The 126,033-nt window shown below is 49.0% G+C and overlaps 3 protein-coding genes and 2 long non-coding RNA genes across 7 annotated transcripts; 2 read left to right on the forward strand and 3 right to left on the reverse strand.

Annotated features, from left to right (window-relative positions):
• Window positions 1–1,811: 1,811 nt before the first annotated feature.
• Dhcr24 (24-dehydrocholesterol reductase) lies at window positions 1,812–30,526 on the reverse strand. Its single transcript, XM_041652043.1, has 9 exons — window positions 30,179–30,526; window positions 27,164–27,319; window positions 19,522–19,627; window positions 18,890–19,008; window positions 17,205–17,468; window positions 12,530–12,673; window positions 4,912–5,109; window positions 4,389–4,567; window positions 1,812–4,303 (listed from the first exon to the last, which is right to left on the reverse strand). The coding sequence occupies exons 1-9, from the start codon at window positions 30,407–30,409 to the stop codon at window positions 4,150–4,152; spliced, it is 1,551 nt and encodes a 516-aa protein (XP_041507977.1). The 5' UTR covers window positions 30,410–30,526; the 3' UTR covers window positions 1,812–4,149.
• Window positions 30,527–33,845: 3,319 nt separating this feature from the next.
• Window positions 33,846–37,538, reverse strand: LOC121448774. Its single transcript, XR_005974390.1, has 3 exons — window positions 37,491–37,538; window positions 34,788–34,889; window positions 33,846–33,965 (listed from the first exon to the last, which is right to left on the reverse strand). It is a non-coding gene; the product is annotated as an uncharacterized LOC121448774 (long non-coding RNA).
• A 4,749-nt stretch (window positions 37,539–42,287) lies between these two features.
• Window positions 42,288–54,329, reverse strand: LOC121448773. Of its 2 annotated transcripts, XR_005974388.1 has the most exons (4): window positions 54,269–54,329; window positions 50,607–50,811; window positions 43,316–43,574; window positions 42,288–42,490 (listed from the first exon to the last, which is right to left on the reverse strand). It is a non-coding gene; the product is annotated as an uncharacterized LOC121448773 (long non-coding RNA). The 2 variants fall into 2 exon arrangements; XR_005974389.1 differs by lacking the exon at window positions 43,316–43,574.
• A 43,500-nt stretch (window positions 54,330–97,829) lies between these two features.
• Window positions 97,830–105,612, forward strand: Tmem61 (transmembrane protein 61). Its single transcript, XM_041652722.1, has 3 exons — window positions 97,830–98,192; window positions 101,330–101,676; window positions 105,184–105,612. Exons 1-3 carry the CDS (start codon window positions 98,178–98,180, stop codon window positions 105,452–105,454), a joined length of 633 nt encoding a protein of 210 aa, XP_041508656.1. The 5' UTR covers window positions 97,830–98,177; the 3' UTR covers window positions 105,455–105,612.
• An 8,844-nt stretch (window positions 105,613–114,456) lies between these two features.
• Window positions 114,457–121,529, forward strand: Bsnd (barttin CLCNK type accessory subunit beta). Of its 2 annotated transcripts, none has more exons than XM_041651267.1 (4): window positions 114,457–114,633; window positions 118,776–118,858; window positions 119,930–120,184; window positions 121,127–121,529. In XM_041651267.1, the coding sequence occupies exons 1-4, from the start codon at window positions 114,457–114,459 to the stop codon at window positions 121,527–121,529; spliced, it is 918 nt and encodes a 305-aa protein (XP_041507201.1). The 2 variants fall into 2 exon arrangements, with proteins under 2 accessions (XP_041507201.1, XP_041507200.1); XM_041651266.1 differs by having other exon boundaries at window positions 118,776–118,856; window positions 119,922–120,184.
• The last annotated feature ends 4,504 nt before the right edge of the window (window positions 121,530–126,033 follow it).

Consider the following 126,033-nt stretch of genomic DNA (forward strand, 5'->3'; position numbering starts at 1 on the left):
AGTCTCCATAAAAACGAGCTGTAATGATTGATGTGAGAGCCCATTGTGGGTAGCACCATCCCTGAGCTGGTGGTCCAGGGTTTTATAAGAAAGCAAGCCATGATGAGCAAGCCAGTAAACAGCATCCCTCCATGGCTTCTGCATCAGTTCCTGCCTCTAGGCTCCTGCCCTGCTTAAATTACTGCCCCCACTGCTTTGGTGACGACTGCTACATCAGCAGCAGTTCCCAACCTGTGGGTTGCAACCCCCTTGGTGGGAGGAGCATCGAATGATCCTTTTGCGAGTTGCCCAAGACCACTGGAAAACACAGATATTTACATTACAATTCATAACAGTAGCAATATTAGTTATGGAGAATCAACAAAAATCAGCTTATGGTTAGAGGTCACCACAACATGAAGGCTGCGAACCACTGGAAATGCGAGTAAACCAAACTCTTTCTCCTTAAGTTGTTCGGGTCATGGTGTTTCAACACAGTAGTAGTAACCCTAACTAAGACTCTTCCCTTTGTTACAAGACTGAGAAATGAGTAAGACACCATGTGGTTGCACACTCATCCAAACGTTAGGTGCTGTTGAGGGCTGAAATGCAAAAGCTCTATTTTAATATAAACCTGGGCTTAGAATATCTTCACAGGTCTCTGTGCCAAACGCTTGGTTCTATTGGGGAGGGTTTAGTAGGAGGCTTTTGGGTCATTGAAGACACACCTGTAAAGGGGACCGAGGGACACCCAACTCCCTCCTCTCTTTTCGTTGCTCCCTGGTTTGTGACTGTTTTCTCTGCCACACCCACCCATTACGGTATGCTGTTCCACCACAGGCCCAGCTGACCATGGAGTGGAAGCTCTGTAAAGGGGAGCTGAAACGAGCTTTTCCTCGTTAGCCCTCGACTAGCTCAGGCACTTCGTTACAGTGAAGGAAAGCTGACCAGCAGAAGGAACGCTGAAGATGTAAAATACAGCCTGGAAGACTGGGGAAAGGGTTTCCTAAGGGAATGATGTTCACCCGCCGCACATGTTCTAGTAAAATGCCCATTTTGTGCACATTTGTGCAAAACTTTTTTTTTTAGAGAGTTAAAACTTGAGTCTCCTGACTCTGGGCATTTAAGCCTCAGAGCTGTGGAGGCAGCTGGGGTGAGCCAAACTGCTCACACAATCGTTACAAATCCAGAAGGGCTCAATCGTAACAAAAGTTTATCACTGTGTCATGTCAGCCCAGAGCGGGTGAGCAGTTCTCTGGTGATGCAGAGACCCCGCCTCTTTCCAGCTCGGGCTCTCCTACCCTTCTGCCTGTGCATCCAGACACTGGGGGGTGGGAGGGGAACAGCCAGAGAGGTTGTATTTCTGTTCCCGGTCACTGCAGAAAAATACTTAACCCCGAGGACACACCTGGCTGCAAGGAAGGCTGGTGGTGTGCCCAGGTGAGGGTGGCGTTGTCTTCTGCTGGAGAGCCAGTGGGTTTCTCCAGCTTTTGGATGAAGAAGTCTACCCAGGAGCAATTAGCTTGTCAAAATTAGTTGGTTATAACCAAGTGACAAAGCCAGGACAGTGGCCAGACCTCTGATGGCACATCTGGTGCCCGAGGACAGCGCCCACCCGACCTGAGCTGCCATCCTCTCTCTTGCCACCACGTCTTCATTGGAATGACAGAAATGCATTTGCTCCCTGCTTCTCCCCACATTCTTTCAGCTCGTGTCTGTGGGTGTTCGTGTTCAGACAGGACATCAGAGCCGAGTGGCAACACCCGCTGCTGAGTCCTGGTTTGACTCCACACTATCCTCTGAACAACAACAACAAAAAAAACGACAAAGACTAGCTTCCAGGCCGTATTTTATTTTTACAGAAGCGGTGGCCCCACAGCCACAGGGACGTGTGTTCTGGAGAGTAGGCACAGCGCCTGAGGCTGCAAGAGCCTGACCAGGGCGAGTTATGCCTTCTCCTTGGTCCCCATGACCAAATTAAAACAAAACAAACAAACAAAAAAAAAACAAACCAAAAAACCACACAGCACACACTGCCACAGCCACCCCTCCCCCTCTTCCCTTCCAGTAACAGCCAATTCAGCTTTCCAGCCAGGCAGTGGCTACAACTCTGACTTTCCAGAACACCTTCATGCAGCCAAGAAACCAGAGTCACGGAGGGGAGAGGCTTGCTCTGGCATCCCACATGCACTGTCCTGTAGCAGCGAGGTGACCACCAAGCCCCTGGATGGCTGGACAATGACAGGACTGGCTTGTGAGGAAAACCTGGAACCCAGCTCACCACGCTTGGAAGACGACCGGCCACTTTTCAGGCAAGATATTACTGGAGCCAAACACTAACCTGAAGCTAATGTGATTCAAAATCCCTTCCCAGGTCCTGGGGCGTGTCTGTGGTGGACTAGAATTTGGCTCTTCAGGGTGACACACGCTGCTGGCATCACTACCACAGTCCCAGTGGCTCTGGGATGGATGCTCGAGCGGTGGAACGATGGTACTTCAGATATCACGCTAACTAACCTAGCTCGCATCGACCATTCATCTGCAGCAAGCAGAGTCATCAGTCGGTGAGGACGAGGATGCACAGGGACCACCAAGAGAGCCAATGCCAAGAATGCACGCTGCACAGACAGCGAGGTGAAGACTACTTCCTTCACAGGCCAAGAGGATGCGGTGGTTCCTCCGCCTTCCAGCGGCCACAAGTGCTCCAGCCTTCACAGGACCACACTGGCACTGTGCAGTATGTCATGATAGCTCTCGGCGGCATCAGTGAGCATCTTTCAATTAAAGTATGACTCTTAAGGGTTCTGGCATGTGCCAGACAGATGAAAATGACAGGGGAGCTGGCTTGGGGGTGGGAGGAAGAACTCGAGATGATGGACAGTCCCTAACTGTCACCTGGATCGTTTATGTTCCCCCAACTTCTAACACTAGGCTTTCTACTGTCTAACACAGAAAGGCTTCAGGAGCTCTGACATTTCAATGAGACTTGAGAAAACAGCAGCTTAGTGGGGACTGTGACCAGCTCAGCTCTTGAATTCTGGCTTCTCTTCCAGGATTTGATTCCCCCCCAGGAGACTCTGGGTTTTCAGCCAGGCCAGGCAGTTCTGAAGGTGGGGCTGTACAACCAACCACACTTCACTAACAAGGCAGAGGGGGCCTTAGCAGCCCCTCCCTCTGGAACGGAAATGGAGCTAACTTTCTCTGAGCTTAGGATTTGTAAGGCACTGAAATTAACTAGAGCTGGGGGTGGGGGAACATAATGGGGAAATGAGTAACCCTGGAAGCTTTCCTTCCAACCCCAGGGAGGGTCCTCACAGTAGCACAGGGCAGACACCCCTTTCTTACTCAGTGTGGGAACCACCCCTATGTGACACAGTCATGAGCATGTGCCCCCATTGTGACTCAGTGGATCTTAGAGGAGGTCTGGATGGAGGGAGTCAAGAAAAGATAGCCCAGGAAGACCAGGCTTCCCATCTTGAGATGTCTTTTTCCAGGAACAGTCCTGAGTGGGCCCAGTGAGATGGCTGGGGTGACCCTCGGGCCTGTGCACACAGGAAGAAGGGGCAGGATGGCCCAAAGATGGCAGAGAGAACTTTGGACTGGACCTGGCTTTGGCACAGCACATCCTGGGCCTGCCTGCCCATCATGTGGCCCCCCATGAGGTCCGGGGGAAGGAGGAACCTCCTTTGCCCCCATGAAGGGCTCTTGTGGCTGATGCAGGCAATGCAGGTGCAACCCCAGGGCACCCCCTTCATCATGCCAGCCAAACCTGTGCACAGGTGACCCGTGGGGAGCAGGAGTCAGGTGTGAGGTTGAATGGGAAGCTGTGGCCGTGGCTGCTACTCGTGAAGCTCTTCCCACACAACCAGCCCTTTGTGTAGATGATGGCCCACAGGTAGGAATTTTTACCTCCTTTCACAGATGAACAAGGGGCACAGAGGGGCCAAGTGACCAACCCAGAGTCAGAGTCGCACAGCTAATGAGTGGCTAATCTGGGAGCGGGACTTAGGACTGTGTGACTCCAGATCCCGTGCGCTTCCTTCCTTCCGCTTGCCTGAGCTGCCCTGGAGATTTCTGGAGGGGTTTCTTTCTGAAATCTGGGAAAGCAGAGACGCTGGAGCGAGGGAGAACAAGTCCATTCCCATGCATCTGGCTCCCGAGGTGCCCCGCTCAGTGCCTCGCCGCCTTGCAGATCTTGTCGTACACCTCAGGGAAGGCATCCTGGCAGCCGAGCTGCTTGCGCAGCTTGTGGTACAAGGAGCCATCAAACATCTCCCAGAACTCCTCCCGGTTCATGTAGCAGTCGGCGTATAACATCTGGAACCTGTATGGGAAGGAAGGGGTGAGGGTGTGAGGACGGGTAGGTAGGGTGAGAGGGTCCCTGTGCCCCGACACCCCAGGCCACTCACCCGTGCACACTTCGCACAAACTTCTCCAGCTGCCTCATGCAGGACCTGGCCTCGAAGTGCTTCACACGTGGCTCCCCATACGCCCCAATGTCCACGTAGAGCTCAGCCTCATCTCCCTTGGGGTGCACTAGTCCTGGCTGGCTGGGCAGGATGAATGGGCACAGCCAGATGGGGTAGACCTGAGAGGCCAGGGAAGTGGGTTGATCTCAGGTAGCAGACATAGGACTGGCCTGCCCACATCCCACCAAGGGAGACTTTGAGTTTGCAGCCCTCGCCAGAGGCTCTGGGCTGTTCCCTGCTTTGGTTTCCTTTCCACCCCTGCCAGATACTCCTACTCTACCTCATGGTGCCAGCAGCCCATCAGACCCTTCTTTCTTGCTGCCCTGGCTGAGTGGGCTAAGATCCTCATTTTATGGTTGGAGGAACTGAGGCCCGGAGGGCAGATACACAAAGCTGGGTGACATAGCTCTGGAGAGGAGGTCTGGGTCCCATGGGAGCATGCCCGCCTGGCCACCCGGCTTACGTGGATGTCGTTCTGGAAAGTGTGCAGGGCCTGAGCCAGGCACTTCATGGGCACCAGCATGTCCTGCACTACGTGGTGCTGCTCATACAGCTTGCGGAGAGTCTCGCCCTGGGTCAACTTCAGGAGGGAGATCTTGGGGGGCACCATCCAGCCAAAGAGGTAGCGGAAGATGGGGTTGTTGCCAAAAGGGATGATATCCTAAAAGACAGAGAAGGGGGATGGGAAGACGGAGCCACGGCCAGGTCCTCAATCTACCCGGGACAAATACTCCAGGGTGTGAGCCCCTCCTTATAAGGTAGGGTGGCCTTTACCAGACGGAGCTGGGTTTGATCCCCATCTCGCACATTTACCAACTATGACGGCCTTGGGCTAGTTACAGAACTTCTCTGAGCTCAGCTTATCCGGGAAAAATGACGCGCGAGGCCAACAGAGATACTGTGACCCCCGCCCCCCCAAACTAGGAACACAATGATAAGATGGCTACCGTTCTGTCACATCCCATAAATATTTGCTAAATGAATGCTGTCCAATGAGAAAAGGGATACGCAGAGAGCTTGAGCAATGCTTCTAAGGTCACGCAGCAGGAATGCACCAGGTGGGTGGAGTCGAGCTCCACAAGGAGTCTGTTGGATCGCACACAGCCAACCATTCATAGACTTGTTTTCCTTGGTCTCCCTGGAGACCCTGATGGGCAGATGCTGTCTTTACCCTCACGCCCTGGGTGCTGTTGCTTCCCCCAGCACACCCTTCGTTTAGAGGACTAGCTCACAATGTTCCTCCCAGCTCTGACCTTGCCACCTTCCTAAGTCACCAGTGTGCAGAGAGTACCACACACAAGCCCTGGAGCATTCCAGACATGCTACCTGTCCTGAGATCCTCTCTTGGGAACGGAGGGTACAGGACAGAACTGGGACACAGAGTCAGAGGCAGCTCCCGAAGATCCCCTGGAACAGCAGCAGTATGTGCCAACTGCTAAAAGCCGGGTAGCAGCACTCACCCATCCCTGGAGTCAGAGCTCTCCTACAAGGCTGTTAATCCACTGTCCAGTCTGCTAGATCCACATAGCACTACAGTGAGTGAGGCCAGAGTCAGCCCACTGTAGCCACATCTGCCCATCTAGATGTCTATGGCCTCCTCCTGGCTAGGAGAATCGGAGAGTACCCAGAGAAACTGAATTATCACCCCTCCAGCCTTTCGCACAGACTGCCTACCCATGCCTCACTCTGTTGCCTGATGTGGAGCCATTTATTTAAGCGGGTCTACATTGATGAGCATTTAGATCATTCAAAGATTATCCGTGAGGCATCTCTGCCTATGTCTGCCCATCAATACGCACACTTGCTGTTAAGTTCCTGGACACGGGCAACTTTAGATTAAATGCTGTGGGTCTCTTTAAGGGATCCTATTTCAGAAGCATGTACAGTCTTATACTCTGAAACTTGAGGCGAACACTGCTCCTCGCACGCCCACCAGCAATGTGTGGTCACACTTCCAGACCCCTGCCGTTTCCCTGACAGGTGAGCGCGGTGAGAAGCCTGTTTTTAGCTCTAAGTGACACCATGTCCCCTTTCTCAGATCCACTGGTTTGTATCAGCTGACACTGTCCACCTCAAAAAGCAATGTTTAAACACTCTTCTTTCCCCTCTGCTACTGCCTTACAATCCGTCCTTTGTCCCCTTGGTGACCTGGGGTCCCCAAGGCCCTGGCTTCACTCTTGTCCTGTCCTGCCAATACACTGAGGCCACTCATCCCAGCAATCTCCCTCAAGCTCCTGCCACCTCCCTGTTGCCTGCATCCGGCCTGCTACTGGCCACCTCTGCTTGGGTGGGCTGGCTGCAGGGCCACAGTGATGACCAAGGATCCCAGATCTCCTTTCTTACCATATTACTCGCCCCCACAGGCTAACAACTGCTATGAAAATGGCCACAGAAGATGAGATAGACCTGGTCTATGACTTAATAGAAAGACGAAGGTCAAAAGAGGACGTTCATGTACCAAAAGCAAAATAGTGCTTGTACGCTTATATATGTACATAAATGCATGCCCGAGGAGGTGACATATAGAGGTCAGAGGACAGCTCTGGTGTTGCCCTTGCTTTTTACCTTGTCCGAGATAAGGTCTCTTTGGTTATTTGCTGCCCCAGGTATCAGGCCAGCTGTCTGGGAAGCTTCCACAGATTCTTCTGCTCCACCTCCCATTGGGAGGCTCTGGGATTATAGATGTGGGTCATCATGCCTAGCTTTAAGTGGGTTCTGGGGATTCAAACTCGGGTCCTCACTCTTGAACAGCTAATGCTGTACTCATTGAACCATTATCTCTCTAGACCAAAGGTAGTGGGTGTCAACCTCCCCCCCCCCCCCGCCCAGACCAACCCCATTGTGCTAAGGATCGAACTTATGGCTTCATTTGTGCTAGGCAAGCTGCCTATCACTGAGCCCCAGCAAATGCTCTTATATTTAGAATGGTAAAATCCATGCTAATAACTTAGAATGTTTTTTTATTATGTAAATACTTATGACAGGACAAAGAAAAAGGCTTTATATTTTAGGAATTTTAGAAGCCCTTTAGACCTGCTCTGTGCATCGGGCCCCACAGGTTATCTAGCGAGCCCTAAACTTGGTGCTGCTCGGTGACCCAAGTCGGGAAGGAAGGAAGATGCTTGAGCCGGCCAGGCTGGTCCCCTGTGAGGGGTGGACTGACTCTCACCCAGAGTGTAGGTTCACCCGGTTGTTTTCAAAGATCCTTTTTCCTCCTGGGAGGAAGCTGAAGTGAAGGCAGCCAATGGAAGGGAAGGTGTATTGAAGGGAAAGCTTACGTCCTGAGATGTCCTGAGATTGTGTGGTGTGCGTTCCTTATCAGAAAGGTCTCTGCTTAGCTGGGGGCCCCACCAACTTCCCCAGGGACTCATGAAACTGGGTTCCTCCTCAGGAAACCACTCTAGGCAGAAGGGAGAGGAAAGAGGCTGGTCTAGGGCCAGAGGTGTGGGTAAAGTCCATATCTCTAGGGGAACAACATTCTGCAGGACAACTCTGCCTGGCGCTCCTGCGGGCCAGTTGAAGCCTTCCTGTGACTGACAGCTTGACTTCTGCAGCCGGCTGCCACCCAGTGCTATTTCCCTATTGCCTAGCATTTCTAAGTCCCAAGAGTAAACAAACTCCAGGTGAGCAAACACAGGCTTAAAACCCCTGTTCTTCCAGTTCCTTCCAGCAAAGGAAGGTGATTTAGGACAGTGTTTACCTAACAGAGCAACAACAGAGAGCAAGCTTCGTTTTGAGCACAGATTGTGAACAGTTCAAGATCTGTCTATCTCCTTTGGAGATGGAGCTCAGCGCCCCTCAGCTGGAGTGGGTCAACGACATGGTGCTGTCAGTTGGGTGGTAGTGGCAGTGACTGTCAACCGTAACATGAAAGCTACACTGCAAAATATGCCCGAGTCGCTCTTGGGTGATCTTTTGTGGGGGTTAGGCAGCTCAAGGAGCCCATATGGCCGTGAGTAAGGGTTTCTTCATCCATCACCCATGGCCTCACACTCATGGGTCCCCCCTGGAGCCTGACCACTGCGGTCCCCTTACCCCACTTTCTAATTTTTTTTTTTAAAGAAAACAAACTTATCCGTTTTCATTTTACATACAAATGCCAGTTCCCACTCCCTCCTCTCCTCCCATTCCCTTCACCTGCCCCCACCATTTCCCACCTACTCCTCAGAGAGGGTAAGGCAATTGCTTTGCGGAAGGACCAAGGCCCTCCCTACTATATCTAGGCTGAGCAAGGTATCCATTCAAAGAGAATGGGTTCCCAAAAAGTCAGTACAAGCAGTCGGGATAGATCCTGGTACCACTGCTAGTGGCCCCTCAGTCTGCCCCAGCCATATAACTGTCACCCACATTCAGAGGGACTAGTTTGGACCTATGTGGGTTCCCTCCCTTTCCAGGTGGAGTGGGTGAGCTCCCATTAGCTCAGGTAAGCTGTTTCAGTGGGTCACCCTATTATGGTCTTGACCTCTTTGTTCATATTCTCATTCCTCCCACTCTTCAACTGGACTTGAGGAGCTCAGCCCAGTGCTCCGCTATGGCCCTCACCCCACCCCTCAATGAGGCCTGGACTGCTGCATCCGCTCATCCACATTCATGGCTACCCTCACCCCACACTCACGGCACCCCTCAATGAGGCCCAGACTACCGCGCATCTGCTCATCCCACACTCATGGCTACCCCTCACTGGGCCTGGCTAATCGCAATCCATCACCCCACATCACTGAAGCCTGGGCCACTGTGTCCCCTCCCTGGTTCTGAACCACTGTGTTCTCATTCACCCTCATACACTGCAGTTCTACTTCACGGAGCCTGGTCACTATCACCTTCATTTTCCCTCACAGTTTGTGATTTTAATCCCCACACCTGTGATGTCTCCACACGTTGGTACCCCAGCTCCCCGGCCTGTTTGCCCGTCTCTCAGCAGGCTCGTCTTTCACTGAGCTTGGCTATTGCTCTCATGTCGTATCTCGGAGCAGCTGACAACACTGTCACCATGGCAATCTAATCTCAGAGCCAAATCAGTCCTGGTGCATCTTTTCCCAGAGCCACCCATAGCACCGTGGATGGAACCACTGCAGTGCCCTGGCAGGGCAGAACTAAGTTGCTGGGGTACAAAAGTATCATCCAGTCGGTCCCAGACAATCAGTGGTCTATCTTCATTTATTCCACATTTCCTACTGTCCAGCTGCTCCCAGAGGTGGCCCACTACTGACCTGGCACCCGCTGTCACAGTGTGAAAACCCACAGCCACATGCTGGCCTTGCCAGGAGTTCATGGTCCTGAGTCGCAGGAAGCTGAATCCCCTGGCCATCCCCAGGCAATGAACTTCCTATTCTGTAAGGAACAACTCACATGTCCCCTTCTCAAGTGGTCTGTCACCATGTCCCAGCTGAAATTTCTACTTCTGACTTCACTGAGAAATTACAGACAACCAAAAGGGAACTCTCTCGACTTCCCACCTCCCAACTGTCTCCAACTTCCAGCAACTGTTCCCTCCCACACATGCTACCACAGGAGGCCACTTTCTCAGCTGAGCCAGGGACTCATCCCACTCTCTAAACACCTCCACCCTGTACTGCCATTCTTCCCATCAGCCCCAGGACACATAACCATGATGTCACCTCTTCTAAAAACAATCGCAGATTCTTTCTTAGTCCCACCCTCCTTCCACCATCTGTCCCGTGTCTATTTGCTGTAAGTAGCCGCTGAGATTGGTTTTCACGATCCCATTCTTTCAGACTCGGCCTTCTGGGTCTCACCTGCTATTCAAAGCTGGTTCTACCCCTTTGTCTCACTTGGCACTCAATATTATCCTCAAGGTCTCCAGAGCTCTGGCTAAAGGACCTTCTCTTCTGCTGGTTCCTCTTCCTGGGGCTGTAGGAGACCCAGGACTGGGGTCTTCATGCACCTACTATCATGGCTTTAAATAACATTTTTCAAAAAGAAAAAAAAAAGTTCAGGTGTGGGGAACAGGCCTAAAAGCTCTGTATTTGGGGAGGGGGGGGATGTAGAAGACTGGGGTTGGTCTCACTGACATAAAGACCAGCATGGGCTACATGAAACTTTATCTCAAACACAAAATAACCAAACAAAAACCCCCACAACCTCAGAAACATTTCCCTGCCACCAAGGTCCATATTTACACACACGGTCTTAACCTCGCTGAGGCCCCCTGGTCCTCACACACACGGTTGCCTGGAGACCAACTCAAGATCCCATGTGTGTGCTCAAAGCAGTAGCTTCCACAGATGTGGTCAATTCAGAACGTCCAGTGTCCTCTACCATGCCTCCCCTGCTTCCCGCGGTAGTTAGGGGTCTCCAGCCTTGAGCTCAAGCCAATCTGTCTGGAAATCCTGCCTGAGTCCCTCAAGCTCCTCTTCGCCTCTGTCACCTCCCAGACAACAGACATGTTTCATCTCTTTTTCCACGATCGCTTGGCCCCCAACCTACTTCACGCTCCTTTCAGCTACCAAAGATTTCCTTTAAGATTAAAAATAAAAAAGTAGGACACATCGCCTTCCTGCTCAAAGTGCCCACTGGCCTCCTATCACACCTAGAAGAAGCATTAAGTTCTCACTTGACCTACAAGGAGCCACGTGACCCAGCCTCTGGCTGCTGGGTGACCTCATTCTGCACCCCGGCTCTAACTCAGCAACCTTGCCGTGTTTCAGACATATGCAGCCTGCAGGGACAACAGGGCAGTGAGATCCTGAGCGACTGCAACTGACCCCTGCCTCGCATAGGAGGTGCAAATGGTTCAACCTAAATGAAGGTGCTTTAGCCTTGGAGGCAGAGCTCCTGGAGGCAGGCATGGATGGGGGGGAGGGGTGGTGGTGAGCAAGGATCTTCCTGATCTCACATTTGTCAACAAATTCTTTTGTTTTTTGAGACAGGGTTTCTCTGTATAGCTATGGAGCCTGTCCTGGAAATCGCTCTGTAGACCAGGCTGGCCTCGAACTCACAGAGATCCACCTGCCTCTGCCACCCAAGTGCTGGGATTAAAGGCGCGCGCCACCACCACCCGGCTGTTAATAAATTCTTAAATAAGACACTGAACAAAATGGGTAAGTTAGACTTCATTGACATGAAAAACATGTGTGTCAACAGACATTGTGAAAATTGTGAAAGCAACGTGCAGGACGGAGAACTATTTGCAACTCGCACGTCTGCTATTGGTTTGGCATCTAGAGCGTGTGAGGAACACACACAACTCAACAACAAACACAAGCAGCCTAGGGAAAGAGGGACAAAGTGTCCAGTGAGATGGGTCAGTGGACAAAGGCGCAATGCCAACCGTGATGACCTGAGTTTGACCCTGGGGATCCACAAAGCCGAGGGAGAGCACAGGTTCTTGGAAGTTGTCCTCTGACCATCGTGACACGTGTTGCGAACACATACACATGCACACACCAAAACAAATGAACGAGTGGTCTACAATTAAACAAAAGACCCCACAAATGGGCCACAAACACTTGACACACTGCTCAAGATCAAAGACTACTGTGACAGCACTGCCTTTCCGAGGATGGCCGTAATAGTAACAATAGCTTACAGATCAGAACATCAGTACTGGCTAGATCAATGGGGAACCTGGAACACTGCTAGGTGAAATGTGAACCGCACAACCACTGTGGGAAACACTCTGGCAGAACCTCTGCCAGTTCAACACAGAATTACCATAATTCAGCAATTCCACTTCTTACGTGTGCGATGAGTGTGCCCCCCCCCCCCAAAAGAACGTGAAAACTGTTTACTTGCTCTTGTGGTACAAAGAGAACACCTGGGACCCTATCGAGGTGGCAGCTACCCAGCATCAGGAGTGTAACTGCGCTCCCCGAACTAGGCACCAGACCCCAGTTAATTCTCTTGGCCCACAGCTGGCCATCCCTCTTCCCAGGGACTCTCCTGGAGGTTCTGAAAGATAAAGTGGGTCTGCCTGCCTTCCGCAAAGCACGGCCCCCACTCTCGGTGTCAACTCTCATGGCAGGTGGCTGTACCCTGCCCAAAACACAGTAACTGCTCTGCTGGGCCATTCACTTAACCCAGTGTGAACGGCCTGCTGTCTCAGGGGAGCCAAGCCTCACCTGGAGCTCCCAGAAGATGCTGCGCGTGTGGCGGTGGTAGTAGTGCCGCAGGGGAATGTACTCGAGGCCCTCCCGGTTCGTCTTCAGGTAGTTCTCGACATGCTTGAAGAACCACGGCTTGTAGTAATTGCCGATGCTATTCAGCTGAAATGACAAGAGTGTATTTGTCAACGGGGAATGCCAGACACCACAAGGGAGCCACCAGGGAGCAACAGCGATCCAGCCCTTTGTCAAAGCTCTGACGTGTCAGCTGTGGCCTTGGAGAGCCTTCAAAGCCAGGCGGCTTGGGCACAGCAGGCCCTCTCCAGCAGAGAGCAGACACTCAGGGACCTTAGTGCCGAGCACAGGGCCGTGGAGCTGGCTCTGGCAGTCTAGGAAAGTGAGTGGCCCATCTTAGCCGGTGACCTGATTCAAACAGAAGTCAGTGTTCACGGTGCCAGTGACACTTCAGAGCTCGGCGCAGGTTAGCTTCCTGCTGCCCTCACTGAGCCAGTGTGGATCACCCTCACTGTCGCCCACAGCTCCAGCTCCAGCCAACCACGGCACTTCTTGCCTGTTCCCAGACTTGGCTCCAGTCCTCTAGGTTCAGAACTTTCCCTATAGTCCCCATCTCCTGGAGGGAAGCTCAGCTTACAAGCCTGGTCCCTGGTTCTGTGTCCTCCAATGATACCCTGAACTGTTGGCTTATAGCTCTCAGAGGTTCAGGCTTTGATCTGGCTGGCTCCAAGGTGACTTAGCTGCTCAGACCCCAGCTCCCTCTCCTCTGGAATGAACTCTGGGCAGGTTCTCTTGGGAAGACAGAACGTTCTAGAGCTGGAAGGCTGGGGCACATGTTGCCTGGCTATACTCGAGCTGTGTGAACTGGTACAGGCCACTCCCTTGATGTGGGATGTCCTTCTGTACAAGTGTTGCTTTTACTGGCCAATGAATAAAGCTGTTTCAGCCAATGGCTTAGCAGAGTACAGCCAAGTGGGAAAATTGAACAGAGATATAGAGAGAAAGTAGGCGGAGTCAAAGACGGCATGTAGCTGGCGAAGGAGAAGGACACCAGAACCTTACCAGCAGGCCACAGCCTCGTGGTGATACACAGATGAATAGAAATGGGTTAATTTACGATATAAGAGTTAGCTAGGAATACGCCTAAGCTATTGGCGAAATAGTGTTGTAATTCATATAGTTTCTGTGTGATTATTTGGGTCTGGGTGGCCAGGAAAATAATGAGCACTCTCTGTTTACACTCCCTAACCCAGTTTCCTGCGTGTGTGAATTAACAATAAAAAATACACACTTTCAGGGCTTTATTTCTCTCTCAAACAAAACAACAACAAAACCAAAAACCAAATAAAATAAAACATAAAACAAAAACAACAAACAAAGCAGGCCATACCACACTGCACATACTGTGTGCCAATATGCTTTTCCCATGTGTAAGCTAAGCTGATCCTTTAGCCTGCTTGGCTCACTTTCGCTATGGCAAGATACTGGTACTGCTGACTGGAGTGGCTGTATAGGTCAAAACACACAACACAGGACACACCTAGCGTGGGCCTGGCCCACAGTGGGCCACAGCATCAGTTCCTTGCTCTGCCCCTAGCTTTCAGCCTCTCCCTCCTCAGTCAGCACCTGCCACCCTCTGGGTATCACCCTCATGTGGGGCCCTCTCTGTGACAGGCAGTTCTGCACAAGAGCCTGTTTGCCCAAGTTGGCTTCCCTGTGGGGAGCGAGGCCTCTGCTTGGTAACAGAAGGGGACCGAAACTCAGCAGCAGACAGAGCAATTTGATCTAAGGTAGCTGAGGCCGGGCCACTTGTCTGGCAGTGGCATTCACTGTGTAATTAAGTTGAAACTTGGGGTGCCTCGGTCCAAGGTCTTAGGAAAACACAGTGCCAGAGAAGTCCTGAAACATTAAATAAGCCACCCTAACCACCACTCAGGACCACACGGCACTTGGGAAGGCCGGGTAGCTGCAGATGCTCATTCTGGCCTTAACATATCCACAGAGAGCGGCTCCTGACTGGCTGTAAAGTGGATTATGTCTTCACAGGGAGCCTCATCCTGGATGGTGCCACCAGAGGGCCATCACAGTGCCTGGCTGGCTTCTAAACTGGGACATTTGGCCTATCTAACAGCACCTGTTCCAGCTCAGCTAACATCTGTGTCCTGGTCTTGCTTGCTAGGACAAAAGGCAAGAATCTCTGGCCTCTGGGCTTTCCTGCCATTTGTCCTAGAAGGATCTCGGGGCCTTTGTTCCCTCCTCAGGAAACATAGGGACCGGGTCAGCTGTCTAAACACTTTAAAAGCTGAACAATTCTTTTTTGTAATCATCACTTTGATGGCATCTTATCCATCAGACAATGGTTAAGTTATTTTCGCAGGTGAGTGGCTTCTCCCCTTGGCCCCTCCCCTCAGCTTTATGCTGTGGACAGCCTCTAATGAAAAGCCCAGGAGAAGCTGGAACACCTTTGGGCCAGATTCCCCTGATAAGTGATTAGGGGTGGAGTGGGGGCCTCACAATGACGAGGCCTGAGGCCACGAAGAGCCAGAGGACTTCAGCTCCAAGGCTGCTGTTGCCACTAATGCTCTTGGATACCCTCCTCCAGATACGCATCCCACCAGGAATCAATGCTGTGGACACTGCTACACTCTAGAAGCTGGGACTCAGGGACCCACATGAATCAGGAGCCAGAGACCAGAATGCAAATCTGCTACGCTCACTGGACATCTAAGAGTCTCGGTCCCTCACTGGGCTTCATTTCCTAATATGGAGAGGGAACTGTTCCACATGATTTGTGAGTCCTTTTCAATTATTACATTTAACTAATACCAGGGCCTCATACGTACTAGGTAAGCACCCTACCACTGGGCTACATCTCTAGCTCTCCTTTCCAATTAAACAAAACAAAATTTATTCATTTATGTATTGTGTGTGTGTGTGAGACAGAGGACAACTTGTGGGAGCTGGTTCTTTCCTCTTGCCATGGAGGTCGCAGGGATCTAACTTAGCCTTGGTGAGAAGTATCCATATCCACTGAGTCATTTTGAGGCCCCAATTCTAAAAACGTTTGAAGAGTGTAGGTACAGGTCAAGAGCCTTAAGAGGTGCCTATATACTTTGACGTATACCAATTCTACTTTAAGATATTCTTCAAGGTCTCACTGCTCCACTAAGTAAATTAATAAAACATTTCCAACCACGGACAGTGGTCTTCATAAGCAACAGAGGGCGTTTGCTCAATGCACTCTTCTGAAGACATTAAAATCAACTAAAGCCGAAGAGCACAGGACAGCGCTTACCCACCAGACAAGGCAAATTTGGAGAGGTGATCGCAGATAAAGGTAGACAAACTAGAAAACTCTGCAAAGGTGTGTTCAACCGTGCAAGTAACAAGAGAGCTACAAAATAAAGAGGCACTATTTTTAACCTTATCAGATTGGCAAAAATCAAAGTGTGATCCTCTCACTACAGCTGGCAAGGAGATGGGGAAAGGCCTTTAGCCGCCTGCTGCTGGGTATGACTACCCCACTGAGGGCTGCAGGGTTTCATCCACCCCTATTTAGGGTGCTTACACCTTGGCTCAGGGCTCCATTTCATTCATAAAAACACTGGTGTGTAAGGACAAGAAAAGAGTCTTAAATCAGGACCAAGTACTTACATTCAAACAAATGGCCCGGAACAGGGTAAGAGCAGGACATACCTAACCACGTATGCTGAGCTATGCATGGCAGACTGTGCAAGTGGTTAGTTACCGTGTGTGTGTGTGTCTGAAGAAATGCACCTTAACTTTCAAACTTAAAAACTTGAAAAGGCTTTTACATATGCACGGTGTGTGGTGGGGAGGGGGACGACCAAATGAGGAACACCTAATTAGCTTTGGGTCATGTGTGTAGGTCTTTCACTTGTTCATAGCTCCAAGTCTCTTACAATGAGCACAAATCCTTTCTGAATGGAGAAAAAAAATCCCTCTATTAAAAATTACTTGGTTGCCAGGGATGGTGGCACACATTTTTAATCCTGGCACTTGGGAGGCAGAGGCAGGAGGATCTTTGAGTTTGAGGCCAGTCTGGTCTACATAGAGTTCCATACCAGCCAGGGCTGGTTTGAAAACAAACAAACAGAAACAAAAACAACAAACATATTACATCATTGACTCACACCGATAATCCCAGAATTTACACACTCGAGAGACTAAGGCAAGAGGATGGCTTTGAGTTGGAGATTTAGCCTATATTACACATTGAGTTCCAGGACAGCCTGAGCTAGCATGGAACCCTGTCTGAAAAATAAATAAAAATTAAAACATTACACACTTGTTACGTACAATTAAAATATGTTAATAAAACATTAAACGTTGTATGGTGAAAGCTGAGGGTGTGCCCATTTGGTTTGGAAGAATTTCAAGGTAATTGCCCAATCCTGCCTCTGCCATCCTGTGGAAATTTAAATTAACCCTTGGAGTACCAGTTTCCTCATCTCAGGCATGGGCTGTTGTTAGACATTAGGTTTTATCTACCATGAGGCGAGCACGTGACAGGTAGCTGGCAGGAGTGGAGAAGACAGGACTCTTGTGGCCCCTAACACAGCTCTAAAGGAGCCTGATCCCAGCATCCTGGAGAACTGCCTGCCACAAGCAGTCATGAAGAGGCCCGGTTCCAGCCACCTATCTTCCCTTGGCCTACCTTGCCGGGTTCTACATCATCCGTCATGACCCCCGTCATGATGACAGCCTCATCTAGGGAGTACAGCAATCCTTCCACGAAGTGGTTCTCCGGCCGCTGGGACTCGCGGGTGAATTTTTCACAGATGGTCTCCAGGCCCCGAACTGGCTGAAACCGCAGCTTGACGTATTTCTTGGCAGGGATGATACGGATCTCGGCAGCGACCAGGAAACCCAAGGTCCCACAGGACCAGGGCACAGCATAGAAAAGGTCTGAGTTTTCAGACTGTGTGAGACAGAATTGGCACGTGCTGAGAACCTGACCTCTAGACATGGTCAATAAAGGAACATATAGGGCCTCGGCCAGATTCCTGCCTATTGCTATCTTGAGCAATGACATTATGATCCGTACTCAATTTTCCAGCCGCAGTTTCTACTTTATATTTAATCTCCTATTGCTCCCTGTGTCGGGGATGCTCAGATAAACAGCATCCACTACCTGCTACTGAAGCCTAGCCCCTGAACCACATACTACCCAGCAAGGTCATGACCAAAGACCCGACAGGGGGGACTAAAGGGGGGGCCCTAGAGCAGGCTAAACGAGATAGATTGCTATTAGAGCCAGGGTTGCCAAGAGGCATGAAAACGTGAATGTGCCCCCTACTGAGTGGGCACTAAAAACCTTTCGTAGCCCATGTCACCTTATTTCAGAGCCTGGCAGGGTACTGCCTGCTTTGACAGGTGAGGAGCATGAGTCCCTGCTGAGGCGGATGAGGCGGACCTGCCTTGGTCAGGGTTCCTAGGAAGTCAGCTGCAGCAGCCGGATCTCCCAACTCGGAAATCAGTGGTCCTCCCTACAGCCTTAGGCTCTGAACATCTGAGCCTACCTTCCCACAGACGGACACTGTGTTGTCCACTGGCCACTCTAAGTTAGATTCTTTCCGTCTCTAAGAGCCTTTTCCCAAAACACTCCAGCCTCAGGCTGGTTTACCAATAGGCCAGTGGGTGTGCCAGCTCTACTAACCTGCATTGCCTTGGTGGCAAGCGGGACAGGGAGCAGTGGGCCAGGGGACAAGGAAGGTCTGTGGCAGGCAGCAGGATACTGTCAACCAATCCCTTTCCTGGGCTACTTGCTTATCTCACTGTCCAGGGCACCGCAGCACAAACTCCCTAAATAGCACCCCTGGCTCCATGCCAGGAACCCGGACACCGCACCTTCCCCCTCCAGCTCACACAGCTGCCAAAGGAGGAACCCGGCCTCAGAGAAGCCTTTGTCTCCTTCCCTGATGACCAGACAACAGGGCTCAGGTGAGAGGGCAGGAAGACGGCCGAACCACTCGCCGTGACGGATTTCTTGGCTGACTGTGGTTTATTAACCCCAGACCCAATCCCCCGAGCTAGTCGTCTTTCCTTGGGTTTTCTTCTGTGAGGCCAAAACTCTAATGGCTCAGATGTACCCACCTCGAACCCGGTGACCCAGGTTTAAGTTCTAGCTGTGGAGGATTTCCTATCTGTGTGACCTCGGGCAGGTCTTTAGCCTCTCTGTGCTTGAGCGTCCTGACTCACGGCAATCATAGTATCCATTCAGTTTGTTGGAGAAAATGAACCCCACAACATGTATACAGCATTCCCAACAGTACAGCCCAAGAGATGTATTTACAACGGAACCCCCAGGACGGCCACCCGATCCCCCATCTCTGAACTTACCGGTGTGCAGCGCACAAAGCTGCCGTCTGCGAGGATCAGCTCATATGCAGTGCAGATGTGCTGGAACAGGCCATACTTGTGGGAGGATGACTCGATGCCTGTGCCCATGATCAGGCCCCCTGCGGAAACGAGCGTGTCAGCAGGGGAAGCTGTGGTGTGCAGGGTGGAGCTGGCGGGAATGGAGCTATTCAATGAGGGTATTCCCTATCAATCAATTTGGATGGCAGGAGTGAGAAGGTCTCCTTGAGGGTTGCCACCCTCACCTCTGGCCAGCCTCAGAGGTTAAAATAAATCTGTGTGTGCATCCACATTAAGAGGAACTTTAATGAAAAGGGAGGTTACTGGGTGGCAAGGTGCTATGAGCTATGGGAGGGTGCTGCCCCTGGACAAAAGCTCTGGTGGTCACAGACCCTGCAGGGAGAGGAACCAAACTTACTCCAAGGGTGACACGGGCAGAATTGGAGCAATGGACAGTCACGAGGAGGCAGGCGGCATCAGATTACCTGAACGGCTCAGAAATGGAGTATGGGAAAGCTGTCACCGAGTAGATCTGCTATACGGAGGGGGTTGATGCTCCTCCACTGTGACACTGAGACCACCCAGCCCACCGACCATGAACACGGAGCACTCACCCACGGTGAGGTCGTCGAGCTCAGGCAACACAGGCAGGGTCCAGCCAATGGAGTTCAGCAAAGCTGTCACCTGACCCATAGACACCAAGGGCTCCACTCGAACAATCTGTAGATGGGGACGAGAGAGAGGCTGGGTCTGAGGGAGACGGCAAACCCAACAAGAATGCCTGCACGGAGAACAAGCATCTCAGCCTTTATGGCTCTTTCTAGAATACTAGACTGGCTTTAATTAATGGTGAATGACCTCTGGTTTGAGTCAGCAAGTGTTGAATGCCATCCTCTTGAAGATCTCACAACTACTGGGTGTGGTTGCACACAGTGAGAATCCTAGCACTTGGGAAGCTGAGGCAGGAGAACTGCTTGCTACAAGTTGGAGGCCAGCTGGAGCTATATAGCAAAATCTTGTAAGAAAGCAGACAAAACAAATCCCAAACAAACAGAATAAATACAAGAAAAGTTCAGTTACTTTTTTTTCTAGATTATAGGAGAAATATTAATTTGGAAGTTACAGCAAGAAACAGCAATCATCTATACTAACTATTATTCACTTAGCAATGACAAGCACGAAGCAGATCTATTTTGCTTTTCCATGTCTATGCTGCTCTTTTGTATGTTTTAATACAACATACAGATACACAAGTACAAACCCATACATGCACATCTGTTTGACTACTAAAAATTTAGTCCTAGAGGGGGCTGGATGGATGGCTTAGCAGTTGGGAGAACTGGATGCTCTTCCAAAAGACCTGGGTTAGATTACCGGTACCCACAAGGCAGCTCACAACCACCTGTGACTCCAGTTCAAAAGGACTTTAGATAAGTGCTAGATTTTTCCATCATACAGAGGCTAAACAAAAAATAATACAGCTAGCTCTCCCAGGACTTGATCATCATCTCAATTTTCTCAGGGTCCTCTAAAGATGCTATTGCCCCCAGTCAGCAGGAAGTAATTTTAAGAATATGATGTCCACATTCCCAAGAGATGTGTGTCTGTGTGTGTGTGTGAGGTTTCTGATTGTTCTATAGGTTATCAATGTTAGTCATTGTTTAGGGGGGTTGGTTACAAATTGTTATTTGTCATGGTAAGGGAGGAAATTAAGCAAGAGAGGTTGGATTCAAGGATCTCCTTCTGGAAAAAAAAGGGGGGGCAGTTATAGAAAGGACAGAAAAGAACAGATTACTGAGTCTAATTTAAACTAAAAAGCAACTATTAAATCTCAAATATTTTAAATTGGTATGGATTTTTATATACTGATACAAATTTAAGGTTATTGTTGTTAGAACATATTCTATATATGTTCCTATTCTTGTTTAAGGTATTATTGTATATTGATACAAATTTAAGGTTCTTTTTATTCTATTGTATATAACTTTCTACTCTTGTTTGAGGTATTATACCTATATAGCTCATTAAAAAATATAATGTATAATTAAGAAATTAGATTAGTATTTAGTCATCCATAAGAATCAAACTTGTAGTCATGCTAGGTATATTTTCAAGGTTAAATAAGAGACATATTTATTTTTAGATAGGTGGGCAGTCTTCATATACTTCAGTGACTTATGAAATATGGCATTTAAGATGTTTTAATAACCTAAGGCTTTTCTTAAAAACATTTCTTTTTACTTCATTTATAATTGTGTTTTGATTTCATGTATATCTGTATGAGGGTTTTAGAGCCACTGAAACTAAAGTTACAGACAACTGTGAGCTGCCACATGGGTGCTGGGAATTAAACCCAGATCCTCTGTAAGAGTGCTCTTAACCACTGAGTCATCTCTCTAGTCCATCCTAAGACTTTTCATGACAGTGAGACACATCTGCTCCTGGTTGCATAAATTTATTCCAAAAAAGGATGTTGGATATCGAAGAACCTCCATATGGAGTTTACTTTTGCTGTGGCAAAGTTAGCCACTGGGCAACAAACTGCCCTTGCCTCGACTGCTGACAGTATGCTGTCCAAATTGGACAAACAGGACACAAGCAGGCAATTGCTGAACTTTGCTAAGACAAGGTAGGACAGTCCTTCCAAATTCCTGCTTCACAGAAAAGTCTGTCATATATTCTGGGTCTGTAGCCAAAGATGGATGACCCACTGTTTCAGAGGAACCTTGGGTGACTATCCAGAGAGCCAGCTGTTTCTGTTTCTTAGTTTTGGAAGTTGCTTGCTCTGCCCTTCCTACTAAACAGTTAATGATACTTGAGAGACAGGGAACAAACAAGGCAAGCTCTGAGACTATTCTCATCTGCCCAGAATGAGGGGAATAGGGAGGGAAACCCAGTGAAGCCTGCATCATTATGATCTTCTAGACCAGAGTTCCAGAGGACCAACTAGAAACGTGTTTGCAGCACAGAGTTTCAGAACAGTGTTGTCCAGAGAGGAACTCCTGGAAGAACTGAAAAGGGGACCACAGCATATGCAACCTATCTCCTGAGGCTAAGGCCAGGGAGCAGAATCATCAGGGAAGATTACAGGTAAAGACACCAGAAGGTCATCCAGGGCCTAGCATCCACTCTCATAAACCAGCCTGGAAAACTTGATGCACGGTGCCTTGGGCAGAGTCCTTACAATGCCTTGCCTCAGTACTGGGGAAACAACTAACTCAGATTAGATGGTGCTCTGCTCCCACCTAAGAAAATCAAGACTCAAGAGGATCAAATTGTTTCCCAGGATTTTAGCTGCCTCCTAGAAATACAACCTCAAGACATGTAGGAATGCAATACCCAATGCCCACTAGGAAAAGGTCAGAATGTCACAACTGTCCAGTCAACACTTACAGGTAGCAAAGATACAGGAAAACTACATGATGAGAAAAACCCATCAAGCAAAACAGAACTAGAACTAATAAACAGAAGAGCAATCAGGAACACCAGCTGAATTCTCTGTGTTCAAATAGTTAAGTTTGAGGGCCAGTAAGATGGCTCTGTAGAGAAAGGAACTTGCCTTGCAAGCCTGAAGACCTGTGTTCAATCTACAGAATTCAGGAGTGAACTGACTTTTGAAAACTATTCTCTGAACTCCACATGTGCCCCTCAGCATGTGCGTTGTGTGTGTGTGTGTGTGTGCGCGCACACACACACACACACACACACACACACACAAACTACAAAAGATATTAGCAAGACCCAGTGTCTGGAATGAAAGATACAATGGACTGGAATCATAGCAAACTGGGAATTACAAAAGAAAAATTAGTGGACTTAAATAGAGGGCAATGGAAACCATTTACAGAGAGACAGGAGAAATAGCTTGAAGAATCTGAAGAGGCCTAGCACACCTGTCATAGCCGTCTCCAAAGGAGGAGAGATAAAGGAGCAGAAAAAAAATAATTATCCTCAAAGCTTCAGTGAAAAAAAAAACTATCAAATTCTAAACCCAAAAATTAAGAAGAAAATCATACCAAAACACATCACAATAAATTGCTCAAACGCAGTGATTAAAAAAACCTCTTAGCAGAAAAGAGAGGGGGGGAGAAGCCTATTAAGAGGGGTGCTATTCTCTTTTTTTCACATGTATTCCTTCTTTTTTGTTGTTTTTGTTTGTCTGTTTGTTTTTTCAAGACAAGGTTTCTCTGTGTAACCGTGGCTGTCCTGAAACTTGCTCTGTAGACCAAGCTGGCCTCAAACTTAGAGATTTGCCTATCTCTGCCTCCTGAGTCCGGGATTAAATGTGTGTACCACCACCACCTGGCTATGAGTTTCGTTCCCAGTATCCATGTTGGGTGGCTTATAATCACCTGTAACTCCAGGATCTGATGCCCTCTTCTGTACTCTATGGAGACTCATGCATGTGTGTGCATATATAGACACATAAGTAAAAATCAAATACATTAAAACAAAAGCCCGACAGAATTATTGCTAGAATCAATGCAAGCAAAGGCAGTGGAGTAACTTCTCCAAAGTACTGAGAGAAAAATACCTGTCAGCCTGGGAAAATGTGCATGTGTATATATTGTGACATAAGCAAGAAATGTTAAGCGGTCCTTCAGACAAAAGGAAATCAAATGGACAGAAATTTATCTCTAGGATAGACGGTAACTACTCCATGGACAAATAGGTGTTCTTATTTAAATTTCTTTAATAGGCAACTGGTTATTAAAATAATGACAGTAACAGTGCAGAGCTAGGGAGAGTGTGACTATAGAGCAAAGGGCGGGAGGGACCTAAAAGTTTATTGTCCTCAGGTCTTTAAACTGTGTGCGAAGTGAGATAACATCACTGGACCTGGAGGAAAACACATACTGGAAACCCTGAAGCTGTGCTCCACCTTAAAGGAAGCTAACACAGGATCATTAAGATCATTTGATAATCCAAAAGAATGCAGGGAAAAAGAAAGAAAAAAGAAGCAGGGGATAAATGAGGCACAAGTGCAGACAACAGGAGCAGCAGGTGACAGGCTCAAACCTCATCAATTAAGGACATTATACGACAACGGTCTCACCACCTCAATTAAAAGACAGAGGCTGCCAGGTTCAATTTAAAAGAAGCAAGACCCAACCGGGTGCTGCCTAGAAGAAACACACTTTATTAGGTCAACAGGAAAAGGATTAAAAAAATACATATCATGCCACTGCTGGTCAAATGAAAAGGCAGTGGCTTTATTGATATCAGACTAAGAAGATTTCAGAGGAAGACTATAACTGAGAATTTCTTTTAAGAAGGCAATCTCAGCCAGATGTGGTAGTGCACACCTGTAGTCTCAGCATTTGAGGGCAGGCAGTAGGTGTGGGGTTCAAGGCCAACCTGAGCAACATCTTTTCATAATGAAAAAAAAAAGATTAATCAAAAGGATATTAAGAAAACCTTAAACATGTTTGTTTATGTCTAGTAACAAAGTTTTGAAATTCATGATGTGAAACTGATACATGACTAGAGAATAAACAAACCTACAAGAACAGGTCGACTTCAGTCTCCACGATGAGCGGAGAGGAAACATACAAAGTCAGATTTGAACAAGACTATGAGCCATGAGACCGAATTGACATTTGTAGAACATGTCAGTCCAAAACTGTGTGAGTGCATACACGTACACACACACACAATACTAACCTGGAGTATTTATTTATTTTTTTATGTTGAAAGCATTAAATTTTCTGGCAATAGCTAAATTAAATCAGAAATCTGAGACAGAAGGAGTTTGCTAAATATCTGGAAACTAAACATCCATGTAATTACCCCAGGTCAAAACATAAAGCAAAAGGGAAATTAGAGGCCGGGCGGTGGTGGCGCACGCCTTTAATCCCAGCACTCGGGAGGCAGAGGCAGGCGGATCTCTGTGAGTTCAAGACCAGCCTGGTCTACAAGAGCTAGTTCCAGGACAGGCTCCAAAACCACAGAGAAACCCTGTCTCGAAAAGCCAAAAAAAAAAAAAAAAGGGAAATTAGAAAGTATTTTAGAATGGATGACATGACTCAGTGGATAAAGACACTTGTCACCAAGCCTGACAACTTGAGTTTGATCCCCAAACCTGTAAGATGGAAGGAAAACCTATTCCCACAGCCGTCCTCTGACCTTTGTACTCCTGCACGGGTAATAAAATTCTGGTTCTCAAAAGTCATGGACAAAGAGAAAATATCGAATGATTTTGGAGTTTAAAAAATTAGCAAAGGATCTGAGCAGGCCTCAGAAGGACGACATGCCAACGGCCAGTATCTGCATGGAAAGATGGCCAGGGTCTTCAGTCATTAGGGGAGAGCAATCTAAAATCACAAGGAGACACCACCATAACACACACACACACACACAAGAACGGCTAAAATCAAGGACCACTATGACAGGTCCGGCAATGTGTAGCAGCAGGCTACACACTGTTCACAGGACTGTAAAATGCGCTACTCCTTAGGAAAACAACCCAACCAAGCCCTTAAACATACACAAACATCCACCTGCCGTGACTCAGCCATTCTCCTTCACATTTGTCCAAGGAGAGACTTATAAAGATTTGTTGTTGTTTTTAGATTTCTTTGTATTGTTTTAAACTATGTGTTCTGTGCATATCTGTGTCTGGGCACACGCGTGCAGATGTCCTTGGAGGTCAAAGGCTTTGGGTCCCCAGGCTTGGAGTTACAGGTGTTGTCAACCCTGTATATAGGTGGCAGGAACCAACTGGGTCCTCTACGAAACAGTACGCGTGATTGACTGATGAGCCACCTCTCTGGTCCCCATTTTAGTTTTTAAATTATGTGTATGCGTGTGTGTGGAGGTCAGAGGCTTCCCTGACGCTTAGTGAGCTGTCTGACATGGTGAGTGACAGCGGCTGAACTCAGGTCCTTGGCAAAAGCTGAGTCAGCTCTCCAGCCCCAAAGGAAGACTTTGCATGTTTACAGAAAGTCTGCCCAGAAATGTTCCTGACCAAAGCGGAAATAGCCCGGATGTCCACCTGCAGGGAAATGGCTAAACAAACTGATCTCTTCACGCAAAGGATACTATTTAGCAGACAGTATGTGCCGGGCACAAACGCTTCAAAATGGACGTGTCTTAAATGACCCTTTTAGAGAACCCGGACCAGAAAAGTATGCACTAAACAGCTTCTGTCAATGGTCTCTAGTGTCTAGCATTCAGCAGCAGCAGCAGAACACTGTTAACCCAATGCTGTGGGTGGAACAGGTAGGGAGGGGTTTAAGGGGAAAAAAATTACTAAGAGCCATGAGTAAACTTTTAAGGCTGTCGGGTACGCTCTGTGTTTTAATAATTGTTTCACTGGTGCAAGGCTGTCAAACTCATGTCAAAATTTATTACCCAACTGCACACTTTAAATAGGTGCAGTTTATTATAGGCCAGGCATATATCCAAAAAGTTGTCTTAGAGAAGACACAGTGATACGTGTACTTTGGCCAGGGTCTCACAGTAATGACATCAAAGTGGCCACATTGTATTCAGTAACTCTCTTGTTGCTGGATATTGCACTGTTCTTTTAGAAAAATGTAATCGAAATCTGTGTGTTAGAGATCTCTGATTACACAGAAGCCCAATTCCCTTTTCCTTAAGCTGTGTTTGGAGAAGTAGAATGATTACACCTTATTTTAGCTAAAAGACCCAGAAGGCATTAAGAAGTAGAATTAGTAGCTGGGCCAACGAGTGTTTATACTTCTGGGCAAGTTCCCCTTTCCTGGCTATCTCCCGCCCACACACACCTTTTTTTTTCCACCAGCACACCAGGAGGGGTAAGCAGGTTCCCTTTCGCCACTCATGTTTGCCTGTGATTTCTCCATCCCTAATTTTTTATGAAATTAAAACGATCAAAAAATTCCCTGGAGTTCTCAGCTTACATGACTGTTCTCTCAGTGGCTGTGAGGCTCGGGAGGACATGGGTGGGTAGAACTAGTTAGTAATAAGCCTGAGCTATTGGTCGAGCATTTATAATTAATATAAGCCTTAGTGTGTTTATTTGAGTGACTGCAGGACAGGGAAACTGCCTACACAGAGCCTTTACTGACGGCCTTGGTCCTGTCCACTCTGGGATGTCCTCGACTGAACACATTTCCCCATGAGTCACTCACATGGGGAAGTGTCCATCTGCTCCCAGAGCCAGGGTACAGCACGTGCTCACTTGATTTTGTGTGTCCACTCTCTACCCCCGGCTCTTTGTCTCTGTGAATGCTAGGTAAACTCTACCACTGAACTCCAAGCCCAGCCTCTCACCTGCTTCTTGGTGTCCACCTCCAGGATGTCCATCAGATTGATCATAATGTTCTTATGGGTTTTCTTGTATTTCCCAACACGCAGCGAGACGGTGAGCCAGCCGGGACGGCCTGTGCACATGAAGGTCTTGCTGCCCTGTTCCTTCCATTCTCGTACCTGCAACCACAGGGTGAGACTTAGCTGGCTCTGTCTGGCTCCCCAGAATGGCTCAAGGGTCCTCTTTCAGGGTAAGAGGCCTGGGAAAGATGCCTTTACCCGGTACCATTGAGGAGGATGGTGAAGCCCTGAGGGCCTTACCCTGTGGAGTCTCCCTGGCTCACAAGGCCAACAGGAGAGCAATGTGTTGCTGTTGTACAAGAAAGGATAAAAAACGAACTAGAAAACAAAGTATCCTGAGAATACTAAGTGGAAAGTTCAGTTAAGGCTTTACAGTGGCAACAGACCAATTGTCAAAATGATTATCATCTCCAGGGCACACCCACCCGACAAGGCACCTACTCTACACTGTCTTCTTAATCTCTCAATCCCAGGAGGTTGAGGTGACCTGCCCCCCCTTTTGCAGATGAGGAAACCCAGGCAAAATAACTTGTCTAAGATCATACAACCCGTGGCTGGCAAGACCCAGATTCATAGCCAGGACTGACCAATCACAAAGCAGGGAAGACCAGAAGACAGATGGGCTTAGTCCACAGAAGAACAGCTACTTATGAAGCCTGTTCCGTGCCAAGCCCGGCTGTCAGCATCTCACATGCTAACTCATGTACCACTCTGACAGGGAGAGGAGGGGCAGGCAAGGAGCAGCCAGCCAATGGCAGTAGTACTTTGGCAAAACCTCCATGCCAGAGCAGAGAGGGTGCAGAGGATGACATGCTGGTGAGGGATAAAAGAAGTATCTTGTCCCTGCAGACGGACAAGGCAGGCACAATGCATGGCTGTAGTTAGGGCATCCAAGGACTGTCCATTGCCTCTTCATCTGCGTCTACCAATTCCTCTTTCTCCACCCAGGTGAGGTTGATTCCACCCGGCTGGCCACGCTCTCTTTACTGAGGTGGGAGCAACACTGGCTGAATCTAAGCCAGAGACTGTGAGGGACTCCACAGGAAAACAGCACCCCAGGAGAGCAAAGTCAACTAACTCAGGAAGAAGAGCCAAGAAAGACACGGCAGACAAGATAGAGACAGACGGGAGAGAGGGTCCTGGGTTCAGTCACACCTCAGCAAGCTGTACTACTGGATTTTCAGGACACAACTTAGGGAGGCCCTTTGTACTCAAAACCAGCTTCAGCTATGTTCTGCAAGAGTCCTGTCAAGGGTCAGACTTCTGGGGAAGGTGCCCTGGCGCTGTCAGAGGGCTCAGGATGGGGAGGCGGCTTTCGGTCTAGCAGAAAGGCACTACTGTGAGCAGCGGTTGAAAGGACAAAAGGTGAGTTCCGTGACTATCCAGCTCTGCCTGACTCTGCGGTCGGAGACTTTATGGAAACGGAGTGTGAACGAGAGGAGATGGGGTGCTGCTGGACGGTGGGTCATACAGGTAGGCGCTATCAAGCCTGGAACATCTATTAGATTGGGGCAAAGAAGCAAAGTTCGGAAAAACCATTCTTTGTCAGATTCTCAAGAGAGACAGGAAGGGCCCAGAAGGTAGGCAACAACTCAGGCAGTTATGGTTAAGAAACCAGGCATGAGGCAACGAAACCAGAGTCATGGGGTGGGCTGGAAAGCATGGGGCTGAGGGAGTCGAGAGTTCAGGCTCTTTATCCCAAGCCAACGTGAGTCCCTGCCCTATTTACCAGCTGTGTTGTTCCGGGCAGGACTCACAACTTAAACCTCATTTTAGTAAAACAGGTACCAGACACCAGGTGGCCGTGGACAGCAAATCACAGTCACGAAAGGCCTGGGCCCCATTGTTTCCTGTTCACAGCGCATCCTTCCATCTAGTTTGCATGAACAAGCACCCACTAATATACTCTGGCCCCCAGGGGAGCAGTCAGATAACAGTCCTGTCTTCAGGAGCTCACAACCTGACCAGGACATCCAGTGGGTAAATGCGGGACCTGAACCCACAGAAAGACCTAGGAAAAAGAGTGCAGGCAGGGTAGGAGAACAGCAGAGCTGTGGGGTGAGCTCCAAAGCTAGGCTGGTAGTGCCAAGTGCTTCTGACAGCAGCACCCTCTGCACGCTCGTCTCCCTGGGCAAGGTCTTCTGGTCTGGAGGTCAGTCCGCCTGCACCTTCAGGCTCAGGCTACAGCACACTGCACGAAGTAAATAGAACAAGAGGGTGGCTGCCACGAGGGCGGCAGCAGGAAGCAGACCTCTCTGAAGTCGATGCCGGTTAACAGATACTATAAGGAGGGGCAGAGGGAGCCCATGCCAGCCTTGGATCGGGGAAGAGGGCTCCACTGTGAAGGTGTCTCAGCCTAGGTGCCGGCTAGCTTATGTAAACTCATCATCTACTTAGTGGGAGCCGGACAACTACTTCTGGGTGCCGCGTGACTGCACATGGGGCTGGGAGCTGGAGTCCACCTTCTCTTTTTAGTCCTTTATTCGAAAGGCGCCCAAAGCACCTCGGACTACAAAACAAAACTTTCACCTCTTTCCTCCCATAAGCTTCTCTCCCAACTGACTTTCTGACCTTCTTGCTCTCACTGCCTGTGCTCCTCTGCTTCCCTACCTTTGCTCACCCAATCTCTCCACTTGGCTCATTTCCCAGCACCACCTCCCGGGGCCATTCCTCCTCTGGAATGCAGGAGCCTAATGAGTTACCTGACTATGGCCCACCTCTGAAGGTTTAGGGTCCCTCGTTTTCCAGGCACTGCGCATGCCCTGCACCTAGCGGACACTCCATAAGTCTCCAAGCAAGGTTCTGTTAGTTGCCCCAGTGCTTTTCCTTACCACCCCCACCCCCCATCACACGCGGGGTCCTCGCGATCCCCCCCTCCCACGCCCGCTCTTCTGGCCTGGCACACCGCCGCGCGGCGGACCGCTAGCCTGGCACACAGCCGCGCCCCGCTCTGATCACCTGCTTCTGGATGTCCCGCACGCGCTGCTCGTGCAGGCGCGGCGCGCTGCTCAGCTTGAACACCACCCAGGCGCGCACGTAGTAGTAGATGTCGAAGATGAGCGAGAGAGGCAGCAGGAAGAGGCACACGAACACCCAGCGCTGGTGAATGAGCACGAACTCCAGTCCCTTCACTCGCACCCAGAGCAGAAAGAGCAGCGCGCACACGGCCAGCGACACGGCGGGCTCCATGGTGTCGCGGCGCGCCGCGCGAGAGGGTGCGGGCTCACGCCGCCCGTCACGGCAGCCCGCTCCGCGCTCCGCCGGCTCAGAGCCTGCCGCCGCCGCCCCGGGAGCCTGTAAGTCGGGCCCGCCGCCTCGCGATTGGCTTGGGTCGCCAAGGTTCGGTGGGCCGAGACCCAGGCGGCGACCAATGGTGAGCCGCGCCGGGGATCGGACCAGGGAGCCGCTGCGTTCATTGGCTGCGGGAGCCGGGATGCTCCACCTTCTTTTCCTAGCCGGTGTGCGAGGAGGGGCTGACCCGGGTTGGGGGCGCTGGTAGGGTCGGCTCGCGGCCGGGTTGGCGGGACTCAGGGTTCCCGCCCTGGAGGCTGTGGGACCACCATGATCTTCCACTTAGGAGTCGCCTCTGGTGGAAACAACGTCAAGCAGTTGCACATTGGGTTACCTCCCGAGGGTGGGACGCGCTCCAGACAACCACCCTGCAGCCCTGGCGGGAGAGTCCCCTGGCCTTGACCCGGGCAGGTCCAATCACTCCAAGTGCGCAAGACCAGAAGCGGCTTCTTTTCAGTTTTCAAGGCGTTTATCATAAATGCATTTGAACTAACCCCCTTAGGAGTTCTGGCCCGTGGGTCGTTGAGACCCTATTTTAAACACGATGGGGTGTGAATTCCACCTGTCGAGCGGTTTAAAAGCACAGAGGTGATGGCAGCATTCTTCCAAGCTGAGGTCGAAGTGGATGGAGGCCTGGAGACAAAAAGGGCTTCAAGGGCACCGCAGCCCTGGGTTAAGAGTGAGAACCGAGCACATGGTCCTGGCTTTGCGGAGCAATCAGGCTCAGGCTGTGGAACAGTCTCTGACCTGGCCAGAAGCTTAAGTCCAGTGACATTTTGTACTTTCTCTGAACAGGTTAATCTTTGGAGATGGTTTTTCAAACCCGTCGTCACGTACCAGACCCCTCTCTGCCTTGCATGCCTTTCCTGATTCCCTCCCTTTTCACCTTTGCCCGGTCACACACTCAGGGACTCCTGGCTGCCATCCTTTATGGCAATGTCTTTGGTGAATCTGTCCCTAGCATGCCCTTTCCCATCGTGCCACTGGGCTAAAACAGTACAACAGCCTGGAGGTCCCACGGTGCCACCTCTCAAACTGCGTTCGTGTTCTTCCTTCAGAGACTCACAGTTCTTTTCATTTTTGTATAATTGTCCCTTTGTGTGGCTCCCACTCCTGCATGAGCTTTAGGGCAAACAACACCTTGTTAATCCAGCACTTCTGAATTTCCAGTTTGTAGCATAATGACTAGGGCATTGTCAACATACCCGTCTATTGACCAATGGATACCCGAAGAATGTAGGTGGGAGTTCAGATAGCCAATCGCAATCAAAGTTCAAAGCTAGAGCTTGTTTGTTTCAAAAGGGAGCAGTCCAGGTCCGAACTGCCTTTCCCAGCTGTGACAGTAGCTTACCCAAACTGAAATGTCCTTTAAATGTATAATACGTGTTCATAATCCTCATATTAATTCTTGGTCAAAACGATTACCTCATCTTGGGTTAATATTAAAAATTTTAACAGTTTTCTTGGTGTGTGCGTGCATAGACCAGAGTTCGATGTCGAATGTCATTCTTAATCACTCTCCATCCTCCTTTTTGAGAAAGTGACTTTCTCTGAACCTGGAGCTTGATAGACTGGCGGACCAGCAAGTCCTAAGGCATCCACCTGTTTTTGTCTCCCCAGCGCTGGGAGCAGGTGTGTACTGACACATGAAGCTTGGGGCAGGTCTGGAATTTTAAATTCTTATGTGTATGTATTTATAAGTGTATGTTTTGTGTTTATGTGTGTATGCTTGCATGAGTTCACGTGTGTCAGGATCTTGCGAAGGTCAGAAGAGGGCATTGAATCCCCTGGAACTGGAGGTTCAGTCAAGAGCTGCCATGTGGGTCCTGGGGACCCATCCTTTGGTTCTTGACTGCCCCCCACACCTGGCTTTTAAGATGGAGGCTGGGGACCTGAACTCAGGTTCCTCACAGCAAACACTTTGCTGAGTGAGCCCTCTGCTATTTCATGTTGTAAAGGTAGTTTCTAGAGAGTTAAAAGCTACAGGTTTGTGTCACGCTGTATCCTTAGAAGCTACAACCCAGAGAGGCCGTCAGCAGAGAGGGAGTATACAGTGTCTTGCTCTGGCCCTGTCTGAAGCAGGGGTTCAACCAATACTTTATTTTGGCAGTTAAGTGTTCTGAGGAAAGTTCAGGCGGACTGTAATCTGGACAGCAAGTTTAACTGAGAAATTAACTAGCGTTGAGTATTTTGTAGGAGAAACTGAAAATTACTAATGAGGATAGTTTTATCCCTGGGAAGAGAAGAAGGAAGCCCATAAAAGTAGATTCAAAAATTCAGTTTTAGGAACAGCTGTCCAATGAAAGGGACGAGCCCGTCCTCAGAGCAGTCTCTCGCCACTCTCCCTCCCTGCTTGTACTTGGGATTCTTTCTCCCTCTTTACGAGCTCTAACCCTTCGGGTTGCCATTCTCTGAACAAGAAAAGTCACCCCAAGCTCGGCCATTAATCTATACTTTAAGTGAATATACAGTCAGACAACTTACCTTAGCTGTTAGGCTTCCTGTAATCATCACACAAGGAGAGTTACAAACTGGTCCTGTCTCTCCAAAACCTCCCTCTTGCTACCTCCCTGGAACTGGACTCTCCTCTCCACGAACCCCTGGCATTACTTCTCTGGTCTCAGTCACACACACAGAAGAGACCCTGAAGGTCACAGGAATGACATCATAAAAGAAATAATCTTGAGCCAATTATTAATTTTTCCGAGTGTCAAAGCCTCTGCTTTTTTTTTTTTTTTGTATGTGTGTTATTTTTATTTGGGGATGATATCTAGTCATAGTACATAATTATGTAAGTACAGTGTGACATTTCGATGAATGTATACAATGTGTAAAAATTAGGTCAGAATACTAGCTAGTTTTTTTTTTTTTTAATTTATTTATTTATTAAGGATTTCTGCCTCGTCCCCACAACCGCTTCCCATTTCCCTCCCCCTCCCCCGATCAATTCCCCCTCCCTCATCTGCTCGAAGAGCAATCAGGGTTCCCTGACCTGTGGGAAGCCCAAGGACTGCCCACCTCTATCCAGGTCTCGTAAGGTGAGCATCCAAACTGCCTAGGCACCCACAAAGCCAGTACGTGCAGTAGGATCAAAAACCCACTGCAATTGTTCTTGAATTCTCAGTATTCCTCATTGTTCGCTATGTTCAGCTAGTCCGGATTTATCCCATGCTTTTTCAGACCTAGGCCAGCTGGCCTTGGTGAGATCCCAATAGAACATCCCCATTGTCTTAGTGTGTGGGTGCACCCCTCGTGGTCCTGAGTTCCTTGCTCGTGCTCCGTCTCCTTCTGCTCCTGATTTGGACCTTGAGATTTCTGTCCGGTGCTCCCGTGTGGGTCTCTGTCTCTGTCTCCTTTCATCGCCTGATGAAGGTTAATATTCCTGAGGATGCCTATGTGTTTGTCTTTGGATTCACCTTCTTTGACCATGAATCTCCTCGTAAGCGCACATTAGCTACGGTTGATGAGGCGTGAAAACGGGGTCAGTCAGAATATGGGAATTTCACAGGTCAACCAGAAATTAAGAATAACCCCTGTTATAGTTTGGCCACACACCACTCTTCCTAAAACGTAATTCTCCATTTTCTTCCTGTTAAATACAGTCTAATCAACACAGCTCCCCCCCCCGCCCAATTAAGCAGTTTATTAAACACCAGAGTGCAGGCATTTCTTGCATGTATGTGCACAGTACAATTTCTCAGATCATTTGGTCTTTCCAATCAGGTAGAGGGATTATTCTAAGTAAATGAAGACATTCAGACACAGAGAGGTTAAGTAATTTGTTGTTGTCTTATTCTGGCACACAGTGAAGCTGGAGTATGGATCTGACGGTCTGGGTCTTTGCAGCACTCGAATCTTCTCTCTTGATTAGGGGGACTATCAAAGCGTGGCTTGAACACCAATTGCATAAGGATGCTTGCTAAACTGCTCTAGACTGTCACAGCTCACTTGATCTAAATCTCCAGCAGTGACCTCCCTTTGTTCCTTCCCTCCCTCCCTCCCTCCTTCCCTCCCTCTGTCTTTCCTTCTTTCTCTCTTTCTCTTTTTGCTTCTGGATATCAAACATAGGGCTTTTGTATGGTAGACATGTACTCCACCTTTGAGTTACATCCCCAGCCCCTTAGTAGGAACAGAAATAACATTAGTTCTCTTCTTCCCTGACTCCCTCCTTCTCCCCCTCTTCTTTCTCCTTCTATATTTAAGGTCAGTATTGGTTTAACTGTAACATCCACCACTGGTGAGAATATAATATTTCCCCTAATTTCCAAATACTTACTGGATTGGTAAAAACCTAGACCACCACTGACAGAACTGGTCATGGATTCAGGCGACCATCTTGGAACCATGTGGAGAACTCTACCATTGGCATCTAGGAAGGCTGAGGAGAAACACATCACAGGAGACAGAGGAGGACCAAAGAAAGCCCTGGCAGTAGGATGAGCATGGATGCATGTGTTTGTAACCTCAGCACTAGAGGTGGAGATGGTGGATCCCAAGTGCTTGCTCTGGAAAGTCTTTCTAGAAATGGAGGATGTTTGGTTCAGTGAGACATCCTGTTTGAAGGCGATAAGGAGGTGAGCAAGAGAGGAAGACACCTCATGTCCTCCTGCTCTGGTCTCCACATGTGATGCACGGTGGGGACACACACATAGCATGCACACACACACACACACACACACACAGAGAGAGAGAGAGAGAGAGAGAGAGAGAGAGAGAGAGAGAGTGAGAGAGGCATGCACCACATACCCAGACACTCTCGCCCTCTCGAATGCACACACACACACACACACACACACACACACACACACAGAGAGAGAGAGAGAGAGAGAGAGAGAGAGAGGCATGCACCACATACAGACATTCTTGCCCTCTCGAATGCGCACGCACACACACACACACACACACACACACAGAGAGAGAGAGAGAGAGAGAGAGAGAGAGAGAGAGAGAGAGCATGTACACACAGTGCTGATAGGCTTTTCTTTCCTGCTTTCCTGTGTGACTATGGACAGAAAGGACTTCTCACATACAATATTTATAAATATGCTTGAAATGGACAACTGACTGTGTGAGTGTGCTTGAGCCCTCCAAGATATCCTCCTTAATGTTTACTTTGGGACTGAGGAGAGTGTCATCACCAAGAAGAAACTAGATTGCCTCATCGTAGGAGGAGGAAAGTCACTAGTATGAACGACTTGGTAATTGGGGTGTAGGTGCCAAGATGGAGGTAGCCTCTGCAAACTGCCTATCATTTGCCACTGGTGTGCCTCCTGGTCCTATGCTCTCCAGAAACAAGCCCCTTAGGCCTGGACAGAGAGCTCTTTGTTTTGTTTTGGAAGATTAAAAAGGAGAAGAGCTGGGCAGTGGTGGCACACGCCTTTAATCCCAGCACTTGGGGAGGCAGATGCAGGCGGATCTCTGAGTTTGAGGTCAGCCTGGCCTAGAGAGCGAATTTCAGGACAGTCAAGGCTACACAAGAAACCCTGTCTTGAAAGAGAAAGAAGGAGAGAGTGGAAGGGAAGGAGGGAGGGAGGAAGAGAAGGAGGGAGGAGAGAGAGAGAGAGAGAGAGAGAGAGAGAGAAAGGAGAGGAAGGTCTAGGCATGATGGCACATGCCTTTAGTACCAGCAACGAATGCTCTTGCTCAGTTTGGGATCTCAGCATCCCAGCACTGGGAATGGCACCACCCCAGTTAAGAAAATATCCCCCACAGGCATGCCCAGAGACCCCTAGCTGATTCTAGGTCTCACCATTTTGACAACTGAGATTACCCATCACATTGTATATTCAGCCTCAACTCCCTACAAGCTGAGCTGGGCCCTAGGTAGAAGGACTCAGTCTGTCCACAGACCAGTCTTGGATCAATGGAGGAGATGTGAGATCAAGTTGCAAAGCCGGATCATAGACAGCACGACAAAACTTAGAACAAATAAAACCACTGAAAATGCTGAAAATAACACATACCTACTCGTAATTACATAAGATAGTAATCCATCCCCCAAAATGTAGAAAGTAAAGTGCTGGCTTTGTCTCTGACGCTGACCAAGAGTGGAGGAACGGGTACATTGTTGTAAGTAAGGCACATTCTATTGGTAAATTTTCATGAGCTGTTGGAGCTTACTGAGAAGCTGGCTCTGGAAGTGGGGTTGCCCCCATATCCCACATTTCATAATTAAATATATTTGTCTCAAAGTGTCCTGCTAGGTCCTTAGTCTGGGGATGGGTTGCCTCCCAGCTCTGTGATGGGGGAGAAGAACAGCAAAACAGCCCTAGAGTAAAAACACTATCCTTGAGAACAGCTGGAAGGTAAGACACTTCCAGCAGAGGTACCACTATTTATCCCATGATCTTAAAATGCTCACAGGGGGAAGGAGAAGCTGGAAGTTCAGTCTCGGGAGGCTTGGCCACAGAGAGAAAGCTCAAACAGGAACTCCAGCTCAACTTCCCCAGGCATTTTCTGGTGGATGCTGTGAGCCGACCTGATGCTTGGTCGTCAGCAGTTGCCATAGATATGTCCTTCCTCATCCTAAACTCAGGACCATGCTGTCATTATCAGCTCCTATCGGAAGAGGCACATCTCTGCACTTACTAAGCCTATGCCCTCATTTCTTGATACAAATAACATGGTACCCGGGTCATAGCCCATTGATTTAAATGGATGTGTATAATGATGGCTTTGATTCGATGTGCCTGGTGGCCGGGCATTCTGCAGGCATGGGTGGAGAAACTATTCGCATAAGGAGAAGGGACAGCTAATGGGTTGAGCATGTACTGCAGATACAGCAAAATAGTTACAAGACAGCAGCCGCCTGCTCTAATGAGGTACAGACCATCCTCCTGTAAGGATCCTCCTGGAGGGCATGGCTGCAGGTTGGGAAGCCGTTTATAGTAATGGATATACATAATGATATGGAAACATTCATAAAAGGCCCAATATGTTCAGTGCAAGCACTTGTCCCCACAAAAATGACAAGCAATACCTTTTAGAAAGACACTGGAGGGTTGGAGGTGTATCTCAGTGGTCAGGCAGTACACTCAAGGACCCGGGTTCAATTCCTAGTACTACAAAGAAAAAAAAAGAAGATGCTTAAATATCTCCAAGAAACTGCTCATTGCAGGTGCCCACACACCAAAAAAAAAAAAAAAAAAAAAAAAAAAACAAAACAAAAAAAAAAAACAAAAAAAAACGAAAAAAAAAAACAGCGCTTCTTGGATTTCTGGGAAGCTTCTTTGTTTGTTGTAAATTCTGGACTGGCTTGTGGCTGTCCGACGATTGTTTTACTGTGTGAAGACACTAAGTGCTGTACCAGGCGTTGTGGCTGAAGACTTTAGTCTTAGCTCAAAAGACGAAGAGGCCAGTGGATCTTTGTGAGTTTGAAGACATCCTTGTCTACATAACAAATTCTGTGCCAGACAGGACTACGTAAGACTTTGACTCAAAAAATAAAATAAAATAGACAAAACCAAAGAAACAAACAAAACCCCTCAAACTCCACCCCAAACACTAAGAAACAAATACACAAAAGAACTACCATCTACACCCAGATGATAGTGGCTCACGCCACTATCACGGGACACGGAGGCAGGCAGATCTCTGAGTGCAAGGTCAATCTGGTCTACAGAGTGAGTTCCAGGTCAGCCAGGGCTGCACAGAGAAACCTTATCTTGTAAAACCAAAAGAACAAAAAATCAATCTAACAAACAAAACCTACCATCACCTTTTTCATTAAAAAAAAAAAAAAGGAGATTGTAGCATCAGGGACAGGAGGGTACTTAAAGCATTAAAATGAATGTCATTCCTTTAGATTAAATACATTCACCAAGATGACAGACTTGTGACAACTCAGAATTTTTCCAGTCCCCTACAATTTTGGGAAGGGTTGTCGAGCCTGGCCGAATGACCCTGCTCTTAGGAGCGGCTTTACAAAGGTTGTTCACTCGGGGCTGGCATCACTACCTCAGAACCAACCAGAGGCACCGACACCCTGACTCCACCCCAGCAGGATGAAGCCAAGGTCCTGGGCACAGAGGGAGGCTTTTAAATCCTATAGGTAATCCTGGCATGCCTAAGCTTGAGGGTGATTGCTGCAACCCCTTTCTTCACGTGGATCTCATGAGCCTCCCCTGGAAAACCTTCAGGGAGGGCTTTCTACCACCTCCCAAAGAAATCTGTTTAACATGGGTTATGTCCGGTGACTGGAAGCTTCTACAGACTCCTCTGTATGAGTTCTGTTGTCCTGAGCGGCACTGAATGGGTCTTTTCTGTCTCCCCTACCTGACAATACTGGGTGTATTTGATAAGCAGTATGGCTCTTCACACCAGGTAAGCGCAGCCGACACTAACCGCTCCTTAGCTGACTCCATCTATAGTCATCTCCTCAGTCTGCCCTGGCTGCCCTCTTATTAATATTTATATTATTGTCATTAGTAGTTATAGATATTAGTATTATTAACTACTATTTATTGACTTAGTATGGAGATGTTCTATAGGCTCTTGAATTCTTTGTACCGGGCCTGGAAGATGGATCTGTAAGCTCTGAGCTGTAGATACAAAATAAGCTCACACCCAACATCCCTTAGCTTGTGAGTGCGCCCGGATTCTACATTCATTACTGTGGCACCTCAGGGCCTTCTGCTATTTCCATGATAGCAGACTATCCTGAAATTTCTACCAAAAAAAATCCCTAATCTAGGCAAGGCTGAGCCAGGAAGCAAGTTGCAGGATTGAGTATATAGTGTAACAGGAACAGCATGGGCTCTGGAGTGAATAAATCCAAGTTGAGTAGTGCCAACGCTATTACTAGCAATGTGGGCGGCTTTGACTGGGTTGCCAAGCTCTCTAGGCCTCTGTTTCCTCTTCAGTGAAGTGGGGATTTTAATAGCACCCCTCTAATAAAATTGATATGAGCACAAAATAAATTAGTGCTTATGAAGTACTAGGCTAACTAGTTTTAAGTCACTTGACCCAAGAAGGAATCACTGGGGAAGAGAAGATTCAATTGAGAACATGCTGCCATCAGATTGACCTGAACACTTGTGTGGGGGGCATTTTCCTGATTGGTGATTGATGTGGCCAGGTGGTCCTAGATGCTGTTCTAAGAAAGCATCCTGAGATCGCGCCTCTCCGTGGCTTCCTCTTCAGTTCCTGCCTCTAGGCTCCTGCCTTGAGATCTTGCCCTGCCTTCCCTCCACAGGTGCTGTGATGTGGAACCGTAGGCTGAAACAAACCCTCAGGTACAGAACAAGCACTCGACATAAGACCTGTTAGTGCTCCTGCCTGTGTGTCCTCAGCAGTTATGTAATGTTTGCATAGATGGGCAGGTACAGACACATGCACATTACAGCAATCTACACACTCTCCTTTGCCCTCACTGGACACCCGCCTGTGTCTGGCCGTGGGACTCTTCAGCACACTGACAGCCAACTCCCTGACCCCGTGGCTCTCTTGGCAAGCCAGCCTCCATGTGTACAGTCTCATCTTCCTAAAACCCACCGCTAACGCGCCATCCTCAATGAAGTCCCGAGTTTCTTTTCTTGACTTCCTAAGGTCGTTACACCACGCAGCCCAGTTCTCTGCCTACTTTGTTCCCACTGCTGTGAGATGTGTCCTGTGGTGTCAGGTGGACACCTGCTTTCATCCATAGCTCAACTGTGCTCTTTTTCTCCCAAAAGCCACTCCTCCCCACCTCCTCCCATTCTTTAGCCCCAAGGACTTTCTATACATTCCCCTGCCACCGTGAGTAAGAAAAACATTATGTTGTAAAAGAGTGAGGAGTTGCCGGTAGGATCTAGGTAAGGCGGGCACTGCAGTGGCCTCGGGACAGGGCAGGTGATTGTGCAACAGGGTGGAAAATAGAGCAACTGAAACTCTTGTTTCACGCACGGGCCCAGACCTGCCCAGGCTATGTTTTAAATATAATTGCTGAACGTGTAGAATCAGTAGCGGTAACAGATCTCTGTGGAGTGTTTGCTGAGTACCGGGCCCATTGTTAAGTGCTTTATAAACACTAATTCATTTTGTGTTCATAGCAACCTGATGAGAGGGTGACTGCTATTATCCCCATTGTACAGAGGAGGAAATTGAGACCTAGAGAAAGTAGCAACACACTCCCGGCCACATCATTAGTCATTGTTCAGAAGATTCAATCCAGATTTGCTTGTCTGAGGCTCATGTTCGTGCCCATTAGTTTTCCTGCCACTCCCAAGGAGATGTGGCCAACGGATCCTCTTTAATTCACTTGATCTTTAGTTCTTGGCTTATCATGAAGTTATGAAAAGAGCTTAGATTTCACCATTAGAAAGTTGTAGGCTCAAATTCCGAGTCTCCCTCTTATCAGCGTATCATGCCCACAAGACCGAATGTCCTCATCAGCAAGCTGGGATAGTAAATCTCCTTGTCATAGTATCTGTGGAGACAAGATGAGGCCAAGGAATCCAAGGTCCTTGCTTGGAGCCTTGTTCCCAGCTAGTTCTCTGCTTTCTGTTCCCCCTTCCCTTCTCCCATGTGACATGGTTTGCCAAGATCAATGACTTTTAACATAGTCACCGTTGTGCCTCACAGTGCTTAGAGCAATGTTTATAGATGTGCAGAGGCACATGGGACGTGACTGTTGCTTCCTGGCTAAGGAGTCTCTGCTTAGTCTTTTCCCATATACCTTTTCTTAAGTTATGATGTCAAAACTAAATCTCTCTTTCACCTGTGCCTTTCTTTCCATCCTTTCAACAACATTTGCTGCTCTCTCTGTGTGTTCAGTGGGCTACCAGGAACTGGGGCTGTCAGGGTGTTTGAATTTTGGCTCACAGTAAAGAAACGCAGCCTGGCCCTGGTCTTGTAGCCAGAGCTATGCTGCCAACGTTGGGTGTAGGCAATTTGGCACAGTTGGAGATTATTAGATAGTAATAGTTAATAAAAGTCTTTTCTCACACTGCTTCCCAACTCTCTCCTCATCTTAGCACTGTGGCCATGAAGTGAGGACAGGTGAGACACTCCACAGTTGTGATTGGTGTGATAGTGTGACTATAATTGGCCCCCATGAGCGCATAGGGAGTGGCTCTGTTAGGAGGTGTGGCTTTGTTGGAATGGGTATGGCCTTGCCAAAGGAAGGTGTCACTGTGGGGGTGGGCTTTAATGTTTCCTATGCTCAGGATACCATGGAATGTCTCAATCAACTTCCTGCTCCTTTCTGATCGAGATGTAGCCAGCACCACATCTGCCTGCGTGCTGCATGAGGATAATGGACTGAACCTCTGAAACTGTAAGCAAGTCACCCCAATTAAATGTTTTCTTTATAAGAGTTGCCATGGTCACGGTGTCTCTTCACAGCAATAAAAACCCTAACTAAGATAGCTGGGTACAAGCTTGTCTCATTTTGCTTTGTCTGATTACTTTTCGTTTATGTTTTTGTTGGGTTACTTTTTGTGTGTTTCTTGGTTTTCGTTTATTTTTTTTTTTAAAAGAGAGTAAGGTCAAGGAATTGGGTGGGAAGGGAGGTGGAGAGGATCTTGGAGGAATCAGGGGAGGGAAAAAGCATGATCAAAATACACTGTATAAATAAATTTTTTTTTTTTTGGATTTTTTGAGATAGGGTTTCTCCGTAGCTTTTGGTTCCTGTCCTGGAACTAGCTCTTGTAGACCAGGCTGGCCTTGAACTCACAGAGATTCGCCTGCCTCTGCCTCCCGAGTGCTGGGATTAAAGGCGTGCGCCACCACTGCCCGGCATAAATAAATTTTTTAAATAAAAAAAGTAAAAAACTTTTTTCACGTTTTTTAGGTGATCAAATTTTATTTGTGTGGGCGTTTGCCTGCATGCTTGTTTGTGCATCGTATGCAGACAGTGCCTTCAGAGGACAGAAGAGGGCGTCAGAGTCTCTGGAACTGGAGTTACAGCTAGTTGTAAGCCACCAAAAGGGTGGAAGGAACCAAACCTTGTCCTCTGCCAGAGGCACAAGTGTCCTTAACTGCTGAGCCGTCTCTCCAGACCTAAAACAAACAAACAAACAAAAAAACCCCAACCCTTTTATTGCTAAAGAATTTTTTGTGTCACAAATTCCCCCATGCAAAGAGTATGATTCAGTAATGGTATGATTCAGTAACGGCCGGGCAGCTGTCACCCTCTCTGTTCTAGGGTACATCTAGGCTCACAACAAGCTGACTTGCTTATCTTCATTAGACAGGCTGAGGCTGAGCTAGTCAGTTCCTTCCCTAAAGCTCAGCCCGGTCCCCCTCACCCGCTCAGTGACAGTGCTGAGCTCGTGGTTAGGGAGACAGACTTGAGGAATGCCTTGGGAACAGACATCTTAATTAGACCATTGAAGTTCACATGATAAATGGCTCGACACAAGAGTGCAGCCCCTGGGGAGACTCTTTAAAGGAAACCAGAGCTCTCTGCTGTCTGGGTGTGGCTCCTACAGCAAGATGGGACTGGCCAACAGTTCCTGCTTCTGTTGGCCTTCCCTTTCTCCATCACCCTGTCTACGGGGAGCTCCTGCTACAGCAGTGCCTGCCTCCTATCCCACCTGCCCTGTCCCCGTGTCCTGTGTCTCTAGAGGGGCTCTGAGGGGACCTTGCTCATGCCTTTGGCCCCCATTTCTCCATTCCTTTACCCCTTGCTTTCTTCCTTTGGCCCCAGGGCTCGCTCTCAACTGCCTGTTCTACATCACCTGTGACTTCAGAGAGACCACACCTAATGGCTTTCGTAGTCTTCCAACCTGGTGGCTGAGCCCCCCTCTCTCTCTTCCCTGAATCCCACCCTCTCTGTGCTGTGTCCTGGGGCCTCCTTCACTGTCTGACTCTTGAGTCTCTCACCTTGCTCTGCTTCTGCCCATATGTCTAGCTGTAGTGCTGCAGGCCCCCTCCCTGGCCTCTGGATGCTGGATACCCCATCCCCAGGGTAAGCCCACTGGTCACTGTGGCAGAGGCTGTAAGGTGCAGGCTGGCAAGGAGAAACTGGTTTTCAGACAAGTGGCCTTGGTGCTGACCTTCCAGTACTGTGGCATTGCGTGGGACTCTGCTGTTGGCCTTGTGTTCTGGGATGAGCTGGTTTCAATCAGCGTAACTTCTGACCCTGAGGTTAGAGACATTGAGGTACAGTCCCTTCTCTGAACCACTGCCCAATGACCTTAAGCAAGCCAACACTATAATTTTGTGACCCCGGAGTGTTTTTCCCATATAAAAAGGTGGGGTGTAGCTTGAAGTATTTTCCATCCTGCTGGTCCCCCTGGACTGGTTTTTCTCTGCCCGCCTATTCCCGAAGCTGCTTATGAAATAATCACTCTGAGTTTTATTATCAGTTACAATTGTTTAGCCAGTGTCTTAGGCTTCTTACTGGCTATCTCTAACTATTAAATTAACCCATTTCTATTCATCTGTGTATTGTCACGAGGCTGTGGCTTACTGGTGTGGCATATTACTCCTTCAGCGGCTACATGGCATCTCTTTGACTCTGCCTAATATCTCTCTCTATCTCTGTTTGGATTACTCACCCGGCTTTACTCTCCTAAGCCATTGGCCACACCAATAAAAGCAACACACATACAGAAGGACATCCCACATCAATGGTGTTTTCATTTGTTTTGGAGTGTGTGTGTGTGTGTGTGTGTGTGTGTGTGTGTCTGTATATCTGTGTCTGTGTTTGAATTTGGTCAATCATTCCTATTCGGGGAGATTAGGAGAGCCCCAGAACAGAGCTCCCAGGAGGAGAAATTGGGAGGTCTGACAGGGAGCCAAGGGGGAATGGAGACCGCTAACGGCAAAGCCAATCCTGGCCCAGCCTCAGGGGCCAGGAGGCTTCAGATCATAGAGCTTCAGGGATTGCCAACAAAGTGAAGCCTGGAAAGTTCTCAGCAAATTAGAGGTGTGTGTGTGTGTATGTGTGTGTGTGTGTGTGCACACACACATGTGCACACACACATACACTCAAAGAAAGACTGCCTTAGCTACTTAGCTAGGGAGGCTTGTAACCCCACCTCCATGACCCTTCACAGGGGAGATAGATATGATGATCTCTCAGGGCATCTGTGGAATACAATAACCCTAAACTGGAGAGCTCCCATGACCCCTGTACTGTCCCATGCACTCCCAGACACATTTGCAACTGGTGGCCCTGGAGGAGGGTCTTTGATCCTATCAACTGGTCACGACCCAGGTCAAGACACCGGAGAGTCTTGGCAGAAGACTAAGAGACTCAGAGTGGCTGGGGCGGATCCCCCTGTGCTTCTGCAGCATACAAGGAGAAAGCATCCACATGGAAGGTGAGCCAGTTAGACTGTCATTATGTTGGACAGCTATCACCAGTGTCTTCATGACAGCAGAGGGTTCTGGCTGAGGAGCAGAGCTGCTAGCTCACACCTGAACCTGTAAGCCTCAGCCAAACAAATCTTCCAAGGGATCAGGAAAGGGCTCAGTCATATTACCTAGAGGCTTGTGATGTTCTCACTTGGCTCTCTAGACTTTGTGTTGGGGACAGTCAAATGAGTATGAATGACAGTCACACTTAGCTGGGAGCCACAAAGAGGGAGCCTTGTCCATGGACAGGTAGGCTGGGACCATCACTACCATTGGTCATAGGAAATGTCATCCAAGCTTGGCTCTGTACTAACTTAACCCAGACACTGGCAGGTACAAATGAAAGCAAGGTCCTTCCCATGAGAAGGCAGCCATTGCAAGCCAGGAAGCAGGCAGATTCACTAGCACCTTTACCTTGACTTCCTAGCCTCCAGAACTGTGGGAAGGAGGTTTATAAGTCACCCACTGTGTGGTGTTTTTGCTATAGCAGCTTGAACACAGCATCACAGGTTAGGACTGTGCAAGTCTCGGTTTTTTTGGTTGTTGTTTTTGTTTTCTTTTTGTTTTGCTCACAAGCTCAACATTGAATTTGTACACATGCTCAAGAGAGAGAGAAGGCAGAGGGAGGGAGGGAGGGAGGGAGGGAGGGAGGGAGGGAGGGAGGGATAAGGGGAGGAAGGGAGAGGGGGTGGGAGAGTATTCAGCTTTTAGTTTGATGAGGAATGAGACACTCCTTACTGTTTACTTCCTGAGGACTTCCATATGTTCTCCTCCCCTGGGAGCGTCACCCAGCATCTTCCTTCCATGTGTCCTCCCCTGGGAGCGTCACCCAGCATCTTCCTTCCATGTGTCTTCCCCTGGGAGCGTCACCCAGCATCTTCCTTCCATGTGTCCTCCCCTGGGAGCGTCACCCAGCATCTTCCTTCCATGTGTCCTCCCCTGGGAGTATCATCCAGCATCTTCCTTCCATGTGTCCTCCCCTGGGAGTATCATCCAGCATTTTTCTTCCATGTGCCAGCATCTTCACTGGCAGCATCTGGGTGGGTCCAGGCTTCAGATTTCCAAGGGCTTGCAGGACTTCCTCCAGCCTCAGTGCCACCAGCACCAGGCACACAGCTCCCTTCACAAGGACTGGCTGCCATGCCCTGGGCCCCTCCTCCAGAGCTTGCCTTTTGTGACTTCTGCTTTCTTCCCAGCCCCAAGTAGACCTCGGGAGTGGAGGGTCTTCTCCACTGTTTTCTTTGTGACCTTCCAGCTACGGAGTTAACAATCTCAACTCAGCTCAAGTTTCTCTCTCACACATTCTCTCTGTTAATGTGATTGGACCTTGACTAATATGCTTTATGATATGCCAATTTAACAGTAAAAAGAATATCCATTCCAGCTCTGAATTCCTGGAGGGCAGCCACTAGGTCACTGGAATGAGTCTAACATCCATTAGTAAGAGCTTGGAGCATTGTAGTGTGTGTGTGTGTGTGTGTGTGTGTGTGTGTGTGTGTGTGTGTGTAAGGCACAAAGCCATTATAAACATTAGCCTTCATGCTAGGCTGCAAAAGGGCCTTGTTATTAAATATTTGCTGGTTGAATGGAACACACATATTTAGCTTCTTAGAGGTGGCAAGGAATGAAAAGTCCAGGCTTTGGAGCCAACAGGACTTGGCTCTAGCCTCTGTCCTCCCACATCTAAGGCAAGTTTCTCCACTTTCTCTCTTGGAGGCAGTGCCAGAGGCAGGGAACGGGTGGCAGAGGTGTTGGGTGGCTGCCAGGGCACAATGTGTTAAAAGGACACTAAGTTGAGCTTCTAATCAGGTTCCAGATGAGAAGAACAAGAGGTGCGTGGTAACTTAGGGAGATTAAATTGTCCATGGAGATGAGAAAAATGGGAGGTCACCTTCAATGAAGTAGAGATAAGGAGTGAGCCAAGGCTAAAGGCTTCTCTGAGGAGGTTCTTCACTTACGGGGGCTTCTGAGATAGTTGGTAACCACCGTGAGTCAATCGACACACAAATCCCGGCCCTGTGTATCAGGCCCTGTACTGGGGGACAGAGATGAAGAAGTGAGAACGTTTGTTCTCAAAAACTCTGTAAGTACATCCAGCTTGAGTCTGCTAAGGGATGATGGGGTGCTGTGCCCCAGGCTGGGAGACGAAGATGGATTACAGCTGGCTTCAGGAGGCCCGGGAACTGGCTTCACGGCTAAGAGCACTTGCAGCTCTTCTGGGAAAGCCTAGAATGATTCTCAGCATCCTCTTGATGGCTACAACTCCAGCTCCATGGGATCTGATGCCCTCTTCTGGCCTCCAGAGACACAAGTCATGCGTGTGGTACAAAGACATATATGCAGGCAAAACAGCCATACATATTTTAAAAAATAATAATAATTTAAGAAAAATAAAGCAGTCAGAAATTCAGAAGTCAGTAAGGGGCAGGTGACACCAAGAGCCAGGACCTAGACCTGGGAGCTCACCTCAAACAGCGTCCTGTCTTTCTCACTTTCCACCCCACCCCATCCCCCGAAAGCTTACTGCCATCCTGTTCAGGCTATTAAATCTCAGCTCTGCCCCCAGAATTAACTGAGCTGTAGAGAATAAGCATATGGTTTGGGGTCCAAATCCTATTCTTCCACTTGCTACTTATGGGACCTTGAGTCATCCTAAACCAGACTTAGATCCCAGACAGATCATCTCTGCCCCTTGGGGTTATGGGGAAAGCCGAGTGGGGTGAAGGCTGCTGCACCCTTTATCTCTTCCAAAATCTGGTTAGTCACTTTATTGCTCAGGAAACTCAGGGAAAAGTCCCGCTGGTTTGAAGCGTGGTGCTTTCCATCTTTTGTTTCTGAGGAGTGGAGACTCCTGTCTTGCTTCCTAGGGAAGTGGCTTGTTAGACGGGGAGGGGTGTGTCAGAGAAAAGAGTTGGGTCCCTCTCCTGTTTGGAAAGGTCTTTGGGTCTGTCTGACTTCAATCCTCAGATCCTCCCACCACCCATGATGCTTCTTGCTGTCCTGTGTCCTCTCATGTCACACGGCTGCTTAGAAACTGTCAGTGGCCCTCTCACCCACAAAATCAAACAGCAGCTCCCCCTAACCTTAGAGGTCTTTCTAATGTGGGGCTCTCCCTTCAAGGCCGCAGCATGCCCTTGAGTTGGGCTAGCCAAGGGTAGCATGCTCCAGGGGCAGTTCCCTGCTGTGGGGCACACACGCAGCCCATCCTCGTGACTTCCGATTCCCCCAGTGCTGACACAGCATCCTCTACTGCATTCCTCCCCACATCTGGGAAGCTCCAAAGCTGGAGCCCAGGGCTCACAGCCAGTGCTACAAACAAAACCTGACAAGGCCGGATCCTATCTTCACAGCTTTCCTCAAAGCTACAGACCAGATCTGATGCTTTGACTAGACTCCGTGTGATAGTTGGAGGACCAGTGAGCAGGGTGCAGATGAACACACCTACTGGGGGAGGTCATGGCAGTGACTTCAGTGGCTCCATTAGGTTCCCCGAGACTGTACCAGGCCTAAATCACAGCGTTTGCCTCACTAACCAGTCAATGTCCAGTGGCAGGGAGGTCTCAAAAGGGCTCCCAGCAGCTATGTGGCTAGCCTAGCCTCCCAGCCAGGTTCTCTACTCCTTCCAGCAGGCAACAAGGTGCCCACAAACCCCTAACATTCACCTCCTCTGCTCCTGTGCCTGCCAAAGGGGTGTGCTGCGTGCAAACAAATCATCCTTCCTGTGCCCTGGTCTCCGCCAGGATGCTGAGGATGCAGCCATTGCAATGCTGTTTCTGCTCTTAGAGACCCCCAGTGCAGCCGGCTATGAGGCTATGTGAATGCATCACCTCCCATGGATCCACTCACCTAGCCTTTGGGGACTCAGCTCTCGGCTAGGTATGCTGCAAGTAGAAGTCACGTTAGAGTTGAAGTCAGAAGTCAGCACAGAGTAAACCAATTCACCTTTTCTCTCTGTCCACACCAACCGGGGGAAGCCCTGCCTGCTCTTCATAGTAAGACCCATCTGCAGTTTCTCTGCAAAAGCCCTGTGACCCTAGCTCCTGCCCTGTTCCAACTTTCAGACAGGTGAGCCACTCCTTCCTTGGGCCCTGGTCACTGTGTTATGCTGGTCAGGAATTGTTCCCACACCATGGTGAGACCAGGGCGCTAAGTACTTGGTGGGACTCTGGGTAGGCAGAGTTAGTAGTACAGACGTAGTGTTGCAGAATTATTTTAACTAGGTAACATTTGTCTATGCTGGGGACTATCACTTTAACGGTGTAAAGATATGTTCCATTTGTTTTACTGCAGTTGTTCAGTTATGTAGAGATGTGTTGCTGGTTCACCTTGCTCGTCTAAGGCATCCGATTGGTCTAATAAAACGTTGAATGGCCAATAGCTAGGCAGGAGAGGGATGGCAGAGGCTAGGCAGGGCTGGTGTCAGAGAGAATAAACAGGAGGAGCAATCTAGGCTTGAAAAGAACAAAAGGGAAGAAGAATGGAGAGGATGACAGAGAAATAGAGGGACATACCTGGGGCCAGAAGCCAGGCAGCCACTGGCCAGTCACACAGGAGAAGCAGTGAAGGTCAGAGATACAGAAGGATAGAAAGGTAAAAAGCCCCAAGGCAAAACGTAAAGAGAAATAGATTAAAATAAGCTAAGCTAAGGATGAGCATTCAAAACTAATAACAAGTCTCCATGTCATGATTCAGGAGCTGGGTGGTGGCCCAAAGCCTGCTACAGCTCGGTCTTGTAACTGTGCCTGGCCCCATGCAGTGCCTACGCCTTCACTGCCCTGAAAGATTGGACTGTCAGCTGATTGCACAGATGAAGGGTTAGGGAGCTGACTCAGAGTTTGGGAGCCATGTAGAGGCAAAGGCAGGTGGAACCTTGGTCCCCGAGACTTCAGAACTCAGAATGTAAGACTGTTTGGGCGATGTGAGGACCCACCTTGCCTCACTGCTTGTTCTGAACCTCGTGTTCCCAGCTGTTTGATGCACCCCTCACAGACATGGATCCCAGGTTATCATCCCAGCCACGCTTCCCATGGGCTCTGTGGCTGTGTCAGCCACTGAGTCACAGAGTAGCCACTGGAGGATTCACAGTGGGAGAGTGGGGACTCTCTGTAGGAAAAGCTGTTTGTCAATTAACAGGCATCCACGGAGTGAAAGGAATGCTCCGTCAGTATTCTAAAGTTCTCGGAACACATTTTGCGACACATTGGCAATGATGGCCCTGGAAGGGAAGTGGTGATGATAATTGTGGTCGGGGTAGTAGTGCAGGTAATTGAGGTTGTAGTAGACAATTAGTGACATCAGCTGGGGAGAAGTTGCTGCATGTGCTGATGGTTGGTGATGTCCATGGGGTGATAGTGACGAGCCGAGTAACGCTGATTGCGGTTGTGTTGGTGTTGGTAGAGGAGGTGGTGGTAGCTATGGTAGTGACTGTAAGCGCCTCAAGCCACATGAGTGGCCAGGCCCCTCCCCCGGGGACCTCTAACTGCCAGGTTCCACCTACAGAATATTCTAAACTCCTTAACTGCTGGACCCTGCTTCCCTCCACCCTGTAGACTAAAAAGCTCACTCTTTGCGTGTGAAATCCCACCAGTCTCCACCCTGAAATTCTCCACTCCCTTCCCTAAAAACTCTATCTAAGCCCTGCATCCTGCTTAGTTTGGGAGCTGTCCTTTTCCACCCTGGCAGAGGCAGCGACTCTCCTGGATTCCTTCCTCCCATAGATCTCTTGTGTGAGGTTTGTTGTGCAGTGTGACTTTGCAGTATTCCCTGGCTCCCGGCTACCTGGATACCTTTTCATCCGAACTGTAACACTTACGGTGATGGAGTTAGAGTCGTTGGTGATCACAGTGCAGTTGCCTTCGCTGCTTTGGGAAATGCTGACGGTTGTGGTTATGACGATGGTAGTGATGGTAGATGACGTGGTGATGGTAAAGTTAAGGGTGGTCCACAGCTAAGGTGGTGGTAGAGATGGTGGTGCTGGTTGCTAGTGGTTGGCAGTGTTGGTGATGACAGTGGCCACACTGTGGAGGGGTTGGTGAAGGCAGAGATAATATTGATGGTTAACGTAAAGGATGTGGTTATGGGAAGGCATAAAAATGGATGATGCATAGGACTCTGGGTTCAGGCAGACCTGAGTTCGAATCCCAGCTCTATGCCTGTATTAGTTCATTTTCTTTTTTTTTAAAGATTTATTTATTTATTATGTATACAACATTCCTTCCATGTATGCTTGCATGCCAGAAGAGGGCACAAGATCTCATTATAGATGACTGTGAGCCACCATGAGGTTGCCGGGAATTGAACTCAGGACCTCTGGAAGAGCAGTCAGTGCTATTAACCTCTAAGCCATCTCTCTAGCCCCTTAGTTCATTTTCTGTGGCTGCAATAGAATGCCTAGTCCAGGTAACTTACAAGGAAAGAGATTTATTTAACTCAAAGTTCCCGAGGCAGGGGATTCCAAGACCTGATGGTTGTCACTGGTGAAGACCTCAACGGCGTCATAACCTGGCAGGTGGTATCACAGAGGGGAATACACAGAGAATGGGGAGCAGGTGTGGGCTGAAAAGGAAAAAGGCAAACAAAGAACAGCCCACATGATTCCTGGAAATTTGCCCATTCTTCCAGGATCTGGCCAATGTGGCAAGAGAAGCAGTCATTCCTCTTGAAGGCTCCATGTCCCAATACCAATTTTGGCAACCAAGTTTCAACACAAGGGTTAGTGGTGATGAGCCACACTCATTCCTACTGATTGTGGATTTGCTGTGCAGCCCGGAGCAGGTTAGTTGGTTTTCTCGTTCTGGTAAGTGAGAAGGCTTCACTGAGCCTTTTGACTTTTTCATCCAACATTGCTGCACAGTATCATCTGAGCAGGGTGGTGCAGCGACTGGAGATACAGTCCTCCGTGAGACTCGTGGGGCCAGATGTGATGCCCACATCATCAACACAGAAGCATACAAACAGCCAGAGGAGTGACATACATCTTGGTCCTGGAGTAACAGGTGAATGCATTTCAAGGATGGGGCTTGTAGTTGGTGAGATCCAACCATGCCCAAAGTTCTCAACCTGTGGTTCACGGCCCCTTTGGGGGTTGAACCACCCTTTCTCAGGGATCTCCTAAGACCGTCGGAAAACATGGATATTTACATTATGATTCATAATAGTAGCAAAATTGCAATTATGAAGTTATGAAGTAGGAATGAAAATAATTTTATGGTTGGGGTCACCATAGGATGAGGAACTGTATTAAAGGGTCTCAGCACTAGAAAGATTGAGAACCACTGCTCTAGGTGGAGGATCAGGAAATCTGTTGGAGCCCACAGGACTCTACAGTGAATGCACAGCTGATGGACCAACAGGCAGACCCACAGGAAGTATATACGTCCACGTCCACACGGAGCAACTCATTTTGCAGAGCTGTGGGAACATTTGTCTTTTGGTTGGAAAAGTCACTGTCATATCTGTAAAAACCTTGTGAAGCCATGATTCTCCCCTTTGAAATGGGATTCGTTCCCAAAACACCTCAGCAGTATGACTTCTACACTGCGACAGAGTGACCTTATTCCGTTCCCCCACACCGTGAGGCTTTGGAGCAATGGCAGGCACTCTTTGTTCTAACAGTCAAATTTACATAGAGTCAGTCCCACAAAATTACCCGCTAACAGACCACATAGAAATTTCTATAGAATGCAGGCACTGATCAGGAAGACAGCATGCCCCACCTTTGCTAACAAACAAGTCTGGGCATCCCCAAAGCTAGTTATCACAAAAGAGACTGGGTGAATCCAGGACTCAGGGATGTTTAGTAACTTTATCTAATGGTTTGGAATGCTAGGTGCTTCCCCTTGAATGCTGGCTCTTTCCTGTTCCAGAGTACTGCTTTGTCAGGTTCTTCCTGCCCCTTTTTGTGATTTTGATATGCATAACTATCATTGTCCTTGCCTGTGGAATTTTCCAACTCTGTCGTAAAAACTAGAAACCTTGTGGAGACTGGCCCTTACTCTTCTTCTTCTCCTTGCTAATTCTTCTTTCTTTCTTTCTTTCTTTCTTTCTTTCTTTCTTTCTTGTCCTTATTCTTCCCCCTTACTCTTCCTATTCTTTCTCTCCTCCATGCCCCCTTCACTTCATTTTCCCCCCTTGCACGAAAAATAAAGAAGATGCAGAGGTCATGTACTCGAGTTAATGTTTCACCCTCAGATCCTCGCCTGCCATAGACATCCAGTTCTGGGCCCTGAGTGGGTACTGAGGCTGGTACTCAAGGCCCCCGATAGAAATCTGTGACCCTTCCCCTCCCAAACTGACCACCCCAGGTGGAGTGAACTGGTTGTGGAGAGGGAGAGAGGGCAGTTGGCATCCTGAATGGCTTTGAGTGTAATGGACTTCAACACTTTGTTCAGTCTCCCGTGATAGCTCCTCTTGTCCAGCTGAGCTCCTGATGTCCCAAGGACACAAACAGTTTGACCTGAGAGCGGAAGAATGCTACCAGATGACACAGATGACTCATGTTGTTGACCAGAGGCAAGGACATGTCCAAACTTATCAGTGTTGTTTATCTTCATTGCAGAGTGGAGAGAGGAAGGGAAGGAAGTAGGAGAGGGGACAGGGAAGAGGGAAAGAGGAGAAGGGGAAGGGAGGGAGACTGTATTGGGAGAGGCTGCTTGTTTGTTTCCCAACCACCCTGACTCAAAATAATCACACAGAAACTATATTGTTTGCAATACTGTTTGGCCAATAACTTAAGTGTACTTTTAGCTACCTCTTATAATCTTAAACTAACCCATTTCTATTAATCTGTATATCTCCATGTGGCTGTGGCTTACTGGCAAGATTCCGGTGCATCTATCTCCTCAGGCACGTCCATTTCCTCTGGCGTGTCCATCTCTTCCAGTGCATCCATCTCTGGCGGCAGCTACATGGCTTCTCCCTGACTCTACCTTCTCTATATCTCTTTCAGCCTGGCTTTACTCTGTTAAGCCATTGGCCCAAAAGCACCTTCTTTATTAACCAATGACAATAAAATATATTCACAGCATACATCACCTCCCACATCAGGACTGTTTAGAGTTGGTTTGGGATTTAATCAAAAGCATCCAATAGCAAATTAAATTCTGCTCAGCTTTTCAGCTACTACCCCAGCCCACACCTCAGGATAGGATTCTGACTCATCCAAGTAGACTGAGGAATCTACTAGCAGGGTATAGGGAGGTTTGCAGACTGGTAGATGCCTTGGGGAAGATCTCGCCCTAGGCTACAATAATCCCTGCTCAATAGGCATATGGGTGTCTGTAGTAATAGGGGCGGCGGAGCTGCATCCCCAGCACCCCGGCTGCCTGGCTAGCTTATGCCCGAAATAACAACACACAAACTGTATTCATTTAATCACTGCTTGGCCCATTTCTATCTAGCCTCTTCTAGGCTAATTCTCACATATTAATTTAGCCCATTTCTAATCATCTGTGTAGCGCCCCTACGTGCGCTTACCGGGAAGATTCTAGCCTATGTCCATCCTGGGTCGGAGCTTCATTGCGTGTGTCTGCCCAGGAGCCAGGAGCATGGCATCTCTCTGAGGCATCTGCTCCCAAGAGGAGAGCTGTGGAGTCTGAGCTCACTTCCTCTTCCTCCCAGCGTTCTGTTCTGTTTACTCCTCCCACCTATCTTCTAACCAATGAGGGCCAAGCAGTTTCTTTTTATTTAACCAATGACCTTCCTCCATCAGGTGTCACCCTTTCAAAGGCACAGTCTTCAGAAGCCCAGGAGCACAGTCTCAGGATGCATCCACACTCTGCCCAGCAGAGGTGCCAACTTCCTTCTGAGCCTGCTGTCTGCTCCCTGGGGTTGGGATTTCATAGCAGAGGAAAGTCCTTGGATACTGCAGCTTGGACTTTCAGACTCAGGGTAACTGATCTCATCCTCAGTGTGCACAAGATGTGATAGGACAGACAATGACTCATCAGTTCAAAGCACTGGCTGCTCCTCCAGAGGACCTGGGTTTGAGTCCCACCTTGTACATGGCAGCTCTGGTCTGGGGATCTGATGCCCTCTTCTGGCCTTCATGAGCACTGCATGCACAAACAGCTTGTAGACAGAATACTCATATATATAAAATAAAATGGAGAGAGAGAGGAAAAAAAAAAGGCAAAGAGCTACCACTGGGTTCCCAATTCTCACCCCCGAGGGCACAAGGAAAAAAAATAAATGCTAAGAAAATCTACACCTCTATTGTCTGTGGCAGGTGAGGGATGCATGAGAAAAGAACTGTCTTTGCCTTTGAGGGTGGGGAGGGTGGCTTTTGTCTGGTCTCCTAGAAGCATCTCCTGGGAAACCCCAGAGATTGTAGGAGCCCCTCTCAATGTAAGGTCATCTATTTGGGACTGACAGACTGCTTGGAAGGAGTGGGTATGTCTCTAGGACTGAGTAATCTTGTCTCTGTTCTTAGCTGTACTTACAAATAATCCCCAGTGTTTTCTTCACCAGGCCCAGGCTCCAGGGAAATATATTTCAGAGGCTCCACCCAGACAGGAACACAGAATTTTAGCTACACTCCGCAGCTACCCAAGAGATAAACGTCCCCCCTTATTACTAAACATCCGTGGTACCTGGACTTGGGTCAGCAGTAGGAAATGGCTAGGATCCTGCCTGAAAGGAGAACTCAGTTCACAACAGGACAGACATTGTTTTAGAGCAATGGTTCTCACCTTCCCAAAGCTGTGACCCTTTAATACAGTTTCTCATGTGTGCTAGTTTAAATGTAATTGGCCCCTATAAACTCATAAGGACCGGCACTATTAGAAGGTGTAGCTTTGTTGGAGCAGATATGGCCTTGTTGGATGAAGGGTGTCACTGGGGGCAGACTTTGAGGTTTCCTGTGCTCAGGATACTGCCCTGTTTCTTAGTTGACTTCCTGTTATCTTCTGGTCAGGATACAATGGGCATCATGTCTGCCTGTTCATCTCCATGCTCCCCACAAAGCTCCCTGCCATGATAATAGAATAAACTTCTGAAACTGTAAGCTAGCCACCCCAGTTAAATGTTTTCCTTGTAAGAGTTGCCATGGTCATGGTGTCTCTTCACAGCAATAAAACCCTAACTAAGACTCTTATGCTGTGGTGACCCCCAAAATTAAAATTATTTATAACTAGACTTTTGCTTCTGTTATGAATCATAATGTAAATATCTGATATGTGACTCCTGTAAAAGGGTTGCTCAACTCTGCTGCGGGACAATGGTTTTACCCTGTAGAGATTTGTTTCTTGTACTTGTTTAATAAAACGCTGATTGGCCAGTAGCCAGGCGGGAAGTATAGGCAGGCCGACCAAGCAGGAAGTAGAGGCAGGGTGATGAGAACAGGAGAATTCTGGGAAGAGGAAAGCTCAGTCTACAGTCTTCATCCAGACACGGAGGAAGTAAAATGTGACTGCCTTGCCTAAAAAGGTACTAAGCCGCGTGGCTAACATAGACAAGAATTATGGGCTAATATAAGTTATAAGAGTTATAAGAGTTAATAAAATGCCTGAGCTAATAGGCCAATCAGTTTATAATTAATGTAGACCTCTGTGTGTTTCTTTGGAACTGAATAACTGCAGGACTGGGTAGAACAGAAATCTCAGTCAACACAACTCCAGAGTAATCACGACCCACAGTTTGAGAACTACTGTTCTAGATACATCTAAATACCACTTGCATCTGCTCAGCCCACTTGCCTTGTTTCCTGAACAGAGTGACAAAGCCGCCTGTCAGCACAGTGGCAGCTCTCACTAGCTGAGGTGCCCATACGGTGGTTGGCTAGGAGACACTGTGCTCCTGTCTGATGGCTGGCCCGAATCAGACCTTCTGAGGTTCATCTGCTCTGTGTGGCCAAGAAACAACCCCAGTGTGGGAAACTTAACGTTCAGGAGAGATACCTTCTTATTAGAACACTAATCCCACCAAGGCCCCCTCGCTATCTCCTGCCCTTGGTCTTTATCTTCAAACATCTGTACCAACCAGCTCTCTGTTATTGTGAGAAATGCCTGACATAAATCAGCTTGAAGAGAGAAAAGCTTGGTTCATGATTATGGAGTTTCCAATGCATGATGGACTAGCCCCTGAAAGACCCTCAGAGTGGTCCTTCCCTCAGGAGGAGACCCCTAACCCAAGGAACAGTCGACACCACTGGCTGCAATTAGCAAGAGGTTTATTGGGTGGGCACAGGTACCTGTGGGCGGCAAAGTCCTTTCGGAGGACTTGCCCGCCTGCAGGCTGGGAGAAGGTCTTTTTTATAGGAAAAGGGTAGCAAAAGCAGGCATACAGAAGCAATGCATGGTTACAGGGATCTCATTGGTCAGTTCGAATGAGGCAATGGGTTCATTTAGGGGACAAGTTCCCTGGAGACATGAAGGTCTGATAATAATAACAGACTTGGCCCTATCTAGGGTACATGTAGTTTTTCCCAGAGCTGTTCGTTCCCCTCCTAGGCCTGGTGTCTGACCATAGATATCCTGTTTGACTGCCTAGGAGTACTGACTTTACCTTGAACTTACATTTGTTTGTGTGAAGGCTTTGCAAAATGGCATTACAGTAGCTAAGCTGGGGTCTTTCAGCCCCATTGCTATCCCATTGCTATGGGGCTTTGGTGACAATCATGGCAGGAATGTGTGGCAGAGCAGCATGTTCAGCCGATGGCTGAGAACAAAAGGGAAAGAGAGCCGGGGTACCACAGTCCTTGGAGGACACGCCTCTCCTCCCCTCCACGAACCGAGACCACCTGCCTCTTCGCATTTCTACCGCCTTCCAATAGTGCCAAACTGGAGACCAAGCCTGCAACCTCTGGGTGTGTGTGGGGGGGCATTCAGCTCTGCCTTAGGTCACCCTATTGGAGGTAAGGGCCTCAGTGTAGATCTACCTGGGAGTCATGGCAGAGTCCACAGGACCCTCTTACCCTCCATTGACTCTCTGCTTCCCCACCCATGACTACTCCCTCTTTCCCAGCATTATATTCTTTAAGAAGGCTTTGCCCCAGATCTTTCCTGTAGGGAACCTGGGCTAAGCTAGGCCCGTGATCCAGTAACGACATGGGCACAAGACACAGAACCAACAACAGCCAGAAAGGGATTCTTGGGGAAAGCAAGGGAAGCCTCACAAAGAGGGACAAGTGGGAGGGCCTGGAAGGAAGACTTCACCCCAGCAGCATCACTCTAGGTGCTGGGAGAACTGCTCCGAGCACAGCACTAAAACCTCCCCTAGTGGAGCTTACACTCATGTGGGTGCTGTCCAATCACAGAAAGACTGGGTGGGGCTGGGGAGATGGCTCAGTGGTGAAGAGCATGCAGGGGATCAGGGTTCAGTTCCCACACCCACATCAGGTGGCCCACAATTACCTGTAACTCCAGTTCCAGGAATCCAACACCTTCGACTGGCCTCCTTGTATGTGGGTCATATACACGCAGGCACACACACACACACACACACACACACACACGAAAACAGTTTTTTGATAGATGCATGGCTTGACAGGTAGGGGTTGGAGCATGAAGGATGCTAACACTGGGCAGGAAGATAAGGAGGACTGGATGGGAAGTCTGACCAGGAAGGCCAGTGACCAGAGGGACAGATGTGGAAGGGAGGAGGGTGGGTGAGGGGCCTCCAGGTGCTATGGAGCTCACAGCATGTGTACAGGCATGTGTATAGGGAGTGCTCTGGGCACTCCCTAGCAGTCCGGAGGGCTGGAGACAAGAAAAGCTGGAAAGGGATTTGGCCTCAAAGGGCCTCCAAGGTCAGGTTAGGGCTGGAAATCTCTTTCCTTCTCCTCCTTCCCCATCTCTTTCCATCCTCTCTCCCTGCTTCCTCTCCCTCTCATCTCCCGCCCCCACCCCATTACCTCCTGTGAACCAGAGACTGTACCAGGCACTGGTGTGTAAAACTGAGTGAGACTTTGTCCCTGCCCTCAAAAGTGGCTTATAATATATGATCATTCTAACATGTGGCAGGAACAATACCGGGACCATCAGTCTGGGGCCTCTGCAGGGCTCCCAGGAAGAGGCTATGGTTTGAGCATCAGCCTGTGAGGCAGAGGACGTGTGACGGAGAGGCCAGGAGAACTGTGAGCAGGCTCAGGAGGAGGGCTGGTGGAGGAGTGAGGGGGAGGGTTGGGCTCTAATCAGAGAGACATGGTACTTTCACGAGGTCACGTTGAAGCCGGGAACAATTCCTGCCACCGTCAAGGACTGTGGCCAGCTGCTAGGGTGGGACTGCAGACAAGCCTGTGGTCACTTATTAGTGACTGATTATAGCTTAAGCAAGAGGGCAACTCTGTTCTGCTCCATCCCCATGGGACAGCTCTGGCCAAGAGTCTGACAGATCCAAACAGCCAAGGGATGAGAGGAAAGCCCCAGTGTAACAGGAAGACCACAAGAGAAGTGTTGAGCACTGGATCAGAGTGGGGGGACAAGATCTTCTGTCCCCCTTCCCTGACAAGGTGCAGGGGACCCAGAGAGAGAACTGGTATGGGGGTACCAGGCTAGGAGGGCAGACTGGTGAGCAAGTGACCAGCTTGTGGGGTAAGACTGAGCTCCTGAATACAGTCCCTTTGACACTTAGCACCCTGGCTATACACCTCAGCTGGGGAGACCCACCAGGTAGAATGTTAGTAACTCTTTTAGTCTAGATCATGTATGTGGCTGGGATTAGAGACAGCTCCTCCCTTACAATAATGGCTGACATTTGCCATGCACCTTCTGTGTACTAGGTGGCATTCATATAGCCAGAATCTGGAATGTTCCGGTGGAAGTTCCACTCCAAGCCCCCTCCCCATCTCTCCAAATCCTGTTGCATCTCAGAAAGGCTGCCAAATGATGACCACTCCAGCGAGAGATGCTCAAGATCTCTTCCACGGGGTATTTAAACTGCTCCCTAGAAAGCAGACAGGTGATTTTCCAGTCTTCCTATCCCGTCTCTTCTCTGTGGGGGCTGAAAAGCCATTCAGGAACATTGTGTCCATTAAACCTGGACTTTTCCTAATCGGGTCTAATTTGGTTGGTTTGGATTGTTGTCGGTGGAGAGGCTTATTGGGGTGCAGAAAGGTGGAGGGGCTTTTTCAGGTGCAGAGACTTTTCACTAGGTGCTGTTCCAAGCTGGTTGCATGCACCAGCTTTCTCATCCTCACCAAACCTTTGAGCATACATTTTGAAATACTGAGTGAGCACTGACATCAACTCACAAGAGCCCACACTGGGATCCCACCGTAGGCATTGGCTAAAATGGTTGCTCACATTTTATAGGTGAGAAGCCTGAGGCACAGAGTCATGAAGGGATGCAGCTATGTGGTTGGGTGGTCACTGACAGAGTGTCATTATCCTGTGGGAGACAGTGTCTAAGGTAATAGCGATGCGGCCAGATTTAGGCACAAGGCCTGGAGGGGCGCCCTTGGGAGGATGGCATGTGGTCATTTAATTGCCTCAGTGTCTCCAGGATACCCCCAGGCCTTGGCTTTCTCTTCTCAGAGGCTCTGTTCTTGTTCTTGCCGTCTAGATAGTCCACTCATCATGTTTTGCCTAATCTGTTTCCTCCACCTCTGAGGCTCGTGTCCCAGCTGAGGGTAAGAACAAAGGCTGTGACATCAGAAGAGCTAGCAAAGTACTTCATCTCTCTTACTGCCCGTTAGAAAACCCATAGCACTTATGCCAATAGCAGTAACAGTGCCTACCCATTGGCACCAAGGAGGCTCAGCAAGCTGATTTATGCCCAGGGCTCCCTACGAGATAAAATATGTACTTTCCTTGTCCAGGGCCTTCATCATTGGCTCTCCTGCCTGCCATTGTCCTGCAGGTTTGTGACACGGTGTCCTAGTTAGTGTCTCTGTTGCTGTGCTAAGCACCACGACTATAACATGCAGAAAAGAGAACAAGAAAAAGCTAAGTATTAGGGAATGAGAAAGGACCAAACGCAGGCAATGGCCACAGGAATTACAGGTATGACTTTGTCAATGGACATGAATTATGAAAGACGATATAAAACAATTGTTCTCCAAGTTTTACTTCTGCCGTGGATTTTTCACTTTTGGTGGTGGATAAGAATAAATTCTACAGTGTAAAATCCACTGTGAAGCCACAAAGCCTCTAAATGGCTATTTCTACTGTACAAAAGTTCATTGAGATGTATAGACTTTGGGTCTGATTAGTTTTGGTGTGTGATTTTTTTTATCTTCAAGTTTTTATTTATAATAGAGTTCATTAAAAAACTGAAATACTATAACCAAGACAAGCAATAGAATAGTTTATTTGGGCTTACAGTTCCAGAGGGATGAGAGTCTGTCATGCAGGGAAGATGGTAGCCAGCAGCAGGCATGGTCGCAGGAGCAGGAAACTGAGACAAGCAAACAGGAAGGAGGGTTTCCCCCCACCCCCCTACTCCAAGAGTACAACCAACTGGGAACCAAATGCCTGAACTTGTGGGCACATTTCTCATTCAAATCCCTATATACAGTAAAACCAGCATGCATCCTGACCTGACACAGAGGTGGTTCGAATCCCAGAATCTCAGGCTGCTCTTAATAACCTGACACAGAGTTGGTTCAAATCCCAGAATCCTGGGCTGCTCTTACTAACCTGACACAGAGTTGGTTCAAATCCCAGAATCCTGGGCTGCTCTTACTAACCTGACACAGAGGTGGTTTGAATCCCAGAATCCTGGGCTGCTCTTACTAACCTGACACAGAGGTGGTTCGAATCCCAGAATCCTGGGCTGCTCTTACTAACGGTGTGAATTTTGTGGCTTTGTGGCCCAGTTTCCTCATCTGCTAACTGAGGTTGAAGATGGCCGTCTGTAGGAACTGGACCAACTGACGAGATGAGTGGCCACTGAAGAGGCTTGCTGAGTGCTCGCCTGTGAAAGGAGGGGGACAGGATGTGGGAGATGTGATTTCAGGCGTGGGGTGAGGCTGGCTTGGGCCCTGCCCTTGGGCTCTCTAAACTGCTTCTCTGCTCAACCTTCCTCCCTGACTCCTGGTCCTCCCACCTGTCAGGGCTCTGCAAATGAGTTCCCAGAAAGATTCAGCACCTTCCACCGAATCTTGTAAGTGACTGGTTTAAGTGACTAAGACTTTAATGATGACGGAGAGGTTGTAATATTGCCGGTCCAGAACTCAATTATGATTATCTTTAGCTCATAAATAGCCATTCCTTATCCATCCCTGCGACTTACCTAACATTCTGTGACTAGCAGATAAACCTTTGGGAATGTATTAATAACACCCAATTTCCCACTAAACCCAGGACTAAGAAAGAACACCATCAATGGTGTCCGAGGTTCCCAGGCTTTGCTGTAACCACTACCAATGTATTGACAAGTGCTTTACTTCCTCATTTTCTTTGTTCTGTCACCATAGAAACATGACCAGTTACAACACTGGAACACAGGATTCGGGGTATTTGAGTCTGTGTTCCTGGACCATGGCCACTCAGCGTGGGCTCCAGAGCAAACTCATATTCCCTTGGAGGTGAGAGCTGGACTTTTGCATCCACAGTTACGGCGCTACAATGTGGGTGTTCTAGAAGGGTCTCCTGAATGGAAGAGAAGCAGCTAGATCCACTAAGTCCAAGCAAGCCTCATGCCCTTATCCTCTCAGGTAGGGTTTTTTTTTTTTAAATCTATTTTGTTTGTTTGCTTTCAAAGAATCTAGTTTCTGACATTTGACTTGTTTTTGTTTGCTTTCTGACCTCTGAGGGCATTTTTGAGCTATTAAGCATGTTAGCAATCTCTTTTAGTTCTTTTCTTCCCTCTAGACATTTCTCCATACATAATATAATATAAGGACAGGGAAATGCTTTTTTGTTTTTAATAGATGTATGGTACTTCACTTGGTTCTCTGTTTAACTGGTGTGTCAACTTCATTTGCAAGTGTTAAAAAATGGGAAAAAACCTAAAGATAGGTTGACTTGTGTCTCCTTCAATGGGGAGCATTTATTACTTCTAAACTGGTTTATTTTGAGCACTTAACAGAAAGTTCTAGGCAATCATTTTTGTTAACTCACAAATGGGCAGCCTGCTTTAATTGGCATGTAAATTAATTAAAAACAGTAGAATTGGTAATTTATAAAAATAACTGCTCTAATATATAACAAGGAGATACTGAAAATCAATACGGGGAGCTGGAGAGCAGGCGCAGCGATTAAGAGCATGGCTGCTCTTGCTGAGGACCCCATTCAGTTCCCAGCACCCCCACCTGGCAGCTCCTAAGCACCTGTAACTCCAGTTCCAGAGCGTCTGATGCCCTCTTCTGGTATACACACATAAGTAGACATGTACATAAATTTAAATAAGTAAAACACAAGTAGAATAAATCAAATAAAAATAAATACAAAATTTGTTTAAAAAAATTTAAGAGGCTGTATCAGAACTTGTAGTGAGAAACTCCACAGAGCCATTGTATCTGGCTCGAATTCCGAGTGATGGAATCTAGGCTTTGAAGGAACCTTTGTAAATGTCAGTGATTGTTATCTGAAGTTTATGGAGTTTATGTCAGTGATTGTTATCTGAGGTTTATGGCGTTGCTCTTTCTACAGGATTCCCGGAGCCTTTGCATACCTTAGTCTGGAGACATACCTGGAAAACCAGGAAGTCCCATGTGGCTGAGAATTGCTTAGGTCATGGTTCCTTCAGACAACTCCTAGATCAGATAAGAGGTTTTGGAATGTGGAAATTGATTTACTAAAATGCTTCTGCAGAGGTTCGGGGTTCGGTCCATCAGAGACGGTCCCATCCTGCCCCTGTTGTTAAGCTGTTGAGCGTCCTAAAGTATCTCTCTCGGACAGACTAAGAACACTGACAAGCTGGAGATATGGTCTGAGAATTACTTTCTCCTCCTCTGACCGCCTCACTTCTTTCTTTCTCTAATGGGGTGAAATCCCACGTGACTCATGAGCCTTTGCTTCTGTTCTTCTAGCTAGAGACCCACTTTTGGTTTGCTAGGTGCCATTGGCAGAAAAAAAGAATTCTCTGGACTCATCCCTATCTATTCCTGGGTTGGATGGACCTAATAGCTTTTCTGGGTGTAACACCACAAGAGCTGATCCCCTCGATTTCCCAAGACCAACTCTTGGTTGAGACGCAGTGGAGAGCTACTTCCCCAAGCAGACATTCTGGATCCAAAGCAACACACAGGGAATTACTGCCTCCGCTGCCTCTGAATTGCTCTTTGTTTTTCTGCCCCTGTCCCCAGCCTTCTAGAAACCCGCTGCTCTGGCAAAGCTTTTAAGGTCTAAAGAGATTAATTTAAACTCTGTGTGTTCCATGTTTGTGAGAGGTGAAAAGTAACAGCAGCTGATATGTATAATGTATGTATGTATGTATGTATGTATGTATGTATGTGCATGCACATTCATAGTCTCTCTAAACTTGACACCAGGCAGAAGTGTTTCTGACCCAAGGGCTAAAGGGAAAAGGAGCCCCTGGGTATGAACTGCTGAAGCATGCATGGGCAGGCCGTATATGGCGCTTCTGTGGAACTTGCACATATTGGGTTTTCAGGGTCTAAGTTGATGAGGGCGACTGACCAAGTCTCTTCCTCTCCCTGAGTATAGTAAGGACCAAATTGCTGGGTAGATGACCGTGTGGGACAGGCGCGTTGCTGGGTCCAGGAAGGGAATTATGACACTGAGCGGCAGATGGTGCCTGGGCCAAGGATCTGTACTGCCTTCGTTTCTTCTTCTTCCTTTTCCTTTCCTTTTAGATATGAAAGCAAGTATTGGAAACATAATTTAGCCTCATTTAAAGAATCAAACAAAACCAAAATCCTTGGCCTAAAGCAACACTGAGAAAACCATTTTTTCCTCAGAAAATGTACTGTCCCTTCAGCTATTTAGCTTTAAAAGGAGGAAGAGATGTGGCCTTGCTTCTGCTTGACCGACTTCCGCTTTTGATTTTTTTGTTACTGAGCTTTTTTTTTTTTTTATATCAGACAGAGATGGGGCTGGAAACCTTCTGCCTTCTCCAGGGTGAACCTGGGTCTTAGATCCTTGAGTCTATGGTAAGTTTCTCATGTGTTGTTTGTGGAAAAGGTACAACAAACTGTGACCACTTCTTTTTTTTTCCATTCATTTTTTAAAAATATATTTTATGTGTATTGGTGTTTTGTCTTGGTGTTGGGTCCTATGGAACTGGAATTACAGACAGCTGTGAGCTACCATGGGCGTGCTAGGAACTGAACCTGGGTCATCTGGAAGAGCAGTGGTCTTGACTGCTAAGCTGTCTCTTCAACCCTTCTTTTCATTTTCTTATTGCATCCAAAATTATTATTATTTTATTTCAAAGACTGAGGATGACTTGTTTCTGTGCTTTTAAATATGTGGAGTGTGTGTGTGTATCAAGCATTTTAAGGCTAATTTTGTCCACTTCTGACTCTCAAAAAGTCATTTAAAAGAACCTGTTTGAGGCTTATGAAGACATCGTAAGGTTTACAGATAATCTTAATGTGTTCTGGTATTTTATCCGTACAGATCTGTGCACCACATGTACTCCTGGTGTGCCTGGAGGCCAGAAGAAGGTGTCAGATGCCTTGGGACTAGAGTTATGGATAGTATGAGCCAACATACGGGTTCTGGGAATCGAACCCTGGTCCTGTGGAAGAGCTGCCAATGTTCTTCTTAACCACTGTGCTATCTTTCCAGGCCTTCAAAATATGCTTTTTTCCAATGTAATATTTTTATTGATTCTCTGGTAATTTCACATCATGGACCCAGATCATATTGACTTCCCAGTCCTTCCTTGTCCACCTCCCCATTGTTGTGACCTCACCCCTGCAAAAAACTAAAAATAAAAAAAGTCTCATTGACTCCCCATGGGAAGTCTTTGTTTAGGTGGAAGCCCTACTGATGTCTGTATCTATCCAAAAAGTTTGGGATGTGTGAAACCTCCAGTTTGGGTTTGTTCCAAACCCAGCCCTCAGGGTGGCAAGCAGCAGCCCCTCCCTTGGAGTTGCCTCAGTCCAGGCTCCACTCCAGAGGACATTAAAAGACCCCAGCTAATGGGTTCCCATCAGGGTCCTCTCAACTTCCCCCGGAGCCACCCGGGAATGCTCTGCTCAGAATAAACCTGGATTTATTAATTTGGTTTGACTGGTTTATTACATCAGTGGAGGCAGATTCCCATTAACCAGGGATTCAAAACTTCACAGGCTTACCCTCTCTGAGGAGTTGGGGAGGGGGGAGGGTTACAGGAAGGTGTAGGAAGCAGGAGGGGAGGGTGAACTGGGATTAGTATGTAAAAAAAAAAAGCCCAGTTTGTGTTATCTATATACTCAGTGGAGCGTGGTCAGACTCTCAGTGACCTGCCCCCTTAAAGACAGCTGACTCCTCCCCTGCCCCCAGAAGCCATCAGTTGTGGAGAGCCACACTTCATATTCCTATCTCACTTTTATTTATTTATTTATTTATTTATTTATTTATTTATTTGGTTTTTCGGGACAGGGTTTCTCTGTAGCTTTGGGGACCTGTCTTGGAACGAGCTCTTGTAGACCAGGCTGGTCTCAAACTCACAGAGATCCGCCTGCCTCTGCCTCCCCAGGGCTGGGATTAAAGGCGTGTGAGTTCTCTTTGATGACTTCCTGTTTAGGCTGTCTTTTGGGGGGTGGATATGGAATGGAGTAGAGGTCATCACAAAAGCCTTCCATGTCCCCCCCCCTCCACTGTGCACCTGACATCATCGATACCACAGCAAAAGCAGCTTCACTTCCCTTCACGCTCAGCGGGAGCACCCATCATGGGCCTCCACACGGTTTCTGGCTATAGCACAGACCACGAACATGGTCGCTCCCCTGTCTGCAGTGGGACCATGGACACAGACAAGGTCCTTGGCGGTAGACTAGACCATGGCCATTAACATGGCCTCAGGTAGCAAGCAGTGCATGCCACTCACATCAATATGGCCCTCAAAGTATTCTTAATAGGAAACTGTTAAGTAAGTATTTAGGTTGAGGTCACACGACAACCCCTGGCATCCATATATCCAAAGAGTCTGGAATGTTCAGGTGGGAAGTTCCATCCCAAGCCCCTTTCCCTGGGAGTTGCCTCAGTCCAGACTCTACTCTGAGAAAGCCTGCCAAACGATGACCCCTCCCCAGAGATGCTAAAAACCACTCCCACAGGGTATTTAAATTGTTCTCCAGAGAACAAACACGTGTTTTTCTGGTCTTCCTTTCCTGTCTCTTCTCTGGGGGGCTGGAAGGCCACCCAGGAGCACTGGTATCCATTAAACCTGGACTTTTTCTAATTTTGGTCTGATTTGGACTATTGCATTAGTGGAGAGTCTTCTGGGGCACAAAAACCTTTCATCTGGAGGTTCCACTGAGGGATAGTTTTTCTCACCGGCCCATGCCCACGTGGTAAGAAAACACCTTCTTTTGCACCTGCTCTCCAGCTCGGGTAAGTTCCGAGTTCCAGTCATTGCCTTAGAGGCCCAGGCCTCATGCAGTTCTTGGGCTGTTCTGTGGAAGATGTGGCCGTGCCAGGCACCCAACCTGAAGGGGATGAGGACCTGCCTTGTCCCTGTGGGATTCCTTTTTCAGGAGAGGTCCTGTTCTAGGTATTTCTCACACCCCTCTGTTATTTTGACCCAAAGTTTATCACAATGGACGCATTGCACTAGGCTATGGGTCCTGACATAAACTTGCTAAATGGGTACCTATAATTCGATGTCTGATTTCCAAACACCCTTGGGTTGCCGTTTACAAAAACTTTTTAAATTGGTGCTATCTGACACTTGTACATCCTTGATGCCTAAAAATTTTTGCCAGCATGGAAACAGGTAAGCAAACCCCCAAATGCCCATGGTTTCTGGATACTGTGCTCCCGCCCCCCTCCCCACTTCTCTTGCTGTTTGCTGTTTGTCTGCATTCCTGGCATGTGTTCTGGTTACCCTGGGATTCTCCCTACAAAGGATCCCTTCCCCCTGTCCTTCCACTCTGAGATGCATAGGTGTTCCATCCCTGTGGTTCTGTTCTCACTTACAGCATCTACTAATCTGGCCCTAAATGGGACCACCTCTGTGCTCATCTGGCTTCAGCAGCCTACTCCAAAATTTTTAAGTTGGTCAGCTGACACAGGTTCCTAAAAAACAGTTTTGTTCATCTGTCTGTTAATATATATGTATAGAGAATGTGGCCACAGTCTGCTTGTTTTATGTCTGTGTGTGTATGTTTTAAAATCTGCAAAATTTATAGTTCCAGGTTATTACAACAGCTCTGGAGAGATATCAACACGTGGATAGGCTCCATTTTTTGGTTGAGGTCAAAACAAAAACCTCAGCGCCTTCTTTGGTAAGCTGGACCTACCAAGGAGACGTTCTGCCTCCAATATACTTAGGTTTATTTGGATATACCTGACAGGTAATGGCACCCCGATTCCTAAGTGCCTTTACAGATCCGAGAGTATGACAAAAGACCTTCTTAGGTCAGAGACATGCCTGCTTCTGCAACATCCTATAGCTCCTCTAAGAAGACGCATGATTGCAGAAGACATTTTGCCTGGAGGCTTGCCTTTGAATATGGCAAAGCCACCCACACGGCGAAAAGCTGCCTTCCACCTCATCACCTTCCTGGACACTACTCCAGGGGATTGATCATCTCATCCTGCCAAGACAGGTAGACTGAACCTTACCCCCAGAGGAAAATCTTCAAGCCTCATGGGCTCAGCAGCTAATGGCAAGCACTGCTTCTAAGATTGGTATTCACCAAAGACCACAGAGAGACTTGGGATTGCCTGCACAGCTGACAAAAGCTGTCTCTGTTCTGCTCATTTATCCCTCCCAGATCTGTCTGATGGCATTTGATGACTTAAGGTACTGGTAGCTCATTACTTCATTTGTTAAGTTTCCTGCTAAAAGTACAGACAGGTGTGCTTCTTTCACAGGCTTCATAGTCCAGAATTAACCATTTTCAGATGTAATTTCAGAGGTTCAGAGTTTCCACTTTCTTTTAATTGTCTTCTAAAATGTTCATGCCTCTTAACAGAATCTTTTGCTATGACACCAAGATGTAAATCTGTTCCAGTTGTCTTATAGGTACGTGCAAGCTCCTGAGAAAAGTTCCGCTGCTGTTATCAAGAAATCTGGTCTGGTGAAAACAGTCTCCAGAGCCTATTTTGACACCACCTATTTTCAATCATATTTTAGAGGTCACTCCTGCCTGGACCGAGACAAATCTGCAGAGGGTTCTCCAAATAACACCAGCACCTACTGGGGCTTCACCACTGGTACCACCTCTCCAGGCTCAAACAGGCACCTACCCAACAACTAAAGGACGTGTTTATTTTCATCTCACTCATTCACCCTCGCCTCTCCTGTACAACCAGGACACTTTTCCATTCTTTCTGGCAGTTAAAGACTCTTCCCAGGAGCGGTGGTGGCGCACGGCACGCCTTTAATTCCAGCACTCGGGAGGCAGAGGCAGGCGGATCTCTGTGAGTTCGAGACCAGCCTGGTCTACAAGAGCTAGTTCCAGGACAGGCTCCAAAACCACAGAGAAACCTTGTCTCGAAAAACCAAAAAAAAAAAAAAAAAAGACTCTTCCCAGGGCTAGCCCCGTTCATAGGGCTGATAATCACATTCTGTTTTGTTTCCTGGCAACCTGCCTTCTCAGTTCTCCCAAGAAACAGATGCCTAAGGTCTCCAGGATGGTGGTTAACTGGATGCCTCTCCAGCCACACTGGAGCATGAGCCCAGCAACTCCCAGCTCTCCTCACCCCGTCGCCCCATGCCTGCAGGAAGTAGCCAGACTTGAGCCGGTGCCCCTATACCCAAAGAATCTGGAATGTTTGGGTTGAGGCACACCACAGCCATTGGCATCCATATATCCAAAGAGTCTGGAATGTTCAGGTGGGGAGTTCCATCCCAAGCCCTCTCCCCTGGGAGTCATCAGTCCAGAGACTCTACTCTGAGAAAGCCTGCCAAACGATGACCCTGCCCCAGAGACGCTAAAACTTTTCAGAAAGGTTTCTGTTAAAGCTGGACTACATGTAAAATAGTGGATATGTTATGCCCAATGTCCAGACCCCCAAAGACCACCAAGAGACCAGATCCGATGCAAAAGCAAAGAGTCTTTTTAATTACAAGTTTGAACTCGGTCCCTTGTCTGTCTATTAATGCAGCCGTGGAGCAGAAGGGACCTCGAGCTGCAGTGGGGCAGATCATTTATTGGGGGGAGAGCGGGAGGGGGGCTGGGGGTCTGCAAGTTGCATAGTCACAGTCTCAGGATTGGCAACCTCCGGGACTGAGGGGCACCTGTCCTAAGTTGATTGGTTAACTACTGTGACAGGTAAATTGCTACATCCGATGGTGTTTGCTGTGGTTTCTGCATTCCTTCCTTATCAGCACAGTGTGTCCAGAGCCTGCTAGCCTAGCCTCTGATTGGTTCTTTACCATCTGGGTGTATCTTGTGGCCTTTTTAGTGACTAGGGCAAAGTTGGGTAAGGTCAGGGGGCACAGCACATCCTGCTGAGTCATGGCCTACGTCCTGCTGGGTCTTTCCTGCAGCCTGTCACAGCTGCAGAATTGTCAAATGAGGGCTTGGTGATGGCCTGGGCCCTTCAGATGTAGCTCATTAGCTGTCAGTCACAAGGTGTTAGGTCATCAGCTGTCAGTCACAAGATGTCTGTAATAGGATGTTAGATCAGACATAGGTGGGAGAGGCATGGTCATTCAGAGGGCTAAAGTTAGCCCAAGACGATTGCAAGTAGGCTCTGACCTGCCTGACCTGCAGCGTTCCAAGGGCTTCCCAACTCTCATCTGTCAATCAGCCTTCCAGCAGGTTCAGTGGTCTCCAGTGATGCACGTCCTCCAACAAGGCCACACTTAGAAGTTTTGTCTAAAACATAGAATGCACATACATGGTATCTCAAATATTTAACACTTATAAATATATGCAAAAGACATTAGTAGTCTTGTTTATATTTGTGGTGAGTATGTTAATAATTTGACAAGTATTTTACCTCAACTGTTTTAAAATAAGATTTATTTATTTTTATATGTGGGTGTTTGCCTGCATACATGTCTGGTGCAGGCATAGGCCAGAGGAGAGAATTAGGGTCCCTGAGACTGGAGTTAGAGACAGTTTGTGAACTCCCCTGTGGACTGGCCCACATCAGTTTTCAGCAAGTCCAAGGCTCACAGTCATTTAAAGTGTATGGTAGTCAGCAGCTGATGCTTGGATGTGTCTGTCAGCCAAGTGGAAATCTGCTGACTCAGATACAGACTAGGGGCAGAAGTTAAGATTTAGGAACTTAAAGGAAAATCTTACATTGGGAATCTTCAGGCCCATAGTCCTAGAAGTTGTGGAAAGGGAGGTATCCCAAGACCAGGAGAAAGAGAAACGACATCCTCAGAAATAGACAGGAGGGGAAACTCAGGCTGGGCTCATCTGGAGTCTGCTTGACCTGTGAGAGGTGGACCCAAGTCTGCTGCCTCCCCACATTCTCTCAAGCTTAGATGATTTTTTTTTTTAGTTTATAAAAAGACATAAAAGTTTTAGATATTATTAGCCTCACCAATCTGTACTGAAATCCACACTGTGGAAAAAGCAGGTAACAGGAGTCTGCGAAGCAGCTGGAACAGACTCTCACCTCTGAGTCCTAGCAAAAGCTACAGATTTGGTTTAAAAGGCATGAACATTTTCCCCTCAGTTCAGAGAGCTAGTTATAGATTGGACAGAGATGTCTTTGGGCTGAAGAGAAGTACCTTTAAGTCTATACTTAGAAGACAACTAAAGGAAGTTTAAAACCTTGAGCTTGTGACTGAACAGTAAGTAGTCAGCTTGCCGGAACTCCACTGATCAGTGTTAAAACTCCTAAATTTTGAAATCTTAGTTAAACAATAGCATAGAAAGGAAAAAGACATCTAGACTATTTCCCATTCTCACACACCTAAAATCACTTATTTATACCTTTACAACTTGCTTTTACATCTTAAATGACTTTCTGAAACCCTCAGAACTTCTTAAACTTTTACATCCTTAGGCCTTTCTATACCTTAAATTTTTTTCTTAGACCCTCAAAACTTGCATAGACTGTAACATGAATAATAAAAACCTAGAGACAGGATCAACCTGAAGGTTAGAAAAGCAAAACAGCCAGCCACTGGCTCTTATCTCTACCTTAGTCCAAAATGGCAATTTTGCCTCCAGGAATCTCAGAATGAGACTGTCTGTGAGAGCTGTCTCCTCCCGTGTTATATTCCTCTCTAGGGCTGGGATTAAAGGTGTGCACCACTACTGTCTGGTTTCTATGGCTAACTAGTGTGGCTGCTGGGATTAAAGGTGAGTGTCACCACTGCCTGATCTGTAAGACTGATCAGTGTGTCTGTTTTACTCTCTGAATTTCAGGCAAACTTTATTTATTAAAATACAAGTGAAGTATCACTACAATAGACTTTAACACTCTTTCCCATCTAATCATTTACCAGATACGCAAGTAGATTACTAAGAACAATCATTTCAAATCATATTCCTTTAGTGGAAAGTTACATTGAAACCTGTTTATCTTTTAATATGAAGCCCGTTAGCAAGGCAAACCTGTCTACCTTTTCTCAACAGGATGCTTAGTGGCTCTAAAAAAAAGCAAGGCTTGATTTTTACATATGAAATAAACTAAGAAGCTGGCTGTAGCCATGGGGAAGAACTTGGTTGTTGCTTTTAAGTTGACAAAGTCACAGTTAGCCTAGCCAACTTCAGAGATCTGACAGGAAGGGTAAATTATAGTGAAAGACTTTGGGGCACCTCAGCATTACTGTACCCCACTTCCTGGGATCCAGGATCCTGGTAACCAACCATGCGTGCACTGGAGCTTTGGGTACTTTCCATCCGCTTTGTAGTCTTTCTTCAATAGACCAGACTCTGGAACTGGGGTGAGACGACCTGCAGCTAACCTGCAAGCATTCCTCCTTGTTCAACCAACCCAGCAACCACCATAACATTGATCAAGTAGAGTTAGCGGACCATTGAATAAACTAGTCAAAATAGTTGACAAATGATTTCTGGACTCTCCCATTTGATTCTGTACTACCCCCCTTGATTCTGTGGTTTTCTCCTGTAATAGACAAAGCAGGGGTCCTTCTCCGCTCAAGGCTATGGAACCTCTGCCACGGCAGCAAAATAAAAATTCCTCTTGCTATTGCATCAACCGCGGTGAGAGTGTCTCTTGGGGCGACCTCCTCCTTGGTGGGGCTTTAGGGCCCAACAATAGCAGAAAATATAACAAATGGACTGTGTATCAATTAAAATGACAGAGATGAATTCATTACCTAGGTGGTCATCCCAGGCTCCTGTGGTTTCCATAGCATTGGAGGCATTAACCTTTGGCTGCCAGGCCCAGAAGGCGAGAGGCTTTCCTGTGGAGGAACACGGAAGAGTCTGATTTTACTTTGTCTAGACAAAGTGGGACAATCAACTCTTCTGTGTCCTGCTTGTCCATAGTTTGGGCAGGGTCCTGGCGGCAGGTACAGCATTGGGACAGTCTATCCCAGTGGTTAGCATTACCACAATCCAGATGAGGTTATCCTGGTGCCCTGACATGTTTGGAGACCTTGGGGTCACTGCTAGGAGCTGGGAGTCTCTGTCTATCATAATAATATTTTTCCATTAAACATTTTAAATGCCGTATTCACCAGCTCTCTAACAAGTTTGAGGGCCATTATCTATTAAGTATATCTGAGCTAAACAAATCTAGGCTTAACCTTGAAAACACATACACAACATGACTACAAGTTTGATTATTATAGATTACCATTAACCCGCATTTTAAAATTAAACATTACATTTTAAATGAACTGCATAGGTTCAATACCTTAAACAAGAGTAGAAACTTTTCATATAGTGTAACAAAAATAACCTTAAAGTCGTATCAATATACAAAAGTCATGCCAATGTGAAATATTCGAGATTAGTAGTTGTTTTATTTTTAGCTTAAAAGTAGATTCAATATTCTACCCTTTTATATTACCGTTTTTTTATTAATTTTTTTTATTGAGAAAAGGAGAAAAAAAAAAACCAAGTTTCCACCTCCTCCCAGCCTCCCATTTCCCTCCCCCTCCTCCCACCCTTCTCCCCCTCCATATATTACCGTTTTTATTTTAAAAGCAGAATCAATAATCTGCCCTTTTCTAAACCCCTCCCTGCTTATTTTGGGAAAAAAAGATTCCTAAATCTAGCTTCCTCTGTTTAGTTTCCGTCCTGACTATGACCAATAACAGCTTGTAACCAACCCCCTTAAACAATGGCAAACATCCACCGAGTGACCAGAAATTATCCACTTCGCCTTTTGGAAATGTGAGTGTCATGTTCTCTAGACTGCTTCCTGTTGTCTGGGGGTGATGGTATCTCTAGGAGACCCTTAGAAAATTGGAATGATGATCAAGCCCTGGGAGAGCTAGGTGTTTATTTTTTGTTTAGTCTCTATGTGATTGGAAACTGTAGAGCTTATCTGAAGTCTTGGCTGGAGAAGTCTGTGAGGCTGGACCATCTCAACTGGCAGCTTTGAAGTTGTTCTGGATGTAGATTTTTGAGGAAACTGTAATGAAGGCATTCTGAGAAGCTGGGTCATTTGGGTTAGTTTATTCATATCTGGTCCTTTTGTTCTGAAAATATGCAAACTTTTATAGGTGACATATGTATCTATATTAACAAGTATGGAACATGTATGTGGTGTGCAAAAGTCAGCTAAAGATGATTTGTTTTATGTATGAGCAGGGAAACACAAATGTCAACTTTATAAGTCTTTTTGTACTGTATAACCAAACTCTTATGAGGACTCTGTAGCCAACAAGATTTATTAAGTCTCATCCAGTCTCAGAGCTGTTCCTATGTAGCAGGATCAGCATACACATCACCTGCCCTGTAGTCTTTCCTGGCTTCCTTCCTCACATCTGCAGCCAAGATCCTCAGGAGGTCTCCCCTGTCAAATCTAATCTTCATTAATTTTGAGGAAATTCATAGTTTTTTTTTTTTTTGTTTCTTGTGGAAACAAAAGCACAACCTCTCCCTCAATAGAACACATTTCCATTCTGAAGCCAAGACATCCCTAAAGCATACACTGGTTTAATTTAGCAGAACCTTCTACAATCCAATGTCTCAGCAGCTGCTGTTTGCTCATCATCATTTAAAAAATTCAAAGTTGAGCTGGGCAGTGGTGGTGCACACCTTTAATCTCAACAGTTGGGAGGCAGAGGCAGTTGAACCTCTGTGAGTTCGAGGCCAGCCTGGTCTACAAGAGCTAGTTCCAGGACAGGCACCAAAGCTACAGAGAATCCTTGTGTTGAAAAAACAAAACAAAAAAAACCCCCAAAAACTAAAACAAAAAATTCAGTCAACAAGCACCATACAGGATCCAGGCACCCTGTGTATTTCCCATCCTTATGTGGCCTTTTTTTTTAATATTACTTTACTTTTTCTCTATAAACTTCATTATTTTAAAACTATTTATTAATTTATTTATTTTTATGATTGTCTACACCCATTTTTTTTCTTTCTTTAGCATCTAAGCACATTTTCAAGCACATTATAACCTGTTGAAAGATTTTATTGCCCTGGACATGGCTTTTTTTTTCCTGAGTCTGTAGCATTCTCTGACCATGTGAGCCAAAGCTTAAACTGTTAGGCAGCAGCTAGGCCCTCTGCCGTGAGGCTCTACTGACTGGCTCGCCCCCTCGGTTCCCTGAGAGTCTAGCCTCATGCTGGCAGGAACCCTGATTACTACTTCAGCTCTGGGAAGTTGACAACCCACTTTCCGGAGTTCTGGTGAGTGATACCCAACTGCTCTGAGTGCTTGCAGAGAGGCTCAGGCGGTGACTGTGACAGGGCCAACTGGTGTGACTTCTCCATCTGTGTGGCCATGCCATGTGTTGGATGCCAAATATAGTCGGATTTTTCTTAATTACCCTTAACAGTTTACAATAACTTATTAGCTTTCATAATACTCTTACTTGCTGGGGTAAGGCTTGCAAGCAGATATTGGGGAATCCTAGAGGCTAGCGCTGCCCTTGGGCAAGTTAATAGTCATCACAGCCCTGTGCTCATGGAAGGCCCACAAGGTCCTTTTGCCAGAGATAAGAAGAATGCCTTCCTTTTTAGCAGGCAGGACTTTCTTCAAGCTCCTGAGGGAATGGGGGCTTTTGTCTAATGCCTGACCTTAGGAAAAGGATTCTATAGCTTTATCTCTGTTAAGTTTGAACCTTAAAAGCAATTTCTAAATTGAAGCTCCTTTAGTATTAAAATAAATCTTTTAACTCATTAACACAGTCCACAGAGAGACTGGGAAATTTCCTGATCCCTTTATAGTACACCATTACAGAATATAACAGTTTCTAATGTGACTCAATTTATCAAAATAGCTTAAGCTTAATAAAGTTAGCAAAGATAAGGAGGCTAGACATACATTCTTAAGCATGAATAGACCTTAGGTACGGAGAGACATTTTCTAAGCCAGTGTTTCTCAATTTTCTCCATGCTTTGATCCTTCAACACAGTTCCCTGTGTTGTGGTGACCCGCACCCCAACTACTAAATCACTCCTGTTACTATTTTACAACTGTAATTTTACCATTGTTATGAATGTCAATGCAAATGTCTAACAGGCAGATGATCCTAGGCTACCCCTATAAAAAGATATTTCTACCCCCAAAGGGTCAAGACCCATAGGCTGGGAAGCTGCTCCAAGCCCTTTGCCAGACTGCTCAGGTTATTGTGTGGTTGCATCATAAGACAGGACTATCTCAGTTTCTGGTGTTTAGTATTTGGTGCTCATATCGGTGGCTTTAATTCTTAACCTTTTATTTAATTTTAAGTTTAAATATTAATAACATAAAACATTTTATAAACTAAAAATGTCCCATATATAATGATTCTGCCACACAACATGGCTGACACTTCCGGGTTCCAGGGCCATGCATGTGCGGACAAGATCTCAGGCAGAAGTGCCTAATGGCTCTGGGAATCTTAAAGGACCCGGCGTGACCAACGTGTAGCATGGTTGCATCATCTACGTATGGTACAGCTGCGTGAGCCCATGCACGCATGTGTGAGCTCCATCATCTGTATGACGTAACCATGCCATCCCCCTGTGTGCATGTACTAGGCAACCCTTAAAAGCTGGAGGCGCCGTCTTCACCCCCTCCACTCTGTACACCGACCTCACCAGGCTTGTACACGCCCCCCAATAAACTCCTAAGTGGGTTTGTTGTGTGTTTCATGTTTCCTTCTCACTCACGCCAGGTAATCTCATTGGTGCCATGAGACTCGGGAGGCATAGAGAAGCTGGGGGACCTGTGTAGAACACCTGATTTGTCTAATAAAGAGCTGAATAGTCAATAGCTTGATAGGAGAAAGGATAGGCAGGGCTGTCAGGTGGAGAGAAAAAAATAGGAGGAGAAATCTGGGAAGTAGGATCAAGGAGTCAGAAAGAAAGGAAGAGGTCTCCAGGGGTCAGCCACCACACAGCAAGCCACGGAGTAAGAAGTAAAGAAAGGCATACAGCATAGAGAAAGATAAAGCCCAAAGACAAAAGATAGATGGGATAATTTAAGAGAGGCTGGCTAGAAATAGGTCAAGCTAAAGCCGGGTATGTATAAGAAAGAATAAGCCTCTATGTATTAATTTGGGAGCTGAGCAGTGCCCCCCTCAAGGAGTAAAAGGCCAAAGAGAAAAGAGTAAAATCAACAAGAGTACATGTCCTGTGACTTTATCTTAAGATGACTGTGTGGCATAAAGAAATAATTATAAAATTCAATCCCATTGAGCACTTGGTTTATATCTCCTTTTAGATTAAGGAAGCAACAAGTCTCAAAGATTTTGGAGTAATATGGATTTTTATACGACGATTAACTTTTAAGGTTTTAAAGTCATTGAGATTAACAAAAGTGATTTAAGGTGTATGTCTAACTGCTTATGTCTTTGCTAAATGTGTTAACACCAAGCTGCTAGAAAATTTGGATAAGTGACAACATATGTTTGATAAATAAGGTATATCTGATAAATAAGATTTATTTGATAAATAAGGTATTGCGGTGGTTTGAAAGAAAATGACCCTCAAAGGGAGTGGCACTATTAAGAGATGCGGATTGTTGGAGTAGGTGTGGTCTTGTTGGAGGAAGTGTGTCACTATGGAGGCAGGCTTTGAGGTCTCATATATGCTCAAGCCACACCCAGTGAGGTAGACTACTTCCTGTTGCCTGTTTATCAACATATAGTAGTGCCTTCTCCAGCACCATGTCTGCCTGCATGTTATTGTGTTCCCCACCATGATGATAAAGGACTGAACCTCAGAAACTGTAAGCTGCTACTTCAATGAAATGTTTTCCTCTAGGAATTGTTGTGATCATGTTGTCTATTTTCAACAATAGAGACCCTATGACAGGTTTATTTAATAATCAAGATTTGTAAAGTCAGATTTATTACTTCCCAGTCCAAGATAGCCAACTGGTTTGTCTGCCTGCTCCTCACAGGCCTAGATCAAGGTGTCAGTCTGCTTATCTCTTCTGTGAGGAACTGAGGGAGCTTCCGGCTCCATTATTTCTAGCAGAATTGATCTCTGAGGCCTTGTTTCTGGCTGCTGCAGGCCTGGCCCTCTGCACTCTTTTTCAGGTGGCCTCTGCCCCAGTGTGAAGTGTCCCTGGGCTGTGAATGCCTTCTGCAAGAGAATACAGCCTGACTGTCTGCTTCCTCTCTGCCACCTTCCATGATCATGGGAGCGGGGCCCTTTGTATTTGCTGTCCCGGTGACTTTCACCCACTCCTCAGGACTTGGCTCAGAATTCACTCTCATAGGAAGCCTTCCCTGAGATCTGTCTTACTGGAATCCATTTTTTTCCCCTGTCAATTGCTTTGTATTTAACTCCATTTCAAGTTATAGGATTTGGGGGATTTGTTCTGGGGATTTTAGCCAGACCAGCCTTGAACTCCTGATCTTCCCGTCTCCACTCTCAAGTGTGGGGATTACATGTGTGAGCTATCACACTCAAATTTTCAGGATTATTTAAGTAAGGTCTGTGTCAGTCTGGAACCTGTGTGCTGGGTGAGGGTAAGGGCCGATTCTGTTTCACTCATTGTGGCTCATCTGTCACGGCATCATGCTGGAGCACAGAGTAGGGACAGTCTGACCTGCACTTAATCAGTTGCCCTGTAGGGGCCAGAGTGGGGCTGGCTTCTTAAGCAGTATATCAAAACGACAGCATAAATTACACGTCTGTCCACAAGAGGGCGTCATCGGCCCCTGAATGCAGCGGGAATTGCGGTGCCGACTGTGACTGCAGCTCCGTGGGTACATACAGTGGCCCTTGCTGCTTACCATTTGAATATATATTTTATGAGTAGGATGGGAAGATAACTTTACTAGGATTCAGTCCATGCCGGTTGGTTTTACCCCAAATCTTTCAAATCCTCGAGCCCTTGGATGAAAAATAAAAGCTGCCATCACAAGGCCACCAGGTGGCAGCAAAGGCAACAAGTGGTCGTGAGGCTCTGAGTTGCTCTCCGTCCCCACAAGAGGGCAGAAGCCGGCCGGAGAACCCCAGTTAGACTCCCGGATCCCCTTATAAGCTAGGAAGGACAGTTTTTGCAGCCCAGATAGAGTGCTATGGAGGATTCCAAGACACACTTCCTTAGCTCCCTTTGACCCCAGCTCCCTAATCCTGGAGTTGGCATCTGGCCCGTATCCCTGCTTCTTTCCATCCCCTGCCCCAACCATTTGCTCATCTTTGGCAAACTTCAATGGGACCCAGATGGACAAAGATGACTCTCGGTTTGAAAAGTGCTAGTCAGCAACCAGGCCTGGCCCAGGGTTATTCAGCAGAACAGGACGGACCCTGATTGTGGGCAGTGGTCAGGAAGGTGTCACAGAGGAGTGTTGGGCTGAACCTGAAGTTGCCGTGTAAGCAAGCAACTGCAGAGGAGGGGAGAGACCGGTCAGAGTGTGGGATGCAGGGGTGCCCAACCAGGAAGAGGCAGGTTGGGTTGACAAGACTGAGGTCAGGGGACAGGGCTGTTTCCTGTGTAAGGGGTAGGGGAGCTGAAACATTCTGACACCCAGACAGGGACCTCAGGAAGGCAGAGATCCAACCTGGGTGTGCTTGACCACATGTAGGTGGGCGGTACATAGGCAGGAAATACGTCAGGGTCTATACTTACCCCTGATTGGACCTGATGGGAAATGCACTGAATTATGGGTTTTGCCTTTTAAAATTCCTGCAAAATGTGACATGTGGCCATCCTCTGAAAATCTGGGTGTGGACCTAGCCAGAATCCATCCATCTTTCTGGCCAGTATTTAATTAAAGTTTGCTCTAATTAGACTCAAAATTGTGTAACTGGTTTTTCTCCCGTGACTCTCAGGATTAACATCTGCTGTATGCCATCCTGGTTGGGCATGGTGTTCTGGACCCTGAGAGGCAGGAGGTAGCAGAGAGGGCCACTGGACCTATTGTGCCTGATAATCCCGATGTCCTTGTTCTAGACCATCAGTGGCCATTTCTGAGGGCCCCGGGCTTCAGGATGAGTGACTGAGAGATGGCCTAGCAGTCTGAAGCCTGTCTCTGGGCCTTGGCTTATCGGGTAGTCACTGACTTTATGTTTGCCTTGATAGTAGATGTAACTACAAGGTGCCACTCACTCATTTTCCGTTTGTGGGTTCGCAGTTTATGTTTTGTTTTTGGATGTGAAGATGAGACCCAGGACCTCGTTCACGAGTACTGGCTGGATAAGCACTTTCTCACTGAGCTGCATCCCCAGCCTTCTGAAGTTATTCATTCCCATCTCCATACATGCACAGTGATTCTCGTCACATCGTCACATGACTGAGCAAACAGAAGGGTGGCAGTCATCACAAGGCTGGCGCTAAGGGCTGTGCTATTTCCTACTTTGCCATTTTGCAACATTGTGCAATTCCCCTGCCTCCCTGTGCCTGAGAGGGGTAGACTAGGACTCCAAGACCAAGTAAGGGTCCTCATTCAGTAACCTTGATAGCAGTTGGCCACCAATGGCTGACAGGACAGCCCTCCAGACGGCTGCGTGACCTTCAGCAGGTCATCCATCCGCTCATAGCTTCAGGTGGGGAATAAGAAGAGCAGGCAGAAGCGGTGCTTGGATTTGGTTTTGTCGGAGCTTCAGGAACTCAGCGTACACTTCTTCTCTAAGATGCTCATAGTCCCCGACTTGACACCCAGCCTTTGTGTAACTGGCAAAGGTATCTATGAAGCATGGCTGCCTTCAGGGGCCCACACTCTGGGAGTCTCCTGAGAATGGGCCCTCCTTGGGCTTGGCATTAGTGAATGACTTTCCAAAAATGTCTCTTGGCCAATGTATGGTCCATCTAGTGTGTCCCAGCCCAGTCAAAGCCGCAGGAATGCAGAGCAGTGACTTCAGCTCTCTTTAGCAGAACAAGGCTCCTTCTCATCAATCCGGGGACCTGTCAGCACCTTGGCATTAGGCTAACTGCTCCGAGTGAGGGAAGGGCTGACTCCTTTGCCCTCTAGTCAGAGCCGACAAGGAGACGGGGTCAGGTGGCCCCAAGGTGACTGAGTCTCCTGCGGATCTGGCTCAGAACTTCTGTAGTAAGGAGCCCTTGTCCTCTTGGTCATCCATGGCCTGGAGGAGAGGAACCACAGGACATACCTCTTCTTGAAGTTCCCAGGAAGGGCTGGCCTATGTGCTGTTTAGTCTGCTTCCTTCTCAGGAAGGAGACACCACATGAGCCTGGCCTCAGCTTCATGTTTACCCTAACCCTAAGTCCGGCCTCTCCTCCAAGTCTACTGGGACAGAAAAGGCTCTTTTCAGAGGCCAGATATCAGCAGCTCTCTCTGCATCTTGCTGACATCGCTCACTGCCAAGTGTAGCCCTGTGGTCAGAATTGCTTTCAGGCCTCCTGGGTTCAAATCCTGCTTCTACTCCTGGCTGCTTGGGTCCACCTAGTGAAGTGATTTGACCTGACTATGCCTGGGCTCCCCATCTGTGACATGGGCTGCTGCGAGAACTGAATGAATGTGTTTGTAAAGTGCTCGCAACAGTCGGTTGTGAATCTCTTCTTCTTTTTCTTCTTCTTTTTCTTTTCTTTTTTTTTGTTTTTCAAGACAGGGTTTCTCTGTGGCTTTGGAGCCTGTCCTGGAACTAGCTCTTGTAGACCAGGCTGGTCTCGAACTCATGTGAATCTCTTCTGAATCAGGCCTGCCTCACTGGGCTCTGCTGGTGGGATGCTGTGGAGATCAGGGGACACGGGCCTTTATAAAGAGGCATTTCATCTGAAAGACTTGACATGTGGCATCTATGAAGCTCTTAATGACCACAGAAGGTAGGAACTTTCTTCCACCCCCATGTCTGTTGGAGTGCTGAGAAAGCAGACCTTGTTGTGGAAAGGGACCAAGATAAGGTTATTGTTGCTGTGGAGAAACGACCCTGTCCTCAAGACCAGAGCTTTTCCTTTGACGTTGTGTCTTCTGGCCCAGGCTTGTAGGCTCCACAGCCTCTGTCCAGGTTGCTCTCCAGCCTGTCTGGCCTGGAGTCTGGAGGTTGTGTGATGCTGACCACCCTGGCACATAACTCCCACCACGTATAGGGCTCGTTACTCACACTGCAGCATCCTAAAGGTCAGGTTGGGGAGGGGGAGTCTATTCTACCCTGTCCCTCGAGGACACAGGGCCCCTCCTTCTGTGGCCTTGCTTCCATAAGCATTGAGGCTTAGATGGACTATGAGGTAAGACTGTCTGCTGCATATCAATCCTGCCCCGGACCAGGGTATGTAATACATGTTTGCCGAATTGAGAATTCCTTTATTTGGGAGCTTGGCCTCTACTATTCCCTGGGAAAGGAAATGAAGAAAGTGATCACCAAACAGGGTCCCCTGAATGGTGTCTTACAGCAGAAAACATTCTCTGGATAAAGAAAAGGAGGACATTTTTGGGAAGAAGAAACAGCATTTTGGAAGACTCATCAGGAAAGGACCTGGTGTACACGGAGGTTTCTCTGTCCTGCCCCGCCCTGCAGCACTTTAAAAATAATCACGCAGAGGCTTAATATTAATTACAAAATGTTTGGCCTATAGTTCATGCTCATTACTAACTAGCTCTTACTTTAAATTAATCCATTTCTATTCATCTATGTACAGCCGCGTGGCCATGGCATTTACAGGTCTGCTGGCATCTTGTTCTTGGGCAGCTGCTCGTATCTCTCTCCCTGACTCTGCCCTTCTCTTTGTATCTCTGTTTGGCTTTCCTGACTACCTGTACTCTGTCTGGCTATAGGCCAGTTCAGCTTTTATTATCAACCATGAGAGCAACACATATTCATAGCACACAGAAGGGTTATCCCACAGCAACCTGGTGTGGACAGGAATTAGGAGCTAGCATGGCAGGATTATGGACTGCAAGGTTGGAGCCAGGTTAGGTGGAGAGGCTGGAGAGGAAACCAGATCCGGAGTTAGAATGCTCTTGTTACGGTCTGAGTATGGACTCATGTGCTGTGGACTATAGACGGACTTTTAATTTTGGACGGCCAGCTCACAAAAAATGACACGGAGACTTATTATTAATTATAAAAGTTTGGCCTTAGCTTAGGCTTGTTTCCAACTATCTCTTATAACTTAATTAACCCACATTTTTAAATCTACATTCTTCCACATGCTCGTTGCCCCATCTCCATTATGCCTATCCTGGTTATCCCAAGTCTGGCTGAAAACTCTGCTTGTCTTCTTCCCAGAGCTCTCTCTGTCCAGGAGTCCCTGCTATACCTCCTGCCTAGCTATTGGCCATTTAGCTTTTTTATTAAACCAATCACAATGGCACACCTTCACACAGTGTAAGGGAATATCCCACAACAGTGGACTTGGTTGCTAGCTGTTGGACTTTGGGGAAGTGACTGGATCATACAGGCTCCAATTTCACGACTGTAATCATCCATGACATGGTTGAGAGGGATGGAAAGGATGGTAGGCGAGGCTTGGTGGTGGAAATAGGTTACCAGAGGTGTCCTCTGAAGGCTGGGTCTTTGCCCTTTCCCTTCCACCGTCTTTCCCTGCTCTATGGGCATCATGAGGTCGACCACTCTGCCTTCACCTCATGCTTCCTGCCGTGATCTTCCGCCTCACTCTATCCCGAAACTGACCAACCACGGATGTAAACCTCTGAAATCACGAGCTAAATTAACCCTTCCTCTTTTTTAATTCACTCAGTTTTTTTGTCACAGGGAAACACATCTAGATAAAAGTTCCTGTTCCTCCGTCTCTGCCTCAGGCTACCTCCCAGGATCCTAAGACCTCCTGTCCTTGTAAGCACTGATGTTCAGGGCACGTTAGCCCAGACTCACCCAACCCTTATAACCACCCACTGAAGTGGGGAGACTTATAGATAATTTAGTCCCCCATTATCTTAACTATCTGATTATTGCTGGGTTATTTTTAAAATTCAGCTTCTGTTTAATTAGCTTGCATATAATGAACTTGCTAAAGTCACCTGTAGTAGAATCTTTCATATGTTTTGTAGATTCCTCTTAGTTATTTTCCTTCGCTGGCTGTAGCTCTTTAGCTGGACCTTGAAGGGGTCTAAAGGGCTGGCATCCTGAAGAACCCTATTTGTATGTAGATCTAAGTCTTTGCCCATCCCTCTGCTAATGGAAACTTCTAGACTGATTCCGTGACTAGGAGGTTGTTAATAGAGCTGTAGTAAACATGTCGTGCCGGTGTCCCAGAGGTGTGGTGACTTAGAGCATTAGGTCTGCACCAGGAGGGGTCCAGCTGGGTCAGACAGCAGAGCTATTTTTAGGGTTTTTGAGGAACCTCCACAGTGATTTCCACAGTGACCGTATCAGTATATATTCCCACCAGCAGTGTACGTGGTTTCTCTTTTCCTGTGTACCCTCAATAGCATCTGCTGTTGTTGGTTTTCTCAGTGACAATCATTCCACCTAGAGCAATATTTAAGGATGGTGAGGATTTCCCCATATATTTGTATATCTGTTCGTTTAGAGTTGGCAATTGTTTTCCCCTGGCTCTCTCTCTTCCTTTCTCTCCCTCTCCCTCCTTCTTCTCTTCCTTTCCTTCCTCTCCCTCTTCTTTCTTTTCTTCTCCTTCTCCCTCTTTCTTTTCATCTCCTGTAGCCCAGATGCGCCTTGAATTCACGACACAGCTGAAGTTAACCTTGAACTGCAGAACATCCACCCTCCACCCCTCAAGAGCTGGGATTACAGACACACGCTACCATAGCCAAAGTTTGTAGACTGCCTTCCTCACGCCTCCCTCTGCTGTACAAAGCAGGAAGAGCAGAGGAAGCTGAATTTACTTTTATAGCCAAGCCACTCCCATGCTAACAAAGCCATTCTCCTGCCTTCATCCATCACGAGGGTGGTGCCTCGGGACTTAATCTTCTAGTAAGACTCATCTCTTAATGCCGTAGTGGTGGCAATTACGTTACAACGTGAGTTTTGGAAGAAGACGTCAAACCATGAAGGCGTGGCCCTCAGTGGTCATTTACTTGCTGTATGACCTCACTGCTTGGCCTCAAGTGACTGGTCCAGGGCTGGGCACCTCATTTAAGTGCTTGTCCTTGGGGTTGTTTTTCTGAGCCAAAGGTGTTAGCTGCTACTGTGGGGAGATATTTAGACAAAACAAGGAACTAACACAGCTTGGGAGTGCTCAGGGGGACAAGATTGCAGGCTTGGGTTTCTATTGCTGTGATGAACACCATAACCAAAAGCAACTTCAAGAGGAGAGGGCTTAGAACTCAGCTGGGAAGCTTACAGTTCATAGTCTCTCGTGAGGTAAGTCAGTCTGGTATAGCCATGGTATAGTCTCTCATGAGGTAAGTCAGTCTGGTATAGCCATGGTATAGTCTCTCATGAGGTAAGCCTGAAGGCAGGAGCTGAAGCGGAGGCCATGGAGGGGCTCACTGCCTTTCTCTCCTCTCTTGTTCAGCCTGCTTTCTTCTACATCCCAGGACCACCCGCCCAGGAATGCCACCGCACATAGTGAGATGGGCCCTCCCACGTCAATCACCAATCAAGGAAATGCTCCACAGGTTTGCTATAGGTCAATCCGGTGGAGGTGTTTTCTCTATTGAACTTCTTTCTTCCATTGATGAGTCTAGCTTGTGTAAAGTTGACGGCAACACCAACAAAAAGCCAATGACAAAACCAAAACCAAAAAACAAAACCCCAACCAACACAGTTGCCCATCCCCTGGAGAAAACTGCTGTAACTTAGGAGACGGTGAACTCAGTACATCACGATAAATAGAAACGAAATCTCTAGTGCAGACAGGAGAGTGTAGCTCAGTGGTAGAACGCTTGCTATGGTTTGAATATAAAATGACTCCCTCAGGTTCCCTCAGGCTTAGCCCCTAGTTGGTGATGCTGTTCTGAGAGGTGTTAGGTGTTTTAGTTAGTGAAGCCCACCTGGGGGAAACAGTTACTGGGGTTACACTCTTGGGAGCTGCCGTACCCCATTTCCTATCTTTCTCCTCTTCCTGTCTGCTATAAGGTAAGGGGCTTGGTCCACCATGCTCCTCATCCACAATATTTCTGCCTTGCTATGGGCCCAAAAAGAATGGTGCCAGCACAACTTTAAGATACCACCTTACACCTGTCAGAATGGCGAAAATAAAAAACACCAATGATAGCCTTTGCTGGAGAGGTTGTGGAGAAAGGGGTACACTCACCCATTGCTGGTGGGAATGCAAACTTGTGCAACCACTCTGGAAAGCAGTGTTTCGGTTTCTCAGGAAATTCGGGATCAACCTACCCCTGGATCCAGCAATACCACTCTTGGGAATATACCCAAGAGAGGCCCTATCATACAACAAAAGTATATGCTCAACTATGTTCATGGCAGCATTGTTTGTAATAGCCAGAACCTGGAAACAACCTAGATGCCCTTCAACGGAAGAATGGATGAAGAAAGTATGGAATATATACATATTAGAGTATTACTCAGCAGTAAAAAACAAGGACTTCTTGAATTTTGCATACAAATGGATGGAAATAGAAAACACTATCCTGAGTGAGGTAAGCCAGACCCAAAAAGAGGAACATGGGATGTACTCACTCATATTTGGTTTCTAGCCATAAATAAAGGACATTGAGCTTATAATTCATGTTCCTAGAGAAGCTAAATAAGAAGGTGAATCCAAAGACAAACACATAGGCATCCTCAGGAATATTAACCTTCATCAGGCGATGAAAGGAGACAGAGACAGAGACCCACACGGGAGCACCGGACAGAAATCTCAAGGTCCAAATCAGGAGCAGAAGGAGACGGAGCACAAGCAAGGAACTCAGGACCACGAGGGGTGCACCCACACACTAAGACAATGGGGATGTTCTATTGGGATCTCACCAAGGCCAGCTGGCCTAGGTCTGAAAAAGCATGGGATAAATCTGGACTAGCTGAACATAGCGGACAATGAGGAATACTGAGAATTCAAGAACAATTGCAGTGGGTTTGTGATCCTACTGCACGTACTGGCTTTGTGGGAGCCTAGGCAGTTTGGATGCTCACCTTACGAGACCTGGATAGAGGTGGGCAGTCCTTGGGCTTCCCACAGGTCAGGGAACCCTGATTGCTCTTCGAGCAGATGAGGGAGGGGGAATTGATCGGGGGAGGGGGAGGGAAATGGGAAGCGGTTGTGGGGACGAGGCAGAAATCCTTAATAAATAAATAAATTTAAAAAAAAAATAAAAAAATAAAAAAAAATAAAAAAAAAAGAATGGTGCCAGCAGCCCATGGACTGGCTCTTCTTAACTCACGGGCCAGAGCTGACCCTTCCTTCCTCTAAATTGTTTCTCTCAGGTTTTTGTCACGAAAGTCTAATGTGACTGGCTTGTGGGGGGCTCTCGGTACTGATTCCAGCACTGGAGAAAAGGGTGAGGGTTCTGATGGTGTTTGAGTTAAGGCCTTGATCTTTCTCTTTTTATAGATCCTGGAGGTAGTACACCGTCCTAACATTAAGCTTGTCTTAGCATAACTTGAATCAAATTGGGTTCCAGACAAGGGCCAGGCTCTTCAGGAGGGACAGAACTCGAGGGTGATGCAGCTGTAGTGGAATGAGGTGAACTGAGAACACAGGGGTTAGCAGGTTGCCATGGTCTCGGGGTTGGGAGAGATGAAGAGGCATCCAGCCAAGGGGGTGTGGGGCTGGAGAGGAGAGCGGTAGATAAGATATGAAACAATCTTCCAAGGCCAAATCAGTAGACACGGCTGTTGGTTAGATGGGGAGGGTGAAGGAATGGAGGGATGGTATGATCTCACAGATGTTCCGGGTACAGCAGCATGGTGGCAGAAACTGAGGACAGTGACTGTGAGGTCTAGCGAAGCATCCAGGGAACCTTCTAGAAAGAGAGTTGGCTTAGAATTAGTAACTGAAGGCATGTGTGTGAATGAGGTTTTATCTTGGACTTGGGAAGAGGACCAAAGACTACTCTCTGGAGCATGGTCAGTGGATATCTGGTCACCAAGGTGGCGCAGGATCACCAGCCTCCCAGAGGGCAGGGACTGGGTCAGGCTCTGTGTTTCTTGGGGGAGGGAAGTACTCTCCTTTGTTGAACAAGGGGAGGAAGAAACCAGTCTTTGTGGGCTGTGTGTACCTCCCTCCACCTTTTCTCATTGGAAGACCACACCAGACGAGTGGTAATGACCTGTGATGATTCCCAGTGACAGCAGAAGAGAGAGAGACAAAGGAGGTAGCGAGGTGACAGCAAGCCACCCAGCACCGAGGAGCTATCAAAGCTCTCATGGGAGAAGGACAGAGATCAACACAGGGCCTGTTGTGCAGTGTAAAAAGAGCAGAGTTCATGGTAGGTTCCAGTTCATCCCGGTTGGTTTAGCAGGAAGAACAGCTATTGTAGGAGGCAAAAGCAGCAGGTAAGGGCCAAGAAGATAGTTTACTTGTTAAGGTACCTTCTGTACAAGTATGGGGACCAGAGTTTGACCCTAGAACCCATGTTAAAAAGGGGGAGGCTGGATATGGGGACACGTGAATGTAATTCCAGAACTGGGGAGACGGAGACAAGAGGGTCCCTGAGGCTTGCTGGCCAGTTCAGCATGTTCTGTAAGGTCAGACCCATGAGTGGCCCTATCTCAGAAACAAAACCCATCCTGGTGGGCTCCACATGGGTGTGCACATGTATACATGTGTACCTGAACACATATGTGCCCACACACAGACACAAATAAAAATCAGATATCCTGTGATATCTAGGCTCTTATTGTCTGAATAGTTATAACTTGCAGGATAAGTTGCTGCAGTAATGGCTAATGTTATTGGCCAGCTTGGAAGATGAGCTTCTGGGCACAATTGTGAAGGAGTATCTTGATTAGGTTAACGATGTGGGACAACTCTCCTTAAGTGTGGATGGGACTATTCTCTGGCCAGGGATCTTGGACTAGATAAACCAGGGAAAGGGAGCTGAGCATTCCTGGCTCTCTGTTCCTGACTGTGGATGCAATATGACCAGCTGCTTCAGGATCCTGGCCATCTTGTCTCCCCCACCATGATGGACAGAGCCCAAGCACACCCTTAGGGCACTTTTGTCAGGATGTTATATCCTAGCAACGGGAGAACAGAGACAACTGCCTGCTGCAGTACCAGCCTGGTGGGTTGCCATGTGCACGTTTATCGGAGTGCATGTGAGCGTGTGGGGTGTGCAGCAGGCAGTTCTGACTCTTCTCTCTGTGGGCCATTCTCCGCTGTTCAGTGTGCTGGATGTCATCACCAGCCTCTTCCTCATCCTATGAGTGAAAATCTATTCTAGGGTCTTTGAAGCCAATGAACATGGATGGGATGAGGTTGGAATGAACGCATGCTGTCAACTGTGGCCAAGCCAGGAAGGCAGACAAAGGTGGTCACAGGAAGTGCGGTCACGCCCAGAGCAGAGCACAGTTTCCACAGCTTCAGGACATGGGGACAGGCCATGGCTTCTTCCTCTCCCATTGATCCTTGGATGACTGCACACAGTAGACCATGCTCACTTCCTGAGTCTTCCATGCCAAGAAGGTGGGACACCCATCGGACGGGATACTTACAGCCAACACCTCCTTTTCCTCACATCTTCTGCAGGCAGGCAGCAGCTGCCCTGCTAATTGGGATGGATTTCAAACCGGCTTGTGTCTGTTTTATAGTGTGCTAAATGGCATCTGTACCCAGTACACATTTAAGGTTTCATTTCTGCGTAACATACATTACAAGACATGTTTCTTGGGAGAAATTGAATGTGTATTCAATACTGTACAGCATCATTGTATGTCGCTGATATCCAAAGAGGTCAACCCTTTCGATTAGGTGGCCCTTATGTACTTTGTATTTTGTTGAAAATTTATAGCAGTTTGTTAAGTGGTTGCTCATGACCATGTCAGTAACAACCATAAAAGCTGACTGTGCTTTTTAGATGGTTTGTAAAATATTTTTTTCTACTTAGAATATAAGTTCTGACTGGCTGAGTTCTCTTTAGCGGACCCAGTAGCCTTCAGTTGCTCTAAAGAAAAATCTAGAAGCTTCCAGACTATGGACAAGAACCAAATACAGCAGTAGGTTCTGAGTTAAATGACCTAAGGGACCAGGGGTGGTGGTGAGTTGGTGAAGCTGTGGTCCCACCGTCCCCCAGGATGAAGAGTGATCAGCAAGCAGATGACATCCCATGGATCTCCTGTGTCCCCTATCAGGGCTCCATTATGCCACTTCTACAACTAACTGGCCCAAATATTCCATCATCAACGGGGAAACTGGAGCCGCAAGGGGAAAGACTTGTCTGAGGTCATTCCACAGACTAACGGTAGAGTTGGGAGGAAAATCTGAGTATCCAGGCCTGTCACAGCGTGAAGTACCATCAACCCAGCCCTCACGTCACTGCTGAAGAGTGTCCTGGAAGCCCAGCGGGGGATCCTGAGTAGTAGTGGTTGTGCTAGGGCTGGTGCTAGGTAGGGGGTGTGGTGTGCAGAAGCCAGATCTCAGGCAGACAGAGCAGTTTAGTGAAATGGAGAAGGGCCAGGGTCTTGGACATAGTTGTAAGCAGACTGGGGTGGGGGAGGAGAGAGGTGGGTACAGGGCCAGGAATATGGGACTTTACAGAAGACATGGGCCAGAAATGGGGTGACAATTCCAGACAGCTCCTGTTCCCTGCAAAGAGAGCCCTGACTCTGGACAGAATCTGGATTTCTATTAGATACCCATGGGAACTTGTAGATTAATAAGCCAAACTCACGAGAGAGGGAAAGAAGAGAGAAAGAAAGAGGGCAGACCCTAGGCTAGAGTCTCAGAACTTGAAGGCTCCCCAATCTTTACAGACTGAAAACAAGCTGAGAGGGGGCAGAAAACTGGCCAAGGTCACATGTTGTGGTCCTGGTCCAAATTCACCCCTGTTGTCCCTGTTCTTCCCACCATTCAGTATATCGAGGACATTGGTTGCCGTCTTGCTTGGTCCACCTAGATTCTCTGTAAACAGAGGGGCCGTGTGCAGGTTCCTGAGCACCCCAAGTGTCCTCTGTTGCCAAGGCTTCTACCAGCCCTCCCCTGAGCACCAGCAAGCCTGGCTCAGGTCTTCTGGGAATCTTGCCTTGGGACTTCACAGACCAGAGACCCAGAATAAGCCATAGACTGGCTTGGCCGTAAACTATGTTCCTCGGAAGATGGGACCTTGAAACCTCTGATTCCTTTCTTACTCAAGAGCTGTGCTTTCATTTCTAGACCAGGAACTCGGGCACCAGTTCCTTGCTTCTCTGCGAACAGGCAGAATTCCAGGAATTGGTGGGGCCACTGCCTCCGGACATGACCAGTCATGGATCTATGAGGAAGGACCTGTCCCTTTTGAGCTTCAGAAGTCTGAGAAGTTCATCCCGGCTCCATGTCTGATTCAACTAACACAACAGGAATCTGGAGGTTTCCCGAAGCTTCCCTTCAAATCACCCACATGGGCTCATTCTCCCCTCGTGTGTTAACGAGTACCCACTATGTGCACAGGAGCCTCCTGTACAGGATAAAACTTACCCAACACAACGGATATCCTTGCTCTCAGGAAGTGGGAGGTGGTCCTGGAGCTATTCTATGTCCACCAAAGGCAGGAGGGTGCAGAGCTTCCGTGTGGGCAGATTCAGGTTCAAACGTGATCTGTTCCGGATGATCCTGGGTAGCTGCTTTGACTTCTCTGGGCCTCAGTTCTCAACCAGTTGAACACTGAGTTAACTGTATCATCCTGCAAGTCCCCTCCTACCCGGTCACACACCCAAGAGAAAGGAAAACGGGGCCATGCTAGACCTGGATATGAACGTCAACAACAGCAGTGTTCGTGCTCTCCAAAGGAAGTGGCGAGCCAGTGTGGATCAGCTAATAAGATGAACTGTGTTTTCACATGGCCCAAGATGGTGTTCAGCAGTAAGAGCAAGCCATGTCTGAAAACATGATGAAACATGAGTGGACCTGGCAAACACAATGAATGAAGGAAGCTGGACGTAAGGACCCTGCCTTATATGTTACAGTCTATGGGAGATGTCTGGAAGAGGTAAATCAGCAGAGGCAGAAAACTGACTAGTAGCTCCGGAGAATGGAGCCAGGATGCTGAGTGACCTGGGACTTCTTTCTAGGGGCGATTGATTACGGTGATGGCCACAGCTCTGAATGTACCAAATAGCACTTAATTGTACACTTTAGGTGGATGAGTTTTACGCTATGTGAATCATGCCTCAATAAAGCTGTAAGAAGGGACTCCTTCGACGCAGGACCGAGACTTCTATGATCTAGGAACACAATGAAGGTAACATAATGTCTAGCAGCTGGCAGCCACTCAGGATGTTGACTTTACTCTGTTGGTAATCTTTAACAAGCTGGTTTATGCAAAACCTTAAAACTACGTTCATTGTCTGCATAGGAAACACATGCCCTCTGGTGACTGGCTGGGGCTGAACTTTGAGCAAAGGTCCCTTTTACCTTCAGGATCTGCTGAAATCCTCTGTGCACTGGGTTGCCTCCTTGGGTGTCCAATACACATCTGAGGTACTTTCTGCACTGTTACCAACAAGAGACATTCGGAGGCAGGATCTTGTCACCACCTGGCTTGTTTCCGGCTTCCCTATAAATATACCATCTGTCCATGTGACACCTGGAAGTCCTCATCCAGTCTCTGGCACCGCAGAAGGCAGGGCCGTCTTATGTCTTGTGTGTCTCCACACACATTCTCAGTGTTCCCAAGGAGGGCAGAATTCAGAGACCTCTGCTCTCTGGGGCTGACCCCGTGAGGATATGATGATACTTAGTGAGGAGAGGTTGGTAATTGTCATTCAGGTCCCCAGGCAACTGATGCTGAGCTGGGAGGAGGGTGATCTAGCCCAATCACAGATGCTTCTCTGTCCAGCAGCAGCTGGGGCAATCATGGAGTCTGGATGCGTCAGTCAGGATGGATTTGAGGGGCTGAGATGCAGGGGCCACGGGCAGGACCTGAGAGCCTCCCTTAGAAGGCCCTGGACAGAAACGAAAGCAATCCGTAGTTCGTCAGTTACAGGACCTCAGCTCAGCCAGCATCTTGAGAGCTCGAGAGAGCTTGCAGGGGGGTGCTTTATCAGCCTCTGGAGAAGCCTGGCTTTGTTTTGGGGAGCCCTTGAGCAGAGGACCTTGTAGAGCCCACCTGGGCATCTGACCTACACGCTAGGAAATAATAACAATAAATGTTATTTAAAGCTGGTTCCTTTGTGATAATCTGCTGTGTATGGCAGGAAACTCATCATACGGCCGCCACCTCTGGAGAGACGATTTATTTGTATTAGTTTAATCTCACAACAGTCTTTTTTACTTTAAAAAGTGTGAAATCCATTCTTTGTTTTCAGGATATTGTTAATCCCACTGGTGGAGAATAAGACCACTACCACAGCTTAAAGCCAAATTTGGAGCAAGCTTTAATTAAATACTGGCCAAAGCACTGGCCAGGGCTATACTGAGGTACCCGGAAAATGGCCCAGAATCATAGTTTGCAGTGGCTTAAGAAGGAAAACCCATAATTCATTGCATTTCCCATCAAACCCAACCATAGGCAAGCCAACATCCCGACGTACCTCTACCCTGTCAACCTCCCGCCCACTTGTGATCAAGCACAATGGTACGGATGGGTCAAACAAACTTGTTTAGGGGCATGAAAACATGTGACTTGCTATCTCTCATAAACAATGGTCTCCAGCATTTTAGTAACCATCTGTCCTCGAGCAAGGGGTTTGCAGATCAGAGGCAGTTTTGTTCCATGGATCTCTGAGTCGTAGTAATTAAAACTTAAAAATGTAACTTTGGCTCTCACAATGTATACCAACAGCAGCGACATTGGGGACTGGCATGTAGCTTGCTGGTAGAACGCCTGCCTAGCACGCAGGAAGCCCTGGGCTTGATCCCTAGCACCTCACTAAAAGCAAAGGAAGGAAGGAAGGAAAAGAGAGGGAGGAGACAGGTTGGTCTTTGGTCAGGTCTGGTCTGGAGCCACAGCTCCTCCACCCTTCTACGTGCCTCACTGCTAGCCCTAGATGTGGGTGACTGTATGGAGTGACTCAGAGGCTGGAAAAAAGGGTTCTGGACTCCAGAACTCTGAATGTAGGTCCCTGCTGTGCTGAAGGGCTTCTGTGACTTGGGGCGGCCTGCTGTCCTTTACTGAGCCTCTGAGTCGAAGCAGGACAATGGCTTTGCACACATTCCCCTGCCCTCCCTCCACCCCAGGCCTTTTCTCTGAAGAAAAGCTAGAGTAAAAACCCCAATATCAAAAACTAATGCGCAGCCCTGGCTTGTGCCAGCCATACCTTGGCCCTGAGACAGGATAGAAAGGTAAGAACACATTCTGGTGACATGGGAGGGAAAGGCTGGGACAGAAGAAAGCCCTTCACCTTGGGATCTGATGGAGTCAGGAAGCTTCAGGCACCACTGAGACAACTCACGTTGCCCATGGAAGCAATGCAGTACTTGCCCGAAGATAACTCAATCGAAGTTGTCAAAGTCAGTAAACAAAGCGAGTTGACTCGTAACCAGGTCACCTACGGCCTTGAGAGGTTTCCATTATGACAATCTTGTTTCCAAATCTGGACGCTGACCACTCATAAAATTTATTTCACAGCTTTGTTTGTAAGAGAAAATTCCTTAACCTTTAAACTGCGTTATGAACTACACCCCTGAGCAAGGCAGCTTAGGAAGCCATGGGGTCATTTAAACAGCTAGCATGCAGTCGGGTGCGTCTCTATCCCGAGAGGCCTGTGTCCACGCTGGGGCACGTCTCATTCTTTCACTGGGCATCTCTCTTTCTATTAACTCGTGTGCTCAAAAATCTCCATTAAAGACATCTAAAACAATAAAATAAAATTTCAACTATGTTTCATATTAGCTGGTCCGGAAATTCTGTTCTGTGTTGAAGCTAAGAGTCCTGGTTTTTCTTAAATGGAAATCCCTAAGGAGAAGAAGAATGTTCTAGGCTGCTGCTTAGGGCTGTATCTCTGCCCCCTCCCCCATGTTGCTGACAGCCTACTCCCTCCTCCGGAGAGATCAGAATCTCTCTGCAGAATGTGGAGGCTTTGGCTCTCCAGACCCTCTCTGAGATCTGGACTCTCCTCCTTCAGACAGAGGGGCACTTCTGTACAGAGACACTGTCTGTACCCATTAGGTTGCTACTCAATGCAACCCCATTTAAAACACAGTCAGAATAACCAAAGATGTTTCTATACACTGCTACATGTCCCTTGGGAGGATAAGAGCAGGTGAGGCTCCTCAGTCTGGGACTGGTTCAAGTCTTTTCTTAGTTGACGCCAGATCTCAGAATCCCGTTCTTTGAAGACACTTGACCTTGGCTGGCTTTCCTTGCCTTGCTGGACGACCTTGAGATGTGCAGAGCTGTTGAGAGAGAACAGAGGGGACTCACCATCACATAGCTCATGCTGTTCATAGTAGGTCTCATAGGCCTGTTGTCATCACTCTGAAACGGCATGGGGCGGATAAGGGACAAGGCACAAGATGTCTTTGAGATGTTGTCAGTGGGGGAGGAGCGAACATGTGAGCAAAGAACACAGACTCACACAAATGATTTAGAATAATGCTAAATGTAAAACCCAGATGTAGGTGCTGGGTAGATGGCTAAGTAGGTAAGGTGTTTGCAAGCATGAGGACCTGAATCTATGTGAAAAACTGAGCATGGCAGTATTTGCTTGTAATTCCAGTGCTGGCGAAGTTGGAATGGGGGCATCCCTAGGGCTCAATGGCCAGCAGATATAGCTGAATCTTTGTGGCCAAGGCGTGGCACTGTATCTTGGGCATGGTGACAGGGAACTTGGGAGTGACATAGGGTAGGGGAGTGAGGTTGGGAGGTGGCCAGAGTCTTGGTCACAAGAACATGGATGTAACTTAGCAGCTGGGGTGGCTCTTGGGGCAATGGGGAGCCATTGAAAGTGTAGGCAGGTGACTGGGAGGCTGGTGTGAGAGCCAAGGCTGGTGCATTGTGACAGACAGGCAGCTTCAGAGAAGAGAGACAGAGAAAAGGGTTGCAGTTGAGGCTGTGAGTGAAAAGAAGGCAACGTCGAAGAGAGGAAAATGTCTGGAAGATCCAAAGGATGAGGCTTTTAGCCCCTCCTCTCTCCACTCCTCACTGACCTTGGGCCAACCACTTCTGATAGAGTCTCCATGATTAGCAGAGGTAACAGGAGGAAAAGCACTTGCCTGGTAACAGAAAACGAGGAGGCACAAATGCCCTTCCCTGCTCCCTTGGGGTAGATGCTGCTGACCGATGTTCTTCTCCGAGTCAGCCTCTTGATGCTGGGGTCTCTGGGACAGGTGTCTGGCTAAACCCTAAGCCCCATGGTACTTGTATATGTATATATACACACTTGTATTTATATATTTTATATATTATATATTGTATATATATTATATATATAGACAGAGATAGATAGATAGATAGATAGATAGATAGATAGATAGATAGGCTGGCTCCTTGGGGAGAAGGAAGGTCTTGTTAAACCCCAGTAGCTGCCCTGAGAAGGGGGCTTTCCGAGTTACTGGCTGGAGACAGGAACCATGACTTTCCAGCTCTGGCCTTGATCTCCTATCCAGAGACTCAAGTTCAAATAGGACCCATGCTGGACCTCAACCTTACTATGCAGTGACTCATCTGGGGATAACAGGCAGGGAGGACACACCCTATGTGGATGCCTGCACAGCCCAAAGTGTCCTGGCCCTCCTATCTCTCACCCACATCTCCTCTGAACACAGCACCAAGGGGCTGCTGGCAGACCTTAGTCACTGGCAGGCTGTCTCGATGGGGTACAGAAACGTCAGAGGTCCCTCTCTCTGTTCAGCCACTCTGCTTCTCAGCCTTGTACAGGAAAGCATATTGCCTGCTGTAAAATTTATGCAAACCATACACAATGAGGAAGATAACAGATCATGCATGAAGGACCTCTCCAGAGGGAGGAATCGGTGCTCAGAGAACTCAGGCGCCCTGAGTGGCATCTTTTTTTTTTCAGACACAAGTTCCCTATGACTTTGTCCAGCTTTGCCTATACTGTTCCTTCTGTGGCCTGCTGTGATCACCCTTTAAAGATGTGTCCTCCCGGAGACATGGAACACAAACTGAGCTAACCCTCCTTCTGGGTTTTTGAACTACCTGTTTATCAAAAGAGCAGGCACTTGCCCTCCAGTGACCTAACACAGTGGGTGATGCAGGAGGAGGGTGCTTCCGGGAAGTCGGTGCCACAGCTTCTGGCCAGCAGTGTCCCCAGGAAGGAACGCTCCAAGCTGGTCCTCGGACTGCCAATGCTGTCCCGGATAACAGAGCGTGGGTAGGGGAGACTGCTCTCTGGCCCCCACGATAAAGCTGATCCTGTCAGCACAGGATGCAGGAAACGCTTGGGTAAGTGTTTTTGAGCCTCAGTTTCTCTCCCCTGTGAAAGTGGTGAGAGAGGGTCCTGGCCCAGGCCTCCCACAGACAGGTCCCTCCCCTGGATGTCTCTGGGCAATGAGTTTCATCTGTGCAGTTTCCACCTCTCTGGGAAATTACTTCTCCCTCCTGTCCGGTAGGCTATCACTTTAAGTTTGGGCGGGGCCTGTTGGACACCGGCCCAGCACCTGGAACCTCGAGGAAGCACTGAAGCAGGCCACAAAAGTCTCTGAGGTGGTGAGTGAGGACATACAAGGACTAGGAGACAGGGAGTAGGTGGCTCCCCAGCGGGATCCCCAGCTGGGAACCCAGCTGCTGGGCTGGGTGGCAGGGAGAGAAGGACCTGTGGCCTCAGCCTTCCTGGGGACCAGAACAGAGACCTCAAGAAGCCGGTGAAGTGCCAAGGGCACAGCTGGGGACAGCTACTAGGGCCTCCCCAGATGCCTGCTGCCTGCAGAACTCAGCTACCACCACCACCACGCCTTCTAATGCGCTGGACTCTCCCCTGGACCGCTCCTGTGGCTCCTGGACCAGACTGATGGCTGTTCGCGAGGTGGGTGTGAACATCCTGTCTCCCTCCCTCCGGAGTACCTCAGCTTCTGCTAAGGGTGTAGCGTGGACCCTTCCCTTTAACCTGTACCGTGCAGAATGGACCCGGGGTGATACTCCTGATACTCAGTGCCTCGGCGCTTAGCTGGGAGCCAGTTTCTCCGCAGTTCGTGGGCGTAGGTGGGCTCTTCGTGTTCAGATGGTTGGATATTCCTTCAATGCTCTCACGGTGCCATTGCGGGGCAGCAGCAACGACACTGTGGGTCTCTCCCATCTCTGTCAGTCTGGGGGCTGGTGCTCAGCTCCCTTCTCCCTCCTCTGACAGGAAGAAGGCTTTCTTCTCCCTGGTTTGAACTGAGCTCCTTGTAGCAGACTGCCGGGGCTAGAGAGCAGGTGATTTTCTGGTTCAAGTCCCTCCCCGCTGTGGCGGAGTGTTCATTTCAGAGGTGCGTGTTTAGACAACGAGACTCCGGATAACCTTGTAGTGTCTGAGTAGGGCCACCCTCTATCCAGCTGCGTTAACTCATGCCACAGGTACAACTTGCTGGACTCAACTCCCTAACCTCTTAGCCCTGAGGGCCAGGATGTGAACTCAAAGGTGTGGACAACAGGAGCCTGCTTAGCCAAGGGTCCCAGAGTGAACAGATTGGCCCCAAAGAGGGAGTGATGGGCAAAGCCTTGTGGTGGGAAAGTTCTCCCCTGGCTGGAAGGAGGTGGGCACAGCCCCTGGGACGGGTGATATTGGTCTCCTTTTTGAACAAGGGTGAAGTGGGGAACCAGTCAGAGCGAGTAGCAGGTCTTAGGAGAAAGTCCCAGAGCGAGTAGCAGGTCTTAGGAGAAAGTCCCAGGTGGCTTAAATTGAAGTGGGAGTAGGGTCAAGGGGAGGCCAGCAAAGCACTGGAGGTGGGACCAGCTTGGCAGGCCCGGACTGAGTACCAGGATAGGGTGGAACTTCTCTGGGGCTGGAGAGCTTCCTGTCTGCCCCCCAGGGGTTGTAAGTCACACCCTCCATGGCAGGGAGCCCTCCCTTCCTTCCCAACAAGGTGCAGGGGCTGGAGGCACACTCCTGTAAGGGGTAGTGAGATTCCTGATGGCGGCTTCTCAGAAGTGGGAGCGGAGGGGTCCAAAGGGAGGACACACTAAGAGCCACGCCAGGGACTGACCTGAGACTGAGCACAACACTAACTGTCACCATCTGAAGCTGGGAGGACAGGGGAAGGCATCTTGTCAGGGAGAGCAGACTGGCAGACACAAGACTCATGGTATGGTCTCAACTGCAGGCATCTAAATCTGTATATACAGGAATCCAGCAGTGCATACACACACACACACACACACACACACACACACACACACACACACGGGTACTTGAGCTAGGTTAGATCTGCATCTAAATCCATCCCTAACCAGTATCCCTGAGATATCACTGTGGTGAGCATTAAGCAAGGGGATACCCGTAAAGTGCTCGGTATGGTGCCCAGCTGGGCAAATGCCCCCAGCACATGCTAGCCACCAACATTGTGTTCTGTAGACCAAGGGAGGGCAGGGTAGAAAACTGCTCAGTGGGGCTCATGCTTGTCTCTGAGGGGCAGGATTCATCCTGGCTTCATTATGCCACTCCACTCTTCACAATGAGCAGTGTTTGCTTTCCTGGAAAACAGAAAGCATCATAGGTGACTTCAAGTCTGTGTGTTCAGGTGTGAGCTCCTTAGGTATGTAGATCCTTGCTCTACTTGACTTTGGATGAGGACCTCCCCCAGTGTGGACTGTGTCCCCCCTCAGCTGGGGATACTCATTCCCCCACCCTACTCACCTGCCTTGTTTGTAGGAGTCAAAAATGTTGGCCGTGAGGGGACTGTCACCTTGTCAGGGCTGGAACATGCAGGCCCAGGATTTCCTCCGCTGACTTCTTTCGTGTTTTCTCCAAGCTGGTTACTGCAGCCTTGTTCCCACCAGCCTCTCCCTGTGGATATGGGAAGGGATTGGACTGCTTCAGGAAACTCTGGTTTAGTTAGGGGAAAAGCCAAGGGAGGGACAATGGTAAGAGGTGAGCTGTGTGCTCCCAGAAGGTGCAGGGATCTCCAGAAGTTTCCCAAGCAAGGGCCAAGCTGACATTTGCAGGGATGTGTGGGAAGTCACTAACCACACCGAGGGATCAGTAGGGGCAGTGGCTTAGAGGTGAGCTTTGGGGACCAGTGCCAGCCTCTTCTGGATGGTAGGATCTGGGGCAGGGCTTGCTTCTTGCAGTTATCCCATGCAACACTTCTGCCGAATCCTTCCTCTTCCAGTGATTCATGGGAGTTCAAAAGAGCAAAGCACATGTGTGCCCTCCTTCTGCCAAACACTCGTGCTGATCCCCACTTAAATCTTGAAAATGTGTGTGGGTGTTCTGCTTGTGTGTGTATATGCGCACTATAAGCACGTCATGCTCGAGGAGGTCAGAAGAGGAAAAAGATCCCCTGGAACTGGAATTAGAGACAGCTTGAGCTGCCGTGTGGGCGCTAGGAACTGAACTCAGGTTCTTCGGAAGAGCAGCTGGTGCTCTTTAACCATCGAGCCTTCTCTCCAGCCCTGGCCCTAACTTTGTAATGATTTAGGTTATTTCACCTAGGGGTCATGACATCATCCATGCGCTGTTTTGTTAGGGCTGGGATTGTGAGCTCTTCCAGTGCTGTGACTCTGGTAGTGACATCTGTGTAGATGTCCTGGAAAAATCCTGCTCTATGGATTTATCTACACTCAACTTCACATCTAGCCCCGCCATTCACATTTGTCAAACAGCGACAAGAACTGGACCCCACCAGATGGTGACGATAGGCGAGGGGCAGAGCACAGCCAGCAAATCCTGGCTTCTCCCAACCGCTCATAGACCGGCCAGCACAGGAACCATCTACCCACCAGGCCCAGACCCGATAGAATGTAGTGCATTTATTATTATATGATTTAGCTCCTGCTGTATCCCAGGTGTAGCGCTAGGAACTTGAAACAGCTTATTGGTGACCATCAAAGTAGCCCGGCCGTGTGTGGGTATCATCTTCATTTCACAGGTGAGGACCTGAAGTATAAGTCAGAAGGCTCCTCCGCGGTTTTGGTGCATGTTGCTGGACCAATTCTTCAGATTCTCTCTCCTTCTGTGTGCAGACATGCGTCAGACGCCAAGTGGCCTCCACTGTGCGTTACTGCATGACGGTCGGTGGCACAGTGGTCCTGGTCATTGGGACACTCTGCTTTGCATGGTGGAGCGAAGACGATACAGCTGTCCAGCCTGGCTCACTGGCCCCCACAGTGAAGCATCCACTGTCCAGGATCCCCCTGACATGGCTCAAGTCTATCAGTTTATTCTGCTGTAGCATGGGTGGCCTGCTTCTCTTCTTTGGCCTGCTCTGGTCCATCCAGGATAGCACAAAGAGGTCGAGCCAGGGGGACCTGTACCAACTCTCCAGAGACCTGTGCCACCTTGCTGCCGAGTCTCCTGAGAAGAGCTGCAGGTTAGTGGGGCACGGTGGGGACCGTGGGTGATCACTACAGTCACACTACCCCTTTGCCGGGTAGACAGTATCTTCTGGAGTATCTTGCTATTGGCCCATGGCTCCTTGAAACTAGATGCATTCTACAGATGCTACCAAGGCCACTAGGCAGACCTCAAGTGGGGTATGGTGGGCACACCTGTAATGTAGCACGTGGGAGGTGAGTTCCAGGCTAGCCTGGGCTGCAGAATCAGACCATCGGTGGGAAGGGCATCTTACCCAGCCAGACTTTGCTCTTTTCACATGAGAAACTTGTCCCTGAGAGAGTGACGTACCTGCTCATAAAATGAGTTGTACTCTGTCAGGCCAGGCCTGTCCTCCTGCCCCGCCCAGCCTGGCCTGAGCAGAGGAGTTGCTGTTGTCTATATACACAATAGTGTTGCCTCAACAGGGCCCAGGCCGCAGCTGCGGGTTAGGTGGGCTACTCCCTCCCTCCTCAGTTAGGCAGGATACTCCACCTCCCCACCCTCCTCACTCCCATCCCTCTACCCCCTGTCAGGAAGCAGTTAGGGGCCCTTCCAGCTCTGAGACCCAGATTCAGAGACTGGTGTGACTGGGTACGGAGGAAGCCTGCTGGTCATGGGAGGCATGAGTTCACTCTCTTCCTGGGGTTGCCTGGTTGTGGCTAGAAACGGGCTTGGGCATTCCGCTTTCCATGTCGGGTCTTATGTTCTCTCATTTCATCACCCGCTCTCTCTTGCTTCTCCCCAACACCACTGGGCACCTACCGTGTGGTGGGTCCAGTTAGGAGTGTTGGTGATGCATCGGTGACCAGACAGACAAGACCCTACCCTAGAAGCTCCCCTGGCAACTGTCCGTCCTGAACGGAGGCCCCTGCTGTCCTTCAGTGTGCACAGCAGACTGTGCTAGGCCCCCTCGGAAGGCCAACTTTCTGTCGCTACCCTTTCCATTCGAAGCTGTGTGTCTGCGAATGTCCCCAGATTTCCCAAGTCACACCTGACGCCTTGTCTGTCAGTTGCGGCAGGAGGAAGGGCAGACCCTCTTCTGTACCACAGCTCACTGCTGTGACAAGTTACCTGAAAGACAAAACCAAAAGAACATTTTGAGGAAAGGTTTATTTAGGCTCACGGTTTTCGGGGCTATTCCGTCATGGCGGGGATGGCACAGGGACAGGAACGTGAGGCAGCTGGCCAAGTTGTGTCCACAGGAAGCGGACAGACGAACGGTCGTACTCAGTTCACTTTGTCCTTTCTGTTCAGCCCAGGACCTCAGTCCAGGTGATGATACACCTCACATTTAGGGTGGACCTTCCCACCATAACTGACTTAGTGGAGAAACTGTCCCACAGAGGTGCCCCGAGGTATGTCTGTCCCCTGGGTGATTCTAGACCTTACCAGGGTGACACCGAAGACCAGTCATCTCTCTCTCTCTCCCCGAGGGGGCTGTGGCCTCCTGTGACAGGACCATTGTGTGTGTGCATGCCACGAAGCCTGCACCCCTTAGCTTTCCCTGCTCTCTGAGCCTTGGCTGCCTATAGGGAGGGTGCAACGATGGTGGGGCCTGTTTTCCCAAAGGGAGACATGAGGGTGTAGCTGGCTCAGGAGAGCTGTGCAGTGTGGGGTGAGTGTGACCTCTGCCATTAGAGAGGGCTGTCCACTTAGCTGCCCTTCACTCATTCATCTGTGAGATGGGTGGGGCTACTCCTGCCCTACTGGGTTTGGTCTCTCAACAGAAAGTCAATAGGACCAGCAAGGAGCCTGGCTCCTGCCCCCACAAGGCTGTCCTGGTCTCCTGGACAACCTGGCAGGACCACCCCACAACCACAGAACTCTGGTCTGGAATGTACTAGGAACCTCCTAGACTAGGACAGGCCCTTGCAAAGGCCCAAGCTCTGGGCTTTCCTGTGTTCTGAACTATGACCTTGGACAGTTAAGGTGGATGAGCCAACAGGCTACTGAGGTGACAGAGCAGGCTTGAGGGCTGTGGTACACCTGCCCTCTAAGCAAACTTCCTGCTGTGAGCTGAGCTCCTGTGGTCCCTGAGCCACTCATCCTGCTGGCTGCCACCTGCTGGGTTGGCCCTAAGCATACCCAGAATCAGCTCCAATAATCTGAGTGAGGGCAGGCATGACTGGGAGCCTGCAAGGGAGAGGAGGGTTCTGGAGCCCTATTACCTGCATTTCCTTCAAGGCTGTTAACCCTTTTCTGCTTGTTCTCTTCTGCATCTGTGACATGGCACGTATTATCCCCATTCCACAGACGAGGAAGAAGAGGCCCAGAGAACGTGAGAACAGAGCCCAGGCACAGCAATAGAGTTCAGTGTGCTGCCTCCAGGCACACAGCTTCTGAGAGCCTGCCCCCTTTCTTCTTTTCGGGATTTGTTGAGACAGGGTCTTATTAGGCATCCCTAGCTGGCCTTGAACTTGCTATGTAACCCAAGCTGTCTTCAAGCATAAATCCTGCTGCTTCTGCCTCTAGAATTGTGAGATTACAAGCATGTAACACCAGGCTTGGCAGAAGCATTGCCCTCCCTTGCAAAGCCTGCTGGGAGCTCAGAGAAAGGAGAATGCTGGTTGGTTCTTGGCTGCAGGTCTCCTGGCTGGTCCCCAGCCCTCTTCTATCTAAGCCCAGTTCAGAGCCAGGGCCTGCAGAGCTACTTTGTGAGCAGGAGGGTGAACTTGCCTCCTGGGGGCCTGCTGTGAGGGTGGCAGCCAGCTCAGAGTCCTGGGACAGGGAAAGACACTAACTCCTTGGAGGTGGCCCTTAGAAGCTCAAAAATAATAGAACATTTGTCCTTGGAATTGGGCCTGCAAATCCAGATCTGGGTTGGGGGTGGGGCTTGAGGACCTGGTCTTTGCCTCATAGACTGTTAGGTGATTCGGTTGCCTAGGAGTGAGGGTGGGCTGGAGAGTCGGGGTGGGCTGCATTGTGGAGTGGAAGAAGAGACTGACTTGGTAAGTAGTGAGCTCTCTCTCCCCTGGAGGTGTGCAAAGAGAAGCAATTACCTGGTTAATTTACTGTTTCAAGCCTCAAGCATCTAGATGGGCAGGTAATCTGAGGCCTCGCATTCTGCCCTGAGCATCACAGCTGTAATTTACAAATAGCATTTCAGTCAGCTGGGAGTCTTTATGTCTGTGGACCAGCACTCAGTCTCAGCAAACACACCAAGCACCTGCTCTCAGTGTTAGCCACTCTAGTCAATCTCTGGCCCAAGAGACAAGCATACAGTGTCAGTACAGTGGCAGAAAAGAACAGCATGGATGCTCAGGGGAGAGCAAGATGTGGGGACAGGTTAGAAAATGTCCCCGGGAAGTGTCAAAGCGAAGAGGATGGCTCTCATGCTGCTTGCTGGAGCAACCTGAAGAGGAGGGAGGACTAAGGTCGCAGGCTGCTCCCCCAAGCATCATGGGAGCTATGTGGGCACGGTCACGCAGACTCCTCTGTCTTCCCTGGCATGCAGGAGAGGTTTGAGCAGGTCCTGCTGACAGCTTCTTTCCTGTTCCCATAGACCTCCTAAGGAGGCTGCCATTCCCACTTACGAGGAGGCCATGTACTGTCCACTGGCGGAGGGTCCCCTGCCATCCCCTGTGCAGCCCGAAGAAGACCTTCAGTGCCACGCCCCGAGAGACGCCCTTCTGGGATCTCCATCCCTCTTACCCCCACCCAGCTACGAAAGCATCGTCCAAGCTCAGGAGGCTGTTTCTGGTCCACATGCTGCAAGCTCCAGCCCAGGTCGAGCTCAGGCTGTAGGGGGGTTCCAGGGCTCCAGCAGCCCCTGAAACTGGCCCCTAAGCCACAAGCTTTGCTTTGGGCATACTCCAGTGCTGGGCTCCCAGCCGGCATTCACAGAGCTTTGCTACTGGATGCTGTTTATGTATCTGTTGCCGTGTAAGAGTTCATCTCCATGTCAGGTGGCTTTAAATAAACCCCACTTTATAACATCTCACTGTTTTTTGCATGGCTGATTCCTATGGTTCTTCTCCCCACGAGGTATTGGAGAGGCCATCATCACGGTCCCAAACAGAATAGAACCTCCGTGCTGGTGTGCTGTGAACACGGGGCCAGAGGCAGAAGCAGAGGTGTCCAAGTTCATACCACCAGTTTGTGGCCAAGAGAACACAGACTGCAACCTAAGCCCCCCTGAGCCCAGGTCCCACCCTGTACCACCATGACAATGACTTCTTCTCTTGGCCTCAGTTCCATCATTTGTGAGAGGAAACTGGCATTTTTAGCAGCTCTGGCCCATGTCTCAGGGAGCCAAGTGGAAGGACCCGTGGGGTGACAGCACTGAGCAGCATACCGGAAGCAGGGGCACAGCCCTGGGCCAGAGGCCCTCAAACTGCTGCACGCCTCAGAGTTGGTGGAGGTAAGCCTCCTCTACCAGGTGCTGGCTCAGCATCCAGTGACAAGGGCCTCACTGCTGTCCCTGGCTCTCCAGATGGGACTAACAGCAACTTTCCCCCCAGCTGCTCTCTGCCCACTCTGCCTCTGCCCACTCCATGATGCCACCAAATGGCTGAGTCCTGTACCTTCCTCGCTGGTAGCTTCCTAGCTCACCCTTGCCCCACCCCACCCTATCAGCCTGAGCTACAGATCACAGACCGGCAAACCAAATCCTGTTAACTCAGGCTGTGTTGCTCATGCTGAAATGTAAGGGACACACCGCAGCAGAATAAGGGAGGCATATGTCATCTTGGGTCCCTTTTGGCCCTCCCTCAGGGACAGCGTCATTCTCCAGTATGCAGGCCAAGGGCCTAGAAGGCAGCTGGTGTCGTGAGTCAGGTTAAACCAGCTTCTCATTAGGGATATCACATCAGGCTCACTCTCACTCAGGGAGACTAAGGGACCTCCCCAAGGCCCCAAGGCAGCAGGGGCTCAAAGGCTGGCTAAGGCGGCAGTCCCAAGGGGCAGCTGGTGCTAGGCTAGGACTCTGCTCCTATCTCCTCCTCACCCCAGGTATGTGTGGAGTCCCCGTGTGGGAAAGCAGCCTGTGCAAGCTGAGGGCTCCCTATCTAGGTTGGGCCACGGTGGGGTCCACGTATTGTCACTCTGCCTGCTTCCCACAGTATTCTCAGGTCACCGAGAGCCTCTCAACGCCAAGTCCAGGTCGGGCCTGGCTCCCAGCTCACTCTGAAGGGCAAAAGCCCTCACATAGCCTGGGCTGGGAGAAGAAGGCCTACTCTGCATAGTAACACTCAGCTTGCTGCTTACTCCTGCCCCTTGCTCCTTGCTCCCAGTTAGACCCCTGGACCTTGGCACTTCCTGTCCTATCCTCCCGTCAGAAGTTCTGGCCCCTCCCTTTCTACCCTCTTGTCACATTCTGTCTCCCCAGAGGTTATCCTAGGCCACTAAGGAGTCTGGAGAAGCCTTGTCTCCCCACTCTGGTGGTGACCTAGGCTGGGTTTATATTAGACCCTCTGCAGTTCCTAAGGGTTTCCCAAGTGAGGTATTTACCCTAGGGCACAGAGTTAATGAGCGGCTGGTGTGAACAGGTTCTGTCTTGGCAGCAGCTGAAGGGCAGGTGGGGAGCGCTAGCCAGTCACAAAGGACTTTTCTGTCTCTCTGGATCCACATCTGTTCACCTGGCTCAGGAAGGGACAGTGACTTGGTCAAGGTCACCAGCCTGGACCTGAGCCAAGGCTATGGCAATCTCAGCAAGGCAGGGTACTGTCCCTTTCTGTATTATGGTGGCCTCCCTGAAGAACCTGTGGAGGAGCCAGCCACCCAAGGCAGGTCTGTCTGTCCCTTGCAGCCCTGCCATGGAACCAGGCTGTTCCCTGCATCCACGCTTGGACTCTTCGTGATTGGCCACCTAGACAGTGACACCCAGATGTCAGGGACCTTTGTGACTCAGGCTCTCCATCTTTTTCCAGGATCCTTGCAAATACGTGTTGCTCAGCAACCCTTGCCCATCACTACTCCCGGCCTTTAGTCTGGTGTTCTCCCACCCAGTGTGACCCCCTGTGACTCCACAGAGGCTCCTGCTGGCTTCAGGAAAATGTCAGCCCAGAGGTTTCTTGCCCTTATATTCTTGCTCTCCTCCGGTCTAGTCCTTACACTTCATCTCTCCCCTCTCAAATACCGCCCAGTGGGTTCCTTGGTCCAGACCTAGGGGACACAGAGGTAAACCAAATACAGCCACTCCCAGCAACCACTGTAGTTTGGCTTTTAGTTGGAGGGACAGACAAACAAAAGACGGAATAGATAATTTGTATAGTAAGATAGATGGTGGTGACGCTGTGGAGCACAACAAATTGGGAAAACTAAGGGACCTCCTTGGGGGAGGACTTCTGCAATCTAGGGGATGGCTAGGGAAGACCCCACTAAGGTGACCATAGAGTAAAGGACTTAGCTAGGGAGACAGCCATGCAGATATCTGGAGGAAGATCATTCCAGGCAGAAAGGTCCTGGGGTGTCTGTACGTTCCAGGAAGAACATGGAGTCAGAGTGAGCTTAGGGAGAGTGAAGACTTGGAGGGGTGATGAGCAGGCAGTATGCAAAAGTGATGTACGGACTTATGGACTGCCTGGAGGCTTTTACCCTAAGAAGACAGGTTGCTGTTCCAGAGTTCCGAGCAGAGTAGTGACTTGTGCTGACGTCCATTTGGGTTAGAAAGAGACATTAGGGGTCAAAGGTGGAATCTGAGATCAGCAATAGGGAGAGGACAATAGAGGGAGAGTAGTGAGTGCATTCTTGTTTGCAGAAGGTAGAGTGTGGTGGTTTCAATAGGAATGGCCCCCGTAGATGTATGTGTTTGAATGCTTGGCCCATAGGGAGCAGTGCTATTAGGATGTGCACCCTTGTTGCAGGAAGTGTGTCAATGTGGCGGTGGGCTTTGAGGCCTTATATATGTTCAAGCCATTCCCAGAGTGGTGCACAGTCTCCTTCTGCTGCCTGTGGATCAAGATGTAGAACTCTCAGCTCCCTCTCCAGTACCATGTTTACCTGCATGCTGACTTGTTTCCTGCCGTATGATAATGGACTAAATCTCTGAACTGTAAACCAATTAAATGTTTTCCTTTGTAAGAGTTGCTGTGGTCGTGGTGTCTCTTCATAGCAATAGAAACCCTAAGACAGAAGTTGGCACCAGGGACTGGGGTATAGTTGTGATAAGCCTGCCAAGCTTTTGTTTGGAGGAATGTGGACTTTGGGAGTTTGGATTAGAAAAGCAGTTGAACACTTTCAGTGGGTCTGAATGGGTCGTCCTAGTAGGAGCATGGAAGACAGTTGTGCTAAGGGTGATTTGAACTGTAGGGATCTGGCTCAATAGGAGGAGAATTTTAGTATGTTGCCTCAAGACTGTTCTTGTAATAATGTGGCGATGAATGTGGTTGCTTTTTGCCCTTATCTGAAGAGTCTGCCTGCAGATAAAGTGAAGAGATCTGGATTAATTCTGTGGGCAGTGGAAATCTCAAAACAGCCTAGTATAGACCCTGTTGTGTGGTTACTAGTGTTAACTCTGATGAAGATTTATCATGAAAAGGAGCAAACTGAGCTAGTAAATATACAAAATGATTGAGGAGGAAAAGAGCACCAGGAAGTAAAATAGAGTTAATTCTGTGTTCAAGGAGATAAACAGATTAAGAAATGGAATAAAGGGAGTGGTGACCTCAGGGCAAGACCTCACCCAGCTAAGCTCCAATTTGTGAGAAGGAATTAAAGAATAGTTTAGGTCCAGGTGTGGTGGTAAACACCTTTAATCCCAGTACTCAGAAGGCAGAGGCTGACAGATCTCTGAGTTTGAGGTCAGCCTGGTCTACAGGTCCAGTTTCAGGACAGCCAACCTTAGGCAGTGAAGGAAAACCATTGAAAACAGAAAGCTGGAGAAGATGTAATGGAACAAGGGAACCATGTTCCAGCCCCAACAAGCAGCACAACTTGGCAGCTTCAGCAATGCAGTTCTGGCTTTAGAATCACAGATAGAAGAAAGGGGTTATAGAGTCTCCTTCCATGACTAAGAACAGCCTCTGAGGCTAGGCATCTTCCAAAAGCGGTCCTCATGGAGGCCCCGAGAGGCCACTGTGAAGCTGTGAGGGTGAAGCCTGGGTTGCCTTGGAGACCCCAAGATGTTGGAGATGCCAGAGCTGTGGGACACCTGCTGAGAAAAGCTGCTAACAGGGAGTGAAACCAGTCTAAAAGAAAGAAATGTGTTGCAGTCAACAAAGCTGAAAGGAGTTGGCGATCTGAAGAGCATTTTGATGTCATATATGGAGATGCAGAGTTTGGAGCTGGTGTTTGGTCTTGCTTTGTTCTAGTATTTCCTTACTATGCTCCTTTTCCTTCATTTTGGAATGGTAATGTATATCCTGTGTCATTATGTGTTAGAAGAATGTGATCTGCTTTTTGATTTTGAGTTTACAGGGAATTACAGTTAAGAGATCTCATGAGTCTCAGAAGAGACTGAACTTTGGATCTTTAAACAGGGTTGAGGCTGTGATAGACTATGGGGATTTTGAAGGCTGGACTAAATGCATTTTGGACTATGTTATGGCTACAACCCTACTGGGGCCTGGGAGTGGAATGTGATTATTTGAAAAGGTATGGCCCCCATAGACTCATGTGTTTGAATGTTTGACTCATAGGAAGTGGTACTATTAGGAGGTGTGGCCTTGGAGGAAGTGTGTCATTGTGGGGGTGTGGGCTTTGAGGTCTCCCGTATTCAAACTATGTTCACAGTTGCTTCTGCTGCCTGAAGATCAAGCCGCAGAAGTCTCAGTTCCTTCTCCAGCACCATGTCTGGTTTACACGCTGCCATGAAGAAAATGGACTAAACCTCTGAAAATGCAAGCTAGCCCCAATTAAATGTTTTCCCTGTCAGAGTTGTCCTGATCATGGTGTCTCTTCACAGCAATAGAAACCCTAACTAAGACCTAGAGTTAACAGGATTTGGGAGAGAGGAGGTGGAGGCGGTAGCCTGAGAAGGACCTGGACGACAGCTGACACGGGCAGTGTATACCACGGTGGGCTGCACACAGTGAATCACAATCACGCCCATCATTTCACCATCCTGGAGATGATGTAGCTGAGCACTCCATCCCCGAAGCCTTTTTTTTTTTTTTTTTTTGATTTTCGAGACAGGGTTTCTCTGAAGTTTTTGGTGCCTGTCCTGGAACTAGCTCTTGTAGACCAGGCTGGCCTCGAACTCACAGAGATCGGCTTGCCTCTGCCTCCCGAGTGCTGGGATTAAAGGCATGCGCCACCACCGCCCAGCGCCCCAAAGCCATTCTTATCAGCATGCCTCGACCCTCAGAGCGCCCTGTGTAGCAGGAGGTGAGAAAATGGTTGATCTCTGTTACTGACAGGCTCTGGCTCCTTAGGACGAGCCTTGTCTTCACAGGCTTAGGTTTCTACTTGTGTCCAGGGTGTTCTATGTTTGAGTATCTTGTGGGGGCAGCTCACTCCCCGGACCCCCAATTCCTTCAGGCATGTTCAACTTTTTGACTTGCAAAACAATGCTGTCTTTCACAAAGTTCACACTGAGAACAGGAAAACTGAGTTGTTTTTTTTTTTTTTAAAAAAAAACTTGACAAAGTTTCATGTTTTCAGTAAATTTACAGTTTTGTGTTTGGCTGCATTCACAGTTACTGTCCACAGGCTGGACACACCTTCAAGAAGACAGCACTTACCACACGCCCTCTGCTGGGACACCTCTGACTCCTGGATCACTCCTCCGGCGGCTTCCTCTGGGTGCCAGGAAGAAGGTCAAAGCCAGGGTGGCCTCAGGCCTGTGAGAGCAGGAACCGCCTCTAGCACAGTATTTTGTTGCTCTGAACACACACTCCCATTTCATTCTTTTTTGTTTTGGTTCTCATTTTTTATAAATTCTTTGAGAATTTCACAGGCTACACCCTGATCACACACAGAACCCCTCTCACGCCCGGTGCTCTACCACCTCCTCCCCATCCACCCAATGCCGAGCCTTCCTCTTCTTTCTTCCCTTTTCCTTCCCCCACAGGAACCAGGGAATGCCAAGTGTGGTTGCTCCAGCAGAGACCACCACTATCTGCCTCCCAGTGGCCAGGGGCCAACAGCTGGCCAGCCAATGGCCAAACCGTCTTCCCTCCATGCAGGGGCCCCGCCCAGCTGAGCCAGTGAAGGCCCTGTTAGTGCTGTCACAACTGCCACCAGCTCATGTGTGCAACAGCCCGGTCCTGCCCAGAAAAATCTTGTGCCCCTCCCCCGTGTCATCTGCCACCTTCAGAGCTCACAATCCGCTTGCCCATCCCCGTACGAAGATCCCTGAGCCCCGTGGAAGGAGGGACAGGACAAACACAATTCAACCAGGGCAGGGCCCTCCACAGACTCTCGCCCTCGGAAGTGGTGAGACGAGCCCAGTGTCCACTACAAGAGAAACCCCTTACGAGGCTGAGAGGCACAGCCATCTACGGGCACAGCAACAAGTCACTAGGAATTGCCTTGGCACCATGTCTACACAGGAGAACAACACTGGACATTTCATTCTTTTAAAAATATTTTTATTAGTCCTTTGGGAATTTCATGCAAGGTATTTTGAAAATATTCACCCTCCCTTCCCCAACTCCTCCCATAACCACCATCTCCACCTTCCATTCCTTTCCACACAGCTTCGAGATTTTTTTTTTCCCCTTTTGTATTTTCCCCTCTTTTTCCTGGTGGAGCTGAGTTTGTGCTGCCCCAGCTTGTCCTGGAAGAGAGGCCTGCCCTATGACCGTTTAATTCTTGACTCCAGAAGAGATCGGGCCCTTTGAAGCCAGCACTCACATATCTCAGAGTTTCTTACTCCTCCTTGCTATTAAAGGGGCAAAGAAAGACTGGGTCATGGCAATGAAAGAGAAGATCAGTGGATTGGGGAAGAATACCCAAAAGCTAGATCCATCCACGGGGGCACTGGGAGCATTGGGGAAGTCTTGGTCAATCTGTTACTCCCCGGGCTTTGTCTCCTTATCTGCAAAGTGGGTGTGGCAACTCTTCTGTGTGTTCCTGTGGACAGAGACATGCCAGGTCACCACAAGGCCACCAGGGGGCACGAGAAGCTTTTGTGGATGTGGCAGAGAGTCATTCCCTGGGCCTTGTGTTTTTGTTTTGTTTTTTTTGTTTTTTTTTAGAATGGATACCAGCTAGGTTGCTCTACATTCAAAGCCTCTCTTGTCTCTAGTCTCTTTAAGATGCTTCTACCATCTCCCTAGAGGTCCCTGGCCAGTCACAATTCCAAACGACTATTCCTCCTCTATGTCACTTTCCGGTACCAGACTAGGAGATGATCTAACAGCTGCTTACAATCCAAAGGTGACAAAAACTGAGGTGCACTGCCTAAGTTCACCCTGGGAATCAGACTGGAGGTAACCAGAGACTTGGCACCTGGGCGGTTTCCTCAGGGTGCCTAGTCCCAGTTCCTGGGGCATTTACAAACTGTGAAGTAAATTTACAAGCTGGACAGAGCTGAGGGACAGAGATGGCGGGAGACAGAGAGAGCAGAACCTCTCTGGGAAGGGACCCCATGGCCATGCTAGCAGAGGTGCATGGGCGAACACAGTGGGGCATGAGGGACACGCACAGCCCGTACAGGAAAGTCCCCGAAGGCAGGGATTCAGGCAGCTCATTGAGAGCCCTTGCCATCGCACAGGTCACTCACAAGAACCCCAGCTGTCACACTCTGGGTACCTGTGGGGGCTCCGAGTCTCTGCAGTAGCAGTGATGGAGGCAGATCTGACTTTCCCCTCAGTCACATCAAAACTAGAAGTCTTCTCCTAGACTGTCATTTTTCAGACAATGATGGCTTTCCAAGTTGGGGACCAGGCCAGGTGAGGTAGATGCCAATCAGTTAGTCACACCTGTAGGGACACTCGTTCACCTGGTCCCCATGGAAAGCAGGTCTGGACTGAATGTGGGCTATGAAGGGGATGTGGGAGGCAAGAGCTGGGGCCGGTTCTGGTTCTGGGAGGAGCTACAATTGTCCCTGGTATACAGAGGAGGAAAGAGAGACAATCAGCTGGTGAGCAAGGCTGTGCACCACACAGCTGGAAACACAGATCAGGGACCATCACAGGCTTCGCTCCTGGAGCCTGCCCCTGTTTTCACCTATGCTGTGGTTGACGAGGCTCATGCTAGTAGGACCTGCAGCCCCTGGGTTCTAGTCCCAGCTGCTCTGTTATTTGTGACTGTGGGCAGGTTACTTGTTCATGCCTGCGTCCTCATTTGTGAAGTGGGAGTATGGGACCTGTCTCCTTAAATGAACCGAATGGCTAGGATGCTGGCTATTCAGTAGGTTCAGAAACTCCTGTTGAGCCTAGGCGATCAGGTGTCCTTGAGAAGGTGTCTTTAGGTGTCCAAACTGTCAAGCTGTGGGTTTTGGACTCGGCCATGGCCCCACCCCTGCTTCCCAGAGCTGGGAGGTGCAAAGCCTGTCTGGGCTCAGCTCCACGGTAGGCAAATGAGATGATGTCAAAGCCAGGGCTGGCCCAGCCCCTGTGACCTCCCCCAGCCCTCCCCTGCCTCTGTCCCATGCTCAGATTCACAAACTCCAAACAGCTGGGCCCAGAGAGAAGGAGAGTGGCAGGAGGAAAGGTAGATGGCTGGGCTCTTGGGCCCACTGACGCATGTCACCTCCTGCCCTGCAGAACTTCTGGGCCCAGGGCCGGGAGCTGGACCTGTGGGGACCATTCCTTGATTTGGGCTTTATGCCTCAGTCTATGCCTCAAGCAAGCAGCGTATCATCCGACCCTGAGCCTGCTCGACATTCGCTTAGGATTGTGGGCAGCCCTCTGCCAGGGAGCTGGTCAGCTATCAGGGCTGGTTAGCCACCATGACTGAGGAGAAGACCTTCCGAATCGGCTTCATCATTCTGGGCCTTTTCCTGCTGTCCCTCGGCACGTTCCTTATGAGCCATGATCGACCCCAGGTCTATGGTACCTTCTACGCTATGGGGAGCGTCATGGTGATTGGGGGCGTCATCTGGAGCATGTGCCAATGCTATCCTAAGGTAGGGGGCTGGGACAGGGGCATGTGCCAATGCTATCCTAAGGTAGGGAGCTGGGGCAGGGGCATGTGCCAACACTAACTACCCTAAGGGGGCAGGAAGACGTGTGACCCTCCTTGTCTCAGGGTACCAACCCCTTGACTCTAGCTGGTATGGTTTTCCCATTCAGACTCCCCATATTCTCTCTATTCTGGGGAGGGGGTAATACTTTTGTTTATCCATCCATCCATCTCTTGTTTCGGCTGATCAGAATGCTCCCATGTCTGGGTCTTGAGTCCGCCAGAACAGGGACACAATGGGATCTACACGCTGTCTCTGTGTTCGATCAGAAGCTGGCTAGCATTTACTCTCTCCCAAGCTTGAACCCACAGCTCACCCGGACCCTATCCCAAGTGCTCTGTGTTTTCTGCAGGACTCTGAAGCACTGATCTCAGGTTGGCGCTTGTGCCCTGGGCGTTCCATCCTGGGTGCCCCACCCAGGGTGCTCCCTTCTGTGCCCCCAGCTGCTGAGGGCTCTGTAGGGCTGTGTCTTTCCGAGTCACAGTGTTTTCATCTGTAAAGTGGCTCCCCGGTCTGGGCTCTGCCTAGCCCTGTGGTAGCCCAGGGGTGATGTGTGGAAGATGGGCAGGGTATGTTTGCAGCTGGCATGCTGTGTTTAGGCAAGCAGCAGCTGCTGCTGTTGCTCTTCTTGATCCCCACACGGCTCTGAGGGGTGGGCAGTCAGGTGTTGTAAACCTTCAATGCACAGAGAGGTAGGGTGACTCTTCCAATGTCACACAGCTAGTCAGCTGCAGATGTGGAGATATGAGGAGAGCAACAGGAGTCTAGCCTGTGTTCTGTCTCTGAGTCCCCTGGAGACTGAGCCATTTTGTTCTCTAAACCTCAGTTTCCTTAACTATACAACTGTGGGTCAGAACACAGAGTGGGGGAGGGGGACAGATATCTGAGTCTTGACTCTAACAGCCCTATCCCCCCAGCTTCCTCTACCCCTCCCCACTTTGGTGGCAAGTACCCAGAAGGACTTCTAAGAATTGGGTCCACGTCCCAGCCTCTCCCAGCCCTCCTCCTCTCTGTGGCCAGCCCAGGTCTGTCACTTATACCTGGAGCCTGGGCAGTCCAAACTGGTTTGGGGCCATTTTACAAAGCAGTTTACAGTCAACTCTCCTCTCTGCGCTCAATGTCCTGAGCAGAGGTCACTGGGAGAAGAGGGCCTTGAGGCCAGAGCCACCACGTCACCACCCAGGGAAGGTGGGGATGCTGGGAAGAAAGCATCCTTCCTAGGGGCGACTGGTAGGGGGAATGGGGCTGAGCATTAATGAGTAACTGTGAAAGGCTCACGTGCTCCTGTGTGGGGAGGTGATATGGCTGGTGGAAACCCACACCTCCTAGTGTCCCTCAAACCCCAATTCAAGTCCCTGTGCCCTGTGCCAAGTCTGTGACCTTGGCAGAGCCTCCCCCCACTCCGTGCCTTGAATGGCCAAGTGGAAGGGAGCAAAGGGTGCTGTAGGGACGGGAGGGGTCCTGGGTGCCTGGGTGAAGTGGGTGCAGAGGCCTTGTTCTGGAGAGAATGTTGCCGGTACTGGGAGGGCTGCAGGGGAAGCAGGGAGGACAGGGCTGTGAGTGCTGTCACAAGCGGAACAGGAAGGAGAAGGGCTCCCGCTCTTCACCATGGCTGTTCTGTTAGGTTTTGCATACAAACCTGGTTAGATTTTGGTGATCACCTGAGTCTCAGGCATGGGTCAAGAGGGAGAATCAAGGCAGGGCAAGTGTGGGGGCTACTGATGATGCTGGGCCTGGAGGTCGAGATCGAATGGGGGGGAGTGAGGATGAGGGGTGGAGTGGCAGGGAAAGCAGATCTTGGCTCTGCTGGGGCTCAAATTCAGGACCCAGTTGTAGGCTAGAATCTTTCCCAGTAAGCCATCACCTCGTGGTGCTACAAAGATTATTAGAAATGGGTTAATCAAGATGTGAGAATTAGCCAATAAGAGGCTGAAACTAATAGGCCAGGCAGTGTTTAAATGAATACAGCTTTCGTGTAATTATTTTGGGGCATAAACTAGCCAGGTGACCAGGAGCCAGGTGGCGGGAAGCAGCCCGCAGCGCCTTCAACACCTAGAGGTTGAAGAACCTGTCCCCTTTGAGGGCTTCCCTCTTTATGCCTCTTCCCTCTGGGGACTGGTCGGTGTGCTGCCTGAACTCAAATCTGATGCTATTCTCCTGCTAAAAATCCCTCTGGAATGCCCATGGCTGTGGATAAAGGTTGAAATTCTTAGTCTAATGTTCTGAGGGTTTCCAGGTCTGATCCTGCCCCAGATCATCAATCCTACATATCTTTCCTCTTTCTTTAGAAAGAGAATCTGTGTTCTAGGATGCTGCTTCCTGTCTGTCTCCTCCTTGCTTCTCATGTCAGTGATGGTAGTCATGATTGCGGTGGTCGTGATGGCAGTGATGTGATGATGGTGATGGTTATGATAGTGGTTATGGTGGTGGTGGTGATCGTGATGGCGACAGTGGTAATGATTGTGGTAGCGATGATGACGGTTATAATGATAGCAATGGTGGTGATGTAATGATGGCCATGGGAATGGTAGCATTGATGGTGATGATAGTGATGATGGTGACAGAGTAGATGATGCTGCTGGGTCATGAGATAGGAAAAAGAGATAAATCCTAGAAAGTATGGAACCATCTGGCCAAAGGCATCCTTGGTGCAAATGTAAGATGCTTAGACACCTACGGAGGTGCCTCCTCGGAAAGGTAAGAATCCTCTACCTAGCACCCCCTTCTTTCCAGCATCATGAAGCTTTGCTGGTACAGGCAGAACCTCCCTCACTGTACTGGTGCTGTTTATGACTCTGGAGCAGCTCAGAAGGAGGCCATCAGATGTTAGATGAAAGATGTTCAGACTTGTGTGTGATGTGTGTGTCCAGATGTGTGACCAGTGGCTTGGTCTTCATTGGGCCAGGCTGTGATTTATTAAGAAGCCATGTGTCCAGGTACCATACTGAGAGAGCCCTCTGTATTAAACACATAAGCACAGGATACAGTGCTTTAACCTCTGGTAAGCATGCGTTTCCGAGGCATTAGGTCCATTCTCAATGTGGTCAGCCCATCTCCAGGACCAAACTGGGAAATGAAAGATTTACACCCACTATGCAACAGCTCCCCATTACCACTCTCATTAGCCTTGGGGATCCACCAGCCTCCTTTTGACTTCCACAACTTGGTATACCATGGAAGTGGGGTCTTACAGTGTTTGCCTCTGCCGCAGCCCAGTCTGGCATATCTCACTCAGCACTGTGTCTTCAATGTTCATCTTTGATGTAACGTGCATCAGAACTTCCTCCTGAAGGCTGACAGGCATGCTGTGTGTATGCTCCCTGTGTTCTGTCTATCACCCATCATTGGACTCTGGGTCACCTCTTGGGTGTGGGACACAGTGCTTCTCTGCGCATGGAGGAGCAGGTGTCTCTTGGAGGCTTCTCTCATTGACTAGAAGCTTTCAAAGAGGCTCTGGAAGGAAGGGCGGCTCCCAGGATCCCCAGCAAGGGCCTGATAGTGAGAAGATGCCCTCCCATCTCCAGGGCTCCAACGGCAGGACTCTTTCCACCTCACCTGACTCATCCCTTCAAGGTGCTCCTTGCCAGCTTCAATGGCCACCCCTGAAGCTAGGCTGCTTGATATCAAAAGTTCAGGGATGAGCTTTGTGGGCACACTCACAGCCTCTGTGTCCCTGCTCACTCCACGGCTGTGTCCCGTGAAGCACAAGTCAGTGCCTGGTTTACCATCCACTCACCAGGCAGACGGAGCGCCCTCTGTGGATACCTCTGGGAAATGGGTCTGGGCTCCAGGGCGGGGCATCTCTCTCACTCACCGCTGCCCCCAGTGTCCAGGTGGTGTCTGCACAGGGCAGGTTCTTGGGAGATTGTATGGTAAAGGGAGAAAGTGGTTTGGACAGGAACCTAGATATCTGTCTACCTGCTGGGGTTGCGCCATGAACAGAAACTAGCTCATCAAACAGGGGCCCTACTGCATCCTTCTCCTCCTACAATCTGCAGAGGCTCCGGGTCCAGCGGTCAGAGCGTGTGGCGGCAGTCAGCTCTATAGCTGGTCAATTGCAGAGACCGTTTCCTCTCTCCTTGCAGATCACCTTCGTGCCGGCAGACTCTGACTTTCTGTCCCCAAAGGCCCTGAGCCTGATGGAGAACAGACTTTTGGAGGTGAAAAGGTAAGACCAGGGGGAATGGATCCTCAGTCCAGCCTCCTGTCAAAAGAGGGGAAGAGGGGAGGAAGGGAAGAGGTAAGGAGGGAGGGAATCGGGATAGCTGTGTTGGATGTTGGTGTCTCTGTCTTATGCCAGCCAGCTTCCTCTTTGCCTCCCATTTTCTGAGAACACACTCTTAGAAATCACAGGTAGTTTCAAACTCTCAGGTTGGTGTGCTAACATCATCATTCCTGTCTTATAGATGTGGACTCCGAGGCACAAACCTCAAATCTCAAGGGGAGTCAGTGCTAGGACAGGTCTGAATCTGGGCCTAAGTTGGCTGCGGAGGTGTCAAGCCCTGCTTCTGGCTTGGGATGGAGCCAAGAACTCTTTGGCTTTCACTAATTCCTGAGCTGCGACTCCCAAGCTCTGAAGGCTGGGCTCATGAGGGTCACAGCCTTCTGCTTTGCTTGGGGTAGTTTGTAATGCCGACCTTTTCCATTCCAGAAGTGCCCCAGTGAGAAGCACTGGGCACACCCTGGTGGGCGGGGCCACCACAAACACGTCCTTCCTTTGTCTGGTCACCTCCTGTGACCTTGGACAAAGACCTGGTCTCTGAAGCCCACAGGCGGAGAAGAGCAATATGGCCCTGACCCACCAAGCTGGGTCTGTGTCACTCTGTGTACAAGTCAATTTTAGTTGCTGTGCCTCAGTTTCCTCCCAGCACCTCCTGGAGTTACAGGGAGTGCAGAGGCGATCACTTCCCAGCCTTGCAGGAGCCCACAGGCAGCTATTACACCGCTGCTGAGCAGCAGAGCTGTGATTGGTGCATTGGGGTGTGCTTCAGAGAGCAGAGTCTTGGTGCTGGGCCTTCGCCATCTTAACATTACAGACCGTGGATACCTTTTGAGACATTGTGATGTTGACTTGGAATCTGGCCTCAGCCTCTCCGTCTGTGGTCTGGGTACAGTGACACCCTGAAATTTTTCTTTTGAAATCAGTGGGGCCATGCTCCCATAGTAGACAGGGTGCCCATGGTGAGGGAACTCACGTCTACCCCACCCTGACTTCTCTCCCTCTGTCTGTTGGACCCAGCCCCCAACCCCCCTATGTCAGGCTGTGGGAAGAAGCCGCCTATGACCAGAGCCTTCCAGACTTCACGCACGTCCAGATGAAGGTCCTAGGCTGCAGTGAGGACCCTAGGCCCCTGCTGGCCACTGAGCTGAAGACAGGAGTTGGCAATGGTGGGGAAGGCGAGCCTCGTAGTGCTCAGGCCTGGATGGAGGCAGCAGTGGTCGTCCACAGGGGCTTGGATGAAAATGAGGGAGAAAGATCTCGTGCGCAGAGCAGGTGAGAGGGCGGCATGGGAGTGGGAATGCTGCCCAGTTCTAGGGCAGGGGGAGGGGGGGGCTGTGTGCCAAGAGGGTGGTAGGGACACTTGGGAGTCAGGAGCAGGCAGTGGAGGGCGAGAGTGGCACAGGGAAATGAGGTTGGCCTGGGGCTCTAATGGACCGAGGTGCTGATCTTAACTCCCAGGCTATATAGTTGTGTTGGTTTCGGACTCTCCTGAGCAGTTTCTCTCAGGGGAACAGTCATTTCCGTGACACAGGGACAATGTTTAAGTGCCCAGCACACAGTTCTTCCTTTTCCAAAGGCTTGTTATGAGCAGCAGGAGCCCAGGAGCCAGAGGGCTTGGGTTTAAATCCTGCCTGGGCCATTGACCTGCTCAGCATCTCAGGCAAGGCTTAGTCCTCAGCACAGCCCAGTTCCTGTTTATTTTTGAGTCAGGTCTCTGATTGCTCCACTCAGCCACAAGCTCCATCACTACTGGACACCAACTCTCTCTAAGGCCTTGACTGGCCTCCAGTCTCTTGAGTTCCGCTGCGGTGGGGGAGGTGGGGCAGAAAAGGACACTGAGGTACCTACAGTGTGACGTGGACTGTGAGGGGACAGAGAAAGGTCCCGAATGCCTGCAATAGTGGATGAGCCACTTGGCTGGTAGTTTTGTGTGTGCATGCGTGTGTGTGTGCACGTGCGTGTGTGTTTTAGAGTTTTTTCTTTTCTTTTTAAATAACAGCCCTGTTGCTTGGGTACCTACCCTGTGCCAGGCACTGTATGGAGAGCTGTGAACATTCTCCCTGCACCGCATGGGAGGGAATTCATATTGCCCTGATTTCCAAGGAGAGGGGGAGGCCCAGAGATATATGAACTTACTGCCGCCAGTGGCTGAGGTCTGGACCCACACAGTGTGACTCAGGGCCTTCCCTTCACGCATTCTCTTTGCCTCTGCAGCCCTCCAACGTGTTCCCAAGGCTCTGCACCCTTGGCCTCATTCCAAGATGAGCTGGACATGGGTTCCAGCGAAGGCAGCAGCCCTCACCCATCCCCATCCAACAGAGATGAGCCACACCCACAGGTGTTCTGGGCCAGCAGGGGTCCACTGGATCACTTCAGTGACTTTGCTCTCATTGATGACACCCCCACATCAGAGGACATGGTCCTGGAGGGGCAGGTGCAGGAGGCCGCTCTGTCCAGCAAGCAGCGGCAGTCCCTGAGGACGAAGGAGGAGAGTGTCCATGCAAGTGCAGAGGAACCTGAGCAGGAGGAGGAGGACCTCTACTATGGGTTACCAGACAGCCCTGGGGACCCCCTCCCCGACAAAGAGCTGGACTTCGAGCCCGATGCTCAGGGCTGAGATGAATGGCCTCCTGGGTCTAGCCTGGTGGCACGGCTCTCTTCATGTGACCCCACCAAGTCTCAGTTTTCCACCTCCCAAATGGGACTGTATGGAGGGTCAAGTGAGGCGATGAGCTGAAGAATCTTTGGAACTGAAAAGAACACACATGGGGGCTATAATCACACACACACACACCCCACACACACACAGTGAGCAGATGCTTCCAGGTGTAGCTTGTTGTGCTGACCTGGAGGAAGAGTGGGCTTTTCTGAGGTCCTGGGTTACAGCCAGAGCCTCGGAAGCCCTTTCCATGTCCTAATGCTGGCCTTTGATTGGGCCCTTCTGTGGTGCTACCCAGGGCCCCTGCTCCTTCATGGAGGCTGATCAGGGCCCCGTGTCTACTGAGGTTTGTTCCTTTGATGTGATGGGTAGTTTGATTCACCCCACTCGGAGCTGATGAGGTCTCCTGGATCAGTTTTGTTAGCAGGTCCCCTGCTCTGGGTTCTGTGATGCTCTGTGATTGACCTCTGCTGACCTAACCTGACCTCTCGACCTAACCTTGTCCCACCTGTTCCTGTAGCTGCCGCTATCTCATGCCCATGCCCATGCTATCTTCTTCCATTGTGCCGGGGAAATTCACTCATTCCTATCTCCTGGCCTAAGTGACCTTCTTCCAGCTTTCCTGACGTTCCAACTCCAAGATGAGAATGTTCTCTCTGGGGCTTGGGTATCAGTTTCTGTGGCCCGTTGCTTGCCACGGCCCTGGGACAACTTCTTGGCCTCATTGACCATAGTTCCCAGGGGATGCTGAGCAGGTGCAGATCTCAGCAGGTCTGGGAAGCTTTGCAGATAATGTCACCCTCCCCAGTTTTGACAAGTATGGCCTCTTAGTCTCTGGAATTCACTTTTCTAAATGCTTCTGTACAGTCACAAAAACCAGGCACAAAGTTGCCTGAAGAATCCAGCAGCAGCTTGCAGAACACACTTGCACTGACTTACAGGGGGCAAAATTCAGCTGCTGGATTAATTCCACTTGATGCCTTTGGCATTTCCTGAGCATTTGTTATATGCCAGGCACTCACCTTGGAAAGAGACATTGGTCCCAAAGGGTTCACAATCTTGTGAGCTTGCTGACTTGTAAGTCGGGGACAGAGTACAGAGCAGAAGCTGGGGTAGGAGCCGAGTCACCCCGGCAGAGCTGGCAAAGCCCTTTGCTCTTAGCCCAGGATAGAGGAAACAACAGGGAGGTGGGTGCTGCTACCTCCTCCGGCCAGCTCCACACTCTTAGAGCTGTTGTGAGGCATCTAGGAGCAGGGGTGGGATGAAGGTTGGAGATCCCAGCCAAGGGAAAGAGATACCGCTGGTACTGAGTGAGGACACACTGTGCCCCTCCTGCCTTCCGGGGCATTGCTATCTCTTCAGCGAAAATGCCTCCTCCAGGTACCTTCTCTCTGTTGATGCGTCACAGACAAGGTGTCCCTGCTCATGTCGCAGTCATGGGTGAGGTGAAATGGAACAGGCTGCTGTGTACTGCTGGCCCAGGCAGGAATGTCTGTGACCCACATCAGACAGAGCCGAGCCAGCACTAAGAGCTGAAATAAAAACGTTTTCAACATTAAAAGGTCACCTTTATTTGCCTGCAAATTCTTTTCTGTGAAACTGGCCATTCCCTCCGGGCAGAATAAAATGAGGCTTCATGCCTGGCTGGCACCCAGGGGCCTCTCTGAGAAGGGAGCAGGACACAGCAGCATGGCCATGTGGGATAGCTGAGTCAGGGAGTGGCCCCTACGCCCAGAATCATGGCTGCAGAGATTTCAAGAGCCTTTAGCTGCCAGCCATGGGCCAATGGAAAGTTAGCTCTGTCCTTTCTACAGATGGGGGAATCTGTAGTACACCACAGGTGTGCAGTGAGAAGTTTCTGGGCTGCCTGGGATGAGCCCACTTACACGAACATTTCTGCTGAGTACAGCCGTTCACTCAAAGCCAGCTCGCAGCGTGGGTAGGGAGCGACCTGTGGCACCAATCTTGGCAAGAACGGATACATGAGGGGATAGGGGCTTCTGTCAGGTGGCAGTCAGGGGGCAAGTTTTGCTCCAGATCAGGCAGTATCAAGAACAGGCTGATTCCTATGATCCTGCTGCCCTGGAAGGGGAAGAGTCTGGACAAAGCCACACTGGTGAGAAACCGGCAGTGGTCCTCCAGAGTTGGAGGGGATGGAGGGGCATGGAGTGTCTGCTCGCCTTGTGGCTAGGTCACCATTCACCAAGCAGTAGTTGGGTTAATTCCACTTGATGCTGTTGGTGTTTCCTGAGCAGCTCCTGCTAGGCTGCTTTGGCTACCCCCTGTCTCAGCCCTCCATTCTCCATGCCGGCCTCTGGACTGGGAGGTGGGGGTGACTGGTAGATGGGGGTGACTGGTAGGTGGGGGTGACTGGGAGGTGTGGGTGACTGTTAGGTGGGGGTGACTATTAGGTGGGGGTGACTGTTAGGTGAGATGACTGGGAGGTGAGGATGACTGGTAGGTGGGGTGACTGGGAGGTGAGGGTGACTGGGAGGTGGGGGTGACTGGTAGGTGGGGGTGGCTGGTAGGTGGGGGTGGCTGGTAGGTGGGGGTGGCTGGTAGGTGGGGTGACTGGTAGGTGGGGGTGACTGGTAGGCAGGGGTGACTGGGAGTTGGGGTGACTGGTAAGTAGGGGTAACAGTAGGCATGGGTGGAGGGAGGGCACTGCTGAGTCTGATCATGAGGAAGGACATGAACTTGGGCAGCAGGGGTAGTGGCCCACTTCCTCCACTATGGCCTTCCCTAGCTCTCTGGCTGTTCCTGCAGCTGCCACATTGGACCTACCCTTCTGTTGCCTACTGACTCAATGTTAGGTGACATTGGTACCTCTGGATGTCCCCCTAGGTGGCTGATGGGATCAGAGGGGATCAAGGTATTCCCGATGGCTTGGAGTAGCCAGAAGGTGGTAGAGGAGCCCGGTGGAAGTCATACCCCGGATTTCAGCCTCCAGCCCCAGGTACCGGTTTGTGTGCCAGGACAGAAAAGCCTGGCATTTGTTTTCCCCGTCTGACTGGGAGTTTCCACTCTAGGGAGAAAGTCTCTGCAGAGGTGTGGCAAGGGCAGGCAGTTGTTCTGGGGGCCTTAAGCGCTGCCCTGCTACTGGTTTGTTGTGACCTGGGCACCCTGCTGTCCTTTCTAGTCATCTGTCCCTTCTCTCCACGTGAAGGTCAAAGGAGACAAGATTACATCCCCCCCCCCTTCCCATTCTTCGGTACATTCACAGCCTTTATCCCATCTTGTCCTCAGAAAAGCCTGGGGGGGGGGGGGCAATTTGTTGACCACACGTGGTAAATGTCCTCAGTCTCAGACTGAGCTACAGACGTGGGGACACATTCATCCTCTGTCAGGTCCTCGCTATACAGACTCGAACAAGTCACTGCCTCCAATCCTCTGAGTCTACATTCCTGTAGTGAAGATAATCCCAATGGTTGGAGTCATGGGTAAGATGGACAGAGGGGTGCAGTGCCCCCTGGCACGTCGCAGGTAGTCAAATAGTGCCAGGCTTCCTTCCCTCTCTGCACCTGTTTCCTGGTTAGTGAAGTGGGGATCAGCTGTGTCTCGTTCTTCAACAAGGCGACCAAGTGATGCACGTGGCAGGGAGAGTGTGCAGAAACTCCCACGGGGGCGGGGGAGGGTGAAGCTTCTGCCTGTGCACTAGAGGTGCTCTAGCAACCAGCGTCATGGAGCTAAACATGGCATCTCCTGAGTGAGAGGAGGGCTAGGGAGGTTGTTGCAGCCTCCCAGGAGTCTGTAAGAGAGGGATGGAGGGGGGGCTGGAGAGATGGCTCAGAGGTTAAGAGCACTGGCTGCTCTTCCAGAGGTCCTGAGTTCAATTCCCAGCAACCACATGGTGACTCACAACCATCCGTAAGGAGATCTGGTGCCCTCTTCTGGGCTGCAGGGATACATGCTGGCAGAACACTGCATACATAATAAATAAATAAATAAATAAATAAATAAATAAATAAATAAACAGAGAGAGGGATGGAGGGCGGGAGTGCTGGGCCTCACAGGTAACATGGTGCATGGCTGCCCAGTTCTACAGCGCTGCTCAGAGGCCATGCGTGTACATCCTACCAGCGCTGAGATGTTGGTGTTGCAGGGCCCACGCTGGGACCACAGTGCAGGTCCTCTTGTCAGCACAGTTGTAGGACTTGATAGTACACCTGTCCTGCTTGGCCGCCTGCTTTCATCTAACTCCCATAGCCTGCAAGGCTGCGCTGTCCCCATGCGACAGGAAACTGAGGCTCAGGGAGGCTGACTCTCTTGTCTGTTTTTTCAGAGTGGAGGCGAGGAAAGCTAGTCTTGAGATCTCAACTCCTGGCTGGAAGTGTCTGTCATCCCAGGCTATTCAGGCCCTAGTACACACAGAAGAAAGACCAGCCAGTGAGGCCGCATGGAGCACCCACCTGCTCCTACTTACTGCTGTGATGAGGGAGATTCATTCTTCTTTCACACCTCC

The sequence above is a fragment of the Microtus oregoni genome, unplaced genomic scaffold (assembly GCF_018167655.1).
Source record: "Microtus oregoni isolate MIOR12 unplaced genomic scaffold, Mior012 000005F_ref0000423, whole genome shotgun sequence".
NCBI classification, from domain to species: domain Eukaryota; kingdom Metazoa; phylum Chordata; class Mammalia; order Rodentia; family Cricetidae; genus Microtus; species Microtus oregoni.

What these genes read in the sequence shown, in the direction of transcription:
- Dhcr24 (XM_041652043.1), bottom strand. Translation starts at nt 30,409, where the DNA reads ATGGAGCCCGCCGTGTCGCTGGCCGTGTGCGCGCTGCTCTTTCTGCTC. An exon ending in CTTTCCAGAACGACATCCAC is followed by an intron (nt 4,568 to 4,911) that starts GTAAGCCGGGTG and finishes CTGGCCTCTCAG; the next exon opens with GTCTACCCCATCTGGCTGTG. An exon ending in TTTGTGCGAAGTGTGCACGG is followed by an intron (nt 4,304 to 4,388) that starts GTGAGTGGCCTG and finishes CTTCCCATACAG; the next exon opens with GTTCCAGATGTTATACGCCG.
- Tmem61 (XM_041652722.1), top strand. An exon ending in TCTCCTGAGAAGAGCTGCAG is followed by an intron (nt 101,677 to 105,183) that starts GTTAGTGGGGCA and finishes CTGTTCCCATAG; the next exon opens with ACCTCCTAAGGAGGCTGCCA.
- Bsnd (XM_041651266.1), top strand. Translation starts at nt 114,457, where the DNA reads ATGACTGAGGAGAAGACCTTCCGAATCGGCTTCATCATTCTGGGCCTT. An exon ending in TGTGCCAATGCTATCCTAAG is followed by an intron (nt 114,634 to 118,775) that starts GTAGGGGGCTGG and finishes CTCTCCTTGCAG; the next exon opens with ATCACCTTCGTGCCGGCAGA. An exon ending in ACAGACTTTTGGAGGTGAAA is followed by an intron (nt 118,857 to 119,921) that starts AGGTAAGACCAG and finishes CCTCTGTCTGTT; the next exon opens with GGACCCAGCCCCCAACCCCC.